This window comes from Nothobranchius furzeri, chromosome 11 (genome assembly GCF_043380555.1).
Source record: "Nothobranchius furzeri strain GRZ-AD chromosome 11, NfurGRZ-RIMD1, whole genome shotgun sequence".
Classification (NCBI taxonomy): Eukaryota; Metazoa; Chordata; class Actinopteri; order Cyprinodontiformes; family Nothobranchiidae; genus Nothobranchius; species Nothobranchius furzeri.
In genome coordinates this window covers 40,280,849-40,425,027 of record NC_091751.1, presented here as the reverse complement: position 1 = coordinate 40,425,027, position 144,179 = coordinate 40,280,849, and the positions used below count along the sequence as shown (strand labels likewise).

Sequence of the window (144,179 nt, the reverse complement as noted above, 5' to 3'; positions counted from 1 at the left end):
GCTACAACTAAAAACAAACTAAAAACTACTTCCAAAAACATTCAGCTTTGATATTAATGAGTTGTTTGGGTTCATTGAGAACATGGTTGTTGTTCAATAATAAAATTGTTCCTCAAAAATACAACTTGCCTAATAATTCTGCACTCCCTGTAATCCCCCAGCAGAGTAAAATTCCGGGGTTTTGGGGCCAGAGCGGCCACCCGCTAACCCTGCCCCACATACATGTTAATTTCAGGTTGCTGGTTCCAAGAAAATTAGAAGACATCATGTAAAAATTTAAACACTTTTTCATCATTTTATGATTTTTATCTCTAACTGCATGTTTATATATATTTATTTCTATTTTAATCAGATTCTGGATCAAATTACTTTTCCCTAAAGTTTATTTTCCTCATGTTTTAGGCAGCAGTTCACCTGACACGTCCAAGTACTAAGCAGGCAAAATCATGTCTCATGAATTATGTGCAAGCATTAGTTGATCCGTATCTACAAGAAAAAGCCTGCTCATAATGGCCTTGCGTTAAGCCAAATGCACCCCCACTGCTTCAGAGAGGGATAATTTATGAGCCTGCAGCTTAATGTGGAACATTTGGAAAACGTCTGTTGTGGTGTGAGTGAGTGATGAAGGTTTGTACCATCGGAACGGGGAACTGGCTCTGTCCGGGTTTGAAAACAGCTCGGTTGCACAGACCAGCCACACGGGAAAGAGCTGCCCAAGTAGCGGAGCTCTTGTCAAACGCCGTACCTGAGAGAATAGCAGAAGGACCTGAGTTAGACTTTACTTAAGCAGAGCTCATTCACTATTTATTCTCCTGACTTAACTCTCGGATCACAGAGTACCTCTGGATATTGTAGCTAAATAACAGGGCTGGGGTCACTTGAGTTGAGCGATCCCCTTTACTTTGACAGAAGTGATTTTTCAACTCCCCAGTCTGGAAAATGGGATCCATTTTTAACAAGAATGCCTTCAAAAATAAGAGCTTCCAGGAAAGTGTTTGTATCAGGATTTCAACTTTCCCACCCAGTCGAGTTAGGAACGACCTTCAGTCTGCTGCATTCATTTTTCATATTTGCCCGGATGTCACGGTGCTCCCTGCTGCTGAACAGGCAGTCTGCAGCCGGGGCTGCTGGGGTGGACACGGAAACGTGGAAGACCTGCAAAAGCTGCAGAAATTAGGTGTTTTTGTGCAGCCTTTGTAAGCACCACTGGTTTATCGTACGGATGCAGAATTGTCTGACTCAGAACTCGTTAGTATGCATGGGACACCTGTTTGTTGTCTGCCAAACCTTTTGGTGAATGCTGGAGGCTTCTTTAAAAATCTGGCTTGCTTTTTCTTTCATTGGTGGGAGGAAGGAATCTGATTGGTTCCACAGCAGCAGCCCTGCCGAGGAAGAGCGGTGTGTTTTGCCACCCATCGCATTCCACTTCTCAATTAATCCGGGCAGTGGAGAGAACAGCCGTGTGTGCTGGCGGTGTGACTATTGGACAGATGAATTTTAGCAGGTGGTCCCGCTTTCTCTCTGCATTCCCTCACTCTTTGTGTTTCCTGTTTTTTATAATCTGCAGCCTTCTCCTCCTCTCCAGCTCAGCTCGGTCTTACCCGTCTGGTCTTCGGTGGTGTCCGCCTCATAGATCTCATTGTCAAACCACATGTGGGCCACGGTCATGCGGTTCTGGGTCAGCGTGCCCGTCTTGTCGGAGCAGATGGTGGAGGTGGAGCCGAGCGTCTCCACGGCCTCCAGGTTCTTTACCAGGCAGTTCTTTTTGGCCATTCGCTTGGCAGTGAGAGTCAAACACACCTGGGAGGATGGGATGGAGATGGGGGAGTAAAGGTGAGGATAGATGATTGTTAGCTGAGGAACGGATAGAGAGCATATGAGAGCAGTGGTGCGTTCAAGCGCTTGTATATGTGAAGCCATGTGTGTTTCTGGTTCCTGATGAAAGTGTGTGTGTATATGTGTGTGTGTGTGTGGGGGGGGGGGGGGGCTGTTATCATGGCTAGTTAGCAGTAGCTGAATGTGGACAATTTAATAAAAAAAAAACCACATTCCATACGCTATAAAACACTCTTATTCCCACAAACACGTCATGTAATGAGACATAACTTCCCCCAGACAACCTGTGGGGCATTTAAAGTGAAAGCGGCTAAAGAAATCAGCCACTGGAAGTTCATTTATTTTGTGTGACCAGCGAAATGTCAACTGATGGCATTTCAAATGCCAGCTGGCACCTCCCTCAGCTCACTCCCTTTGTTTTCACAGAAGAACTTAGCTACACTCCAGCCCTGGAACCGTTTCAACACTTCATGATGAATCACTTTGCTGGGTTCTTTTAGCATCTTTGCAGCTACGCTAACATTCACAGAGGGTAAATCATTGTTTGGAGCGCCACAGGTGTAACTAATAACATCGACGACGCTCCTTTTCATTTCACTGTGCCAGTAAACCATAATAATAAACCAGAAGGCACAATGTCAGAGCTGGAATGCTTAAAGCTGCACTAATCGATATTTTTGTGTCAACAACAGATCAAATTTCAGAAGCAGCTGCTGCGCGAAAGCAGATGTATGAATTCAAAACCATATTAGCCATTATCTACAGTTTTAAAGTGATTTTATTCTAATTTTAGTCCAGTGTTTTGGTTTGGAGGCCAGAAAAATCAGTTTTCTACTGAGAATTTTGTCTGGACTTAAAAAATAAAAGATCATTTCAAGACCAATTATGGACTTTCTAAACAAAACTCACTTCATTTTCCCCCCAAACAGACAGTTATGTTTAGGCAACTCTGTGTTGATTAACTTTGGGTATTAAATCCACATGCTTTTATATATTTTATTAGAAATTACACAATTTTAGACTTTTTTGTTCAGCTCTTTGCTGTGCTGCTCCTGACATTATCAAAAACATCTGTTATTGGGTATTTGGAGAATTTTGTTGAATCTCAAACTCACCTACTCATTTTATGCATCTGCATTTAACCCTCTCAGGCTCAAAATAAGTTTTGATAAAAGGACGAACAACTAAGTCCTTCAGGGGTACTTCTGAGTTAAAAAATGCTCATGAAATACATGTGTGGAGTAACCAGGTAGATCGGTTTTAACGTTGCAAATCTGCAACGCCTGCCTCCAGAGGGTTAAATAATTTTCATTGCTCATAAATGAAGGTCAAAGTGCTGAAAGCCATTTCCCCCTTTTCAGAAATCTACAGGCACTTCTGTTGGGAATCGCCCCGAGAGAGAGTTGGTCACTAGGTTGCTGTGCCCCGAAATGGCAAAGACAAGCAGCCTTAAAGGTTAATCATACTGGATAATTCTTGGTATTTTCAATTCCTTCCACAATGAGGCATTTTAGGGTTGTCACGTTAGAAAAACAAGCTAGAGCTTGCCACACCCACCCACTCAGGCTGCTATAAGCTAAGAAGCTCCAATATCTGGGAGGGGCTCAGAGTAGAGTTCCACTGAATAGGTGCCATTTCCTTCTGCTGGAAATTATATCCATAAATGTCTTTGACGACTGGCTGTAGATGCCTTTTCTTATTAAGCAAAATAAGTCATTTGAAACTTAAGATTCGTTATTAAAGGAATTAACAAGAAACAGCATTTGTCATCTGTATCTACTCTGTTTGATTAATTAATTAGTTAATTATTTTTTCTAGTTTGGAGCATTTTTAGAGTAAGTAGAGACCCACATGACAGCACAAAAAGCAGCAAAAGGTGAGTTTTGTATAATATGTTCCCTTTCATGTTTTATTCCTTGCCCTGTAACAACAACGAGTCCACCAATAAAGTGTAGAAACATCTGTGCGCTCCTGCCTCGAAGCTTCAGCATTACTCACAGTGACAGTGGCCAGCAGTCCCTCGGGCACGTTGGCCACGATGATGCCGATGAGGAAGATGACGGCCTCCAGCCATGTGTACCCCAGGATAAGTGACAGGACGAAGAAGCTCACACCCAGGAAAACCGCCACACCGGTGATGATTTGGATGAAGTGTTCGATCTCGATGCTGATGGGCGTCTGGCGGACCTCGAGCTCGGATGCCAAAGTGGCGATGCGACCCATCACGGTCTGGTCACCAGTAGCTATCACAACTCCGCGGGCAGTACCTGATGGAAGGCAGAGGCAAAGGATCAAAAGAAGCTGATAAAAACCTTCATTTGTCTCAGATTGTAATCAATAAGACCTAAAAGTGTTTGTTGTGTCTAACAAATGGGTGACTTTATGACATATCTAGCCCTTCAACATCGCATACACCATTCTTAAAAAACAATAATCCTCATTCCATGTTTCTTTCAGCTGTAGAGGAACAAGAAATAATACAAATTCTAAAAACATGTAAAGGTAAAACATCAACTGACAATCATGGTATTGACATGATGACGGTAAAAAAGGTGATCGAAGGAATTTCAAAACCACTTGCATGTATTTGCAATTTGTCTTTTCAATCAGGTGTATTCCAAAAAATAATGAAAGTTGCAAAAGTTATACCAATAAATAAAACTGGGGATAAGCATCAATTTACAAACTATAGGCCAATTTTATTGCTTCCACAATTTTCCAAGATTCTTGAAAAATTGTTTAATAACCGAATAAATTTGAATAAATACAAGATAATATCAGACTGCCAGTATGGATTTAGATCGAATAGTTCAACATTACTAGCTCTTGTGCATTCTGTGGAAGAAATTACAACGCCAATTGATCAGAAGAAACATGTTCTAGGGATATTTATTGATTTAAAAAAGGCTTTTGATACGGTTAATCATAAAATGTTACTTGAAAAGGTAGAGAGGTATGGGATTAGGGGTGTAGTGTTGAGCTGGTTGACAAGTTATCTACAACAGAGGAGACAGTTTGTGAAGTTTGGAGAATGTTCATCTTCATGGTTGGACATTGTTTGTGGAGTACCACAGGGGTCTGTGTTGGGGCCAAAATTGTTTTTATTATATATTAATGATTTGAGTAAAGTAACAAATACACTGACATTTGTTTTGTTTGCTGATGATACCACTATTTTCTGTGCAGGAGATAATATTAGCGACTTAGAAAGGATTCCAAATTGAAAGGTGCATAATTAAAGAGTGTTTTATTGAAAATAAGCTTACATTAAATATAGCAAAAACAAAATGTATGCTGTTTGGTATGGCTAATAAAACTGAGGTTAAGCTGCAAATAGATGGATGTGAAATTGAGCAAGTAACAGAACATACGTTCCTTGGAATAATAATTGATAATAAATTAAGTTGGAAACCACAGATTAAACATGTATATAATAAGGTTGCGAGAAGCATCTACATTATGAATAAAGCTCGACAGTACTTGGATTATAAATCACTCCATGTCCTTTATTATTCATTGATTTATCCCTATCTTATTTAGTGTGTAGAGGTATGGGGTAACACTTATAAAACATCTATTGTACCCTTGTCTATCATACAGAAAAGAGCCCTGAGAGTCGTTCACAATGTTAGATTTAGAGAACACACTAATCCTTTATTTATATATTTTAAAATACTAAAATTTAAAGATTTACTTCAACTATATACAGCGACGTTCATGTTTAAAGTGCATAGGAAATTATTATCAAACAAATTATTAATGCTATTTATAAAACCAGATGATGTATATAATTTCAGATACAAACTTAACTTTAGGCATACATATTTTAGAACAACATTAAAGTCATTTTGTATTTCTGTTACGGGTGTAAAAGTTTTGAATAAGCTAAGCGGGGATCTAAAACAAAGTCCCTCATTGCATAAGTTGAAAGAGAAGTATAAAAAATTATACTAATTAATTACATGGAGGAGGAGGAAAAGTTGTAAGGGTGTTGCATTTGATTGTAACTGTCTATTGTTGGTGAACTGGGAGCTGTGCATATTGGAAGGGGAGGGGGGGTGAAACATAAAAAAATATAAATTTTGGTTGTGTGATTGAGGATAAAACATGTTATAAGAAAATGGCTATATATATATATATATATATGTGCATATACATATGTATGGGTATCTTTTTGAATACTTTAATTTGTCTATTGAGTTACATGTTCAATAAAGAAAGAAATGAAATGAAAAATGATCACATACAGCAGAAAACTAGCATTCACAGCGAGGAAAACACCACAGGTGTTGAGTTCTTTGTAAACAAGGCAGAGGTTAGATGAGGAGATGATGGCTGAATGTAGAGCAATGATGGATGGAGGCAAATTACAGGTGCTGGCCAGTTACTGAAGGGTGGGCGGACTAAACAGATGCAGGACTAAGTGAGTGACATAAGCATCTGACCACAGACGCCCGTATCAGGAGTTTTTATCATCACTACTTTATTAGCCGAGCCCACCATGGCGTTAAAATCACCAACAGCTGAACTGAATAACACTGATTATCTCCAGAATGCAGTTTTCTGCTATAAATGTTGGATTTCAGGTACAACAAGGATAGATTATGTAAAAAATAAGAATGATCTTTTTTATCTGAATATGATGTTATATATTTAGATATCTGAAATCACACCCAAATCATAAAAACCTCTTTAAAGACATAATCTTGTTTTTTTTTTTTTTTTTTTCTGGACCCTCAGATCAGATATCATCTCATTTGATGGACAGTCCAGATTGCCAAGATTAAGATGAATCATTCCTGCTCAGAGTAGAAATCTCTAATCCCTGTGTTTTAAAAACCATGCTGTCTTAATTTTACCTCCAACACTTTTTGTTTCTGATATTTTTTACCTTTAAAGGTAAATTATACACAGAAGACACATATTTTAGTTATCGTCCAGATGAAATAAAGCACCGCCGTTCTGCTTGTTTTACACACCTATAAAAATTGGACTTATTATTTTTTCCTTGTCACCAGATGGAAATTACAATTTTCCATTTGTCAACCAAAGCACAGCTAAAACGCCTACTAAAATAAAAAATAAACCATTATCCTTGTTGAAACCCTGTCAGTAGAAACCAACAGATGGACCCACAGTAAAACCCAGGATTTATGGAGCCGATGAGCGACGAGGAAATTATGACTCAATTATGACCTGTTAATGAAGCGGTTGTAATACCTGGTGTTTCTTTTCATTCTCAAGTTTTCAACTTGAAACATCAGACAGATGCTGTTTCACTTAAGCTTTCCTCTTACGGTTGTTCAGTAATTTGTTTCACAACAAATTACAAAAATGCCATTTTTTTGTTAAGTTACAGCTGACCAAAGCGCTGCACAATTCAAACAAGCTAAATAATCACATAGACAGTATAGTTAAAAAGAAAAGACAGAAAATCTAACCAAACAGGCAATTAGAACCATAAACTAAGCCATGATCCAAATGTGATGGAGGAAAACCTAAAGACTCAGTACTGGAACCAGGTTTAAGAGTTAAAGCCAAGGAGAAGAAGTGTGTTTTCAGATGAGATTTAAAAGTGGTGATTGAAGGCGATTGCCTAACCTGGAGGGGCAGAAAGTTCCAGAGTCTTGGTGCACATATAGAGAAGACTCTTTCCTTTTGAAACGTGCCCTGATGGTGAGAAGGGGCTGGTCTAGGGTGGTAGGGGTGGAGCAACACACTCAGACAGGAAGGGACGTGACCATTTAAGGACTTGAAAACCAAAAGAAGAATTTTAAAATGAACCGGTAACCAGGGAAGAGAATAGAGAATCGGTGTAATGTGGTGTCTTCTAGCTCTGGTCTGCTTTCTGAACCAGCTGAGCAGCTTTGCAGGCAAGAGTTGGAATAGTCCAGCCGATAAAGATGTGGACCACGGATTCTAGGTGACATTTACTCAGGAAATGCTTGAGTTTGGAAATCACCTAAGATGGTAAAAACAGGATTTTACTGCGCTATTAACCTGAGTATCCATCTTTAAAGTGACTGTGTGTGTTTTTCCAGGCGATAGGGGGCAGTAGATACCTAAATCGTTGCAAGCAAGCAGTATTTTGTGTTGGAGTAAGACTTTACCAATGGATGCCCATTAGGATCAAAAACCCCTGGGGAGTGTAAAGTTCAGCTGAATGATGAGCATATCAGACTCCCTTTCATCAGTGACAACAAGTGAAGATGTAAATGTGTAAAACAACAACATTTAAGAGTGGCAAAAGTTTTGTAATAACCGTTTGTTACAAATCAATAAATGCATTTTGTCCTCATGGGCTCCCCTAGAAGGAAACATGGCATCTAATATGGTGTCGCCCAGAGACGTAGACCCGCTCCCATGTATTGTAGACCTGATTTTTATGGCTATCTGTTACAAAGCCGCTAATAGTTTTCAACAACTGCGCATCATTTCATTCATTTTCATCATTTTGATGGATGTTTCCAGAAATTAATGTTAAAAACTACACATTGTCTCATTTTTACTCCAAGGTTGGAAACAGTGGAGGAGATGTGAGAGGACAGAGAGGAGGTCAGGTGGCAGAGCTGCTCTAGCATGGTCAGGACTGAAAACGATGATCTCCCTTTCAGAATCATTCAGATGGAGGAAGTTTTAAGCCAGCCACTCTTTAATGTTCCAAAATATTTTCCCTGTGGAAAACAGTTGGTTGAGATTGTAATCTTGTTGAATTTCAACCAAATCTGCACATAAGTGCGGTACCTTCTAGAAATTTGGCCGTTTCATCTCCGAAACAGATTTTGAATCAATTCATTTCACATTAGTTACCGCATTTTTACAAGGAAGAGTTTGAATGTTTAGTTGTAAATGTGTTTCATCATGAGGCCATGCTTCTGTTTTGACCTGATGTTTGCATCAACCAGTTACAAGCTGTTTGTTTTGCGGATGGAAGCTTAAATGGAGGAACCAATGGAATAAACCATCATTGTTTTCAGTAGGTTGTGTTTTTCAACATAAAGTTGAACGTTACGATTCCAGAGCTCCTATTAAACGCTGAAATGAGGACACACTTTGTTTGTGGACAAAGCGCCTCTTAGGTTGGTGCTTAAGATGTATTTTTGGACCCATACTACTAAAAAGCCCAATGAAGAGCTGATGGAGCAGGAAAAATGCCAAATGTTGTTTACCGTTTTTCAGGCATCGGTCGATATTTGTCCTAATTAAAGCCAATTTAAAATCAGGCACATCTTCAGGCAGCCCGATGCTGTTACAGACGGTCACTATTAACATCTGCATACTAAATACTCTAAATTAGCTTTATTTAGGTGTCTGACATTAACACTGAGCTGTGCACAAAGTTAAGATTTAATAGTTAGTTAAATTCAGAGAAAACTGATTCAGCTTCAGAACTTTTGTGCATCAACAGACGTTATCAGTTACATTTTAGCATGAAAATAAAGTGGAAATGTCTAGATATCGGCCATGGAAATCAGCCCAAAAAAATCTAAAATCTATCTTTTACATATCGGTATCAGCAATAGAAAAACCAATATCTGCTGACCTCTAGACTCTAGTATAAACGAATGCCTAGTAAGATGATCTCTGTGGGGAAAAAAAGCTCTGGCACTTCTGTTTCAGGAAGTAGAAATTAGCCAGAGGAGAAGGGAGAAGAACACGGCAGGTTTTGGAGTCTTAACTTCCTGATATTCTGACAATTCTCCTCTGATTGGCTAACAGCAACACAACCCTACCCTGTACCCCGATTGCTTTGCAACGTTTCTGTTTCATCTTCGCAAATAGTACAAGCCTAGAGGAGTTCTGATGTGTTGTGGAGTTGCTAATGCTAACAGTTAGCTTCCATTAGCTGAGATGTGCTCTATACTCTCCTGGAAGCTAAAACAACAACAGCCTTCCCTTTTGCAAGCCAAGATGGGTGAGACCATGAATGATAACTTGAAATTAAGACATGCTATTTTCACTGGTTTATCGAATCTGAGCGTTTCCCGTTTGCTTTCTATCTGCAGCTAATGCGGGAAATAGGGGTAGAAGACTATTTTTATTTTTAGCCTGCATGTGAAACTCAGAGTTCAGAGAGCGAGGACGATGTAATCCATGGCTGCTTTATCCAAAAACACATTATTTGCACAACACACAGAGGAGTTTTCTAAAATTACATGTTTTCTGCTTTTGTTCAATAAAAATTTTGACATAAATATTGTTGAAAATGCAGGTCATGAAATAAAAATCCCATTGCAACACATTGCTCTTCACTGATTTGAAGAAAATGACCATCTAGAATCCACACTGGCTCAATTGTACCAGGAAACACTCATTAAAAATCCTTTTTCCATTTTTCATTAGAAAATTCACACAACGATAGAGGATGAAGGGATGGTGGATGAGATTATTAGTGCACTGAAGCGCACTCATGGCTGGGTGATAAATCAAAACACTGTTAGCTCCAGATGGCTAAAAGATAGACTTCCAGTGGAGATAAGAGGCAATCTTGGCCAGATTTGGCCTACTGACCCTCGACACAGTTGGTGGAAAAGAAACAGATGTTGCGGGTCTCCAGAGGATTCTCGTGCGTCATCTCTGGGGAGCGGGTCTGAGGCTCCGATTCTCCTGTCAGAGAGGAATTGTCCACCTTCACAAGGAGAAGAGAAGAGACAAGTCCAGTGAGAGAAAAGAACAGATTGAGCTACAATTACGCCCATTTCTTTATTACTGGAGAAGTTTATCGCCTTAATCAACATTGTTTCATTATAATGCTGCAAAAAAAGTACATTGTTCAAATACAATATAATAGAGACACCATCAACATGTTTCGTAAATAAGAACTGATGTTTGGTGTCTGAGGAGAAAACGGAAGGTTTTCCATGTAATGACTTCCACCACCTCACCTCTCACTCAATTTTATTAAACTCAAGGAAAAAAGCTCATAATGACCTCTGAAAATTATGTTTGAGCATGAATATCAGGTGGCTTAAAGCAATTTCTAGATGATGAAATAGCATTATGGGATACGGTACTCAAGCAACAGGTCTGGATGTAAAACCAAATATTGATTGCTGGCAGGTTGTAAAAGGAGGAGGGAAAAGGGCTTTCAGGGAATCTTTCCTTTGAGAATAAAAGACGATGGTTTTGTCAGAAACATAAAGAAAAGAGGCTTTTTCTTGTCAAAGATGTGATTTGATTATTTAGGTTTGGAATGGTTGGAGAAGTGAGATTACAGGATTACTGTAATTCCAGATCAAATGACAGATCATCATGAAAAATGTCGGCCTTTAACGCATCACAGTTACATTTTTAGAACTAATTTAGAGAAGTTGAAGTAACAGCAGAAACTAAAGCTACTCAGTGTTAGCGTATTAGCACCGTTAGCCACTAGGAGGTTAAAAACTCCCATAAATCATTGCTCCGTATGCAAGACAATGGCTTTAACCATGGTTTATTGCCATTTGATGACCTTTCATGCAGATCAAGAACTATTTAGCTTTAATGTTGATGATGCTGAGAGATCATAGAAGATTTTCTGGATTTTGATTGGCTAAGTATGCCAATGACTGGCCCAGTGTCTTGCATGTCGCTGGAAGGCCCGATTAGCCAAAGATCAGCTATAAGGGTCATGCACCTGCGATACAGCTACAGGTGTGGTTAGCCTCAACCAAAACGTTCCAAGACCCGACAGGAACACACCTAGAACTCAGAGTTCAAAACGAGAGGATGGTAAATGGCCTGTATTTGATTAGGCACGTTCTAGAGTCCTGCAACCCCCCAAGGCACTTTACAACACAATCAGTCATTCACCCATTCACACACACATTCACACACTGATGGTGATGAGCTACGATGTACACATTCCTCAGATGCACAATCATTTTACCTCATAATAAAGGTTTAAAAACATCATAAGCTTTATTGTCAAAAAGCCTCAACCAAAAACAAACGTTCTCTCTTTTTGTTCTAAATTCAGAAATATCAGACTGACATACGGGGGTTCAGTAATAAAGCTGTTCGCCCTGAGGGACCAGGTGAGTTTAGGTTTAATGCAAAAAGGGAATCTTCTGACTTGATTTTAGAATCACAAGTTACAAGATGATTGTTTCTGACCACAGTTTGAACTATGGATGTCCAAGATTAATGTGGTGTTCTCCGACTCTGTCTTCCAAACTGAAATCTTAAATTTTTGTATGAAATGTTTAGAAAACTGTAAAAAGTAAATTAAACATCTGGCAGCTGTTTGGCTTTACCATTCAGGTTAATTTCATTTTTTTAAATCGAACTTTGCTGTAATCAGTCGGTAAAGTGAAAACAGTTTAACACAAAGTGATACCCTTGCCTCACCTCGGCGTGTAAATGTTCAGCATGCTAACATCCAATTTCATCCCACTGAAACCCTAAAGCCCCCCTACCCCCAGGATGGACCTGCATCACCGCTACTCCACCTTGCAGCCGCTGGAAGAGATCACTCGAAGGTCAGCTGGAATCCGGTCTCCTCCTTTAATCTCCACCAGATCTCCCAGCACCACATGTTCTGCATTGATCTGCATCTTCTCCCCCTCTCGGATCACCATCGCTTGCTGGCGTGAGTGAAGAGGCAGAGAGACAGAAGAACACTGTCAGGAGGGCACAGGGGGCTTTGAACTGAGAGCGGGTTTAGTAAGATGAGGAGAGAGCAGAGATAAACCAATAAAAGAGCAGCCAGAGGGCTAGCAGCACGTTAAAAAAGCAGATATAGAAAAAAGACAGGTAAGGGGAAAAAAAGCATGAGAAGGGAGTAAAAAGAGCCTAAATAGATTAGAGAATTAGGCAATCGAAGTGCTGGAGGTGGATAACGAGAGGGGAGTTTTTATGCAAACACACTCACAATCCAGAGTTGGCTCAAACATTTATTTTCCTTTGTGCAAGCTTATTAGGTTTCCACTCAAGTGAGTGTGTAAGCCCTACTTGAGGGATGGCTTATTGATTCAGAAAGCTCTGCGACTACACCAGCCACCTCATGCATTACCTCACCTGTGGCACCATTTTCTTGAAGGAGTCCATGATTCGAGAGCTCTTGGCTTCTTGGAAGTAGGAGAAACAGCCGGTGATGATCACAACAGCTGCCAGCACGACGCCCAGATACAGCTGAAACAGGAGCAAAGCCGAGCCGCGGCGGGGGCCCGGTGTCATTATCCACTCGGTTTGATTCATGTCAGGCATGTTTAAGCACAGGAAATTCTGATCCACCAACTTCAAACCATAAAAAATGAAATGCAAAGAGCAAGATGAGAGTTAACGATGCTCAGAAGATGCCATAGATGTGATTTCTTGTTGACTATTTATGTCATCTCAGGCGTTTAGTATTAATCCAAGAGAGCATCTGCCTCCCCAGTTCAGAAGCTCTGTTGGGCCACCATGAGACACAGCCTGAGACATTCATTCAGTGTGTTGTTGCTTTATTTTTGGTTCCTATTTTCAGCTACGCAGGCGAAAAGCTTCGATGAGTTCAGCTCTCATGCAAACAAGACAGTCAGTCACTATGGATGAAAGAACGCACCAGCTGGTGCCTTGGACTGCTGGAAAATAAAAGCCCTAATTCTTGAGAAGTTTGCTTTTACGAAGGTTCTGCTTTCATTTGACAGCAACAACAGAATATTTTGCTCTTTTACACTTGAAAGACTTTTTTTTCCCTCTCTCTATCTTTTCTTCTTGCTATAAAAAGTATTCTAAACCAGAAAGTAGATCCGTATCTGCAGAAAAAAAAATCACCTGTCAGTGTTAACAACGTTCTCCACAAATTCAGTGTTCACTTCGCAGCTCTTGGTTTTGTCCCTCACGGTATTTGCAGATGTTTTTTTTTCTGATGTTGCTTAAAAAGAAAGTTGTTCTCCATCACCAGCTGTGCAGAAACAGAGGTGTAACATCTGTCCCAGCAGATGACACATTCAAATCTACACACGTTTCAAATGTTTAAGCATTAAATAGCCCATACCCAAATATCCAAACAATAAGTCCAAAACTGAAGGCAAGGGCTGGAGAAAGCTGGGATCTTATTTTATTCTCACACAGGTGTTATTTGATGCACAAGGAAGCTGTTTTTGTTGGGTAAACATTATTTTTAGACTAGAGAAACTAGCAAGTAGAAATGACTGAATAACAAAAACTAAGTTACACATAAAAAATGCTGATGTCATCAAACCTTTTCTTCATAATATTCAAATGTTTCAGCAATTTTTTGCTTTTTGTTTTGCATCAACAGTCACAAGTAAATTACCAAGTAAATAAAAAAATGAAAATCGTTCAAGAAGGGGTCCTGTTGGCATCCAACCACCATATTATGTCACAATGTTACACTATAGTTTGTTACTTTAGTTACTTTTAGTTGTGTTAATGTCTACATTTGGTTAGGTCACGTTATGTTACGTTAGGTTATGTAATTATGTTATTTTACATTGGGTTGTGCTATGTTACATTATGTTACATTAAGTTATGTTATGTTACACTGAGTAAGGTAACGTTAATTTAAGTTTCACTCCCACATCACCCTGCTCCTCGTCCAGCTTCACTGGCTGCTGGTTAACTTCAGGGTTAACCCTGGTTCTTACATGGACAAGCACCATTATATGTTGGCGATCTTCTCAGTCCCTACACTCCGAGCAGGTCCACGAGGCTAGCTTTAGTGTGGCATTATCCTCTTCTTCCTCACTAGGGTTAACCCTAACCCTAACCCTTTCATGCTGATGTTTATATCAATTCTGTTTTATTCAGTAGGTTCCCATGTTTACTTTTTCATTTTTTTTTTCTTATTCTTGCTGGAGCTTGCGGGAGTGGTTGATTGTAGACCAGGGCTATTCAGTTCAATTAAAGTTTATTTATATAGCGCCAAATCATGACAAGAGTCGTCTCAAGGCACTTCACACAGTAAACCTTCCAATACAGGTCAGTTCATTAAGCCAGTCAGTAAAAAGTTTCCTATATATGGAACCCAGCAGGTTGCATTGAGTCACCGACTAGTGTCAGAGTCTTTACAGCAATCCTCATACTAAGCAAGCATTTAGCGACAGTGGAGAGGAAAACTCCCTTTAAACAGGAGGAAACCTCCAGAGGATCCTGGCTCAGTATAAGCAGCTGTCCTCCACGACACACACACACACACACACACACACACACACACACACACACACACACACACACACACACACCAAGTAGTGTTTCTATGGTTACATTGTGATTTCTTAGTAAATATTCTATTTGGCGAGAGATAAACTTTATTGTATTCATCCTAGTGAATCTATGATTAAACTGGTAAACTAGTAGTAGCACATTCAATGTCAAAGAAAGTAAAACGTTATCATCAGGAGAGAGAGAATGTTTAAATGGTTAACAGCAGTGTTCAAGATAATGGCCCCCTCCATGAGGCCACCACAGCTCAGCAGAACATCATTGTAGCTTCTTCTGGGGAGAAAAACACTTAGAAGTAAAGCACTTTAGAGTCCTTACTCTGAGAGGTGCTATACAAGTGTGGGTCATTTATCATTTAGAGAAATAAAGTTAACAGCTGAAATAGCAGGAAATAATACAGTTAAAGAGCAGATTGTAGAAGAAAGTAGTAGAATGTGAAAAGTGGTCAGTGTATCCTCCAGCAGTCTAAGCCTCTAGCAGCATAACTACAGAGATAACTCTGGATAACCTAGCCTTTTTAGATGGAGGCATGTTGGAGGCAGTGCAAGGGAGAGCCGTCTTTACCGACTGTACACTCCACCTCCCTCTACTCCCCCACTTGTCCGGATCTAGGCTAACATCAGATTTTAACCATAGGCCCTATCAAATAAAAATGTTTTCATTCCAGTCCTTGAGGGCTACCACCCTGCTAATTTTCTGTGTTTCCTGCTCTACCACACCTGAATGGAATAAGTAATTTACCATTTACCATAATCTAATCCTCTGCTTACCATGTTTAACTCTGCACAGGTCCGTTAATTTCAACCAGGTGTGTAGGAGCAAAAAAACAGCTAACATGTGCAGATTGGTTGTCCTCGAGGACCGGCGTTTGTGACCCCTGCTCTAGTCCAACACACTAGATTCAGTGGTCGAATCACCTGTGCAGCAGCTCTGCAGAAGCTTGTTAATCACCTACTGATTGAAATCAGGCCTGTTGTAGTAGAGTTAAAACCTAAATGTGCTGGTGCCCTCAAGGCCCGGAATTGAATAGCCCTGTTTTAGACCATCTGCGATGGACTGGCTCTCTGTCCAGGGTGTACCCCGCCTGATTGCCCATTGACTGCTGGAGATAAGCCCCCCCCCCCCCGAGCGCGACCCTACGTGGACAAAGCGGGTTCAGAAAATGGATGGATGGATGGATGTTTTAGACCATCACCAACCCTGATCTCTTCTGTCACAACTTCCACAACCATCATGGACCATCATGTTATTTTATTAAAATACAATTTATGCTAGCAAATCCTCTTTTTGTCTGTATCCTCACTGCAGCTTGCAAACCATCTCATCTAATGCACAAGGGATTGAATGCTACAGCAGTCACCCTAATTTAGACTGTTTTTGTAACACACTCCACCATTTGCTTTCCTGGTGCAAGTATAAACGTCCCTAGCACATATGCCACAAGAACAAAATCATGAGAATCAGTTTGGGCCTGATTGGTCCACACGTGAGGCTCTGTTTGGGTTGCTTCTCATCTTAAATAACTGCATGTAAAATGTACAAAGAGCCAAAGCTGCTCCAGAAGGAGCTTTGAAGCAGCTCAGCAGAGCATCCAGTGTCACGCAGTCAGGACTGAATGAAGAGATTTAATCGCAGGGAGATTAAATTTATCTGGAGTGAGTGAGCGTGCGTGCGTGCGTGGACCTACTGTACATTATGCAAGGGTTTAATGCTGACTGGAGTACAGATAGAGGTGGATGATGAGTCAGAGCCATAAGGTGCTCAGCAACATTCGCTCAGCGGCTGCTCGGAGTATTTTTCCATTTCCGGGAATGTTGCCAGCATCAGCAGCTTTTACATCACATTTAAAGGGAGGGGTTAAATATTCTGTAATGGTGGAAACTAATGACAGCAAAAATTTTATTTACATTTTACCATTTATTTTTACAAAAAATGTTTATTTTTTTCATATTCTAATTTATGACATCCAGACTGTGTGCAGATCAACTAAGCCTCTAAACTCGGAGTGAATTCAAGATATTTGTTAGAATTGAGTCAAAAACAAAACAAAACGCCTTAAATTCAGAGAAAAGATGTTACAGATCCTATTAATGTTGTTATTTTCTTTTGGGTTGTGGGCTTTATTTATTAATTTTTATTTATTTATTTATTATTTGATTATTTTGATTAATTAACTAACCTTAAAAATGTCCATTAGAATATGTGATGAATGTAAAACAGTAAAATGTAGTCATATAGCATCATTCTCAGGTAAAGTGCTTCACAACAAAATTACATGAACACAAGAGAATAGGAGGAGCTGATTAAACTAAAATAACAGGGTTATTTAAAAGCTGTGTCTTTAAAAGTTTCCTAAAAACAGAAAGAGATAATGGAGCACCACTTCAGAGGCCTGAGCTAAGCACATCAGGTTTCAGCCTCTGGTTCTTAAATGGTCTGAATCTGGTAACGAGTTACGGCCCGTTGAGGATAACATTTGATTTAAGTTCCTTCAGTCTAAAGCCAGTGTCTGGGAGTGTTGGTGGGGCATTCCAAAATGCAAGAAGAAATTCTCATTTTTGTGGAATCGCATTGAATAGGAGCCATCGATCGCAACAGGAGTTTCATTTATACCCAAGTGAAACTCAGAAAATTAGAATATGGTGCAAAAGTTTATTTAATCAGTCAGTAATTGAACTCAAAAGGTGAAGCTAATACATGAGATAGACTCATTACATGCAACACCAGATATTTCACACATTTATTTGTTATAATGTGATGATTAGGACTTACAGCTGATCAAAACCCCAAATTGAAAATCTCAGAATATTGTGAAAAAATTCACGAGTATTCTAGACCACAGGTGTTCAGCCGTGGTCCTGGAGGGCCGTACCCTGCAGGTTTAACTCTGTTTCAACACACCTGATTTCAATCAGCAGGTGATTACCAGGCTTCTGCTGCACAAGTGACTCCTCCACAAAATCAAGTGTGTTGGAGAAGAGAAACAACTAAAACATGCTGCACACTGGCCCTCCAGGACCAGGGTTGAGAACCGCTGCATTAAACGGTGTCTCGGTCTAAGTCAAGTTGCTGAAATAAATGAACTTTTGCACCATTTCCTCATCTTTCAGTGTCACCTGTATGGCTAGGCGGAGGTGCTGCATGGCGACAGGCAAGCTTTATCAGACAAACTGAACCAAGACAGAAATGCAACAGTAGTGAAACAGTGAAAAGCTGTCCTTTCACAAGCCCCACCGCTGTCCACACTCACTTCTTCATGTGTTTACCTTGCTCACCCTTGCACCATCGCCGTGGCTATGTCTCATGGGGCTCATGGTGTTTAGCATAAATTCCAGCCCTCCTGCATATTTTCTTCTCACATTTTAGTCACAATGAGTCTTAATTTCACCTCAGTTTGTTAGCAATTTACCTTTAATATATTTGCACTTAATCACTAACCCTTTCCACAGTCGTCTCTCCATTTTCACACTTCCTCGTGCAGAGAAACACGACTGATTTAGGGAGGAAAGGTGTTGCAGGCAGGAAGGATTCTGAATCAACTCTGGGGTTGGAAGCTCTCCTCCTACGCTCTTGTTTTCTAAGTATTTGGGTAACATGTGTCTGTAGAAGACTGGAAACTCATCAGTCATGGGTGTTGTTGCATTTTCTCACATTGTCGTTGACCGGTTCGTCTTCTGTGGCCGCCTGGATGCTGTAGGCTAGGAAGCAGAGAATGGCACCGATCCACAGCAAGATGGAGAACCCTCCAAACAGCTGACGGCAAAACTTGACCCACTCCGGAGTGGTGGGGGGCGGAGTCAGCGCATTCGGACCGTCCCTGGCCAGAATCTCTGCAGCTCTGGCATTGCTAAGGCCCTGGAGGAGGGAAGCTTTTAGAGAGTATATATCTTTCAGCCTGCGATGGGTTACAGCAGCCCAGTTTCTACCATGGCTTAAAGGCAATTTTAATGCTACAGTTGCAGAACATCAAGTATTCCTTCCTGGCCCATTTAACTCTGGAATAATAAAACTCTTCTCAGATGAAGGGCTTGACTTCACTGAGCAGCTTTTTCTCATGTCATGGTTTAACTTCTAGAAAAAAAACGTCATTTTTAGCCGCTGATTTCAGCAAGTTCGACATTTTTACAGTCTGGGCCGTCGCTTGAGCTCTGGCGCTTCCTTTTTTCATGCTAATCTTGACTAGATTAAATCTGCTTCACTTCACCTGCAACGCCACAGTGCAACGTCCAAATGTGTTTACAGCAAAAAGCCTGTGTGATGTGTCTTTATCGGCCTGTGTGTTTTCAGTAAATGGATTCCTAGTTTTTTTAGGTTTCATCAAAGAAAGCAAGTTTGTTTGTGTGTGTGAGGGATTAGAGATGAAGACGAGTCAAGGTAAGCAGAGCACGCCGCGGTGGGGCTGAGCCCACCAAAGAAATGCTCCGTCTCAGTTTGGATGTTGCCTCCCTGCACAGGTGAGTCAGATTACATCTCCATAAGCGGCATTTCAGCTGGTCTTCGTTGTGTGTCCACATTCAAGGGAAGCTACGTGAATAAAGAAGTGGCGTGTGTCTGCTTTTACCCGCACGAGGTCCACTCCGTAGCGTTTTCCCACATCATCCATGGAGATTTTGTGGTCATCCTGCAAGAAAAAGAATAAATCCTGAAAAGGAAACTGGAAATCTTTGTGTAAGAAGCCTTTTAAGATGTGTCGAGCTGCATCTCACTGGAAAAAATAACTTTTTTCTCTGTTTTCAGCCAGGTCAAGGGTCGTTCTATAAATGATTCATTTCTCCTGACAGAAAAGAGTCTGCTCCCACCGCATCTCATCAGGCCGAATGTGTGCTCTTCGTTTTCGTCAGAAGGGAGACGTGAAGCCTGAAAGTCCTGCTGCTGCATCAGAAGAGTTTATCTGTTGAGTTTTTCTCTATCGATGGCTGATGCCAGGTTATTCAAGCTGTTAAAGGTTTGATTTATCCAGATGTTGAGTCTTTTTGTGAAGGAATATCTGCATGTGAACATTTCCTCTTCTTCCTGAGATGGCTGGAAAAATGTTCAAATCCGCCTCCTCCGGAGCTTCCTTTTGAACAGTTTTTGACATTAGAGGTTTGTCGAGATGAGTTTTGGGGTTTTAAACAGATTCTTCCTTTTCAGGGCTAAAGGGGAGGCTCACAGGTTTCATTGTCTTTCTTTTATATCATTTGCTGTAGTAAACGGCAGGATTTGGACTTTTAGTCATTCCTATTCATGATGTTCAAACTTCTCTCCTCTGATTGGCTAACAGCTGCCTCTGTTTGCTTTTCAACGTTGATGTTTTATCTCCACCAATAACACAAGCCTGAAGGAGTTCTGCTGTGTGGTGGAGTTGCTAATGCTAACGCTTAGCTTCTACTAGCCGAGACGCTAAACCAACAATAGCCTCCCCCGTCGAGAGACAAGATGTGCGAGTTCATGATTAGGTGACAGTGTGACGTATCTGTCGGGCTTTTCTAATCCGTTTATTTTCTGCATGAAAACCTCAGATCGCAATTCAAAAATAAAAATAATTATATGTTTCTCAGTGAACTTGGCCTTTATGCTCAAGTTGCTTTGGATTATTGGGATTTGATCCTAAATGTGTCCAAACCTGAGTAACCGTTAGCTTGATGAGAAATTCTCCTTGGTTCTCTGGCCTGAAATCAAATTCCAACTATTGATTCAAAGCGATGCCAAAGAGCCCACCGACAGGTCGCTTCTTCCTGAGCAGCATCACGTTGATGCACTCTGTGTTTATCTGTTGCTCTTGTGTTTAGAATCAGCCGTCATCTCTCAGGATCGCGTCAGCCTCCCAGGATGGAGAAAAAAGAGAAATCCATTACTTATCCTAACGAACAGCAGCCCCAGCTGGCTGCAAATCAACCGACTGCCCTCGTGCTTGGGGTGGAAAAAAAACAGGCCAGGTTTTGTTTAAACGGCTACGCCGCTGTATTGATCAGCCGTCGTGTGGAGATGATTAAAAGGGTCTGCCTGTAAAGAATGAGAAACAAAGTAAAGCACTAAATGAGGCAGATTGGTGTAAATAAAATGTGACAATGAGAAAGCTCCCTGTGACAGTTCCAGGGCCTTTCTCTGGCTTTAATCGGGTACAAGTCTACTTTATCACACATAATGCGAGCAGCAGAACTTAACCCAGTTTTCGTGGGCATCGCTCGATGGCATCTTGACAGCACCTCAAAGAACTACAGCTCTGCACAAGGCAGGAGCTCGGCACCAGGCTGCTGGTGGCCCACAAATTATTCAGTGTCTTTCAGAGTACAAAGAGGAGCAGCCAGAGGGAGGCTGAGGAGCTAGAGGAGAACCGGCTGGCTTAGAGCTCGTCTGCAGATGACTACGCCCAACAAGTCGGACCGTGCTTTTCTCCTTTATTGCCTTGTTAAATAACCGTGATCAGTCTAACGTTGTTCAGAGAGGACATGGAAACAGCAGCCTTAGCGTGGGCTAAAACCGGAACTATTGGTTCTCCTACCAGGGCCACCTCCTTCTTCAGCTCATCCAAGTCCTTGTCCTTCTTCTTCCTCTTCCCTCCATTCTCACCACCCCACTGTTGGAAAACAAAAACACTTTCAGTCACGTTTTTGTCATTTAAATTCATGGGTGTGCATTACAGGCACAATGCACATATGTGTGCAGTTTTATTTCTATTTCCTGACACTGAATATGGAGATTTGTTTTTGTGTTAAGGTGCAAGTTCCATATTTGTGAGTGTGTGTGTGTGTGTGTGTGTGTGTGTGTGTGTGTGTGTGTGTGTGTGTGTGTGTGTGTGTGTGTGTGTGTGTGTGTGTGTGTGTGTGAGAATGGTGCATCATGGAAATCATCTGCTGCTGTCACTCTCCTCTTAGCAGCACGTGTGCATGTCAGTGAAGGAGGGATACATGGAGAGGAGAGGAGAGTGTGTGTGAGTGACACAGTGAAAAAACTAATCAAAAAGGAGCCAAAGAGGGAGCACGGAGTCGGTGGAGAGCCTGAAATGTGTCTGGCATAGCAATTTCCCCCCACTGTGCAAGAGGAAGATTACCAGGCTGTCCTCCCATAAAGCTAAATTGAATGGGTCTGATGGAGAGAACACAAAGAAAATAACAAAATAATGCTGATAAACAGCAAACCCAGAACTTGTCGAGGAGGAGAGCCATCATCCTGAGATGGGATTGTCCAAAGGGATGAGTTCTGATGCCCACAGACTTCAGGCCCGCCACACTTCTGCGTTATTCTCCTCCGTTCAGCTCAGAAACAGGAAGTCAGACAAATAAGAGTAATTCCATTTAGGAAAACGGATGAGGACTTACCCCTCTGCCCATGTTGGACGTCCAGACGCCTGCAGGTTAAATGGGAAGGACAGAACTCGGGAGTTGGACCTCCTGCCAGCATGTGCAGGAACACACTGGTGGCTTTTTTTGGGCCTGCTACCTCCAAGCCAAATATCCCATTCCCTCCCTTCCTCCTGTCAGGGTAACCTGAGCTAAACACCCCAACCCTTCACCCCTCCCTGTCCACGGGTGTCTCTTGAAAACACACACACACACACACACACACACACACACACACACACACGCACAGACGGAGTAACAGCAGCTCATCAATCACAGCTGTCAGCGCAACAAATGAAACCTTGCTCTCTGCATCACATACAGTATTTACAATAAACATGATAATGAGGGATCGATGTGAGGCCCCCGGGTTGATAATGAGAATGCAGCCGAGTGTTCAGCTGTTTGGGTTCTGACAGAGTCTTCACGCAGGCCGTCCAAACACAAGATGAGCTGATGGCGCTTCTCCAGCTCCAATAAGGCAGGATGTGACCAGTGTGCTCTTCCCACAGATGCAGCCAACGATCCTGCATCAAATAAGCTCCAAACGTCTTCTAACTGGTTGCCAATTACTTTTAGGTTGATTTTACGCTCGGGTTCTCGCTACACCATGATGTGAGTAATCCTATTAGAGCTGCACACGTTCTTACAGCTCCTCTTCAGATGTTCTTTTGGCGTTTTCTCAAGTAAACATTTTGGAGTTCAACCAAGACGGTGTGCAGAGTTCAACAGTCAACTAACTTAAGAAAGTAAAGATTCTAATTAAACTACTTTTCAATGTTTACGTTGTTTTTAATTCTGCAAAAGTTGCAGTTCAAGCTAGAAATAAATCAAAAATCATGTTAAAAAGTGTTTTATCACAAAAATTGACACATCTGAACTGAAGACTTTAGTCCACCTGGAAAAAACTGGAAATGACAATAAAGCCTGATATTTTGAGTTAGATTCAGGATTTTACATCGTTTTACAAACACTCTCTACACATGTTGATCATGAAAATACCGTCTATTAGATTTACAACAAGACAGCATCTTTATGTCAGATGTTTAAAGGGCTTTTGCTGCCAAGCTGAAGACATCCAATAGTTATAACTCTTGTAAAATCCACACTAAAAAAACCTCTGCTGCTAGAGTCAAGAACCCAGAGAACCGAGCACATCACTCCTGTTCCTAAATGTCTACACTGGTTACCAGTAAACTACAGATTCATTTTCAAAGTGCTACTACTAGTTTATAAACCACTCAATGGCACAGGGCCAGAATACATGTCAGATCTCCTTCCTGTATAAACACCCAGCAGGGCTCTGAGATCCTTAGGAAACAGTCAGCTAGCAGAACCCCAGGTCAGAAACAGGATGAAATTGCTTTTAGCTACCATGCTGCACACAGATGGAATCAGCTTCCTTATAATCTCAAATGTGCCCCAACTCAATTAACTTTTAAATCCAAATGAAAAACTTTCATGTATTCATGAGCCTTTGATCGTTTATGCTGCACTGTAACTGCTCACTCTTTAACTTTGCCTTTTATTTTGTTCTTACATCTAATTTTATTTGTGTATTTTAAAATTTGCTTTTAAAGGAATATTTAGCAACTTTTTCATATTTTAAAATCATTTTCTTGAGCCGGTATGTGCTAAAACGACCCTTTACAGGGTTGATGAAAGGCCACCCAGCCCATATCGCCCCCGTGACCAGAATATTCCACCTGCAACTCTAGACTGGCAGTCCACTCTGTTGGAGCTGACATACCTGGTGCTGCAGTCTAGCTCCATCATGTTTCCTGCATGTATTAGATCATGAACACAGCTGATTTGTTTAATTTAGCGATGAATCACTGTTGTGGACACTAATGAAGTCTGGGGAGACATCTCAGCTGTTAGATAAGTTTCTGTTTTGGTTCTACAAACGGACACTTGGGGGTGCTAAACGCAACTCAAAACTGCCTAGTTCCCCTTTTAAATCTGCTGTTTCATGTTGTCATGTTTATTTTAATGTTTTGTGTTCTTGCTCCTGTAAAGCACATTGAATTGCTTTGGTGTATGAAATGTGCTTTACAAATAAAGCTGCCTGATCAAGGAAAAATCTTCTTTGTCTGCATTTTTTCTTTCATTCAGAGGAAATAAATAGAATTTATTTATAAAAAAAAGAACAATGAATGAAATATTCTTAACTTTTCATTCATAGATTTATTTATTTATTTTTGTCTTCACCACATTTCTAGATGCCTGAATGCTGCCGTGTGATTGGCTGATCAGCTGACTGAGCCAATCACCTAATGAATTGGTGTATCTGAAGTGGCTGGTGAGTGTTGTAACGTACCAAAGGTCAAATTTTCATCAACATGAACAGAAAGTCACTCTCAATTTGCAGCCACAAACCGCGTCTCACATCCAGGGATGCAGTACAGCTGGCTGGCCTCCAAACCAGAGAGCTCTGCACCACAGACATAACATCTTCAGCCAAGGTCTCATGCAAAAGTGAGACTTCTGCGCTTTTCACTCTGAATATAGTTCACCTTCCTTAAAGCTCCTAGGTGACTTTACAACTTATAGGTTGAAATAATCAAATGTCAAACATCCTGCAATGACCCATTTTAGATCTCAACTACACCAGATCAGTATGTGTTGATTTAACAAGTTAATGTACCAATAGGCCTACACTCATACACATTATTATTATTATTATTATTATTATTATTATTATTATTGTTTAACATCCACTTCACATAAATGTTTAAACATTCTCATTGACACAAAGAGTTAACCTCTCTGAGTATCTGACTGAAGGAGTGATTATCTGAGGTATTTTTTGGTAATGCTCTCAAACGTGTCAAATTCTGACTTGCCAAATTTATAAATAAGGCAGCTGATAAAATGGAATTGTTTCCAGAACTAATTCAGTTTCTAGTTGACTCCTGGTCCAGCCAAATCAGTGAACAAGCATTTTGAAACCATCCTCTCTTTTGACATCGGCTCAAAGCCTCTCTGCAACACTTGCGAGGTAATACAGACACAACGGCTCTTTAACCCTCCCACTGTCCTAATGGGTGTGACCCCCACGAGGAAAGCTGACCACTGAGCAGGGTTGGTGGTTAATTCCTTGGGTCCATGTAGCAGGGGTGAGGAGAGAGCACCTCCTCACCCCCGCTACGTGGACCTCAAGGGATAAACCATCAATCCTGCTCAATGGTCAACTTTCCTCCCGGAGTCCCCTATTAGAACAGTGGGAGGGTTGTGAGCCACCTTAGATGCAAAACAAGCATTCCAGCGTCCTATATTTATGTTTATGTTTATTTATTTAGCAGACGCTTTTATCCAAAGCGACTTACAATTTATAACCTATAGGGCATGTTGTGCTCTGTGGGGGAAACCGGAGTACCCGGAAGAAACCCATGCATGCATAGGGAGAACACGCAACTCCATGCAGAAAGGCTGCAGCCGAGTTTCGAACCTGCAACCTTCGTGCTGCGAGGCAACAGTGCTAACCACTGCGCCACTGTGCAGCCCATGCAGCGTCCTGTCGTCACCTGGAGATATCTCATGACTAGACGGGTCGTATCGGAGCAAATCTATGGGTTCCTGGTACCTAGAGGTCCACACCATCAGCAGTGTCCATCCTGACCTCTTGACCCCCTGGATCGCCCGAGGATCTCCACACAAGGGTGCGTAGACTCGACACAACTTGCATCGGATGGTTTTATAAACAAATCTCTAGTTTACAAAACATACAGCCACATTTATTTTACAACCAAGACTCCACAAACTCTCTCAGATACTTAAGAAAGGTTTTGCTAAAACATCTACCTTCCATCCATTCCATTCCATCATTTCATTCATACCTTGTCTTGTATAATCAGTAGTTTAAGGAAACAGAACAAAATTCATTTTTATAAACTAAACTTGACTCTGTTTGAATTAATATGAAGTGTGTACCTGTTCCCTGATAAGTAAAAAAAAACTAAAATCTTCTGATTAAATATTCAAAGATCAGTCAAACTGATATTTCATATTTAAATGGAATTATCACATCTTGTTGATCATTGGGTACATATGTAGCCACTCCTGCATGCTACAGTGTAAAAGTTGCATTTGCATCCTTAAATGTGTAGTTTTTACCATTAATTTCTGGAAGTGTCCATTAAAATGTTGTTGAAAATGAATTAAATGATGCCCAGTTGTTGAAAAATATTGGCAGCTTCTTAACATATCACCATAAAAATCAGGTCTAAAATGCATGGTAGTGGGTCTAAGGGTGTTTCTCAATGTCAAGGCGCCTGGCCTTGCGAGGTGATGTCTTGCGAGGCCAGGCGCCTTGCTTACGAGGACATTGTCCGTCCTTGGTCAAAGAAAACTGTTAAATGGAACAGACTTGCATCATGTGACCGCGGCTTCCACAGTCACGTAACGTAACATTATATTTTATTCACATTAGTTTTAATATCAATATATAATGAGCCTTTTACTTTTTAAATTGTGTATATGTTTATTAAATTGAATATATAAGTGAGTTATTACATGCTAGCCACCGAAGCTGCAACTACTAAGCAACTAACCAACAAAAGATAAATTCTTTGGATCTAAACAAACATTTTAAATTAGTTGACTTACTTTTAAACTTGAAAATTGTCCCCAAAGTAGCTGCCAGCTTCTGATCCGCCATCCTTTTGAAAATACTGCGGTGTATTCTGGGTAATTTTTGACTAAGGACAGGCTACAAGACACCTCCCATGTATCCCGAGAGCAGCAAGATGGCGTGTTGAACAGAAAGAGGGGTTCGCTTCACAGAGATGATGCCACTGGAGGATAGAGAGGCAAGGAAGAAGCTATGGCCGCAGACTGAACAAGCTCGTTGCGAAGGAAAGCATCCCTACTACCGTGGACCACATGGATTCATAGAAGGTTGGAAAATTGGCTAACTCCAAAAGGTTCTACTTTAAAAATGCACTTTTCGAGTAAATTAAGGTACCAGGGAATACTGTTGCTTGCTGGTTAATTAAGAAGAAAAGTTAGTTTTATATTCTAAGCACTCAAGTTGAATTGTTAATTTAGTTTTATTGTTTAGTGTTCTGAATGTTCAGTTGCACTATTTTTTGGGCATCTTTAAATGTGAGGGGACTTAAGGACTCAGTAAAGAGGAAATCCTTGTTTTTGTTTTGCAAAGGGCAGAAAGCTAATTGTTTTTTTCTACACGAGACTCATTCTTCCAATGCAGATGTAAACTTCTGACCTAATATGTGGGGTGATCGAATTTTATTTAGCCATGGAAGCAACAAATCTGCTGGTGTAGCTATATGTTTTCATAGATTTCCAGGTGAGGTAATTACACATGAATCTGATAAAGAAGGCCACTGGATAATTGCAGTTTTAAAGACTGAAAGCCATTTTTTATTTTAGTGAATGTATATGGCCACAGATCTGTTGTGCATAACAGGCAAATGTTCAATATTATTACTTTAGAAATAGATTAGCTTAGAGCTTTCCATCACACTGATTATATTATATTTGGAGGCGACTGGAATATGGTGCCAGATGAATGGTTAGATAGATGGCCTTCTAAATTTGACAATCATTTTAATTCTAGTATTGAAGATTTTATCACAGATAATAACCTGATTGATATCTGGAGAACTCAGAACCCAGGGGAAAAACAATATACCTGGCACAAACCAAATAATTCAGCTAAATCTAGGTTTGATTACTGGCTTATTGCTGATTTGCTAGAGACTTTTTCATCAGATGTATCAATTTCCAAGGCTCCTTTAACTGATCACTGAATGATTCAGCTAACTTTTAATTCAAATCCCACTTTTAAAAACAAAGCTTATTGGAAATTCAACTCTGACCTACTAAAACATAACGAATACTGCTGCAAAATAAGAGAAATAATATCTAGTATTGAAAAGGATACTGGCATAAATAGTTTTTGTAATAAATGGGAATTCACTAAATTCAAAATAAGAGAATTTTCTTTTCAAAACAGAAAAAATCTAATTAAGAAAAATAGGGAAGAAGAAGGTAACTTGTTTAAGGAATCAATGAGTACTGCGGCAAACCTGCTTTATCCAATCATGAAAAAGAAAAATTATTGCTTTTACAATCCAAAATTGATGGTATCTATTTAAAGACAGCACAGGGTTCCTTTATAAGGTCAGGAGCAAAGTGGATGGAGGATGGAGAAAAAAATTCTGCATATTTCAGGTTGAAGAAAAAAAAAAGACAAGAAAGCAAAGCTATAACAAGTCTGCTAATTAATGGTAAAGAATGCAGGGATAATAAAGTGATTGAGAAAGAAGTTCACTCGTTCTGTAACACTTTATATTCCTCGGCATACTCTCAAACTGATTCAACAAACTATTTAAGCCAAATTACCAATTTTAAAGCTTGTATTAATGAATCTTTCAAAACAATGTGTGATGCAGAATTAATAATAGAAGAATTAAATGCGGTCCTTTTGAAACTTCCTCTGAATAAATCCCCTAGCTTGGATGGGCTCACTGCAAATTTTTATCGCTTCTTTTGGAAAGACATCAGAATCTTATTGTTTAAAGCTATTCAAGAATGCATTTGTAAACAGGAATTAATGCCTAGTATGAAACAACGTGTAATAACGCTAATTCCCAAACACAATAAAGATAAAAAACTTCTAGACAACTTAAGACCGATTACCCTTCTCAATACTGACTATAAATTACTTTCAGGTTGTATAGAAACTAGACTCAAACATGGTATAAATCAACTTATTGATGTAACTCAATATGGTTTTTAAGGGGTAGATCTATTCACAACAACATTCGTCTGGTTTTGGATCTGATGTATTATTGGCATATATTGCTTGAAGGACGATTCATTCTCTTCCTTGACTTCTTCAAGGCGTTTGATTCAGTAGAGCATCCCTTCATAGCGAGTACTTTAAATTATTTTGGTTTTGGTCAGAAATTTAATGTTCCTTTGATGCATGAATTATGAAATCTTTAACCATGATTTTTTTAAACATTTTTTTTCATTCATCTTTAGGTGTGAATGAAACAAATTTCATATTTACATATTTTTTGTAACATTTAATTTACACATAGTTTATTACATGTCCACCTCAGTGGACAGCGTGCATTCTGAACATGAAATATGTTGGCTTGACTTACTGAAGTCGAAATGGAGGGGCTCAAATGCAATAAAGTCTTCAACAGCTGTGCTTAATAGCAAAAATAAATAAATAACAATTTTGAGTACCTGTCCACTGTAGTGACCATTATGCATCAAAAGGTTAAGTTAGTTGATATGCTACATAAGGATATAACAGTTGTGTGTCTTTGGAACATGGTACCTGCCCTAGATTCCCTGTTTGCAGAGGCATTAGACAAGGTTGCAATCGCTCCCCTCTTCTACTTATTTTAGTAGCTGAATTATTAGCAATTAGGATTAAAAACAGTGATATTGAAGGTTTAAATATTATGCATAAAAGCTAGTAATAAGTCAGTTTGCCGATGACACGTATTTATTCTTGCAGAATGAAAGACAAATTCCAAAAGTTGTATATTATTTAGAAACATTTGCCAAAGCATCTGGTCTTAAAATAAATTTGAACAGTGTGAATTATTTGCTCTCCATGATCAAACACCTCCCTCTATATGTAATATTAGGGTAAAAAGTCAGGTGAAATATTTGGGCTTAGTGATAACAAAGAATAAAGAAAAAAGAGAAAAAGAAAATGTTTGCAAGAATGCGGAAAAATGTAAAAAATATATTGAATTCCTGGCTTGAGAGAGATGTTAGTCTTTGGGAGGGTGCTACTTTCTAAAATGGAAAGTTTATGAGATCTATTTATCCTGCCTTTTCTCTTAATATCTCTGATAAAATGGTCAATCTAATTAATAGTTTAAATTTCAAATCATATTGGAAAAACAAAGGCCAATATATTAGAAGAGCTGATATGGTTAAGAGTGCTGAAGAAGGTGGATCAAATGCCATTGACTTCTCTGCTATGAATGGTGCTTTAAAACTTAAATGGCTAAGCTCTTTTATACTTCATAAATACTCTTTTTGGATTACAATTCCAAATGCAATTTTTCACAAACTATTATTGAAATACTATTACACTGTGATTATATTTCCAAATTGCCCGTGACACTTTGTATCACCAGCAAGTTCTTCGTTGTTGGAAGCTAATATATCACCACAACTTTACTCCCTAAAATTCTCCTCTGTGGGATAATAGATATGTTTTGTCCCATAGAAAGTCCTTATTCTTAGAAACTTGTTTTAATAAAGGAATTTGGTCGGTTTACAACTTTGAGATGAGGAAGGGAACTTTTTAACTCACGAAAGCTCTGTCGTAAGTTTAACTTACAATGTTCAAACAAACAATACGATGCAGTTTTAAAAGCCATCCCTGCCCCCTTCCAAGCCCTGATGCGACAGTTGGCGCTTCATTCTAGTGTATTCCAAATAAGACCTCTTAGTGTAGAAGGTATCAGTTTGGGGATCAAGCCTTTCCTTCTACGGGAGCCCTCGAGGACAAAATGCATGACTGATTTGTAACAAACGGTTACACTATTTCACTATTCATAAAATTTATGGTTTTACACATTTACCTCTTCAGTCATTGCCAGTGATGAAAGACAGTCCGATGTGCTCGTTATTTTGCTGAAGTTTGTGCTCCCCAGGGCTTTTTGACCCTAATGGGCATCTGTTGGTAGGTCTTACTCTAACACAAAAATACAGCTTGCTTGCAACAACTTAGGCATCTACTACCCCCTATTGCCAGGAAAAATACACACAGCCACTTTAAAGAACAATTGCTTCAAACTTTATAGTAGCAGAAAAACTTAAATATGCAAAAAATACATTTGGTTTCAAATGGATTAATATTCAAGTTGTTTTAGAAAAAAATTAATAAAAACGGTTTTGACTTTAATCTGCATCTACAGAGTAAAAAATAACTCATTTCAATTTTACTGCATGGGATGTGGATGTTTTCAGATTGTTGAAAAAAGAACAAACATCATAGAGCAGCTTTGAGCTGCATGCGTGCGTCCAGCCGGGCAGGTGTGTGCAGCCGTTAAACTCACTCAACCTCACCTGCTCGTCGGGCCAAAGGAAAATTATAAAAAATTTTATCTCATTTTGTTTCTGTGCAAAAAGTGAAAAGGTTACAAATTGCTGCCATGCTTGTTTTTACAGTTCTACGTAATTTAGCAGCTATCCCCCCCCCCCCCCCCCCCCCCCCCCCCCCCAATAACAGACTAAAGCAAATGTGTTGAATCTCGACTTTTATGAAAAATCCCAGAGAAAATGAAAACAGGAGACACTTTGATTTGGCTTTACCATTCAGCAACTGCTTTTCAGGGATTTATTTAAGTTCTCTTTACAACAAAGTCCAAAAATGGTGGTTAGTGATTTTTTTAAACAATCATTAAAAACAAACATAAAAAAGGTAAGAAGCTCCAGTCGTTTGAAATGAAAGAACGTTAATGTGCAACTATAGCTAACAGAGGTTACGTCAGTCGTCTGTGTGGCTTCGCTGAAAAACAAGAAAACATTCTAACCGGTCCGTTCGACTGGCTAGTAAAACAGCCACCGGCCAAACCAATGTCCGGTTATGAAGTTGTGAATCTGAGCACCTGCCTCCCTGTTATGACTGTAAAGGAACATTCATGTTGACGCTATCCACCTCGCATATCAAGCTCGCAGATTACGATCCATCCCTGGCTCTGGGTTGGGAAGGAGCACCTTTAAAAGAAAGCTCTGGGGGAGAGCAGACTATCTGTAGCGATACATACAGATTTTTGGCAGAGCTTAACACAACAGATAAAGCTCCTTTCCTCCGTGTGTGTGTGTGTGTGTGTGTGTGTGTGTGTGTGTGTGTGTGTGTGTGTGTGTGTGTTTTCCCTCCCCAGCCGCAGAGCGATGAATCCAAAGGCAACCCAAAGCTTCCTCTACTTCCTCCTATTCTCTGCACTACAACCTCAATTTTCCTCCATCTCAGAATGAAACGTACCCAAGAGACAGCCACACAGCACCCTTCATAACACAAGGTCAGATACGTAATAGCATATTCCATCCAATACGATTACATTTCCTCCCTGCCTTGGTGAACATGTTCTCTGTATGTTTACATGCACACATGGAGAAAAAAAACATTATTTGCTTTACTTAGCGTGACATACGGATGCATTTTACTTTGTGACAACAACACTCTTTAACTTGAAACATGTACACAACACACACGTCGGATTTTTGACCAGAGGAGTGCTAGCCAAGGGTCTTCTTTCCTCTGCCAATAGGGGGCAGCAAAGAGTGTTTTGGTGTTCATACCAGCAGAAACCAAGAGGTCCAGAGGAGGGAAGTGGGCCGGCAACGGGATGTGCCTCGAGGGTGTTTGAAAGGCAAGTAGGAGGGCATTTGTCCATCACTGGCAACGATGGTGGGAGGCAAGGGGGGAGTCTGCTGTAGGAGTTTGAAAAAGTGAGCAGTGAGGAGGAGGAGGAAGGACAGGACAGGGAGAGGCATTGAGCTGTAGGCCTGCCAGTCAGATAAGGAGAGGCTTAAAGAGTAGATTGGATTGTGTGTAGACCTTTTCTGCAGGGGAATAATGCAGTGCAGACTAGACAGCAAGAAGAGGAAGAGATAAACGAAGCCAAAGACATAAGGACAGAGAGATGGAAACGGAGGGCTTCAAGTGAGAAGATGATTCCCAAGATGGAGGAGTGGGAAGGAAGAGATGAAGAGGAGTGAAGAGATCCGAGGAGGCAGGGCAATGGGAGCAGAGACGTTTTGTTACATGCACATCTAAATGAAGTAGCTCTGGTTCGGAGTAAGGCCGCGTACACACGTAGCCGGGTGTCGGACAAAAACCAAGATAGTATTCCACGGTTTAGCCAAGTCTTTCAAAACGCCTTCGACTAAGATGGGGATGTATTTCTCTAACAGTTGCCTTTGGATGTAAATAACCAGGTTTTAGGTCTCACAATGTCACTGCTCTAACAAATATGCTCCGACATCACCTGTGTGACCTGTGTTTACACTAGCTTGATTTTACGAGCTCAGTTACTGCTCTGAGTAGAAGACGCCACCACCAAGGTATTCCGGGGAATGCTCTTCAGCAAAGACACCCATGATTTGGAGAACTACTGCCACCTACAGGCTTGGCGTGCCTATGAATGTGCTTTTTAGCTGAAAACAAGGTGATGTGGACACCCGTCTGTTCCCAGGTGAGCGAGCGAGGACATTTGGTTGTACGAAAACCCGGCTACGTGTGTACACGGAGTGGACCTAAAATTCCACAAGCTGCACCTCTAACTGGTAAGCCCTCTTCATCAGAGAGCGTCCGCAACCTTCGGAAGCTGTGACATCATTCCGGGTCGTCAGTCACCGGCCATCAGTCCCGACAGCAGACTTACTCTCCAGCACAGACAGCAGAGAAAGCACCCCTCCTCTCCTGTCGGCTGAAAAATGTGCAGCTGTTCCAGCGAGTCTGTGCGCTCTTATAGGGCCAGAAATAGCCCCCCTGTAGTCGTGCAGGGACACACAGCGACAACCTCCATTAGCTCAAATGTGAGAGGATTGAATCACCTCCGAGCTCCGGGGCTTGAACTCCTATCTGCGCCGGCTGAGAGGAGCAGGAATCATATTTCCCTCTCAGCATCACTCGCTGTTTTCCTCCATCCGAAGTCCAGTGTGCACTCACAGTTCAGCTCGGTGCATGTGATAGAGTCGTAAACATTTGGGGGGGGGGGGTTTAGGGGACGCTAAACACACAGGGACATCTTACGTGGTCCTCTTAAGGAAGTTATGTGCATTGTTAGGCATTAAACGCTTTTACAGTTTCCCCAGTGATGGCGTAAGCCGTCTCCAATGAGGCGTCCTAAAAATTACTTGACACTGTTGCCGGTGATATAGGAGGCCTATTCCTACAGCCAGGCCCGTCGTGAGAGGGTGGAGATAATGGGAAATAATGGGGGTTGCATCAGGCTGGGCAGAAAGAGAGGGAGCAGACTAGAGGAGGAGTGGAGGCAGTCATAGAGAAGTCAGACCTTTATCTACAGGAGGAAGAAGAGGGGAGGGGGTGAGAGGAGGAAGAGAAACAGGACAGAGCAGTTAGCATATAAATCACTTCTGTAATTTGAATTAACAAGAAAGTCTGGAAATTCACGCTGAAAAAAGAGCGAAATGGGAAAAGACAGGAGGAAAACATAGAGCAGCGTGAGGAGGTGAAGCTGGAGTTTGACACATTGCCTCTGAAAGGGGAAAAAAAAGCAAATTGGCTTGTCCCCACAGCCGGGGAGTGGTGATGCGTATCGGACACACTCGGAGGAAGCTTTTTTCTGCGGATAGGATCACAAAGAAAGGAACCAGAGAGGGAAACCCAGGCAGCAGCCTCTTTTAGATTCTGTTATCAAACCCAGCTGTCTGAGGGTCTCGCTTCAAATGGCATATCTTATGACCTCACAGGAGTGGGGGTGCAGCGGGCCGGTGAGAGAGACTATAATCTCAGATCTGGGCCGGCGTACAATAGCGGTGTCTTCGTTCTGGGACAAGAGCAGATAGGGTGGGATATAATTATTCAGGGACTCGGGTTTAACTCGCAGGCTGTCTTGTTGGTTTACTCCCCCACCTCCCTCCCTCCCCCCGGTGGTGGTCTGTTATTTGAAGCTGAGCTGATTGGCGAGGCGGGAGAGGAGACCAGGCGCCTTAGACCTCCCCATCCCTCCCTCACCTCTGAGCACCTCCTCCCCGTTTCTGCGGGTCAGCTCCAGCTCGATGGTCATGAGTACCCGGTCTTTGCCCTCCTCCCCACCTCCCTCCACCCCTTCAGTCTTTTTGATGATGGTTTGCTGCTGCTTGTCCTGATGGCGCTGTTCGGGTCGGGCCGTCGCTGCCAGTACCTGGCGCACAGGCTGGAGCAGGCGGCCGGCGAGCCCGCCCCAGCCCCTCTCCGTATCCTATTTCTTATCCTTGCGCGACTCCTGCTTCTTCTTTTCCGAGGCTGCGGCCTTAACCTTGGAGGGGTCAGCGGCAGGCGCGGGGCCCTGTGGGCGGAGGAGGGAGAGGGGGTCGGGGGAGAACAGGGGAGGAGAGTCACTTCAGGAGGAAAGGAGTGTGAGGCAGAAGGAGGGAGGACATGTTAGAGGTGAGAAGATGAGAGATGGAGTTACAGCTGGACAGGCGGAGCTGTGTGAAGAGTAGAGAAAATCACATTTAGATGGAAGAGGAGGAGGAGGAGGAAGGAGTCAGACATGCAAAGACAGATGAGGAGCTGGAGCACGGCCCTTTTAGGGGAGGGGGTAGCAAGTGAGAGGGGGCGGAGTCCAGAGCTGTAAGGGGGTGACAAAACAGGTAACCATGCGTTAGGATGGGACAGTGGCAGGCACTCTCCATACACCTGAGTGACAACTAATCAATAACACACACACACACACACACACACACACACACACTTGCTCGTGCGTGCACACACACACACACACACACACACACACACACACACACACACACACACACACACACACACACACACACACATTTTTTAAAGCCAATCAACCAATGTCAGCCCTTACTCGCAAAAAAATATGGAAGAGTGTCCAAAAAGAGTCTGAATACTTTTACCTTTGTGTTTGTAGCAGCAGGAAGTTGTTTCTAACCAATCAACATCTCGGTTTTAACAAGAGCCTCCAGAGAAAACAGGCTCCTCTAGGAGGAAACGTCCTCATTCCCACCCCTAGTCTGATTTACCGCCCCTCTCTCGTTAATCTGATTGGCCGAACGGAGCCGGAGATGAAAGCTGACAGACAGCCGCTCCAGCCAATCATCTGCCGTGTATGTTCTCAAAGCGTTTGCACTTTTCCAAACGTTTTCCCCAGATGGTTCAGTGTTGCAAAACCATCTGCCTGCTGTGATTGAAGGAGAAAGTCTCCGGCGTGCAGGAGCGTGTTTGCAATCGTCTGACGTTTGGGTGCATTTGTTGTTCTGCTGTTTACACGTCGTCTCTGGGAATATTCAGTGTGTGACTGGGTTTGAAATTCAATGAGCGAAAGCAGTGTCTAAACTGTCAACACAGTAGCCGCGCCTAGTGGGATTATGCAGCATTTATCCAGGGAATAATTAGTTTAGAAGTTTAATTTATATCTCGGAACCTCAAATAATTATTATTTATACAATTCCTGCATTTATTTCAGAGCAAAATGTTTAATTCCTGCAGATGAATGAATATTTTGTGTCTGAGAAGCTCAGAGCAAAACAAAAACTTCTTACTTCGTATTTTTCATCATGAAACTTAGTTTTTGGGTTTTATCCAGATCATAATTCAGAGGCTTTGTTTATGAAACTTAAGATAACCTGAATATTCATATTTATCTTCTCATTTACTAAAGTTAGACACATTTACCAACAGATAATTGGATTTTTGCAGCATCCTGGTGTTGTGTTGCATATTTTAGCAGATTACTCGGGTCTCAGACGCCTGGATGAGGATTTATTCTGCTTCAGAGAAAACTGGAAACAACACAAGGAGTGTTCCGATACAAGACCGGGTTGTATGCAAATGCTGAACACTATATCTGGAACATGATCAAAACTCCAACCCCAGATCCTAACGTGCACGAATATCCGCTTACATTTAATTTAAAGTTGGAGGAAATGTGCACTACGCACAGATTGGAATAAATTTATCATGACTTTAGTTGCACCTCTGAGAATGTCTCACCTAGCTTCGCATCGATTCTCTGCCCTCTCCACAAGGAACAATATTACCTTTAAATATTTATTTCGCTCATGCCGTGCCACCATTCACTCCCACTCATTCTGTAAATTGTCTGTGCAATATACAAGAGGTGTCAAGACTCATCTGCTGGAAAAAAAATCTATAAAAGGAAGAGCCAGAAGGTAGAAAACTCGAGCTCCGCGTCGCTTGAGCACAACAAATCCATCAGGAAGGACTGAACTAAGAGGAGATAAGGTCAAGGCTACACTTAACCTTACAATAGCTGAATTCCAGTGCATTAACCTGTGAGCTCACCTATTGAAAAGTATCACAAGTGCAGGATAATGCTCTAATAGAGCTTAATGAAACGTCATGTAATGGTTTTACAATGCTCTGCTTTTTTTTTTTTTTGTTACCCTTTTTTCTGCAAGATGAAGAGCTCCGTGGTGGAGCTGCAGACAGAGTGAAGAGAAAAGGATCTAAGGCTGGGAGACGGAAATAATTTGGCTCTAATACATCAGCTTAGTCAACAGTGGAAAGCCCACTTGAGGCTCCTTCCACCCACTGAAGCTTCTACTAATAATACCCCACTGATTGCATTACAAAATTTATCATTTTTAATTATCCGCCCTGCAAAGGCAGCACACGATTGAGACACAAGCTGCAGCCATCCACCCGGCGCAGCGGGGAGCAGCGCAGGCCATCCAGTGCCATCATCTTCGATTATACTTACATTCTCTCATACATCATCGCATTGTTTACCATTAGGCATCCCGCAACGGGCTCGGCTGTTTGTGCTGCAGCATTTCTCAGAGCTCCCACGCTAACAACCGGCCTGCTCTGTAAACACGAACCCCAGCAGCCGCTCTAGCAGGAGCCGCCTTCGTTACAGGGGCTGCACATGCTTCAAAGGGTACAGGGGGGGGGGGGGGGGGTACTGTCGGGAGAGGTAAGTGTCTGCATCCCCTGCTGCATACTGAGGAGAGAGGGTGACAAGTGAGGTGGGGAGATTGAGAGGTAGATGAGGAGCGTGAGGTAGTGATTTTCTGTCCAGAACCAAAGCTGATCAGAACACCGAAGACCTGAGGAGGGAGGAGGATGTGGAGGGAGGAGAGGGGAATGATGGAGGGGGAGTGGGGGGTTAGCTCACAGATAGATGGATGCTTCCCATGGCCAAGGAAGCCAAAGGGAGAGACGGGAGGTGGGGAAGGAGGAAAGGGGGATGGGATAAAAAGGAATCTGAATGAGAGCAAAGAGATTGCGGGTGGGAGTGAACTGAAGTGGTAGGCAATTGGAGGATGCAGAGAAGAATGGATGGGTTGTGTGTGTGTGTGTGTGTGTGTGTGTGTGTGTGTGTGTGTGTGTGTGTGTGTGTGAGAGTGAGAGAGAGAGAGAGAGAGAGAGAGAGAGAGAGAGAGAGAGAGAGCAAGCAAGGATCGATACCAAGTGCACTCAATTATCATTCCAGTACATCGTGCATGGGTGTTCATTCCTGCAAACTTTATGTGTGTGTGCGTGCGTGCGTGTGTGTGTGTGTGTGTGTGTGTGTATAAAGTCTTCTTCCACAACTCCCCCTAATGGGGAGTAGAGACAACACCACAGCCCCCCAGCCTTTTGGAGATTTGCAGTACAAGCCAAGCAAACAGAGAAAAACAAAGATGGTGAGTCTGATTTCTAAAAAAGATGGCAGCCGAGCTTCCTAATAAGGGCTATTTGATCAAACAACCACTTATAAGTGCACTGAGAAATCCCAATGGGTCTCCTCTCTTTGTGTGGTGCACCAGAGAGAGGGAGTCAGCTCAGAGGAGAGAAAAAACGACACGAAGCAGAAGGAGCTCAGATAGAATATCTGCTATTGCTTTATATTTGTCATTCGAGCAGAGACTTGCAGGAAAGTAACTGTAAATGACAGCGTTGTCAAATATTCCAGTGTCCTCTTGGCGGCGAGTTATTTATTCATATATGCACTGTCACACGCTGCAGGCACTTGAGAGCAGCTCAAGAAAAACCTGACAATCACACGACAGTAGAAAGGAGAGAAGAAGACAGGGGGAGAAAGAGGGGCTCCGGGGAGACGAGTGAACCTGTTTAAGGCAGGAGGAGGAAGTTGGCCTCGCAGTTCAAGCCTCTGCTGCAGGAAGGCATGCAGGAGTATGGCAAGCCATTTTATCACGTAATAGCTGCTTCAAAGCTGAGCAATTCACCCGTTGTTTTCCATGCTCAATTTTCAGTTCAGTCATTCTTTACACGTTTCTCAGTTTCACTGGGCCGGCCCAAAAGGACCACTTTCTGGACTGTTTAAGGGACCAACTGAGCATGTGAACTGGGATATGTACATGGAAAAGGCCCGGAAGTGTCACTTGTGCAGACGTCACCAAAAAACTGTCATTTGTTAAACTGGAAGAGTTGCTGGTGAAGAAAAAAGGAAACAAGCAGCATTCACACAGCTTTAAAATAGTTGTTTCTAGACTCCAATCAGCATCAAATACGACGTGAATGACCCCACAACGTCATAATTTAAAATGTTTTATTGGCTCACAGAGCACTGTAAAAAACTATGCCTCTTCTGGTCATTGAAGTTCACTTTTTAGGTGACACAGCTGCTCTCCGGGTCCCCTGAATAGATGAAATTATGATGTTGGTTTCTATTGGTAACAGGAACTATATCAGCAAAAAGAACTAGATATGGAAGATCCCTAGTTGTTCTAGAATTAATCAATAAAACGTAATAATTATTCACATGACCGTTTGACTGCCAAGTCTTAATTCTCGTATTTAAATTGTATTCAAACTGAATTAGAATGTCATCACAAATGTCATTATATTTTGGGCATCTAGTCGTCACTTTAAATCTAATTTTAACCTAAAACTGACAGTCTAGGTATGTTTGTGCTTGTGAATATGAAAACTTACAAAGAGAGCATCTGCGCTTGGTCATCGAGGAAACAAACCCTCCTTGATGTTAAAAATATTCTTTTTGAGGAATAAATCGACTGATATCCTTAACACCCGCCTGAGCTTAGACACGTTGAAACAGCGGTTGATGGTTAAAATCCTAAATGTAGTTTTTACTGTTTGAAATGTAATTTTAAGCGTTTTATTTATTAATCATGCTTGGTGAGAAATTAATTCAGACCGTCTTGTCAAATTAGATGTGTTTTGATGATTTTATGAAACAATGGCCTGCCATATCCCATGTGTCAGTCTACCTGCAGCAAAATGAAAGCCGTCACACCAACAACTTTCATTTCCCAGCTTGGATATCATTTCAAAGCTGATTTTTAATTGAGAGAAACTCCTTGAACCTCCCCCCGTGCATGCATGCGCGCGCGCACACACACACACACACACACACACACACACACACACACACACACACAATATTATCAACACAAGGCCTCCGTTCGATTACAATACACCCCCACAACCCTGCAGCCCACACATCACCACGGAGTAATCAAACACAACTTGCCCCGGTGGCGTGTTTTCACAAAAGCCACACAAAGGGGAAAAAATGTCTGATTAATCCAGCTCTCGAGGCGATCGCACTCCCACGAAGAGCAGAAGGGGGACAAAAACCCTAAATCGGCGGCGTGCCGCACAGTAAAATCACTGATAACAGCTCGAACCACAATAGGCCCACTGATTTTTATTTGACTCCTAGTGAGCTAAATCAGCAGTTGCTGCCCATTTCCCCACTGTGAGCAAATCACAGCCTCATTCAGTCCATGGCGGCACTGTCTCTGGCGCTGGAGCCCGTAGCCCAGTCTCGGCCACTTGGCAGCTTTGATTCCTGCCCCTGGGCAGTTTACTGGCACCACACTGTTTGGTGCCCCAGAGGGACATGGAGGAGGGGGAGGTGAGAAGGTTTAAAAGCAATGCTGAGACGTCTTAACAACCTGAATACTGTTATTAGCGTGTGTATGCTGTATATGCTGTGTGGGCGGCGCCGTTTCTGAAGTGACGGGTATTCCCGCTCCATCCCTAAACTCTCAGCTGAATGCTGCATTTACCCCCCCCCCCCCCCCCCCCCAAAAAGGGATTGGCTTCAATTTTTCACATCTGACAGCAAACCAGTCTGCTGCTGGATGTGTGTGAGTGTGTGTGAGGAACAGGATGGAGCAAAAGGGGAGGGGATGGAGAAGAACGGGAGGAGGAAACTTGCCTGTCTCTGCTGTGATCCCTCTTTCTTTTTCTTGCCATGTTTGCTGGAGGGGACAAAAGAAAGACAATGTCAGGATGTCGAATCCATCTCTCCCTCCAGTGGTCACAGGGCAGCACTGCCTGCCAGCTATCATAAAGAGAACATCATCTTAATCTACCGGCCTGTCTCCAACACCACCCCCCTAGGTGCCAGTTGGGTCCAGATTGGAAATGGATGAGCAAGATGACGGATCCACCAGATTCTCCACTCAGAAACGGCCACTTCAACACTTTTCATCAACTTTTTTTACAGATTAGACCTAAAAGAAGGGTCATCATCTCTTTCTAGTTGACTAACTGGCCGTGGCGGCGGCTACGTCAGCTTGGCTACACAGGTGTCGGTGCCAGGGATGGGCTCCGGCCTCTGCTCCAGTCCCTGACAGAGCCCCCCCAGGATGGGCACTGACCTGACGTTCAAGCTGAAGACACGTCGCGCCACCAGGAACCTCATCAGGTAGTAGATGACCACAATCAGCACCAGCAGGCCCAGCACCACCCCGATGATGGCCCCCGTGATCACACCCGCCTGGATCGGCACTTTGGGTGGACGAAAAGAAAAGAGAAGGTGTTTGAGGACGAGTCACTATGAAGGATGAAGAAAAGATGGAAGAGGAAGAGGAAACAAAAGGCTGAATAAACAGATTGGGAGATAGAGGGTGAAAAAAAATTATTAAGAACGATGAAAAATGGGACGAAAAGATGAGAGGGGAGGGGGCAGAAGAAGTGAAAGAGAGGCGGCGATGGTGATCTCAAATAAAGAACGAGATAAAATTGTAATTGATTTCATTTCAGAGCTGACACGAGCTTTTTAAATGAGGCAGAAAATATTTACATCAATCTCACGGTTCAGAATGATTCCTACAACGGAGAGCATTCTTCTTCTGGTAGAAAAATAATAAAGTATATGATGTGGAATTAGACTACAACAGCCCTGCCCCCTCACATTTCTCAAACACCAGCAGGCGGACGCTGGAGGGCCGGCCCACGATGTCAGGGGGGTTCTTGGCGTCGCAGGTGAAGGTGCCGTTGTCGCTGAAGTCCAGGTTTTTGATTAGGATGGAGCCGTCACGGCGTCCCGGGTTCCCCACAAACTCCAGCCGGTCCCGGAACGGGCCCTTGTTGTCGACGTAGGCCTCACCACCGGTGTAGTGGAAGATCTATGATGGACAGGCGAGACGTTCATGTCATCTACGTCAGCTTTCAAACTTTAAATACAACGTTTCCATTTAAATATGCTAAAATTTTCCCCTTTTTTCTGAAAGTTTTTGATTTAAACCCATGAGAAGTGTTGCGTTGCCATATGGAAGCAACTATGTCCACACAGATTTAGAGTTAGTTTCTGAAATGAGCTCAGGTTATTTTTAATTCCTTAGGAAGAAAGTCACACTTACACCAAAACACACAAGAACAGAGCTCAGTCCAAAAGACACGACAGCCAATAAAAACGCCACCATCAGAACGTTTTCATCCTGATGGGTCTGAATCGATGAGCATCATGATTCTGTAAAGATGAAGCTTATTGATTCTGGCTGAAGTTTTAATGAACAGCTAAAACATCACACAGACGGTTGTAGAAGTGTTGTTGATTCTTTAGCATGTCTTTCACCTCCTAATCAGGAACATTTGGATGTAAACTTTTTGCATCAGACTAGGGCCGCACGATATTAGGAAAACCTGCGATATTCGATAACTGTGATTAATATTGCGATGACAATATTACTAGCAATAAATAAATCTTAACTCAGGAACAAAAATATCCAAAAACAAAGAAATAAAAATATCATCAAAATGAGAAAAGCAAAAGATGTGAGGAAAGGGAAAAAGAAAATGAACAAGAAAAGGCGATCAGCGGGTCCCGGGAAAAGCTGAATCAGCAGAACTAAGCTAACTCAGGTGTTTGCTAACCATCAAAATGAAGTGCCATCCACCTCGGGGGCGGGCATCTGACCTATGAGAACCCACCCAATTGGTCAAATGGGTGAAGAGCTCTGTTTGATTTGTTAAAAAAAACATCATGCTTCTGTTTGATTGACAGAATGTATTATGTGTAGCAAACATTTGAGCTGACCATTCATTGCGATATTTATCTGTTCTTTGCGATATGCATATTGTGCATGCTGATATCGCGATAACGATATATTTACGATATATTGTGCAGCCCTACATCAGAGCATGACTATTTAAGTTAAAGGTTGAGCTCTTCTTGGAGGAATGAAGCTTCTTGTAAGCGTTTTAAACTAAAATCATCAGAAATGGTGGAGTTGGACACTGAGAGTGCTCAGAGTACGTGTGGTGATCCATTTTCAGCTTGTAACATAAAAATACCAAATTCACACTCAAAATCTGTACATCTGACCAAGTGATGGCTGTTTTTATTGCTGCCATCTTCAAATGTTGCACTTGGAATAAAGTCCATTAACTCAACTTAAGAGATCATTTAAAGATCAATATATTTTGAATACATTTGCAGCGGTCTCTAGTAGGAATGAATGCCTTGTAAGTCTGGGTAAAAAAGCTCTGGTGCACCTGTTTGAGAGTATAAAAGTCAGCTGGAGGAGAACGTGGCCTCAGATGACTTGGAGTCTTATTTCCTGATATTTGGACATCTTGACTCTACCACTGACTCTGTTTGCTCTGCAACGTTGATGTTTGACCTCCACAAATAACACGAGCCTGGAGGAGCTCTGCTGTGTGGTGGAGTTGCTACTGCTAATAGTTAGTATCTACTAGCCGACACGTTCTCTGCCATTTCCTGGAGGCTATACCAACAGCAGCCTGCCCCGTCGTGTCAAGATGGGTGAGACCGGTGTGATGTAGATCTGTCAGGATTAGAAGCTGATGCAGGAGATACGTGTAGCAGACTACTTTCATGTTCAGCATGCATGAAAAACTCGGTGTAACCAATCACATTCAAAAATAATAAATAAAAGTGGTTTTGCAGTGAACTTGCTCTTAAGGCTCAGGAACCCTTTGCAGATGTTCCGGGCTAACAAGATGATTAGTTTGACACGTTGGAATATTCGCACCATGTTCTAATTTTTCAAATGTGACGTTTATGTGCCTCCGCTCCCAAAAAAAAATAAAAAAATTACAGATTTTAGTTTAAAATCTGTGGAATTTCATGGATTTGAAGCCTATTAACAGTGTGTCTAAAATGACACACTAATGTGTTGGAGCTACCAATACTTCTGACGTAAAATGCACTTGTATGCACGTTACTATAACCAAGACTAACCAGTACATAGAACTTTACTTATGTTTACTACTGCTAAGTATCAGAAAAACTAGTTCAGAAAGAACACTACAAGTACTTTGTACTGATATGTATTAGTAGTGGTAACTTTGGAAGTGCATGCTACTCTGTAAGTATTAGTAGCTCTAACACTTTACCTACTCTAGTGTAGTAATTATTTCAAGTGCAATCGGTTTACGTAAATTTTCCAAGTAAAATTAACTAAGACTTTACAGTGTAGTGACCACGATGAATCAATTTTATTTAAATTATTACCAGTGACCATCCAGATGTTTTAGTTTTTATAAAATAAATCTAATTCCACCGAAACTCTAAGATTCATAAACTAAAAGCTCATTTGAGCATCATTAGTGTTTTATTTCATCCCCAAACCTCTCAGATGCATCTGATGCTGCTAGATTTAACCACTTCTGCAAAAATAAACTATTTTTAAACTTCCATATTTGGTCATTTTATTGGAAAAACTCAACAAGCATTTCTAATGAATAAGTGCACATCTTTTATGAATATTCACAGCTGATCACATGATGCAACGGCATCAGAAATACAAAAAAGAACAAGAAATGCTACTTGAAAGCAGACAGATGAATGAAACAGTAAATGTGTCCTGGCAGGGGAAGAAATGAGCGACTGAAGATAAGCAGGAGCAAAAGAAAAGGAAAGCGAGGCCTCTGCAGGGGAGAGAGATGAGGGCAAAGGAGGAGAGAGAGACTTAATGAGAGAGGAGAGGGAGGGATGGGGGGGATTAGGATGAGGTGGACAGAGGGAGGCAGAGATAGAGAGATTAGAGAGATGGAAGAGTGATAAGAGAGAGGAGAGGGAAATTAAAGAGCAGGAGGCCGAAGCAGCAAAGACAGAAAGTTTCATTAGTTAAAACTCGCTGGAGAAACCAAACTTTCTGCTTTTAAACCATCGACTGCAAAAAGTTTTTAAAATCCCAGAGATTTCAATTTTTCATTTTAGCCTGAATAAAACCACTTCAGAAAACCATTCCTCTCTGCCTGAAAGAGACGCTAAAAATGAAACGGCGCTCTGACAATCACTGTTTGTTTCCATAAAAGGTCTTGATTGTAACAAAGAAGTGTCCTCGAGTTGGAGGACGAGTCTCTTATTCAGGCAAAAGGAGGAAACCGTTTCGGTGAGGGGTCTTCAGCAGACAAAAGCTGCTTTGTCACAAATTACTTCCATCTTTGTCTGCCATTGGCCTCTGGACGTGCGGTGCCGTGATTTATCAGAGCGTCTTTAACGAAACAGCTGCAGCAGTAAACAACGGCGAGGAGGGCAGCGAGAGCAAATCAAACATCAGCGTTTCACAACCAAAATAACTTTTTACACAGGTTTCTTCTAAGTCACATATGTCAGACTCAAGGCCCGAGGGCCAGATGCGACCTGCGGAGCATTTTTATGTGGCCCACGAGATAAATATCAAAAATATACTATTAAAACTGGCCCGCTGGCCGATTTTACCGCAAAGACTTCAACTCCCATGATGCTTTGCGGCGTCAGCGCGGAGCCGACGCACCCCCCTCCTTTGTGTTTTTTCCAGCGCCGAGGCAGTCAGGGGTAGTTGGGTGTCTGCAGCTCCGCTGTCTCGGACAAACTACACTCCTCTCACTCAGCGCCGAGTTCACTCAGCTGTTTTCTGACGTTGAAGCCCGGAAACGGAGATTCTAGCCGCTCAGTAATGTGTTCACGACTGAAAGAGAAAGTTTTCCAACTAACGTCCAGACAGAGCTGATATAACTCCAGCGAGCAGCAATACGCTCAAACCAGCACGACTCTGTGGCTACTGTCGTGTTTCCTCCCCAAAACACAACAACGCGGTCAAGCTGCTCAGACATGTTCATCAGCACAAACCTATGTGAGCACCTGTTGTCATCTAATGGTGTCATTATTATGATGAAGATGAACAAAACAACAGGAGTCTCCTCCTCAGCTCAGATCAACCCTATGATGCAGGTATCTGGCTGGAACAGGTGAGCATCACAGTAAACCAGTGGAGCAAACTGAGCTTTAAATATGTTGGTTTTATGCTCTTTTTCTGCTCCAAAACATGAAAGTTAACAGGTGAGATGTTACATTTTCATTTAAGATAAAATGATATTTTTATTTTGTTGTTGGCCCGTGAGAAAATATTTAACCTACAGTAAACAGGAAGTGGAAAGACTGCAGATAGATGAATAGAATAGAAAATCCCTTTATTGTTCCTCAGTGGGGAAAGCTAGATGTCACAGCAGCGATGACACTTATTACAGGAGAAAAAAATGAGAATAAAAAATAAGAAAAATGAATAAACAAGAAAACATAAATCCTGAATAGATTTTAAAAATGCTGATTATACCTCCAGTAATGAATACCACTGATGCCTTTTATTTAAAACTGACTTGCTCGTGTGTCATTTGGTTATTCCACATTCAGTGTTAATGCAGAAATATGTTTGTTTCCTAATTTAAAGGTTCAAAATTGCATATATGTTGATAAAGAAAATGTGCAAATTTGCCGTCACTTTTTCAAAAAATATTAAGTTTGGCCCTCGACTCCTTCCCAGAGTTTCATTTCGGCCCCGTGTGAGTTTGACACCCCTGTTCTAAGTTGTTTTCTTGTACTGTTGGTGTATAGTTGTGTGTGGGCTTTTACAGAGATGCTGTCCCGGGAGCCATCGGGCCTGTAAGTCCAGGAGAAGGTGACGTCATCAGAGATCCAGCGCCAAGAGAAGAAGCTGCAGGAGAGCCGGACGTCTGAGCCCACCAGGGCGTGGCGTTCCCAGCCCGTGTAAATGGTTATGGCCTGGGAACGCTCAGGTGCTGGGACACACACACAAGTAAAATCTCACTTTCACATCACATCCGCTATAATACAAACAATTTAGCGCACGTTTGTGTGCAAACAGATGCGTGTTTGCACAGTAGCCTAAATGAGCAAACCCTGTGTTCTGATCCGTAGATTACGGAGTGTTTTTAAAGCCTTACTCTAATTACATCCAGCAACGTTCATCAGCATGCAGCCCTGAAATCTATAACATAAATCCCAAATAATTAGATATGCATCTCGATTGACTAACTGTACATTTAGAGGCGTCAAGTCCAGCATTGATCCACGCGCGCGTTCAGTAATTACTGGAATATGGGCGTGAGTCTCCCAGAGCCAAAGGGAATAGCATTTTCTTCATGAATATGTTGGGCTGAATCAAACGCCGTGTTTATGCTCCGGTATTATTTCATGATCAATGTTAATTTGGCTCCAAGAATCTATATTTCTCTTCAGCGCTCGGCATCTCAAACGAGCAGCAAACCTCCATGGAGGTGCAGCACCACCCCTGCCACTCAACAGCAACCGTGTTCCTCTGGCCTCCACAGACCACCATATTCGTGGATGGTGCCGAAATCCACCCCCCACCCCCTTTCGGGAGTCATGCGGGGCTTTCTGCTGCTTTCAACACCCACAGAGTAAAGTTCACAGCTTTGGCTGCGAGCGTCCTCCAGCGATAGCAAGCCCCCGCACTACTTGTCAATGAAATCACGCCTGACATATTTAATTAAAATTCTGACAAAAACATCTACAAATATCTGACAGGATGAAGTAGAAGGGGGTAGGGGGTGGCAGGGACTGGCTGACAGGAAAACTTCAGCTTGAAAGTCATAATATTATTGCTCTTTTACTTTTAAAACTTGGGAGACACCTGCTCTAAAGAAACTGTGTGCAAGTATCCATCACAAGTGTTTAACATGTAATCAATGCATCAAATGCAAATTAAAAGTTTAAATCTATCACACAATGCATGCTTTAAATCAGAAAAAAACACTTTTATCCCTCTTCTTTCATCGGGTTCATTAGTTTTATCAAGAGAAAACTTTCTCTCCTTCTAATCCTCCATTAACCTTTAACCCATGTCAAGGAAAAAGCTCATTTCTGCACCTTGGCTCTAAATTCAACACAAGCTTTTCTCCTTTTTTTGGACAACTCATCAAAATCTAATTACACAAAGTAAAAGAAAGATTTGCTCTCTGTTCTTTTTTTTACCTATTCCCAGGAGAACGATGGACGCCAGCACCAAAACTGTCAGCATGGTTTCTGTGGAGCTCCCAAAAGACAGACGTGACAGGATGAGTCCCGCTCTGCAGGGAGGAGAAAAAAACCCAGAAGAGGAGCGTGCAGCGGTGCAGGATGCCCCTGACAGACAGACGGACGGCTTCAAAACAGGACAACAACAGAAACCTCACTGTCCCCTGGTTTATACCCAACCACACCCCTCGTCCAGGCCCCGGCCCGTTCCTCCTCTCCTCCCCACCGACCTCCCCACATTTCCCTCACTGGCACAAATTAACACAGAATATCTTTTCAAGTGGGAGAAAAAGGCAGGCGAGAGGCACCTGTGCCGTACTGCAACTGAATTAATTGGATGCACAATGAGCAACTTGGGGCAAATTTGCAAACCCTGCACAGCATTAGGCCATGATGAATGCAACGTGTTAAATTAAACCCTCGCCATCCTGTGATTGAGTTGAGAGGGAATGACGATGAACACCTTGGAGTGTGGGCGCAGGTGAGAGCACGTGTTTGTGATGGAATCATGGGAATGTGCATGCAATAATCACATGAAGGACAGGTGGGAAGGTTCTGTTCGTGATGAGGATGAAGGAGATCTTGCACAGAGGCCAGTCCAGCGCTCTCGCCTCCATCCCCATGTCTCACCCCTGCATCTCCTTCGAATGCACTTTCACCGGGTCTGATTCCAGCAGCCCAAACAAAGAGCCCACTCTTTGCTCCCTGTCCTCCTTCTCTTCAGATTCCTGTCCTTTGCTGGCGTCTAGCACTCTGAGACAATGGGGCTAGAGGGGGACAGGGGCTGACTCGTGTTTGCTCGTCTGTCAATGGTGCCTTCTTTGTCTCTCGACCTCCTTCTGCTCAGACAAAGCTGCGCTTTCAGAGCGCAGCGCCCACTGCTCACTTTTCCAGTAACACAGACCGTGTAGGAGATCATGGAGAGTCCTGCCACATCCAGATGGGTTGATGTGAGGACATGAAGCTCCGAGAGCAAGGAAGCTGCAGCAGATGTTGCAGAGAAGGAGCAATAGCGTGAACAAGCAGAGGAATTTCTGGAGAAAAAACAAACTAATTTCTGCAGGCCTCATTTCATCATTTTGTCACACGTCATAAATATGCATTCATTATGCTGCTGGCGATGAAATAGAGAACGCGTGCACAAATCAGCACGCAGCCGCTCTCCTCCTGTGTTAATAAACACACCAGACATCCTCGATGCAGATGTCACCCTCGTCCACTCGCCCAACATTTCAGAGATAAAACTCAACGGACTCAACAAATCATTAAGCAGCAGATCCACTTCTTTGCCACTTTTCAGACCGCAGCATTTTTTTCCCCCGCTACTTGTGACAAATCCCAACCACTCGCTCATCTTAACACCTCACATTCCCCCGTTGATGGATCAGCTGAACAAAACGGACCATCTGCCAACTGGTTGGCGCCATCGACGATCTAAGCGTTTGGCTCCAACGTCTAAATCGCGACATCCTTAACAGTTGTGGCAGATCCTGCCTGGAGGCCTCCAGAGGAACAGAGGGGGATTCTTTATGAGTCTGGCAGGTGCAGAACGTGGCCAGGACCCAAACTCGTCAGCACCGAATGATGGTGGCAGCGGCTGAGCTTGGCAGGGAGGAACTGTATCACATACAGAACGAAGGCCCCCGTTCCTCTGGCTGGCAGTGATATAGTACACTAATGTTAGAGAGGGGGAGCTTATCTGCTGCTAAATAATACAGAGAGGGGAGGCAGGGGAGAGGGGAGAAAGGTACCAGCAAGGAAAAAGAAACACAGATAAGGGGAGCATTTGGAAATCTTTGCAGAATTGCACAGGACTCCACTAAAGCGTTTCAGCGATACTGAGGTGGACAAGGCTTCATATCAACTGTCGGTATTAGAGCTGAGTGAATACGCTAAGTACCTCAGGCTTCAGTCACTGTGAGAATGAAACCACTTCAGCTGTCGACTCGTGTAACTCATCAAGCTTGTTTTCACTGTGGCCTCAGTTGTATTTGGTGAGGGCATGTCGTTAGACACCCGTTGCAATCGACAGAGCAGATTTGGATCCTGCTTTTGATGCAATTACAAGCAAAAAGGATAGAATAAATACGCCAGCCGCACTTTTAAAAAAGCCCGGGGATAATCGGAATCTGGGAAAGCATCCCGAGCTGTATATGTCAGAGAACCCTGTCAACGCCGTCCTGCGACGCCGTGTGTGTTGGTCACGGCCTAGTGCACGCTGGCACGCGTACAGAAGAGACCATGAGGAATGCTTCAGAGATGGGGCGGCTCGAGGGTTCGCTGCCAGTCAAGATGGGAAGAAAAACACCCACAAAGAGAGACAGATAAGACCCCACACTACAGAGGCTGGCTCAGACAAAGGTCACAAGACTAATGACCGCCAACAATGATCCAATGAAGTGTGCTCTGCAGCTTTAACCCCCTCAAGTACCAGCCTCGCAGTGTGGGCCTAAGCACAGAAAAGTGAGGAACAACAAGTGCTGCTGTCATCATAAACCCATCAGAAAGTAGTTATGACTAAATCAACAGTTATGCTGCAGGGGTCGAATAATCAAATGAGACATTTCCATACTCAAACAAGCCAAATGAGCCGTGGAAAGCAATTGGCCAGAAAACTGTTAAAAGTCAAGGCCAGGAGCCAGGATTAAGCATGAATAAAGCTGTGCCATCTAGGTTCCCTAATTTGAAACAGGTTGACAACCCACTGAGTAAAGAAAGAATGCTTAATGACAAAAATACGACTAAAGTGCATCGTCTTAGTGAGGGGTTGAATTCCCCCAGCGCTGCTGCGAGGTAGACGCCACAAACACCTCGGTCTGTCTTACACTGAAATAAATATGAAGCTAGCTTTGGGGAAACGTTGCTTTAAAGGAGAAGGAGCATAAAGTTGGTGAGGAGAAGTTAGCCAAGAGCCTTCTTCAGCAGGTACAACCTGAAATGGTTCATATCCGTCTAACATGATCGTGATTTTTGTCTCGGTCTTTGTAAACCGTTGCCTAAAGGTGTTGAACACTCGTTTAATCAACACTTTTGCAGCGGTCCCTGGGAGGAATGAATGCCATGCAAGTCGTAACCAGGGGAAACAAAGCTCCGGTACGTCTGTTTAAAGATATTGCGGAGGATGTTTCTGAATTTCAGGAAAGAAATGCCCTCCACATTTTGAAGGAATGTCCATGAGAGAAAACTCAGCTGTCCTCGTAGCTGCCAACCTTGTACCAAATAGCATGCTTAACTTTACAGTAGCTTAGCTGTCCAGCTCCTGTGGGGAGCCCAGCCTTCGCTTTCAGTGTGCACCATCGTTGAAAAGAGCCTCCTAAATAAACTCTGGTCTTTTTCTCACTTCGGAGGCCTTTCTCTTCTTGTCGTGGACTTCGAAGACACTTTTTCTCTTGCAACTCTCAGCCATTTTCTAAAGAACCCGGAGAGAACAGTGAGGAAAGACGGCGTATCGCTTTACACATATACAAATGCGCAGGAAGTGAAAACTACCCAGGAACGAGCACGTACGACGAGATGATCAATGCCATTTCAACGGAAACTAAAACATCAACAGCCTTCCCTTTTGCGAGTCAAGATGGGTGAGTCCAAGTGACCACTTGACGTAGATCTGTCAGGCTTTTCTAATCCTAGCGTTTCACCGCCTATAGGTGTAGGAGACTATTTTCATGCCCAGCTTGCATGAACAACTCAGAGTGACCCATTATAATCAGAAATAATCATTAAAACTTTTTTATTCAGTGTTCCACACCTTTAAGTTCATTGTTGAACTGCATCTATTTTCAGGTCCAATCCCATCAAGTCAAACATGCCGAAGCCTGGACTTTAACTTTTGGCCATTCTGTTCTATTTCTACTGCTGTGTTTTGGATTATTGTCCTATTTTATGACCGGTTGGATTCCAACTTCAGGCCAGCGGCTGCAGAAGACCCCCCTCCCAAAATCATCAACCTTCCACCACCTTTGGCCTCATTTGTCCAAAGATGATTATTCCAGAAATCGGATCAGATTTGGGACGGTCTGTTCAGAAGGAAGTTTGTAGGTCTAAATTGTGGCGTGTCGTCGTGCTAATGGAGTCCAGCCATGAGCTTTAACCTTTAACCCGCTAACTGATGTCAGACACGTCTGAGATGGACATTCTAACCTAAGGGGGGATTTGCTATAATGTCCTTGAATGTTTTTTATTTCTGAATAATTTGGGAATGCATTTCTTCTCCAAGGTCACTGCTTAAGCTCTTGCTTCCTGTGTTCACACACGGCTGTATGCTCCACACCGGTAGGATCAAAAATCCTGCTTTTCTAGAGACGGACACACCCATGATGATCAGTTAGTCGATACATTTGATCAGCGGCAGAGAGCTGCGCCCTAACCTCGTAAATCCTGTGGAAGCAGCAAAGATGGTGTTTCACTTCAATAATTAACAGAGTGGTGGAATCTGCTTTTGCACACCTACGGTTAAAGTCGAATGATTTGAGCTTCATTTTTTGGAGATCTAAGGAAAAATGAATTCCTAGGAAGTTTGTTCTAAAAGAGGCTGGTTGGTGTCGGGGATCTGGTGCCGAACTTGGGACCAGGAGGACAGTCATCTCCAGAAGCTTGCTGACATTCAGCAGCTTGCTTGTGACATAAATATGTACAAGAGACACAAGTGGGCTTTTTCTTCCCAAGTATGTTTTTATTCCTGCACGATCTTCCACCCAAAACTACTTTTCGTTAAATGGAGGTGAGGTGCACACACATCTGCACCGTCCTTTGTGTTTAGGACCTGTTGGTGTGGGGACCTCTAGCCGAGGGACATCTTTATAAAGGCTGCAAAGAAAGAGGGAGCTTGACATCATCAAATCTGAAAGGTTACTGGCCAACGCTCGGCACTCCTGCTCAAGAAAAACACTATTGATATTCTGTAGGCTCGGCTGTGGACAAAGGCAGGGCCTGTCCCGCAGTCCCACCCTCTCCTTCATGGCCTGGCATGGCAGAGATGTCACAGAGAGCACCAAACAAATGGATGGAGAGATAGAAAGGGGAAAGAGGGATGGGGAGGAGGTGGAGGAGAACAAATGCATTGTTCCAGGGGCGGAGAAAGGGGTATTGTGAAGAAGACAGATAGCTTATGTGAGAGAAATGGGTGAGGGAGGAGGGAGAGGCACAAAAAAAGAACATAGAGGTGAAACCTGGAATTTTCTGTTTAATAATAGCTGCCCTCTTTTTGTCTATGCAGTCTGAGATAATCCATAACTGTACAGGTACATGTCCTAAAACAGGGACAAAGAGCGTCTTCGGCTCCTGCTTTCATCCAGTTCAATGCCAGTCCACAGATCAGCTCTGGGGCGTTTCTTTTTATTCTGGAAACATTATGGCACTTCTAGTCTGTGCTTAACATGTGGAAAATACAAGAGCTGAATTGGCAGGTTTGAAGAACACACACACACACACGCATGCACCCTGCCCCTCCTGCAGGTGCAGGTCTGAGCAGATGACTTGATGTGAACTAACAGCACAGCTGTTTGAACACGGCTGAGACCTCAGTGGGAAAAGGAGCCTGCTACACTGCAATGCCCTGCAGGCATGCAATGGCTACCAGCTGCCCCCTCAGTAAACACACACACACACACACACACACACACACACACACACACACACACACACACACGTTGACTCAAGGAAGCCGACTGATTCACACGTGCAGACACACAAGGAGATTCAAAGATGTCGTCTTAACTCAAACTGACCCCCCACCACCACACCCACCAACCTTAAGCTTTTTGCACCAGCATCTTACAGCAAACACATTAATTACATATTTGGTTTATCAATATTTCGCTCCTTTGATTTCATTTCCATCGTGGCTTCTCCCCTGTTTCAGTTTCAAGCCAACTTTAAAAGAAACAGCTGACAAGAGCCGTTTGAAATCCCGGCAGCCCTCTTGCGTCTTAAAAACAGAGATGTGGTAATTATATTCATGAAGAATTTCAGGATCATCGCTCTGGATAGCAGGCATGATTTAAACACGAGAAAGTCATAAAATGTTTGTTTTTATGAAGGTGAGGAAGGATAAAACAGCAGACAACATGGAATTTTCACCATTATTCAAATAGTGTCTCCAGCTCCTCGTAGGGCAGACGCAGGACAGCCCACACACCCAAATAACAGCCAAAGCACCGTCGGTGTGCATGCATACATGCAAACCATGACAGACAGCACTCTCACGTGCTTCAGGACAAACAAAGCGCTCTGCGTGTGGAAACACCACTGCATCACTTGCATGCACATTTCTTGAAGATAAACCCAGAAATGTAAAGATGCTGAATGAGTCCACGCCTACACCAGACACAGGAATTAAAGCAGGAAAAAACAGGACGCACACACATTTTCTGCCCTGCATCTCATTGTGTTGAGCGCTGCCTCCTGCTGATGAAACGCAGACACCGCCCACCTGAATAAAAAAAACCCAAAGAAAGATGCACACGTGAAGCATGTTCACCAATTTGGAGATGAACATTTGATCCTTTAAGACAACTCTCTGCGTACTGAAATGTGAAGGTCGTTTAACTGCAGTTGTTACAAAACTGCTGTAATTTCTACGTATTTTCTAATTTACATCTTTTAAATGTGGCTTAAATTCTAATGATGCATGTTTGTCATCAAATGGATCCCATACCCTAAAACACTAAACAATTCAAATTCAATACAGTTTCTTTATCTAGCGCCAAATCACAAGGGTCCTACTTATGACTTCAGTTCATTGTGCCAATTACTTTAAAGTTTCCTATGAAGGAAAACCCAGCAGACTTGTCTTTACATAAATCCTCATATTAAGCATGTAGTGACAGTGGAGAGGAAAACTCCCTTTTAACAGGAAGTAACCTCCAACAGAACCTGGCTCAGTGTGAGCAGCCATCTGCTACACTGCTTCTTGAAACGACTCGTGATAGCATGAGGAAACATTTGATGACAACGCCTTTACCCTCTTCTTTCCACCGCACGTGAAAACGATGCGTAACATAATAGGGGCGTTTTACCAGTTAAGCTCCCTCCCAACCGGGAGCGTTCTAGATGTGGAACGGGAGCAAAAGCTTTCCACGTCGCTGATCCTGCAAAGTCACAAAACCACGCAAGAATCGCAACACCATGCGGGATTTTGGAATTCCACACAATAGCAAGCAAGGAGAAAGCCAGGTGCATGCAAACTCAGTGGCCTAGTGGTAGAGTGTCCGCCCTGAGACTGGGAGATCGGGGTTCGATTCCTGGTCGGATCATACCAAAGACTTTGAAAAAATGGGACCCAATGGCTCCCTGCTTGACACTCAGCATTAAGGGGTTGGATTGGGGGGTTAAACCAACAAATAGTTCCCGAGCGCAGCTGTGTCTGCAACTCACCGCTCCCCCAGGGGATGGGTCAAATGCGGAGAACAAATTTCGCACACACATCAGTGTGTGTGACAACTAATGGGACTTTAAAAAGGTCTGCGGTTTATTTTCTGTTTCCGTTTACATCGGCTACGGGAGGTTCGCAGGAAATGGTGTAGGTTATTCTGCACAATTTTTATTTTGTTTCCAAATGTTTTCCACTGCTTTCATGTTTCACTTTCTATCTGGACCTCTCTAAACGGCGGATTTGACGTGTTTTAGAAGAGCGGCGCGTAGAAAATACTCAAAACATGATAGTGTTCCTTCGCTTCCGAGATGCGTCAAAAACGTTCCACTTTGCTGCCGGTGGAAAAGAACTTGGCCACTAAAACAGTGGCTAATTACTACATAATAAATGTTGCGACTGCTTTGCAAAGCTTTTATGTTTACTGAAAAGAAGGGGTTAGAACTAAAGCACTTAAAGAGTAAGTCACCCCCATTCAACTTTTTTTCTGATAAACTACATAAATGCATGTCTAATCGTGCTGCAGACACATGTAGTCAATAGTTTACCACTTGAGTAGCCTAGTGAACTAGACCAAATTCTTGCTTTGTAAAGTTTGGTCTAGGCATGCTCCATTGGAACCTCCGCAGCTCCTACCAGGACTCTGGCTAGCCAATCACAGCTCTCTAGAGGGGTTTCAAACACATAAAGAGCTGTGATTGGTCCATAATGTTGGGCCAATCATAGTGCTCTATCTGCTTAGTGAACAAATCACAGAGCTTTATCCGCTTTGTGGGCCAATCAGGGCACTCTATATGCCTGGTGGGTGGGATGATGCAACAGGGTGAAACAAGAGTATGTCACATTCATTGTCCAGTGGAATGTGGAGATCATTTGAAAGACAACGGTAGAACCCGCCCCACAACCGAGAGCCGTCAATGGAGCATGGCCAGACTAAATAATACATTTATTTAGTCTGGCTTGCCAGGCTACCACTTGAGTGCATTTTAATTCAAATTTTAATTTTCTGCCTAAAACTGTCAGTGTTGTGCCATTGCCAGGTAAAAACTCTGCACTGCATTTGAATTTAAATCTGCCATCGCTACTGGCCAATTCAATTAAATTCAAAAATATTTTATTAATCCCAGAGGGAAATTGATTGCTGTAGTAGCTCAGAATAAAAAGAATAATCAAGTCGTCAAAGAGTTATTGTATATTACAATGGCTGTTAGCAGGAAGGATCTCCAGTAGCGGTCAGTGTCGCAGCGAAACTGAAGAAGCCTCTGACTGAAGACACTCTTCCGTTGTCGGACAGTCTTGTGAAGAGAATGCTCAGGGTTGTCCATCATTTTCTTGATTCTCTGGAGAATCCTTCTTTGCATTACCTCCTCCAGTGGTTCCACAGTCGTCCCCAGAACAGAACCAGCCTTTTTTATTAGGCTGTTGAGCCTTTTCAGGTCCCTGCTTCTGATGCTGCTACCCCAACAGACAATGGCTGAAGAGATTACACTCTCAACAACAGACTTGTACAAGATGTGCAGCATCTTGCTACAGACACTAAAGGACCTAAACGTCCTCAAGAAGTGCAGTCTGCTGTTCTTTCTCCAGTCCAGGTGAACTCCAAGGTATTTGTATTCCTCAACCACCTCCACTTCTTCTTCCATGAAGGAAACAGTGTTTGACTTCACCCAGTTTCTTCTGAAGTCCAAAATCATCTCCTTTGTTTTGTTTACGTTCAAGGTCAGATGACACACCATGCCACAAAGCACTCCACCAGCTCTCTGTACTCAGCTTCCTGTCCATCTCTGATACACCCAACAACTGCAGAGTCATCTGAGTATTTCTGTAGATGACAGGTCTGATTTGTACTGGAAGTCTGAGGTGTACAGGGTGAAAAGGAATGGTGAGAGTACAGTCCCCTGTGGTGCTCCAATGTTATTGATCACCTGGTTTGATGTGCAGTTCTTCAGCCTCACAAACTGTGGTCTGTTTGTCAGGTAGTCTTTAGCAATAGCTGAGGCCCAGTCATTTTTAATAAACTCGTTTTACTGTTTATTACAAGGTTCATAATAATCATAAATAATCATCATGGTTCATTATAAATGACTTATTATTCTTTGGTTAATAATATTTATTATTTATGATAATCAAAAATGTTTAACAGTGTGAAGAAGGGCATTTGCACGTGTACACACCATGCAGAGGGGGCTGAACCAGGGTAAAGTTAACTTGCTCTCGCATGTCTTTGCTCCATAACTAAAGCTTCCTATCTCTGAGAGGGCGTGTTCTGAGGTTTTGTTAAAACCAAAAACTCCTCAGTTCAACTTCAGTTCTTGAACCAACCAGATACTCTCCGTGGGGACGAGAATCATCCCAGAGGACAAGGGTCGGCCGCCCGAAGCCTCACTAAGCTGTTCTGTCACGCCGATAGAATCGCTCTGAATAAACGCCACCTGTAACCAGCTGACGCAAAACTCCTTCAGAGTTAAGCCAGACGCAAGCTCTACACCTGTGTACCCTGCGACAACTCTTGGACCAGAGAGTCGGTACCACTTGGGTCTCCTCTACCGGACCGAGTACCCAGAGGCTGACAACATCCTCCCTTTGACCTCCGGATCCACACAGAGGGTCGTCTGATCGGTGATGTAGAAAACAGATTGTGTCCGATGCTGTTCTCGCTAAGAAACAACTTAGTTAGCTGCAAAACAACTTTTCACCCAGAACGCATTTCTCTCTCTGAAAGAAATATTCTGAGATTCATCCACGCATCCAAACATACGCATTCCATTTTAGTTTCCATTCAGACACAGGGTTGCTTTTAATACCAAGCTTTAATATCAAAGCTGTTATAAATTGTCATTTATAAATTGTCATTTATAAATTGTCATCTTTAAATTGTTAGTAATAAATTCTTACCATTTTAAACCTGACTCTTCTTTGAAATGAAACACAGAATGGTGTATATTTGGTTATTGAATTAGCAAAGATTCCATTAAGTCTTCTGTTTAATAAATAAACTTTGCTATTAATTAAATTTCTTAAATTAAATATTAATCTTTGGATGAAATATAGACCAAGCCCACTGGTGTATGAACTTCTATCGATTACATAAATATCCTGGATATCTATATATAAGCTTCATTTGCTAACTTGTTTGATCTTCCTCAGAATCTAACAAAGCAGATAGCAAACAGCATTAATTCTAGTATGTAGACTATCTACGCTACAGCCCCCACCTGTGTCTTCTGGAGTTTCTGGCAAAGTACATCAGGCTGAATTGTGTTAAATGCACTGGAGAAATCAAATAACATGACCCTCACATTGCTGCCTGCTTTGTCCAGATGACAGTCGGTTGGTTGAAGCAGCTGGATGATGGCATCTTCAACTCCAACTCCATGGCGATAAGCAAACTGCAGCGGGTCCTGATATGTTCTAGTTTGCTTATTCAGGTGGACCAACAGGGGTCTCTCCAGGACCCTCATGAAATGGGATGTCAGGGCAACCGGTCTGTAGTTGTCATTGACTGATGGGCGAGTTTTCTTTGGAACTGGAACATGGCAGGATGTCTTCCACAGGACTGGAACCTTCCCCTGGGCCAGGCTGAGGTTGAAGAGGTGCTGCAGAATCCCACAGAGCTGCTCTGCACAGGCCTTCAGTACCCTGGGGCTGACACCATCTGGACCTGCAGCCTTGCTCCTCTTCATTCTCTCCAGCTGCCTCTTCACCTGACTTCTAGAGAAAGATAGGTGGGAGAGGGAGGTAAATGGGGCAGCAGCATCTCCTGACTTGGCTGAAGACAGATTTATAGAACCAGAAGAGTCCATGACTGCGTTAGAGGACAAATGAGCTGGCGTGTGACAGGAAAATGTTGGATCAGAGGAGGATGGGATGTCTGATTGGCTGGGGCTAGGCGAGGAGGATGCTGGGTTTGTTCCTGAACTGAACTTATTGAAGAACTTGTTCAGTTCATTGGCTGTGTCCAGGCTGCCATCTGTGCAATCCTTCCTCTGCTTGAAGCCTGCGATCTTCTTCATCCCTGACCAGACATCTCTGATATTGTTCCTCTGAAGTTTGTTCTCCAGCTTCTTCCTGTATGCCTCCTTACTGTCTCTGATCTTGATCTTCAGTTGGTTCTGTATACTCCTCAATAATTCCCTGTTTCCCTCCTCGAAGGCTCTTTTTTCTCATTTAGCAGATTCTTCAGTTCACTGGTGATCCAGGGTTTGTTATTAGCAAAGCATCTCACTGTTCTGGTGGGTATGATGTTGTCCACACAGAAGTTTATATAGTCAGTGACACATCCAGTCATGGCACTGACGTCCTCTTCATATCCTTGGCAGAGAGTCATCCAATCTGTGGTCTCAAAACCCTGCAGGGCTTCTTCAGCATCCTGTGACCATTTTCTCACAGTTCTTCTTGTCACAGGTTGCCTCTGAACAAGTGGTTTGTATTCTGAGCAGAGAAAAACAAGATTGTGATCTGATTGTCCCAGAGGAGGTCTAGCTTTGGACATGTATGCATTCTTTACATTTGCATAACACAAATCCAATGTTGTTTTCTCTGGTGGAGCAGCTGACAAACTGATGAAATGCTGGAAGTGTAGCAGAGAGCGAGGCATGATTAAAATCACCAGATATAGCCACAAATGCATTGGGGTGCTGGGTTTGTAGCTTAGCGTCAACGGAACTGACGGCATCACATGCACTTTCAGCAATGGCTGAAGGTGGAATATAAACGGTTGCCAAGACAACACTGGTGAACACTCTTGGCAAATAATATGGGCGACAACTTACTGCCAAGAGTTCAACATCTGGGCTGCAGAGACGACATTTCACTGAAACATGACCTGGATGGCACCATCTGTTGTTGGCAAGCACTGCCACTCCACCTTATTTTCTTTTCCCGCTCCTCTTCAAATCTCTGTCTGCTCGTACAGTCAGGAATCCTGGTGTTTCTCAATGCCAAGGAACCTTGCCTTGATGTCTTGGCCCTGCCCTGGTTGCCTAGGTGATACGTCATCGGGAGCCGCCAAGACATCTTCCAATGTTCATGTTCTACCGAGGCGTGTGTTCTCCATTTGTTAGCAGTTTAGCTAGCTGAGGGATGATACACGGGAGGTGTCTTGTAGCCTAGTTAAAAATTACCCAGAATACACCACAGTATTTTTAAAAGGCTGGCAGATCAGATGCCTGCAGCTACTTCAGGGACAATTTTCAAGTTTAAAAGTAAGTCAACTAATTAAAAATGTTTTTTTTTAGATCCAAAGAAGTTGGTAAGTTGTTCAGAAGTTGCAGCTTCGGTGGCTAGCGGGTAGTAACTCGCTTATATTTTTAATTTATTATACATACACAATTTAAAAAGGAAAAGGCTCGTTATATATTTATATTGAAACTAATACATATAAAATATAACGTTATCTCCCGTGTCACATGACGTTACGTTACCGCCATGGAAGCTGTGGTCACGTGATGCAAGTCTGTTCCATTTAACCATTTTCTTAGACCAAGGAAGGACAGTGTCCTTGTAAGTAAGGTGCCTGGCCTCACAAGTCATCGCCTCGCAAGGCAGGCGCCTTGACATTGAGAAACACCCAGTGTTTGCAGTGTTCAACCAAAACAAAAATGGCATCAATAGAAGAGATTTGCAACTGGTAAATTTTGAGATCACATCAGAAAAAAACCAGCGGTATGAAAGATGGTGTTACCATGGCGAGTGCGTCTCGCTCGTTTGTCAACTGCGCCTACTGGTTACTCAAATTGCAGCTTGCAAACTCGTGTGAATTTCATGCAACAAACACAAACAGTGCTTCAAATCAACACAAGTTACGCGAGACACACATACATGTTATATAAAAGCATATATATTCCTGGCCTAAAGCCAGCAAAAAATGCTGCCACCTAGCAGTCAGAGTTTGAACTGCACCACCCACAAAAAATACAGTAAATGTTTGCATATTAATTTAAAAAATGATACAAAGCTTTCAAAAGCCAATTCAGTGTCACAACATGAAATATCACAATATTTCAGTGTACTGATATTTTTTTCCATCCCTAGAATTTTTTGTCTGCTCCTCGTTCAGCTGCTCTTCTTACATCAAATATTTATTAGTCACTCACAATAAACAAAAAAAGGTTACAAAGGGGTTCGATTTGCAACACTTCACCATTTCCTAACATTGGATTAATTCTGCAGAAATCTCGACATAATCCTGTTTTCCTAACCACCTGACCTTGGCTCTAATCCACCCTTCTTCCTGTTCTCACATCTCTGATTGATTCAGGCTGGACAGTTAGTAGATTTCCATCATCTAAGGCAAGCTGTGGCTGTTTTCTCATTCTGCTGTTTGAACAAACTGTCAGCCCTGCTCTCCTAATAATGTTCCAGGAAGTCCGAAATCTCCTTGGCTCGCCCTCCTGTTAGCAATGCGCTGCGAAACATCGCCGCTTGTGGGGCACTCAGGCAGAAACTACGCCAGTTAAAAGTATTGGTATCTGCATGTTTAGCTGGGCCGTTACAGCGCCGTGGATTTCTGATGCCAATCTTTTAGCAGCAGGTGTGCCGTAACGGCCAAATCAATGGCGTTTTAGGGAATTAAGTGCACAGCGTGAGGCGAGATGTTTAGGCAATTTTGGCTCCCAAAGGGAAAATCATCATGCGTGAGGAGCAGTTTCAATAAATCAATAACAAATTACAGAATCCGAGAAAGTGGCAGCAGACTTTATTTTCATCTGACAATACAAGAGAAAGGAAAAGTTATTTACAATTACACTGAAATATTCATCATTTGGTGCTGATGACTGCAGACAATCAGTAGTAGTCCTCCGGGTCAGCTTTGTCTCTCTGGTTCAGAATCTGCTGCTGCTTCTTGTACAAATCAGCGATCTGCAAAGATTGAGAAGAGGAGGAGAAAGGTTCAGACAGAAAGAGAGAGAGAAGAAGGAGGAGGAGAGGAGAGGAGGGGACGATCATGAAGTCAGGTCAGTAACATGAAGAGGAAAAGCTAAATATACCGGTTTGATTATTCATATCCGCGGCTTTGAAGTCGGTGACTCCGAGCTGCTGACTGGGAGATGGAGGTTGTGTTCATTTATCAGCAGTTTGGGGGTGAGGAGGAGGGGAGGGAGGGGGGACAGTGAATAATGTTTGAGCAGTGGGGTGGCACAGTGAGGAGGAAAACAATGAAACATCACATTATTTCTTCGGCGAGGGATCAAGGTAAAGCTTTGATTCTCAGCCTGCGTCCGACGAGTTTCTGGTCCTCCTGATTGCCTCCGACTAGAAATCAGGTCAGGCTTCAGTTTAATTGCCTGCATCATCAGGAGGCGGGGAAACAGCAGCGATATTTAAATTCAGCCGACGTTCCATCTGGATTCTCGGATGAAATGAACACACAACTTCAGTCTGAATTCATGTCGGGGAAACTTCGGAATGTGAACGAGTTTGGACCGGGCTTCGATTCAGCGAGGAGATGGATCATAGTCAGAGTTTAGACATCAAGGACGATTCCGAGCCCAGCCGTACACCAACTTTTAATTCATATTGATTTCTTTCACAGATAAAATCAGACGATATTGAAAAGGTCTGACACTGTGTCAGACAACCTGTCTCACTGTGAAGTTGTGCGCCTTCTCCTTCATCGGGGCGCAATGACTCACTCAGTTTTTATGTGTTTTTTTTTACAGCTTGGTGTATTTTCAGAAAAAAATATCAACTGGCACAAAAATGGTTGACTTTGTAAACTATTCTTAAAAAATGAAGCAAAACAGCTGCAGCAACAGAAACATAAATAACATAACATTAATTTTATTAAAGGCTTCAGCATTCATTAGGGCTGGGGGATACTTGATAGCTGAACTCTGATGAGACGGGATTTATCTGCAGATTATTCTTGTATATGAACAAAATCTGTTAAGAGTCAAAGCTACACATCAAAGTCAAAGATGAATGAGCCTAACTATGGCTGCTAACAGTTAGATATTATCGGTGCAGTATGTAAATGAGACAAATCCAGAAGGGTCTAATGTTTCCGTCATTTTGGAAGGAAGGATAAAGTGAAACATGTTTCGTATCCAGTTGGCTGCTGGATTGTCAGTTTTTCTCCTTTCAAAACAAAAAAAGGAGAGACGTAACTGTTTGCCATCAGTGAGAGTGGGAGGCCGTGTCTCCTGTTAGCCGATGGTGCAGCGTCGACAATCGTAATCGGATAGCGGCCAGCAAAAAGCTCCAGAGTTGTTTAAAGTGGTTGCAGTAACCAAATTGTACCAAAGGATGTCTTTTAACTTCATTTCTACATAATGCACCTTTAGTTAGATGCATGCTAAAGTAATAAATGCACTGATGTCTGCAATGATAACATTAAAGGGGAACAAGGCTGTTTTAGCACCAGTGTCCGTTTGTAGGATTGAAACCAAAACCTCGCTGTGCGTTTGTCTTTTTAACACGTTAATCTAACAGCTGAAACGTCTCCCAGCCTTCATTAGTGTCTACGGGGTGATTCAGCTCTAAATTACACAAACTAAACTAAACTTATAAAATAAAATAAAATAATAAAATAAAATAAATAACAAAAACATAAAATAAAATTAAATTTTACTAGCAAGAAATGTGGTGGAACCAGACTGCACCACCAGGTATGTCAGGTCATTTGTTTTTAAGTTAACAGAGTGACCCGCCAGTCTGAAGTTGCAAGTGGAATATTCTGGCCACAGGGGGCTGAGTGACCTTTCTTTCACCCTGTAAAGGATCATTTTAGCACCTAAAGGCTCAAGAAAATGATTTAAAATTATGAAAAAGTTTCCAAGTATCCCTTTAAATACCCTTGAAAATGTGAATATATTTGTTAATTTTCTCCAACAAATGCATTTGTTCCTAGACCTCCTCTCAGCTGAGTGACATCACACTTCCTGTTGTATGAACCACACGAGATGTTGTTTTACTCTGGTGTTAAATGACTTTGAACAAAGTGCTACATAGACCGCTGCCTGTGTGGGAGAAAATGCCCTTGCAGTGCTGCTCACCCTTGAAATTTACAGGACAGCCTTTGTCAAGTGACCATGATGATGACGATGATGATGATGTGACACTTTGAGCGATCCAAGCTAACATGATTGAGTATTTACCAGGTTACAGTCACCCTCTGCTTCGTGCTGTGATTGGATTTAGTGTTTAACATGTTTTTGACATCATGTGCTCCAGCGGTTGGGTCAGTGGAAGGAAGTGGTTCTTAGTCCGGTTTATTGGACCTACCTGAGCTCCGCTTGTGGCGTCCTCTGGCTTCTTGTCATCTCTAATCCGAAGGAAGCGCGGGAACCTGAGAGAAATTCCTTTCTCTGGATCCACCTGAAGACAATGAAAGTATCACAGCTTCACAAATATAAAAAAAATGTCTCTTTGATCTTATAACAATATAGTCACCAATTAGCTCAGTTTAAATCCAGCCACTAAACCAAGCTTTGGTCCTACTTTAGCTCATGCCTCTTTAAGCCTTTTATTACCTTCACTGAGTGAGGAATTGCAAATGATCTTTTTCAGATTATCCAAGGCTGTTAGAAAATGTTGGAGGTGACAGACTTGATTCAAGATTTCTGATGGCTTACAGCTGTGCATGGATCTGATTCTGGTTAGGTCGTTACTTGTAGTAATCTGATCCCAACAAGTAATTAATGTAGTTAGAAAAAAGCTAAATCATCAGCAGGTTTAAGGTTAAGATGATCTGAGGTGCCCTGAATGCAGCATTAATTCAAATCAGAATTCAGGTGAATCGAACTTTGACCCATAATAATAATAACAATAACAATAATAATAATAATAATAATATATTAGGAAACATAATTATCCCACAGTAAAAAAAAATCAAGCTGTTTGAAATTAAAATCTCTAAATTAAACAAACACAGGTTTGCTGATTGGTGCAAACATAACGAGCTGAACTCTGATGAAGTTCTACCTTTTTCCCTCTGAACGGTGGGACTCTGCCAAACCACAAGTAATTAACAAGTATCTGTTCCATTAAATCCAGCATCTTTTACAACATTCCTAATAGCTCAACTAAAACAGATTAATTATGAGTTTTAATTTGAGCCAGCAGACCGTAACAGGAAGTCTTTATCAGTGGAAGCACATGAGGGAGGATTAGCGGGCTGAACTGACCGTTCCCATGGCAGCCTTGTAGACAGGCGACAGCGAGAGGTCGGCGCACTTCACCTCCCAAACCTGCACGGCATCCAGCCACACGTCAGGCTCGGCCGATTGGTCCACACGGTAGTAGGGGCGTGGCTTGGGAAGGATGTGCTCCTGCAGAACATCAAATTAGTCACAATTAAACTTTTCCTTTCCCAGCAAACCAGAGCTGCTGCGGATGGTGAGGCTTCATAATCCAACCCCAGGAGGAAAAAACGGTTTCAAATTTAAATCTTAACCCTGCAGTTTTGGACTCAGTAATTTTTAAACCACTTTATTATAATTGATGCAGCTATGCGACAGATGTCATCATTACACCCTAAATCCCACTCAGTGAAAGAATCTCGCCAAACAGAAAGATCATAATTACGGAGGCGTAGTGCTGTCAAAAAATTTTAAAAAATGTAAAAAAAATAGAAGCAGTATGTATGGAAGAAATAGTCTCACCTAAATGTGACCTTTCTGTTTACATAGAATTTTTATTCTGTGAAATTATGCATTTGAATTTATTTTTTTTTACTTGAAACACACCAGAAATAAATTTCTGTGAAAATTTCACTGCTAAATTTTATGTTCATTATTTCAACATAAAACTTTAATCAGCAACAAATGAGTTGAACTCTTGGTGACCCACGCCTAAGCAATCTTCACTGGTGTCACGCGATCAGATAAACGTCGTTTGAATGGCTAAAAGCCAATCGACTTGATCGAGTCGCTAGGAGGTCACCTCAGCTGAATTTTTGCTGTAGAATTTTTTTATTGAAATGTTTGCAACTGATGTATTTTAAATAAAAATAAAAAAATTCAAATATATAAATTCACAGAATAAAAATTCTGTCTAAAGAGTCCTATTCTGACATTGTCTTCTATATGTTCCTTGTTGTTACGAGATATGAAAGTACGTTATTAAAAGGTAGTTTGTCCTTATTACTACACACTAAAATACGTTTTTATGAGAAAGTTCCTCATGAGTTTTTTGTTATTACGAGATAATAAAGTAAGTTATTATGACACAGTTTCTCTTTATCACATGATGCTAAAATGTGTCATTAAGAGTTTTTTATTATGAGATATTAAAATATATTATTACATGAACATTTCTTGTTATGAGATACTAAGAAATGTTTTTGCCAAAATAAAACAAATCCCAAAAGTTTGGTTTACTTTCATTCGTCCATATTCCTCCTCCAACCCCCATAACCGTCGGCGTGTCCTACAACTACGGCAAGCCTCAAGGACAACAGACATCAATAAAAGCACAACAATCTCCAGATCTTCTGGGACTATGGACTTGGAAGGTCCGACGAGTTGTGTATCAACTACTATTTTCTGTATAATTTTTAGATCTTACGTGTTGCTACCACACGTAGAGTGAGCAGTCAGGTCGTGTCCGAGCTATGAGTCTTCCAACCTGAGAACATGACCCGTGAGCTTTGCCCTGCAGGGAAGCTTAAGTGGAGCTGAACACAACGAGTGAAATGGTGAACGCCCGGCTCGACGCCACCAGTCACCCCGCTTTGCTCCTGCATTTTGTTGTGGAGTCGATTCCTGTGCATCAGAAAGTCTGAGCATTAACGAGTCTGCTGCAGTGTCCATGGAAGTGGGTCACAATGAAGTGATGCTGGGAACAGAGAGCTCCAGCAGCAATGCTGCCGTTTCCCTGCACACATTATTTATACTGTAGGCATTCATGTGATGCTCTAATACACACTGAATTACAATGAGTGAGCCGGTGGGCGTGCAAAGTCTTTCAAATGTAAAAATCATTAACCTCCATTCCATCAAGCTGTTCTGATTGGAGTAAAGTAGAAGCTGTAGGTTTTGCAGGGTTGTCGTAAACAATCACAATGCTATTTGTTTGTTTATGTGCATGAGGACTGTTTGCTTTCCAGAAGAAGAGACAACAAGCTTGCTAGGTTAGGTTGGACATTAGGTGAATCTAAATGCTTTCATTTATTATTATCATTTTTTTTTTACTTTTAGGTGAAAACAGGCAAACTGACATTTTTCCTTTATCAATCATTAGAAAACCGCTTAGAAATGATTCTGGCTCATTGGGCCTTCTTATATGATCGACTTTCCCATAGTGACCAAAGTAACGCAAGCTGATTGTTATTTATTGTAATTTTCCATTGAAATGAAGCAGTCTATATTTACTTTTTAGAATCTCTGTTGATGCTTTAGGTCATTTTTATTCTTTGTGCAGAAATAATAAAAATAAACTTTTAAAATGCCTTGAGGTACGACTTTTTTAAAATGGAATCCTGCTTAAATAGGTCAAGTGCCACACTAAGTGGGAGGTGATAAAACAATATGACTGCACATGCCTTCAGGAAAATTATAATTACGCTTAAAACGAGGCAGCAGAGTTCACATGTCAAAGCTGTTTATTAGGTAGTTTGGTGGATTTCAACAGATTTAACAGAGTGACGATTTCTAATTGTGATTTGCAGAAGTTGTAAAGAGAAAGCAAACAGACTGTGATTTTATGGATAATTACGGTTTAATATTTGGTCTTGTACTTTGTACTTCTTCAAATATATTCCATTATATTCATCTTTCTGGGAAAATGTCATTTCACCTAAAAGTGTGTAAAAGCAACAGAAGTTACAGAAACTCGTCAGGCTTGGAAAAAACCTGGAACAGTTTGAATAAAATAAAACTTAAGACCAGACTGTCTTTAAAGAAAGAATAAATCTCTTTCCTGGGACAGCAGCAGCTCAGGAGGCAGAGCGGGTTGTCCAGTAATCAGAAGGTTGCAGGTTCAATCCCGGCTCCTGCGAGAGAATGCGGCTGATCGGTGGTTCCAGAGTTCTGCGACTGCGCCCTGGGGCAGCTGTGGCTACACTGTAGCTCATCATCTCCAGCTTGTGAATGGGTGGATGACTGATTGTGTTGTGAAGAGCCTTGGGGGGTTGTGGAACCCCAAAAAGGCCATTTACAGAGCTGGAAACGGGCCCTGCTCATTGTGGGAATTTGAGTTACGAACTACAAAGCTTTTAGGGATGAAAACAGTTCTGCTTGCTGATTTCTTTAATATGTTTGGATAAGCAGTTCATGTTGTTATTTTTAATTAAGCCGAGTGCAGATATGACCGTTTTCATTAAGCCTGTTATTGCAAAATGTGTGACACGTCGTCCATTTGACAGATCAATGAAAACGGCTGTCATTTCTCCAAATCACCAAAAACAGGAGATAAACTGACTTTTTTGTTCTAACGAATAAATTTGTTTACAAGTGAAACAGTATTTTACATTTACAGGCTTTCCAATTCTCGCGCTGTTCTGGGTGGCTGCATGTTGGAGTAACTCTGTTAACTACATGTACGTTTTGCAATTGTTGGACATTTTTTCTTCAAGCATCTTAAGAAAAACAATTTTTTGGACCTTTTACATTTCTGTTTCTGGTGCTGTGAGGCTTAGAGGATTTTTACTGCTATTTTTTCACTTTTTGAGCATTTGTTAAGATGTGGAACCATGGCAACAAGCTGGTTTACAATCGGGAGCAGCTGATTAACACGGGAAAGGCTGAAATAATATCTCAACTGAAGCCACAAATCCCAAATGAGCGAAAACACAAGAAGCGTGGATGCAGAGCAGGAGCAAAACGGAGACAAAGAGGAAATTCAAACCATCTCTTCCATCGATCATAATGGGCAATGTGAGATTACTGGCCAACAAGATGGATAAACTCCAAGCCCTTTCAAGAACTTAGCCAGAGTATCGGCAGAGCAGTGTTATGTGTTTCACTGAGACGTGGCTGCAGGACCATATCCCCGATTCCAGCATCTCTCTGCCAGGATTCCTGACTGTACGAGCAGACAGAGATCTGAAGAGGAGCGGGAAAAGAAAGGGAGGTGGAGTGGCAGTGCTCGTCAACAACAGATGGTGCCATCCAGGTCATGTTTCAGTGAAATGTCGTCCCTGCAGCCCAGATGTTGAACTCTTGGCAGTAAGTTGTCGCCCATATTATTTGCCAAGAGAATTCACCAGTGTTGTCTTGGCAACCGTTTATATTCCACCTTCAGCCATTGCTGAAAGTGCATGTGATGCCATCAGTTCCGTTGTCGCTAAGCTACAAACCCAGCACCCCAATGCAATTGTGGCTATATCTGGTGATTTTAATCATGCCTCGCTCTCTGCTACACTTCCAACATTTCATCAGTTTGTCAGCTGCTCCACCAGAGAAAACAAGACATTGGATTTGTGTCATGCAAATGTAAAGAATGCATACATGTCCAAAGCTAGACCTCCTCTGGGACAATCAGATCACAATCTTGTTTTTCTCTGCTCAGAATACAAACCACTTGTTCAGAGGCAACCTGTGACAAGAAGAACTGTGAGAAAATGGTCACAAGATGCTGAAGAAGCCCTGCAGGGTTGTTTTGAGACCACAGATTGGATGACTCTCTGCCAAGGATTTTAAGAGGACATCAATGCCATGACTGGATGTGTCACTGACTATATAAACTTCTGTGTGGACAACATCATACCCACCAGAACAGTGAGATGTTTCGCTAATAACAAACCTGGATCACTAGTGAACTGAATAATCTGCTAAATGAGAAAAAAGAGCCTTCAAGGAGGGAGACAGGGAATTATTGCGGAGTATACAGAAGCAAATGAAGATCAAGATCAGAGATAGTAAGGAGGCATACAGGAAGAAGCTGGAGAACAAACTACAGAGGAACAATATCAGAGATGTCTGGTCAGGGATGAAGAAGATCACAGGCTTTAAGCAGAGGAAGGATTGCACAGATGGCAGCCTGGACACAGCCAATGAACTGAACAAGTTCTTCAATAGGTTCAGTTCAGGAACAAGCCCAGCATCCTCCTCGCCTAGCCCCAGCCAATCAGACATCCCATCCTCCTCTGATCCAACATTTTCCTGTCACAAGCCAACTCTTTTGTCCTCTAACGCGGTCATGGACTCTTCTGGTTCTATAAATCTGTCTTCAACCAAGTCAGGAGATGCTGCTGCCCCATTTACCTCCCCCTCCCACCTATCTGTCTCTAGAAGTCAGGTCAAGAGGCAGCTGGAGAGACTGAACAGGAACGAGGCTGCAGGTCCAGCTGGTGTCAGCCCCAGAGTACTGAAGGCCTGTGCAGAGCAGCTCTGTGGGATTCTGCAGCACCTCTTCAACCTCAGCCTAGCCCAGGGTAAGGTTCCAGTCCTGTGGAAGACATCCTGCCTTGTTCCAGTTCCAAAGAAATCTTGCCCATCAGTCAATGACAACTACAGACCGGTTGCCCTGACATCCCATTTCATGAAGGTCCTGGAGAGACTCCTGTTGGTCCACCTGAATAAGCAAATTAGAACATATCAGGACCTGCTGCAGTTTGCTTATTGCCATGGAGTTGGAGTTGAAGATGCCATCATCTAGCTGCTTCAACCAACCGACTGTCATCTGGACAAAGCAGGCAGCACTGTGAGGGTCATGTTCTTTGATTTCTCCAGTGCATTTAACACAATTCAGCCTGATGTACTTTGCCAGAAACTCCAGAAGACACAGGTGGGGGCCTCAACTATCGCCTGGATTAAAGATTACCTGACAAACAGACCACAGTTTGTGAGGCTGAAGAACTGCACATCAAACCAGGTGATCAATAACATTGGAGCACCACAGGGGACTGTACTCTCACCATTCCTTTTCACCCTGTACACCTCAGACTTCCAGTACAAATCAGAGACCTGTCTACAGAAATACTCAGATGACTATGCAGTTGTCGGGTGTATCAGAGATGGACAGGAAGCTGAGTACTAAGAGCTAGTGGAGCGCTTTGTGGCATGGTGTGGAAACAGTCATCTGACCTTGAACATGAACAAAACAAAGGAGATGATTTTAGAATTCAGAAGAAACAGGGTGGAGTCAAACACTGTTTCCATCATGGGAGAAGAAGTGGAGGTGGTTGAGGAATACAAATACTTTGGAGTTCACCTGGACAACAGACTGGACTGGAGAAAGAACAGCAGACTGCACTTCTTGAGGATGCTTAGGTCTGTAGCAAGATGCTGCAGATCTTGTACAAGTCTGTTGTTGAGAGTGTAATCTCTTCAGCCATCGTCTGTTGGGGTAGTAGCATCAGAAGCAGGGACCTGAAAAGGCTCAACTGCCTAATAAAAAAGGCTGGTTCTGTTCTGAGGACGACTGTGGAACCACTGGAGGAGATAATGCAAAGAAGTATTCTCCAGAGGATCAAGAAAAGTATGGACAACCCTGAGCATTCTCTTCACAAGTCTGTCCGACAATGGAAGAGTGTCTTCAGTCAGAGGCTTCTTCAGTTTTGCTGCAACACTGACCGCTACTGGAGATCCTTCCTGCCAACAGCCATTGTAATATACAACAACTCTTTGACAACTAGATTATTATTATTATGAGCTATGTTATGGCCGCCGCCGTTTTGGAGCCCAGTGGTGTGTTGCACTCCATTTTCATGACCAGCAGTTCAGCAGCGCAGCACCTTGGACACCTGCTCCTTGGGAAGCTGTCTTTCCTTCAGCACCATGGACAGCACCAGAGGAACGCTGGGAGACGTTCCAGCTGTTAGATTAAAGCCGGGCGGACACTGTGCGACTTTTTCACTTTTTTGAGCCGATTTTCCACTCGTGCGAGAATCCATGAGATCGGGGCGAGTTTTGCGCCGAGCGTCGTGTAGTGTACAGGGGGTTACGAGAGGCGATTAACACCACGTGACCAGCTACTGATCAGCAATCGTGAGGTCGCACGGACTTCTGGCGTGTTTAATATTTCGCTCGTCCCTCGTGAGGGTATCGCACTGTTGAAGCAGCGCTGCGAGCAGCTGCGACTCAAAAAGTATCAGAACCGCTCACGGCGCATGCGCAATCCTGCATCAACACTGCTCCCCGCTATTTCCTTAATAACACACGTTGTTCGTTTTAATTTCTACACGTTTTTTTTACTCACAAAGATTGTCAAGAAAGCGTGTTTGTCGTGTTCATGTCAAATTAAACTGATCACAAAACACAGATTTATACATAAATCCCTGTGTGTCCTCCTGCAGCATTCCCAAAGGACAACAGGCAAAACAAGACAAAAAAGTCTGACGTGTTGAGTAAAAACTGCTATTTTTAGCATATTTTTAGGTCCGGCGTGTTGCTACCAGACGTACAGTGTGAGCAGTCAGGTCGTATCCGAGAACTGGGTCGTGCAGTGTGAGCGCCTGGCTCGTGAGATCTGCCCTGCGAGGAAGTCGTACAGTTTGAGCTGAAGCGGAGTGCTACGAGTGAAAAAGTCGCACAGTGTACGCCCGGCTTAAGGTGTTAAAAAGAGGAACGCACAGTGACGAGATAGTTATGGTTTCGGTTCTACAAATGGACACTAGGGGTGCTAAAAGCAAGCCAAAACTGACTAGTCTCCTTTTAACATGGAAATCAATAATGGCAACTTGCTCCTTTCTGAAGCCAGACCCTAGTGGATGAAGGGGGAACTGCATTTTTTGTCATCGGTTTAACTTTAAGCAGCTGAAAAATGAACTTGTCTTCTGACTCAAAACATTACAAATGCAAAGACTCACCACCCACACAGAACTGGTTCAAATGCAATAAAAATATAAAAAAGCTAAATAAATAAGAACATTATGAAAATACAGTTTTAATCTGACATGTATGCATTCTTTTCTGACTATGTCATCAGCCAAACTCATCATAGTAACAATATTCTATTAGGAATCCTTTTTCTGTTTGTTTTTTACTTCTGGAGATTTTAACAATACACTTACAGTTTCATGACCCAGAGCTGGGCCTCCACAAGGAAATAAATCCAATTTATTTTCTGATCCAAATCAATGTTTAACCTGTGAAACAGAACATTGGACCAGAAAGAGGAGCAGACTCCATCATTGTTTTATTTTTTACTTTAATTTTTTTTGCTGTCTTACAGTTTTCTTGGTCAAAACCGTTCCACAAGTAACAAATCAGGATCCAAGTGGTGAGATGGATCAGTGCGGTCCTCATTGTAACACAGAACCTCTCTGCTCAGAGGAGTGTAAACAAGCCAATCGTCTCCCTGTCGAGAGTCCTATTGGCCTGCAGCGGTGCTGCAACAAGAGCAGCACGGCCACACCGCCGGCCCGCCCTAATTCACCATCCATCACTTTCATTACACACCGCTACCGCTCAGACAGTACTGTGTGTGAGTGAAAACTTTACACCACATCCACACTTCCCCATGGTGATTCAGCACCTTGCAGTAGTTCTGAACTAAACCCAAACCTGCAAAAATACTTTCTAACAAAAAACAACAACAACATCAGAATAATTTAACAACCTGTTTTTTTGGCTGTTATTCTTCCAACAACAAGTCTAAATTTAGCTGATGAACTCGGCAGCGTTCTCGTATGAATTCTGACTCTCATAACCGCTATAGTTTTCAGAGAGCAGCTGTCAATTGCCTAAAATGCTGCTGCTCTGGAACAAACCTCTTCATATGTAAATTGAAAAACCAATTCATTACTGAGATCAGAGCACGCCCGCACAGTTCCTCTCTACGGCGTTTTATTAAATAGGTGAAAGAGCAGCGGTTCATGGTTCCTGTCTACTATTCTCCTGAACCACCCGCACTCATTTTATCATCCAAATATGACATATAGCTGCAACTTCCTATATGACCACCTGACAAGCTCTGTTCCTTATTTCAACCCACCAGCAGAATTAATAATCCTGTTGCATCTAAAAATAAATAATTCTAGTAGAAATCTGATTTGGAAAAAGAAAGGTCACACATATTAGTGCTCTAAAATTTGGAGTGTGAGTTTTAAAGATGATGGCATCAGTGAGGTGGAGGAGGTGTTGACATTTAGTTTGTAATCAACTTAAACAGTAGTGCAGCTCTGCTTCACCTTTAAAAACTTGTGATGCTGCTCCAGATCTTCATCCTTAAAGCCTGTCCCGATCTGCGGAGAGATGAGAGGAGATAAGGGAAGACACGCACTCCGGCATACACACATATTCCCTCGTGGGGGAGACAGCAGACATTTGGCAGCGAGCGGGAGAACACAGAACAGCTAGCAAATCCCCCCACAACTCAAGCAGCTTGTCTGCCTGATTCGCCTAAAAGTGTCATGTCGCCTCTCAAAGGACTTGAACTCGCTGAGACACCAGAAACACCTAACAGGATGACACACACGCATGCACACGCATGCACACACACACACACACACACACACACACACACACACACACACGCACACACACACACACACACGCACACACACACGCACACACACACGCAGGAGAAAAAAGCCAGCAGATTATGGAAATAAAGCATTGTGTCTGCCACAAGTGACCGTGAGAAGTTTTACTGTAGCGAGTCTGTGGCATTCAAGGCTTAGCGGTGTTTAAATCAACTCCGGGACCTTTATGCATTATTTATCTGTTGTCCACCAAGCCAACTATTATTCAGTTTGTTAGAGGTGAGAACCAAACACCTTTTACACTGAGCCAATTATAATGGCTTGTTTGTTTGGTGACACATAATCAAATCCCTCCAGCAGCTTAATCTAATCAATACCCGTGTTTGAGCGTGAGATAATGTCACCAAACCCGACAGCTCCAGAAAAATCTTCCCGAACCCTTCAAGTTCCATTTCGGAGAAAGGAAACTTTTCCCAAGAACTTGTTTTCCTCAGATGTAATAAAACGTGCGGTTTAATGTTGTTTAATTTGGCTGTTGCACCTCATCATGACCCTCGTCTTTACAGAATCTCTTGCAAACATTGGTGTTAGTAACTCATCTGGTTCATGTCTGAGGATTTTCCTCTTTCTGGGTGGAAACATGAATTCATGTTTATTCATTTTTCACAGGTGACACTGTTTTAACCTCACACGCACGTTTTCCTTCTGTGGGAGGAAACTAGAGAAAATCCAAGCATGCCAACTCCACCCAGAAAGGCTGAAGCCGGGAGTCAAACCTGCAACTTTCTTAATTCAAGGCAAGAGCGCTACCCTGCAGGCTAACTCCAGCTTTCCACTGAATGCACAAGCAGCTCGTTTCTTTGCATCGGGAGTGTTTCAGATGCAAATCTGCAGCAAAAGCGTGCCACGCAAAAATGTCTCCCAGAGGGCAAGAGTTCAAAGTGCAAATGACCGGAAGAGGCCCTTAGAATGATGTTAGCCCTCCTGAGACAGAGAGCACTGTACAGATCTTCCAGGTGGGGAGAGAGCAACCGGTGACTTTTTGGGCCATGGTGACAACTAGGGATATAAGAAAATATCAATACAGCAATATATCGTGATATTTTTTCCTGAGATATTATATCAACATTAAAAAGCTGTGTATCAAATTTTGGGAAGAATTTACAGGCAAACTTTTGAGTATTTTCTTCTCATTTGGTGCAATTCAAACACCAACCGCTAGTTGGCAGCAGAGTGCAATGGATTTTGTTTCCACCACTGAAACATAAATCCCTCTATTAAGGTTCAGAAACCTCATGTTAAACATGTTGCGTAACAGTTTGGACTGTTTATTGAAAATAATAGCTAATATCGTCTGGCCAAGTATCGTTATTTATCGTGATATCACATCGTCTCCCCGTATCGTATCCACAGAATTTCACCAATACACATCCCTATTGACAACGCTCTGGAGCGCTTTCCTGATCGCCGCTGTGCAACCAGCAAACCACACACATGCAGCCAGTCAGGATGCTCTCTATGGAGCAACGGTAGAAAGACTCCAGCAAGTTCAGAGTAAGTTTGTTATTCTTAAGCAGTCTCGGGATCTAACGTCTCTGCTGTGCCTTCTTAATGATGGTCGTGGCGTTAATACTCCAGCTTAGGCCCTCCTCTAAGTAAACGCCCAAAAACCGGAAATCTGTCACCCTCTTCACCTGTTCCCCTCCGATGAACAAGGGCTGAGTGTCTGTCTTGCCTTTCCTTCTGAAATCTACAACCGGCTCCTTGATGTTCAGGGCCAGGTTATTATCAGAACACCAAACTGACAGCTGCTCCGTAATAGCTGCGTATTACGCTTAAGCGTCCAGTGGAATGACCCAGTAACATCCGTTACAGCAAAGCATAATGTCATCAGTGCATCCCCCACATAGGCTACAAAATCCTAACCCCCCCACGCGGCCTCAGTAATGCGTTTCAGTTAAAGCAAGGAGAAGATGGCAGGAAGTATTCAAAGGTCTGTGGTGTAGCTTCTGTTCTTTTTACCTCGGTCTTTGTTTCCTCGTTGTTGGTTGTTGGTTTCAGCCAAGAATTGTCATTTTGGTGCATCCCTAGTTATCAGTGACATTTTAGCACGAAAACAAGGTGGAAAACAACTAGATACCAGCCACGAAAACCGGCCCATAAAAACAGCGGTGCGTATCGGCATCAGCAATAGAAAAACCAATATCAGTCGACCTCTACTATAATCGCAGAAAGCACGTAGATTAAAGCGTACGTGTGTGGACAAACACACATCTTAAAAAAAACAAAAACAACAACAACGAGCGAGAGCAAGCACAAGCCAGGAACAACAGTAGCTGTCTTTTATATGAACCTTCCATCTCTGCTCTGCTGGCAACAATCAGCCACAAGGACGTTTCACCGGGTCGGATGTATACGTGGCATCATTAGAGGTAAAAGTGGGTCAAACTTTGCAATCATTCTGACTTTGATTTCTTTCGTTCTGCCTATGCCTCCCGCCCAGCGCTGGGAGTTATAGTGATGATGAAATGCTACACGCAGGAGCAGAGGATGCTGCAGTCACATGTCATAAACCCTCAATAGTTCTGAGGCGCCACGAAGCCCGGCTGGAGATAAATGACACGTTTACGCAGCTTCAGCCGCACGTTTTCTCCCATCCAGATCGTGTGTCTTACAGAACACGCTCGGCCGAATTTTAATCAATACAACTGTCTGAATGAGATATTTAGACGGCAAACAGGCAGCAGTCTTTCATTTTTTTTCACACTAATGATTACAGTGATCATACATTGGACACAAAGAGCTGCCAAAGCTAGAGACCTGCAGTCAATAATCTGCCGTAGGGCCTCCTGGGTGGATCCTGAAGATGGATCGGATCTTGTGTAGATACTTCCAGGACTTGGGATAATTTAAAGGAAACGTTATGGCAAAAGAGGTAATCTCAGGCTCTCAGTCTTCCAAGACACAAACACTAAGGTGGCCGTGCAAGCTTCAGAACACCAGCGACGTTTCCCTGCTGCTAAAATGAGGGCTTGCATTGGTGTTCCTTTGTTTATTAGTGAAACATCTTATGAGCCTTTATGAGCCTCTGTACGTATTCTAATGAAATTTCCAGAAAGTTTTTACTTGATGAACTCCAAATAAAGATGGCCACCAAAGCTAACAGAGCAAAGACTCGGTTTCAATAACGGGTCGCTGAAGGGTTTGGTCATGGATGGTGAAAAGCCCGGGACAGAGAGAGAGAACGTAGATGAGTAAGGGAGAGACTCCTCCCACATCAGCAGGTTCAGGCTGATTTCTAAAGCTTGGTTTATGCTTCATCAGCGCGAGTGGACTTTAGTTGACTTGAAAGCTCAACTTCTCCTTTAAAAATGATTTGAATGTTTCTGATGGCACACGTTAGTTCAAGCAAGCTAAGGTGTCAGAATGCGTGCATTTCTCTCACGGAACTGACGTTTTAGTGAGGAAAAACTATCAGACGGCTTCGAAAAACGTGCAGCCAGCCTGCTGCGGTAATGTAGGGAAAACTGTGCACATTTTTTGTTATTTAATACATTTAAAAGCTATTTCTACCTACAGATTTCCTCCATGCATTTTTGAAGTATAACATGTTTTTATAAAGCTCCTCTCTAGAGACGTGGCGTGACAGCGTGTGTGTATGAAGCCGACGGTCCTTTCCGTTGCTTGTCCGTGACAGCGGGGGATGGGGCGTGCACATGATCCGCTGCTGTTCCTCACCAGTATCAGCTGATGGACGGCTCTACTTTTGTTTCACTGCCGTGCTACGTTTGTGTCAGCGGACATGATAGGGTTGTGGAGGGGGATGGGGCATGACGCTTAGCCTGGCGGGTGACCAAGCAAAGCCTGGCGAGCCGCCAGGCTTATAAAGCGCTGGGGGAAACCCTGTACTAGATTAGACTCTAGACCATCTTTTCACCTAATCTACAGGACAGCTTAGAAGGCTAGCATTGGACCTTGGTTTGCAGAAAATCGTGAACTGAACCAAAATCACAATTTCTGCTAGAAAAATCGCAATTCAATCTTTTCCTAAAATCGTTCAGCCCTAAGTGACGCCCAGGTCACACTGGGCGTGTGAGCGGTGCGTTACGGCAGAGGCACGTCCTTGTGGTCAACACAAGCCGTTACTGGCTATGGTTTAGTTTACACTGGACGCCCAGTGGCTACTCTGCTGAAGATACACTTGGATTCCATTTTTGACAGTTTACATGGCGCTAAACAGGAAATCACTGTCAGTATAAAGCTAAATAACTAAAAAAGACAAACGCAGAGGTGCTCGTTCTCAACCATGTAGGTATACCTGCATCAGCAGAGCATCACTGTGATTTTCAGCATGGATGAGGCTTTTATTCTGGCGTCCCCACCCATGGTTGTTGCAGAGGTCGACCAACACTGGTTTTGTTATTGCCGATGCCGATATGTAGATGGCATGGTCGGGTATGAGCCAATATTTATGGCTGATATTCAGACGTTGTCTACTTTAATTAAATGTCACAAATAAAATTACTTGATGCACAAAGTTTCTAAAGCTGAATCAGTTTTTTGAACTCTGAATTTAACTAACTGTTAAATCTTAACTTTGTGCACTGCTCAGTGTTTAAGTCAGACACCTGAATAAAGTTTATTTAGGTATTTATTATGCATATGTTATCAGTGAACGTAAAAATACTGTAATCCTCTGATCGAGAGTCCAGCTACGTGGGCCGTTGCTCTGCTGCTCTGCGTCTGATGCGCTCCCTATGGGGACTTCCTGCCGGGGAGGTGGAGATGAAACCACCGTGTGGTTTTAATGCGCCTGGTTTTAATTGGTGGAGTTGTTTAGAGTGCATATCAGTGCAGTGTTTTTATTAACAGCTAATGCTAGGATAAACGGTTGAATTTAACTGCTTCCTGAAAATAAAAACACAAATTCAAAAATATTAAATATTTTTTTCATAAGGCTCTTTGGCTGTGGCCAACAGCAGGAAGGCAACACCAGCCTAGGAAACTGGACCTTTGATGTACAAACTATAAGTATTACCATTAACAGACAACAGGGCGAATAACAAGATAGAGACTATTTTAGTTCTTTCTCTGCATTAAAATGTAATTTATGAGCTGCTGGAGCTGCGAGGACTTTTACAGACTACTTTATGAGAATCATGTAATCAGATTCACGACACCAACTCCATCAAAGAACAGAAATGCACAAACCCAGCAATTTTTTTCAGACTTTTTGGGTTTGAAGACGTAAAAAATGACTTTTTTGATGCAAACTTATCAAGTAAAAAGCTGTGAGGGAAGTAACTTTCTGCTTTTACCTTGCAGACCGACTGAAACTCTTCATTTTCTTCATCATAGCAGGCCAGCAGGAACCCTCCGTAAGTGCCGGTCCTTTTTCCTTTCCCCAGATAGGCGCCGATCACACACAGGTCCACGGTGTCGCCCACTCCGTCCAGGTAATCTTTCTTTAGCTGGAACAAAAGACAGCTCCTCAGTAACGGGTTTAAGATAGAGGCTAACAGAAGTATCCGAGCCATAAAATTCAATTAAAAACGACAAAAACAGAATCGACTGTTCTTAAACTTTCTCAAAAGGTTTTTTAAAATAAATTTAACCTACCTTAGTTTAGTAAAAATGCTATTAAAACAAGTCATGTTTACCGAGTCTAGTAATCAGTTTCACCGGAGTACTTGGTGCACCTTATGAAACAGAATTATATTATAACTGCAGCTACTTTAAAATCAAAGCATTCATCTTAATTAGAGTTTATGTCCAAACGCTTGGTCTTCTATCCGTTGTTGCATTAATGATGAATCCGTCAGTAAATGGGCTCTGACTTTTTACCACACTGAGCAGAATCTTCGTACTTAGGTTTCTGAACATTTCCATCTTTAAGAAATACTTTCAGAAACTATTACATCAGATATTTATACTTCTGATGATGATCTTGTTCCCCAGAACTCTAAAACTCTAAAACAACGTTTTTAAACGCTTTAACTACATATAGTAAAACAGCCACTTCATACCCGTGTTTATATAAAAACAGGAGAAAATGTTGGGAGTGCAGCAGACCTTCATTTAAAAGCTGAGATCAGCCATAACATTATGACCATCTGCTCAACGCTTTAACGAGCAGGATTGGGCCTTCGTGTGGGATTATCCTCATTGAAACACATCTAGAGCTGTGCTTTATTTTCAGATTTGCGCTGGTAAAAGGTCTGCAGGGCATGTGCAAGTTAGAGGAAGCTAAATTTAAGGCTTTGATAAAATGTAAGACTTCCCTCTCCAGAGGAAAAAGGGGCATGGCCACCTGATTAATAGTTCTGCCCAAAGCTTTATTGGAACTGAACGTGCTGAAAAAAAGAGCAAAAACGTTTAGATAATTGCTTTGCAGGGGATGAAAGTCGTTTTTATTGAGTCAGTGGTATTTTTAAGACCTTTGGGCTTTGGATTTAAGGATTACTTGTCATTTTTAGAATTTTTAAGGTATTAATTATGTAAAATTTACTGCTTTTTAAGACTTAAAGACATAATATGTTACATTTTTGTTTTTATCATTTTCCCGAGTCAGTATGTGCTAATAATGACCCTTTACTGGGTTAATGAAAAGTCTCTCAGCCCCCACCCCCAGTGGCCAGAACACCGCACTTGCCACTTCAGAGTATTCAGTTCAGTCATGTCGGCTAGCCGTGTGTAGCTTCTAGAGTAACACGCCTCTCTGATCACCCAGCGCTCTGAATCTGCTTTTGGGTTTGCCAACACACTGCAGCCTTTACCTGTGGTCACACAATTCCACCTGGTCATATTGTTATGGCTAGTCAGTGTTTATGTAGCATCCTACTGATTAACAGAAGTCACCCCCCCCCCCCACACACACACACACACACACACACACCTTGAGCCAATTATGAGAACGCTTGGCAATCTCGTAGGTAGCATCCTTCTCCAAAGTCTTCACCATCAGGCCTTCACAAGAGTCTACACACACACACACGCACGCACACAAACGCACGCACGCACGCACGCACACACACGTACACGCACACGCGCGCACACACACACACACACACACACACACACACATACACACATTAATATACCAAAAGATGCCTCTGGATGTGCAGAAAGGAAATTAAGAGATTATCTAGCAGATACGTGAAATGTTGTGTTAGAGTCTCAAAGGAAACAAACAGGTTCAGGAAACAGAGAGACATTGGACAAGGACAGACGTATGACTCATACACACACAGGATATGCATCTTGTATCCTAAACAGAGTCGGACACACACACACACACACAAATTCAATTATACCAGTCACAAGCGTCGACTTTGTTGTGCACACACAAAACACAACAAACAGGCCAAACGCAGTTAGACACACAATTTACAAACCACAGCAGTGGGAGAACACACATATGAGATTAAACTTAACACACACACACACACACACACATTCAAGACACAGAGGGACAAAGCAGAAGAAGGAAACAAGTACACACAAAAGTAGAAGACACAAAGAGACAGGAAGAAGGAAAACAAGAATGAGAAGTCTGCCTGAATCTCTCAGACACAAACATGCACACATACACACAAATTCACTCACACACACACACACACACACACACGTGGGCACGCACACACCTCGGACAGACTGCTCTAGGAACTCTGCAATGATATCGGTGTTGTCAGAGTCGATGAAACGGGCGAACTGAAACTCTCCTTCCATCTCTGAGAAGCTTTCTCTCAGCAGCGCCCGACGCCGACACAGCGGTTGACGCACCAGGGACTGAACACACACACACACACACAGAGAGAGAAGCACAAACATCATTACAAATGGCAAAACCGCATCATTACAACCATTTCCTCTTGATAGCTCGAAGGCTTCCAATGACAAGGATGAAATACCATCTCAACCCACACACACACACACACACACACACACACACACACACACACACACACACACACACACACACACACACAGACACACAGAGTGAACAGTTACAGCAGCTTCAGGCTCAAATACAAACACCCACACATGCATGTTCAAACGGAAAGCCACACGTGTGTAAAACACACACGAAGCCTCGTTTGCACATCAAGCCTGTTTTTATCCATCAGCTGTAATTTTGAAGGTGTTTTAAAGGAAATAATGAACGAGTGACACATTCTCGGTAAAATCCAAAACCTGTCAGAACTTGGCTGAAGTAAACTAAACAGAACTTTTTAATCAACTATGACACAAACATCTTCAAGAGTTTTTTCAGATATTTTTCCAACACTTTAGGTCCAATAGGATCCAAAACATCCGTGAAAAGCCAGAATGATATTTTATTTACTGCTTTTCATTTCCTTATTGAATGTATTAGGTGTATTTAAACCATTTGCTGAAGGAGGTACACACTCATGTCCCAAAAACTAGTTTTCTTGTCCGGGGATTGGACCGCCAAGGCTCCCGCCTTGGTCTGCCACCCGATTCGCATTGCACCGGACCCTTCATGTTCCTCCTGCGGGTGGTGGGTCCACAGTTGGACGAGCCCATGTATCCGGTTCGGGCTGGGCCCGGCCGGGCCCCATGGGCGAAAGCCCGGCCACCAGGCGCTCGCTCACGGGCCCCAACCCCAGGCCTGGCTCCAGCTCTGACCTTCAGCTCTTGCTGGGTAGGTTCGCGGCCGAATGTGAAGCGGCTGGGATGAGGATCAGCACCTCCAAATCTGAGACCATGGTTCTCGACCGGAAAAGGGTGGCTTGCCACCTCCGGGTCGGGGGAGAGGTCCTACCTCAAGTGGAGGAGTTTAAGTATCTCGGGGTCTTGTTCACGAGTGAGGGTAGGAGGGATCGGGAGATCGACAGGCGGATTGGTTCGGCGTCTGCAGTGATGCGGACGCTGAGCCGATCTGTCGTGGGGAAGAGGGAGCTGAGCCAGAAAGCCAGGCTCTCGATTTACCGGTCGATCTACGTCCCAATCCTCACCTATGGTCATGAGCTTTGGGTAATGACCGAAAGAACGAGATCGCGGATACAAGCGGCCGAAATGAGTTTCCTCCGTAGGGTGGCCGGGCTCAGCCTTAGAGATAGGGTGAGGAGCTCGGACATTCGGGAGGGACTCGGAGTAGAACCGCTGCTCCTCCGGATCGAAAGGAGCCAGTTGAGGTGGTTTGGGCATCTGGTCAGGATGCCTCCTGGACGCCTCCCCGGGGAGGTGTTTCGGGCATGTCCTGCCGGCAGAAGGCCCCCGGGTCGACCCAGGACACGTTGGAGAGGTTACATCTCCAATCTGGTCCGGGAACGCCTTGGGGTCCTGCCGGAGGAGCTGGTGGACAAGGCCGGGGAGAGGACGGCCTGGAGCTCCCTAGTTGGGATGCTGCCCCCGCGACCCGGACCCGGATAAGCGGAGGAAGACGAGACGAGAGACGAGACGAGACGGTACACACTCATTCTCAGTGGCTCATCAGACATCATAACTACGCCTACTTAAATATATAGATCTTCCTTCCACGGAGCAAGAAGTTTGTATATTTGTACAAACAGGATCTTTTCCTAAGAGTTGTTCTTGCAGTGAACAGAAACTGAACTAAAAACTGGATAAAACCAAGGCTCTACTTTTTTTTAAGTGTAATGGAAAACACTGACACGCTTCCAGCGTCCACGCTACATGTTGTATCCTCTCCATCCCTCAGCATCAGCACCGCAGCCATAGCCCCTCACACAGACACATTCTAAACTTAAAAAGCAAACGCAGCCATAACTGCATAATTAATATTTAGTGAGCACACTTGATCATTAAACAGATAAACTGTTTGAAATTAGAACAAAACACATTAATTTGATAGTAAAAACGCGAGGATGCATCGGTATGAAGATTTGGGCCGATATCGATACTAATACCGCTGTTATGGCTGATAACTGATATTAACCGTTTCCCTACACAATATTAACAGATAACATTTGCATAAATCCCAAACGAAGGGGAAAGTATCCATGAAATAGCAGAATTTCAGAGTCATCGAGGCTCCTTTAATGATGTAATTTGGGTTCCATCCACTTGGGAGGTCTCGCAACGCACCGGCTGATGGAAGCTCTCGCTAATTAGCATTGTCTAGAGCAGACTTAAGACATTTACTTAAATATTTGCATCATTAAGATATAAACACACGCAATCACAGTCACCATCATCATCAACCCACACACACACACACACACACACACACACACACACACACACACACTCAAGAAGGGAACAGGCGGAGGGCCAGGAACAGACACAATCAAGACACACACACACTGCTGGAATTACAATGAGCGTTACAATCATTATCTCGTTACAGCCTCCAGTAGCACCATCATTGGCATTCAAGGACGGTTCTGGCATCTCGAGCACGCACGCTGTGCTCACCCACAATAAGCACAAACACACACACACACACCAGTTTAAAGACAACAGGAACGTGTTGGGAAATCTCTGGGTAATATCTTCATTGCTTGGTCTTACCTCTCCATTGAGATAGAGGAGGTCAAAGGCATACACGCACACTTGGACTTTGATCTCTGAGGCATCCACATCCTGCAGAGAAACATCAACACACACTCGTATTTCAGGATTTCTCCCGACGAAAAAATGCAAATAGGCACATCTTATTCACAAATTGCTACCACCAACCTTGGGACTTGTTGCAAAAAGCTCATTTGATTTCTCTCAGTTCATCTTGAAAGTTAACCACCAGCCTCCCCATCTTCTCTCTAGTCATTTTTTTTTAAAAAAAAAGCATGACACCTCCTCGGTGTGCTCATCGCTTTCTCCTGCTGTATGATTTCCTTCCTCTCCACTTACTCCGCTCTTCTTTTCTCCATCTCCTCCTCTCACCTTTCCTGCACCTCATCTTGTTTACAGTGCTCTTGCCTTTACCCCCACTGGTCCCTGCAACAGTCCCAGCCTTATTACAGCCGCCTCCATCAAGGCCCTGTTGTAGGACTTCTGCACTACAATGAAGCGCTATTGAATTTCACAGCAGCAGCTGGTTGTTGATCCATGTCTCTTCTGCTAAGATGCTGTTGTTTAAAACTTGTAAATCTTAAAATGCTACCCTGGCAGAACCAATACCAGCGCTGTAGCTAATCTTGTAGATAATTTTACATTAAAGCATCTCCACTGGAAGAGTCTTTGATGGGGGAAAGGGACCAGAAAAGTGCGCTAACTGGGTGGTCTCAGCCGTTGTGCTGAGACATCAGCATCGTGGCGGTCTCAGCAGTGAGTGACATCACTGTTCCGGGTCAAAAGCCACCCACATTGTTAACATTAAAGGCATTTTATTCTGTCAAAATATACAGTTTTCTATGCCATTCAGGGCTGATTATGATAGGTTACTTGGTGTTTCATGCAGGCTGAACATGAAAATAGTCTCCTACACCCATCTCCTGCTTTAGCTTCTGAAAAAAAATAGACGGTGAAATTCTAGGATTAGAAATCCTGACAGATCTACGTCACACCGTCACTTAACATTCATGGACTCACCCATCTTGACTCACGACGGGGAAGGCTGTTGTTGGTTTAGCGTCCAGGAAACAGCAGAGAATGTCTTGGCTAGTAGAAGCTAACCGTTAGCATTAGTACTCCGCCACAGAGCAGAGATCCTCCAGGCTTGTGTTATTTGTGGAGATAAAACATCAACGTTGCAGAAGTCAGTGGTAGAGTCGTGTTGCTGTTAGCCAATCAGAGGAGGTGTCCAAATTTAATACGAATTTGTGATGAAAAGTAAAACTGCAAGAGCTTTGACTTTAAATTATTTCATTGATTGTAAAATTATTTGAGGCTGAAATGGGAAAAAACATCCTACATTATTTTATGTGTTTGAGTTGAAACAATTGTTTGTAATGCTCTAATGACTATAGATGCTAATGCTAACACAAAGTGATATTTGTCTCCAATGAGTCCCCTTCCTATTTGAAATAATTCTCCTTCCTTCTGCTTCTTCATTACTTTCTGTTCATCAACTGCTTTTAATTAAAGCATGTTGGGTTTCCATCTCCTCACCTGAAGGTTTTTTAGCAGAGCAAAGAGCTAGTGGAAGTGAAACGGCAGAACTGTTGTCACAAAACACCAACGAGCCGGTGCAGATTGTGCATCAAGCCCTCGTTACAAATAACCATGATTGCACAACAGCAGCAAAAAGTCATTTTCATCATCTTGTTGACCGTTTCTGCACGGCCATTCCTCCTTTTCCCAATCCCCCCGGATGTCATCATGCATAACAGAAGACAAGGTGAAGGGAGCGGCTTCAGCCTAATGTGACTGGTGTAGTGCAAAGAGGCCGTTACTCTGATCAAAACTGAATAAACACCTCGCTGGCATTTTCAATCTCAACCCCTCCTTCTCGAATCATTTCACTCTTCTGTCTCGGAGCCATCAGTCTCCCACGGTATTTTTCTGTCCATCTCCCCGAGTCTGTCGGATCATTTCACTCAATTATCTCTCCCTCTCCCTCTTCAACCTTTAGATCTCCATCTTCTTCTTGTTTTCACTTCTTAACCTTTTCACACACTCCTTCACTCATTATCTCCTTCAACACAAAGCACATATTTGAATTTTCTTCTCCTTCAGTGACTTCTTCCTTCCGTGTTCGTACCTTCCTCTTACGAGTGGTGAGGACTTGGAAGGGTTGGATCTGTTTCTTTTCACGGTCCCAGGCCACCGCCTCAGAGTCCAGGACACAAGATACCACAGAGTCCTTCTTTACCTGTGGAAAAGAAGTGAAAGCAAAGACAAAAAGAAAATTTGAATATGGGGAAACGGAAAGCTGGTCATAAAAGTAATTTTACCAAACCAAGACGTTCAAACTCGATATGAAACTAAACTTAGACCTCCTAAAACCTCGCAAATCAGGCTGAGGGCATTTCCAGGCTTCTTCAGCACCTGTGGCTACCCTCAGTCTGCTGTCAAACACTTTGGAAATCAACACCAACGCTCTGCCTGTTGTGACAGGAAAGGAATAAATGAGACTGGAAATCCCATCTTGTGTATTTTATTGTTGTCCCCCCCCCCCAAACACACTTCATGAAGGATTGTTCTATGCCATCAGAGTTTGACACAGAAAGCTCAGGAGAAAATGGAGAAAATCACTTTTATAAAGATTAAGAAAACAGTCGCAGAGACAATCGGAGAAAAACTCGGAGCATTAGAGACCCAAATAGGACCAAAAATATGCAGATATTTGTGCAGAGTTCTATCTATATCCAATCCTTCTACATATGTTGCACGCAAGTTTAAAATCGGTCATGTGGAGCTGTGTGCCTGTGTGTGTATTTGTACCACTGGACAGGACAGATGTTACCGTTAGTCTCTGAAGGCCTTCCCTCTGGAGTTTAGGTCAAAAGATGTGATGTGTTTCAGAAGTTCACAATCTAGACTCAGAGGCAGAGATGAATTCTCCTCAGAGTTCATAAGAACTTCTCAGAAAACACGAATGATCATCCGAGTCTGATTTCAGTTGAGCAGAACATATTTGTTCTTTTTTTTTTTTCATCATTTACGGTTTACTTTGTTTTTTAAACCGGTATAAAACCCACTGGACTTAGATCACAACTGTTCTTAAAGGTCTGATTGACTTGTTATCCAATAAATGCTCTTTGGGCGTGGCTGCACACCCAAACGCATCAGACATTAGAATAAAAACCACAATAACAAGCTGTTTGGAAACAATCTTATTTTAAACCCAAGTTATACCCATGAGGTCATTAGGCTAAGTTATGCATTAATTACCAATTAATGGATCTGTATTAATATTTATGCATGGATATTAATTCATAATTTAAAGCATTAGAGCTCAGTGGGAGCTACAGAGAAATTAGTTATCCCTTATTAATATGCAAAATAATGCAGCAAGGTGCAGGAAAATCTAATCAGACTATCTCCTCTATGCTGGTGCGAGTTTTCACACAAGCATCTTTCATTTGTTGTGTTCACCGACAGACATTCTGCTATGAAAACATGATGTCAGGAAAAGGGATGCAATTTTAATTCAAGCAATTTCCTAAATCAATGATCTGCCACATTAACGATCAGTAATCAATTTCTAAAAATGAAAGCTTCATTCAAACAACTGACGGGAGTTATTTTCACGGCACAAATAAATTAAACACCATAAATTAAGAGTCATGAATCACACAAACAAGAAGATAATTTAAAGCCCGAATGGAACAGATTTGAATAAAGCCATCACTTAATTGCTACATCATTCCCACATAATGAAAATGAAGCCGACATTCTTCATCGTGTTTAACAACTTTTTTCACTCGGAGTCTAATAAGTCAGGCAGGAATGATGGTTGGAAATCAAACAGAGAGACAGTAAAGCAGAGAAATAAAGCAAAAGTAACATGAAACGCAGCAGAGTGTTGAGAGTGTGAGGCGCCAGAGAGGAATGAAAGACCAAGTTTTAAAAGAGAGAAAGTTGAACGAAAACAAATAATGAGAAGGGCGACAGATCAGGAGCTGGGGGGGAGGGTGGGAAAAGACATCAGTTGGGATCATTGGAGTAAAAGTGAATATTTAAGAAGTGAAGGAGGGTGGGAGGAGAAGGGTCTAAGAAGAAGAGACCAAAAAGGTGAAATTACAGGCAGGTAGCATCAAAGATGGAGAAAAATAAAGATGAGAGCAAAAGAGACTTGGGTGAATAACATGAGAGGGAAAAGAAAGACACAAGTACCGAGACAAAGAATAAGTACCATCAAGAAGTAATGAAGAACAAAGAGAGGAAAGATTAGACAGAGGCGAGGGGAGGAGACGAGGGGACACGGAGAGCAACGGGGTGAAAAGGAGAGGGAAGGAGTCATGTTGCCTTTAAAGTTACTGAGAAAAAGCTCAGAGAGAAAAGTCAGAGAGAGAAACGTTACAGGGCAGATGTTATGAAGAATGATTAGACTCAGAGGTGAGATGGGCTCAGGTGCAACATGAGCATTCAAGTCATGAATCCACGGAGCTGCTGGACTGCAGGGGGAAGAACAAAAGCATATTTGTTTTTATGCCAGGTCTGCTCGCTCATGTGAGATCTGCACAAGCAGAATCCTCAGAAACAATCACAAACGTACAGCATTCACTTCTACTTTCCAGGCAAAAAAGGAAAAACACCAAGCTGCAGCGTGGCTGTTCAGAATAAGAGGGAGCCACCAGTCCATCACAGGCACACAGAGACGTGAAAATATTCACAAACTCACACTTTTCCACCCATACCTACTCAGCCGCCTGACCCCCACACTGATCAGACCGGTTCCAAGGCATACCCACCAGTAATGGGTTCCAAGCGTGCCGAGTTGGGCCAAAAATGACTGTCGGTCGCTGATTGGTTAGGAGGTGGAGTTACTGGTTGCTCCAGAGCGTTTCACCTTGCTGCCCGCAGCCCTTTCTGGGTCTTTTCTTTTTGAAGTCTTTCAAAAGGACACTGATTGAACAGAACGTTCCAACCGGTTCATCCCGAATGTTCAACACCTCTACCATGTCCTCCACTGTTGTCTTGTGTTTGTGAGGTATACAGATCACCCAACGCCACGTTTCAAACTCCAGGGGCTACACAACCCAACACGCTAGACAAGTTCTTAGGTTGTAACGGAAAACAACCCGAACTGTGCAGAGCCGAGACGAGCTGCGCAGTAGGTACTAGCAGAAGAAGACATTTGATTTTTGGGAGGAAACTGGAGCACCAGAAGAAAAACCTGCGCATGCATGTGGAGAACTTGCCAACTCCACGCAGAAAGACCAACCCAGGATTCAAATCTGCAATCTTCTTGCTGCAAAGCAGCTATTTTACTGCACCCTCGCACAGCCCAGGATGTGAAACCATCACTAGACATCACAGCACAGAGCCCTCGCTCCAGCGCTGGACTCTTAAAACCCGCTCAGCCTTCTGAAGAAGCAGAAATGTGCGTCGTTCAGAAAGAATGTTGGGATCATTGGGATCTGAAACCAACACTGTTAAAAACAGTCCTTCTCCAGGCAACTTTTACAGATTTTGACAGTATAGACCTTTTTCATGACTGACTTAATTTAACAGTGATTGTATTTGATTAAGTGAGCTAGGTGAGAACTCTCTACACCTGCAGGAGGGACTTTAGGAGCTTCTTAATGTTGGTAATCCAATCAGAGCGTCTCCTTCCATGATGAGTCAGAAAGCCCCCCTAAAGAGAGACCGGGGGGGGGGGGGGGGGGGGTCCTGATCATCAGCGACTTAAACGGCCTGGTAAAACAAAGCGCCCACCCAGCAGAAAGTGTTTAATGTGAAGCAGTAAAAGAAGAGTTTGTAGAATAAATAACTTCCCATCGCTCCTATTAGTGATGTCAGTGAAGAAACAAATAAAGCTGGCATGCAATAGGACTAAAAATGATCTCCAAAGATTTAGTTAGGAGCTGCAACCAGCAGAGCTCAATATTTTAATATAAAGATCAGGATAATCAGGATTTAAAAGAGGGCCAACCTCATTAAGCTGCTGCTGTTTTTCTTTAGTAATTCACACAAACAGAAGGAGGAGGAGACTCAGTGATGGTCTGCACATCCCATCACACACACACACACACACACACACACAGTTATCTGATGTGAAGCTGCAGAGAGACAAGTGCTCACAGGTCAGCACAACTAAATGAAGCCATTACTGAACCACAGAGAGGATGTGTGATGAAGATTTTATCACTCCGGTTGACCTGCAACCTTAAAATCTGCATCCCTTCATGAAGACAATTAAAGGCGTCGCATCGGAGACCAAACATCTTTCAAACGATCCCTCTCTGACTCCGAATCACCGAGGACAAACTTGTCCAGGAGAAATGTTATCGACTGTTGAAACTATTTCCCAGGGACACATGATCAGTCGTTAAAAGCAGAAAAACACGTACAGCGTCGTGAATCCGGCATTTAAGTGGAGAGAAAACCACTGATGGAGTTTAGCTGATCCACACCTCATCGCTACGCATCCTCCTAGACTTTAAACGGTAACAAAAAGAGTCTTTGTTCCGATTCTGGTTTGAGGTGAAACTACACTTTTATTGACACATTATTATTAAAGGAATCATGTTTAATTTCTTTATTCTGCCGTAATGAGTGACTTACAGGCCTTCAAAGCACTGCTTACCCACAAGGTGGAAAGCGGGGTTAAAGACGACCACAGGCCAAAATGAAGAAAATATGGAGACACTGAAATACAGCGAGATTTCTAGTTATGATGCTACATACATTTTAATGCACTGTATCCATTTTGTACTGAGAATTTACAAAAACATTTGTTGTATTTCTTTTTTGTGGACCTATTGAAACTGACTGCTGGGTGGCAGCAGATTTTGCTGCCTTCATTCTGATGGAACATTAAGATCTTGCGATAACTGGGTGTGCCTTGCCTGAGTGGTGCTCACACCTCACCCCTGCCACATGGACCTCAAGGGATAAACCATCAATCCTGCGCAATGGTCAACTTTTCTCATGGGGTCACCCATAAAGACAGTGGGAGGGTAAAGTATTGGCTTTTTAAAAGTACTCTAAACCTGTAGCCTTCTTTTAGAGCACATTTTTAAACTGTTGCTGTTTTATTTTTTAACTGATTTATTAATAACATTTGATCCCTAGCCACCATTTCTCCTTTTACACTCTGAAATACACTGTGATAAATCCACTAAAAGACACTCCCCCAGACAAATCTGAAACGGTTACACGATTCAACCACCTGCTCTGATTAGGTGGGAATTTATTTTAAGGTACAGATATCATCTGTTCACACAATCCGGAAAACGAAAGAAAAAGACAGATGAGACAGACGGATTCATGTGGTACTTCACTGCAGTTCGATGCTACGGCAGGAAAACACACTCAGCAGGCATCGAAGCAGCACACGCGTTCAGATAACCTCAGGCAAACAGCCAAAGCCTCAGGTGGTTGTGATCTCTTTCTTGCTCCCCACACAAGGAGATTCTCACAAATTTAACAAACCTACCCACAGCTTTACTTAAACCACTGGTGGTCTTGACATCTATAAGAAACTTGAAGTAACTTTGCAAGCTACTTAGGAAATTCCCCATCTTTGTGCATTAAAGGGCTTTTTATGACCAGTCAAAGCTCTTGATGTCTGCAGGAAGGCAAAGGAGCAAGCTAAACTTTGATGAAAGGTGTCAAACTGTGACACGTGGGCCCAGGGAAGTGAAAGACATGAGACTAAGGTTGACAAAAGCTGGAAAAATAAAAGAGGGAGCAAGATGAATGCGTTCAGCTTTCATCCACGCTGCTGTAAAAGCCCTCATTTGACAATCACAGCACAGACCCACTCTCACCTCCTCCCCAGGGCCGAGCCGCGGAGCGCTATGCTGACGTATTTTACCTTGGGAATGCGAGAGACGATATCGGGGTATTTGCTGGTGTTGTCTTCCTGGTTGCGGCTGAATATCCGAACTTCACCACCCTCAAGAATGTGAATCTGTAGAGAAAACAGAGTCGGTGAATGCAAAATGCAAAAACCTTTGTCTCATAGAAGTCCATGCGGCAATCCTGGGAATAAAATTGTGCATGACAGATAAAAAAGTAAAGGAATGTACTCAAGCTTACAGTTAGTGCTGTCAAAAGCCCCAGAGACTCACACGTGTAGACGCATGAACCGCTGTAAAGTGTGTGGCGAGGCAATTAAGCTTTGTTGTTAGGATGTCTACAAAACAATCAGCCTGGTGTCGGACTACAAGACTGCAATGAGGCGACAAGCTGGACCTCAGCCAGTTACCTCCATCTTTGATGACTTGAATAGAAGCATGACCATTAAGGACTATTTACTGTAACACTGACAGAAAATATAAATGTGTCTCCGAGTTCCCGTCTTAAGTCTTTACAGAACGTTTGCAAATCATTTTACAATTTATGTTTAAATTGGTTGAAAATGTTGATAAACCAGTGATTCAAACACTAAATTTTAAATATATTCCCAGTGAAAATCTGGCTGCCCTTTATCACGGATTCTGTTTACACACTTTTCTTTGTGGACAGGATTTCTAGGCACAGCCAAGGTGTTGAGATCTGCTTTTTGCAGATGACATGGTCCTGTTGGCTTCATCAGAACGTGTTTTAATCGAGAGGTTCGCAGCCGAGTGTGAAGCACCTGGGATGAGAACCAGCTCCTCTAAATCCGAGACCACAGTCTTGAGTCGGAAAAGTGTAGAATGCCTTCTCTGGGTCAGGGAAGAGGTCCTGCCTTGAGTGGAGGAGCACCTCTGGGTCTGGTTTGCGAGTGAGGGAAAGATGAAGCGATAAGCAAATTGACATTGTGTTTACAGTGGTGCGGTCTTTTGCATTGGAGGGAGAGCTCAGCTTGATGGCAAAACTCTCGATTTACCAGTCGATCTACGTTCTCACCCTCATCTATGGTCATGGCTCACGAGCTTTGGGTGGTGACTGAAAGAATGAGATTGTGGACGCAAGTGGCTAAATGTATTTTCTCGGCAGGGTGTCTGGGCTCTCCCTTAGAGATAGGATGAGAAGCTCGGACACATGGGACAGGCTCAGAGTAGATCCTCTTCTCCTCCGCATCGTGAGGAACCAGTTGAGGTGGCTTGGGTACCTGGTTAGGAAGCCTCCCTGGTGAGGTTTTCCAGACACGTCCAACTGCGAGGAGGCCTAAAGGAAGATCCAGGACACGCTGGAGGGACTATGTTTCTCAATGGCCAGGGAACGCCTGGGGATTCCCCTAGAGAAGCTGGCTGGTGAGAAGGCAGTTTTGGCCTTTCTGCTTAGACTACTGCCTCCACGACCCGACTCCAGACAATTGGATGAAGATGGGTGGATAGATTTAAAAATGGTGAAACTTTGATAGCATTTCTAATATATCAGCAAAACAAGCGTGTGCTTGAGGGGTGAACCAATGCTTCCACCCATTCTGGCATCTTCTACCCAGGGCTCTCATCTCATTTGGTGTGGTGAGTTTGATTTTACCATGAAACTTATTCTTAAAGGTCCTCATTTAACTGCAACAGAAGGTGCTGCAACTGGGAGTAACTATGAACTGCACACCTTGTTATTAACAGGCAACCTGTTCAGTCACCTGAGATGAAGGTGAGGTTTGGCACCTGTGAAGTTGTGTGTGTGTGTGTGTCAGTCTGAATAATTTGCTTCAGACCAGAGCTCTGCGACATGTGGCTTTTCGGCCAATCTAAAATTTCTCCTTGTAACTTTAGTCAAAAATGGCATGAAACTGAGTGATGTTTACATTTAAACTGATAGCAGCATCCCTGAACGTGTGTTTTTATTTTTGCATGCAAGCAAATTGAGTTTGTAATAACATAAGCTAGGCTGTCTTGCTTTGAAATGATTTAACTTCTAGCGAATGCAGCTTTCTGTCATGTCAGAGCACAAAGATGTTGCACTTATGGAAATGAACAGTTTACAGAATCCACTTGTGCTGCAATATAGACAATTATTTATTTTGCAGTGAAAAATAATTACAATAGGATGCGTAAACATGCTTTCATGGTTTTGATTTTCAATGATTTTAAGGTGCAACCTAATGTCACATTTACAGTTTTACTCGTTTTCTACTAATCATGTAAGCTGGTAGTTCTAAACAAATTCACATATTTTTTTCTATTTAAAGGTTCAGCGGTTTTCGAGGCTCTATACAAATTCTATATGGTTGGTAAAAATGTTGGATTCCTCGGCTTTAGATCTATTTTAAAGGCACATTTTCCACATTTGACCTACTGCAACAGTCTGCTCCTTTACAGACAAATTTCTTCCTTAATTGTCACAGACTCAAACCTAAAAATTCATAACAGAGAAGCAAACAGATGCAGAATAACTGAATGACAAGCTTCCACACAGGAAGACACTGAACCTAACACACACACACACAAACACACACACACACACACACACACACACACACACACACACACACACACACACACACACACACACACACACACACACACACACACACACACACAAACACAGAGCACTCAACTAAGTGTATCACGAGTCCCCCTGCTGGTTGTTTGTGGTAAGCTCCACTGAAAAGGGGAAAGAGAAAACGTCACCGTCTCGCTGCTTCTATCCAGCTCATTTTCTCTTCCCCACATTCAGTTCAAAGGAACTTTATTGGTGTGACTTTCCAAAATTACAAATACAGCTGAAGGGGCTCACTTTGCAATTTTCTCTTAGAAATCCCTCATCCCTGCGCCGTCTTCTGTTGTTTCTCCTTCCCTATGATGTGTCCATCTCTAGCCTTTATTCTAACCGATCTGCATCTCTCCCATCAGCCACCTCTACCCTCACCAACAGTTGCAGCAGTATCTTACTCTGCACACAGGCCAGCTGTAAAAGCAGCACCACTTATCTTAAAAAAAAAGCATCCAATCACAGCTAAGCAGCAAGACCTCATCAGGAATTTGCATGCAAAATCCAGAAAACACAAGTTGAGAGCCTAAACAAGTGGTAAAAAGATGCTCTCCATCACTTTGGCATTTCCGTGCACAAACCTGTGCACGTTCCCCATCGTATTTATACTCGCAGGTGAACGCTGCCTCGTCAAACCTCTTCATCACCTCCCCGACACCCTTGGTGGGATGAGCCAACATGGGTCTCAGCGGTATGCCTGTAAGACGAAGGATGGTGTGAAAAAGTGGCGGAAGTAAAAAGAAAACAGCCATGAAATGTTCATGAATTATTAATAGTCAAAACAGTAATTGTTAATTAGCTCAGGAAAAATACTCTCTAGTGGCGAGGAAGTGCGACAGAACCGGTGCTAACAGGCCTCCGGGTTACAGGAGCGAGGCAGTTCTCAAATTTGTAAAAATATAAAATAAAAACACTCCAGAGCTGTGAATGTTCTTCTGTGACACATCCGTCTGTGAAACACCAACACAACTCCCACAACTGTTTGTGTGACAAAACCGCAGCAGAAAAAGTTATTTGTGTTCATTTTTGGCTCCAATATTAAAGTCCTCTGACTTCCTCAGGCAGCCGGGAGAAACTTCAAAAGAATCGGGGATGATATAATAAAAACGTTCAAAACAAATTCCTTCAGCTGCAGAACAAGGAGCTGGTATGAGATGACTGCTCTGTTCCAACTGGTGCTATTGATTAAAATTACCTTGCACTTCAGAAACAAGCTGCTCAGAATAACAAACAATTAAACGGTTTACCTAAGTGGATAAAAACAAATTTACTTTGACAGTTTAGCATCGTGCAGACGGTGTTTAGTTTTCATTTTCCACCTTGGTGTCAAAAAAATAATAAAATCAAAGTTTAGTGGTAAACTTTGGAGATAATTATTTCATAAAACTGACTCAATGCCACTGAATCAATCATAAACACACTAAAGTAACCGTTTTAGACGCTTTCAACCTCCGGGCTGCTGATTGGCCGCTCACCTGGAGTAAGCTTGCAGTGATTGGGCAGCTGGTCGATGCCTTCTTTTAGCAAAACAGGAATGATGACGTCGTAATTGGGCATCTCGCTGCACAGGAGGTGTTGTTGGAAGGAAAAATAAAATCAATATTTTCCAAAGGACTTAAGGGTGATGCATTGCAGCAGCACCAGAGAGAGACAGCAAAGTGAATCTGGGGAATCGGGTCCGGGCCTCGCTCACCAGTATATTTGCTTTAGAATGAGGCTCTTCTCTTCGATCCAGGCCCGCCTGCTTTCAGCGCTCATGCCTTTCCCTGCGTCAATCACAGCAGGAGGGAAACCTAAAAAAAAAAAAAACTGTTTCTAAAAGACCTACGTGAGCATTGGAAATTAAGAATGATCAACATTTGTCCAAACAAAACAGAGAGGCATCTGAAAGCGTCGGGAACATCCGGGTACGTCAGCAGATTTATGGCTTTCTCATAAATAATTTACACTTTAGTACGAGTCAGAGTTTGTTCGAAAAGGTCAAAATAAAGACAAATAACACCCAAATAATATCACATTAATAATTATGTTTGAATTATGACTGAATAAAAAATTAGGAGGAATTATTCATTGTAATGATTCATGACCACCCAGATAAAGAATTATTTAAAGAACACTGAAATAAAAGGCAACATTTAAAACACCAGACCTCTCAACGTTCCTGCTTTAATTAACTTTAACGCACCTTCAGTCGTGACTAAACAAGACTTTTTTTAAAGGTTGAGATCGAATCCGTCCAATTGTGAGTGTGTGGTGTTGGTGAGAGCACGCTGGCGTGGTGCCAAGAGCACGTGGTGAAAGATGGGCTGTCAAAACGTGCGTTTTGTTAAAAAAGTGATGAATTTAGCAGCATTATTAGAGAAAATATGCTCCTCGTGTCAAATGACACACCACAGGCTTGTTTTCACATACATTGGTGGGCCGTGTGATTGGATACCAGCGTTAACTTGTTAAATAATAGTAATCTGATATTTCACAGAGCTAATTAGTGCAATGAATATTTTAACACAGATTTTAAATGTAAAATCTAAATAAAGCACCGCTCCACTCCACCCTCCTGTTTGTGTCGCTCTCTCTTGTTGCTTCTCTCGCAGGGGTATTTAAACCTAATGGATCTCGCTGAAGTGTGTCACTGATACAAATGTTAATCTAAATAAATGACAATGTTTTTATGAAGTATAGAAAATGTTGTGGAGTTTAAGTTTAGGAGGTCTGAGGAGAAAGCGGCTCATTGTGAGGAAAGAGGGATCATAAATCACGCTGAAACAAATCCAACACCGGCAGCCAATCAGAATGAAGGACTGCGTTGTACTGAAAGTCCCACTTTTGAGTTTAGAGTCGATAAACAACCTTCTCCTCCAGCGTGATGCCCCCTCGCCTTGTCCTACTTGTTTTGTTAGCAGGCAAAAGCTCCAAACGCATGAAGCTGCTTAACTGTTACGATTTTTAAAAAGAAGAGAAGACAAACGGCACGGCGCTCCTACTCGTCGTTTTTCCCTCTGCATGAGAAGATGAATGGTCCACACTCATAAAGCACCTTTTCTAGCTTCAGTGGGGTTCTTAAAGAGCTCTTTAAAGTGTTTCACATTCACCTTCTACTTTATATTTCCACTCGATATCTGCTGCGCATTTTTAATTCACACTTATGTGCCTTTGAGCCATGGAGGGTGAGGGTGGACGATACGGCTCAGAAGTCATGACATTTCAGAGAACACCAGGTCTCTATGAAATCCATTTTAATTTCCCAAATTCAGATTTTTCTGTTAAATTATTCTGAATTCCGCATTTCCTTCTAAACATGATTAACAATAAACAAATCAGTCGCCACAGAATTAGAATGATTGTTATTTTCCAAATATGACAAAGCGCTGTGGTTCTGCAGGACATTTGGTCTTTTCTGAGCTGTAGTGACTCTACAACCCAACTTTTATTACCTTTGGTGCAGTTTAACAGGGCAGAGACGACTTTTGGACGTGATCTCCATCACTTCCAATGAATGGTGTCTGCTTAAAGGCTTTTGCGAACATCAGGAATGGTTAGGGCTAACAGGAAGTGGTTACCTTGTCCAGGCGGAGTCAGACAGACAGCTTGGCTCAGGGCAGAAAGCACGCTCTGCTCAGCAAGGCCAATCCTCAGCTTCCCAGCAAGAGACCTGCCCACCAAAACATCAGCAAGGAGGCTCTATTACAACTGAACATGATGAGCGTCACACACGGCGAGCTGGGAGGCCATTGGATCGTTTGTTCGCGTGGTCACACAAGCACAAGTGTTGAGTGTGCATGTGTGTGTGAGTCTGAGTTTACCTGACTATGTAGCGGGCCTCTGAAAAGCGGCATGCCACAAAGAGGCCTTTGATGATGTCGATTTTCTTATTCATGGCCTGAGGCGGGCGGCAGGAAATTGAGATTCACAGAGGAAGAGAGAGAAGAGACAGAATGCAGAAAGACTGGGGTTACCAGCGAGTACAAACACGCAAAAACCACCCACCGGTAACCAGGCTGAATGAACTAAAAGCACAAGAACATTTCCAGCAGGGTGGCATCTGCCTCAAAAACTGAACAATTAACCTCCTCCTCTGAAGCAGATACTCATAATCACATCAACATCTTTACTTTTCCCACCCTGGCCGCTGCGCAACGATGCAAACAGTGTGAAAACATTTTCCAAAGCCTATTTGCCACTAATGAAAATGTTATTCTGAGGCTCACCGAGTTCCCACTCATGCTGGCAATTTCCTTCAATTTCCTGAACACACCCCCTGCAGTCAGGCTGGCCGGTTGGAACATCATGCGTTGGTTGCTACGGGAACTCTCGGCCACAAGGCCCAAATCTCCTTTCTCCTGCGCCTCGGATTTAATTTTGTCCAACTGTCGCCCTGGTAACAAGAACGAGGTGATTAACAGCAGCCATCTCTTTGACTGATGAGCACAGAACGTCTGCATTCAGTGTTTGGTGGCGTTCGTTACCAGTTGCTTGAGCAACGGCTTTCATCAGCACCATTTCTCCTACACCAAGCTCCATCCCGAGGTAGGCGGGGCCCAGCTGGTTCAAGCACAGGTACACACAGCACAGGAGGTCATCTGGGAGGAGGAACAGCACACAAAAGAAGTGTTTTAGGCAGGAAAAATACACACCGAAGTAGGGGCAGACTCAAATAAAAACAAGTCAAAAACAAACAAACTGAAACAAGCAGAAACCCATCATAACAACATATGAGCACAAACTTCATCCCAATCCAACAGGAAAACACACACAAACACACCGAGCACTTTTATGTGCAACCTGGCTTCCACATCCTCCCCTTGATGGAGTGGCTGGCAGCCAGCTGACTGCGTAGCTGCATCAGCATGCATTACAGCAGAGCTAAAGCAGCGTTTACCTGGAGAGAGCAGCAGAACAGAGCGAAGCAGGTTTGACAGCGTCTCGATGTTTCTCAGCCTGCAAAATGACAAAAGGATAGACGAGGAGAACCAGTTAAATGAATTTCAAGCCCATCCTGTAAATACGGGGGGAAATGAGATTTGTCTGGGGGGTTTAATCCTTAATGGGACCTGGCGAGACAGATTAGGAGCTCATTTGTGAAGCGCTATACGTCAGTTTCAAACACTGAGTCATTGCTTAGGCGTTTGTCAGTCAACGTATTTAGAAGATCAAAGGGAAGTGAGTGCTCATCAGTCAGGGAGCAAAACTTAAATTATTATAATTATTTTTCTAACAAAAGTGTCTGTTTGACTGTTTTTATTCCATTTCTGAAGAAGGTGTGATGAGCTGAGATACAAAACTGCCTGAATATCAATCTAATCCCTTTAGTTCACCAGCTAACTGAAACATGTGGCTTTGTTTTGGAGATGCCTCTCAGTGTTTTAAAGACCCGGACTGTAACACCTTTACTTGTTTACTATCAAACGTCTACAGTGTTTCATCTTGAAATGTCTGCAGCTGTGGTGCAGGGTGGATTGTAATACGGTGGCTGTTTAGGGACATACAAGATAGGGCTGGGTAATAAATCAAAAATGTATTGTTATCAATATTTCTGACTCTTATCGAGATCATTTTCCCATGTCAATAAATTTGATAATTAAAAATGACAAGATGTGTGTAGGTTGGCAATGTTCAGGTCCCTTTAAAGACACGGAGCCACTAACAAATACACGCACACACAGGCTCACAACGACATTGTGACATCATATGGTACCAGCTAACGTTGTAGGGTACCTCTTAGCCAATAGCGATGGCAGATTTAAATTCAAATGCAGTGCAGAGTTTTTACCTGACAACGGCACAACACTGACAGTTTTAGGTAGAATATTTACATTTTAACTAAAATGCACTAAAGTGAAAATCTATTGACTACACGTCTCTGCAGCACGATTAGTCACACATTTATATAGTTTATCAGGACAAAAAAGTTGATTTGAGGGTGACTTGCTCTTTAAGAAGCTGTACTACCTTGAGTCACATTTTTATGTGACTCAATGTAGTGCATGTGACAGCCCCATCTATTGGACAACTTTTGTTTCTGCACATTCCTGTAGTTATCGTCCAATTATCATTATCAAGGTGATATGGATATTAGGCCACATCACCCAGTCCTAATACGAGATTTAATGCTCCATTTTACGCTTTGACATGATGTAACCTGAATACAAACAGCAGGGGCAGAAGTGGATCCATAAACCACTGTTTTACTTGATTAGTTTGAATAACAGTGATGACATATTACCTTTTTGAAGCGTGTGGGCTACCATAGATGCAATACTAACTCTGAACTGAGCGGTGCTAAAGAATCAGAGGCCTTGGTAGGCCTGGCGCCTTGCTTACAAGGACATGTCCTTCCTTGGTCAAAAAAAAAACGGTTAAAAGGAATAGATTTATCTTACGTGACCGCGACTCCTGCAGCGGTCAACTGAGGTAAAGTTATATTTTATATGTTTAAGTTTCAATAGAGAGGTATAACGAGCCTTTTACTTCTTAAATTGTGCATTTATTGGTTAAATTAAATATGTAAGTGAGTTACTACCCGTTAGCTACAGAAGCTGAAACTACTAAACAACTAACCAACCATAGCTAACCGCTTTGGATCTAAAAAACATTTGAGATATCAGCCCGGGAGCTACAATTAGTTGACATTTAAACCGAAAACTCCTTTAGAAATACTGCGCTGTATTCTGGGAAACTTCTGACCCAGAGAAGGCAACAAGGCACCTGGCATGTACTCTTGCTCAGTTAGCAAAACGGCTAACAAACGAAGGATGGACGCCTGGGAAGCACATGAACACTGGAACATGTGTTGGTGGTTCCTGATGACATATCTCCTAGGCAACCGGGGCAGGACCAAGACATCAAGATGAGATTCATTGACATTGAGAAACGCCCAAAAATTTTCAGACGCTGGAGCTTTCAAGTAGCTTTCTGGAGTTTTCCCCTTTCAGAAATTATGTATGATTTTTCAGAAATTTGTAAAAGTGATTATCTTATCATGTAATGTGTTATAATGTAAACAATAAGCCTTTTTATTTTTTTTGCTAAGCATGCCCTCTGCCCCACGGAGCTCTGTGCAATAGGAAACTGAGCACCGACCAGAACTAACCAATAGCGTTACCGCGTGTCTTACAACAGCAGTATTCTTATTTCAGAAATAATTAGATTAAAATGTCCAGAAAGACATGAGACACTATCATCTTTTAACATTTTTAATATATTTTAAAAGTCCATTAACAGACGTGTTCTAACATCTAATTGAAAAACGCAAGAAACCTCGGACTTGGTTGTCCCCTAAAAAAATGTTGGTCCTCTGGTGCCGCTGGGCTAAATGATCAAAACAAAGTTTTAACAACTAGAAAATTAATCCAAATTACCTAATTTTATTCTGCTAATTCCCTGCAGGACTGCAGAAATGTTTGGACATGTGCTTGTATCCCCTCCTTCACACAGTGATGCTTACTCCCTGCTTTTCCCTCCATATGGAGCTCTTACCTGCCAGAGTCCTGTTCAATTTTCTCAAAGGTGCGAGCCACTGCCAAGTACGGCACTCTGGAGAGAGATGAGCACGTAGTTAGCAGACAAAGTTTAGACGCCGACAGGTTTTCTTACATTCGCGGCATTTAGCTGACACGAACATTCAGAGCAACCTGCAATTAGTGCAGCAGGAGGACGGGCTTTGATACGAGGTTATCAAGCTGCAAGGAATCATGAGCAATGACGACAAAAAAGGGGGGTTGATTCCCAAGTGAGATCCAAATGCTTAAATAAACATGTTTTCTTTTAAATCTGTTTGCAGCTTTAGAAAATCTTACTATTTATTCAGTTTTAGAAGATAAATGACACCATGCAGAAACTCCCATGAGTTTTAGTACTTCTCATCTCTTTTCTCTTCATTAATCAAAGTCTGGCAACCAAAAGACAGGATTGGAGATAGGAGTTGACAGGGTTATAAACAAAAAAATGTGTTCCAGAGTTGCTTTGACGTGCAGCAGCAATAAATGAAAGATTCCAGTATGGTGCCCCATTTATCCTGAAGTTTCAGGGGATGAGTGACTTACTTCTGGCCTTGTTTCCAGCAGGCGTGTTCTACCGGATGGTAGTTTGGCCTGGATGGATCATAGTCCGTTTGTTCTGAGGTGGACTCACTGAAAGAACAAAAAAAAAAAGTCTTAAAGGAAAACCTGTTCTAGCTCTGCACAGCTAGTCGCTTCATCACTGAGGAGATGCTTTTATTGTAAGAGGCACACAAGTTACCAAACATCAGGACTACTGGACAACAACTCAAGTTTAAAAATAAAATAAATGTCTTTCTGGTTTCTAAGAAGACACAAGATGACCCAGTAAAGTTTATACAAAAATAAACAAACAGAGTTTCTAGAGTTAGCGGTTGTTGCTCCAGCTAGCTTGCTGCATCTCCGTCTCTGATGCGTCCGGTCGATCATGTGCCGACAAAACTTACAGAAGTTTCCTTTAGTTTCATAAAACTCTCATCAGTCAAAAATCTGTTCATGTTCTGCACTAAACTTTGCATTTATTTTTTTAGATGGATGCTGGTTTGTCAACAAGCTTTTTATCCATGGCTGACTTGTTTTTCCTGCTTGTGTGGAGAGAAAGATGTGACCTGGTGACAGGTACAGAGGCCTGCAGCGGCCAAACTACCTAAGAAACTACCATGCATCTTTCCCTACTGCCAGCTCTGAGTAAATACAGTGCGATTCCAGCCATGTTTGCCTTATTCTTACTCTAATTTCCCTCTGGGATTAATAAAATATCTTTGAATTTGAACTGAATTGAATTATACAACTGTAACAGCTCAGCGCTGCGTGACCCACTTGGACTCATAAATGCCATGTAATTAGAATAGCATCAAATAGTTTTACCAGAAGTTTACAATATTATCATAAATGATATAAGGTCCACCACTAGTTGCCACATAAACATGGCTGCGTGACATCTAAAGTGTGTAGCTTGACTCTTACGCCGGGGACACACCGGCCGCGGAAGCGCCGCGAAGCACCACGAAAATGGGACCACCTTCATTCGGCGCCCTTGTTAAGCTATTCTATAGACCACATGGGCCGCCGAAGCACCGTAAATCGCCTCGCGCCGGCGCTCCAGCCCGCGCCGTGCAGCGATCATTTCGGCGTCTGCTCTATTTTTTCGCGAGCCGCGGGTGAATCGCGTCAATTCTGGCAGGAAGTTAAACCTAGACATAAGAGGCAGGCCGGTAAATTTAACTAAATAAAGCATTTCAAAATAAAATTCCGCAATAGTCAAATGTGTTCGTAATCAGCCACTGCAGAAAAACCACACGAACACACACACACATCAAACTTGTGTGCGTGTGTGACCACATGAAGGGGGTGTGGTTTTGGGTGTCTTTTATCCGGAGCAAACAGGACAGAGGGGCAGAAAGTCTGAGGCAAGCAGTTAAGATGGATGACTTTAAATTAATTATGGAAGTTGAGAAACACAAAGAGCTGTACGACCCCCGAAAAACATGGTTACTTACGTACCCATTTCAGAAGAAACTGCTAGGATACAGCTGCAGAATTGGAGCGGGTTCAAAGAGATTCAGCTGGCAGAAACAACTGGTTCATACCATAGGTTCACACACACACGTACAAACACTCAAACGTACAGGAAAAGAGCTGAGAAAAGGCAGAGAGGAAATGGAGGACACCAAGTGTTTAAAAGGAAAAACTACAGCTGTGCCGAGGCGCGCCTCGACTGGGGCGCGTCTGATCTGAACTGAGGAGCGGCGAGCAGCGGCCGAATTTCATGAGCGATTCGCTTCTCGGCGCTTCCGCGGCCGGTGTGTCCCCGGCGTTAAAGGGATACTAGGCAGTTGTGGCTTGCTTTTAGCACCCCCTAATGTCTATCTAGTAAAACCAAAAGTGAAACTTATCTTTGCTGTGCATTCGTATTTTTAACATGTCAAAACCTTAAACCTTAACAGCTGAAGTGTCTCCTCAGCCTTCATTAGTTCCTACAGGAGTGCGCCATCACTGAATGAAACAAATCAGCTGTGTTCACGATCTATACTATGCAGGAATCGTGCTGGAAGCTGAGTCCAGCGCTGGCGTGTCAACTCCACGTTTATTAAGTCCAACAGGAGATGGCTCACCACTCTGAAGTTGCAAGTGCAGTATTCTGGCCACAGAGGGGCTCAGAGTGACATTTCATTAACCCTGTAAAGAGTCACTTTAGCATTAAGTGGCTCAAGAAAATGATTTAAAAATATGAAAAAGTTGCATCGTACGGCTTTAACTGTTGTTCTGTAACTACTTCAAGTGGGGAAAAGTATCGAGTTTTGGTCCACTTCGCCCAGCTCAACACGCATGTTTCTGGTCTGTAGGAGGAAACCAGAGCACCTGGAGAAAACCCACACATGCCAATGCCACAGCCAGGATTTGAACCTGCAGCCTTCCAGCTACACAGCAACAGTGCTACCAACTGCTTACAGAGATGAATAATTTTTCCACTTTGCAGCTTTGAAAGTTACAGCGACCTCAAAAAGAAAAAGGATTCAGATTGGATTGTGGCTCCCTTTTTGAAATCCTTCTTTTGTTTTTACAGATTTAGATGTTTTTTGCTCAGTGAAGTTACAGAAAAAAACTAAACGCATGGGGTCAAGCGTTCTGGTGTGGCCTTTTGCAACTTATTTACACCTTTAAATGTTTGTTTGTTGTTTGATTACTCACTGCACAGTAATTTAAAGTGGCTGATGGCACAGGTAATCACATCACATCACGAGTTTCTCCCCTCAGGCTAAACAGAGACGTTACCATAGGAGCAGCGCTGCAGAGGCTCCCCAACACAAACTACTATTGATTTCATCGTAGAGAATGACTTTCTGTAACTTCATTTATTTTCTAAATATAAATGTATTTTATTTTGAGGACATTTAAAGTGGTAGGGGTGTGGATGCTCTACATTTTTCCCCCCGATTTCTGTTTTTAGTCCCTGAAATATTATGCTAAGGTAACTTATTGCAGTTTAATAAACAAAATTTTGAGTTTAGTAAAAATAGAACAGCTGTTTTATTTACACAGACTTGGGAGCTGCTTGTAGATTCATCTTTTTGTTTATCTGTAAAATGTGAATTTTAAACTTTAGGCTGAGAAAATTAAAGTACGGTGGTAAGAAGTCAGATCGTAGACAAACAGAATATTATTAGAACACCTGTAGAAGCTTTAGAGTCAACAAAGGTAAAAGATTTAAGGTCAAAGGTTGGATAAAATGTTCAAAGAGAAAAATGTCTGAGGTGAAAAGGACTCAACAGAAAACTTTAAGCGATAAACTTTGTGGGATTTTCATCCATTCGGCTTTTTGAAAACGCCTTCGAGAGCGTTTAGTCGTAATCTGCCCAACCTTTTTCTGTCTTTGCGCTCCTCCTCTGAGCTCTTCCTCTCCATCTTCTTCTCTCCTTCATTCGTCTCAGTTTTTTCTGTCTTCGCTGCAGCTTTCCTGGGAGCTGTTAACAAAAAAAAAAGGGAGGCGAGGGTGGAGCAAGGGGTTGGAGACAGGAAATATTTTCTCCAGCTGATAAAAGCAAAACACATTTTCAGGGTCGCTGATGCAAATTCCCGCCTCACCAAAGAAACTGCTGATTGGGGCTTTTTTGGCAGGCTCCTTATCTTTCTGCTCCTTCACCTCCTTCTGCTTTTGACTTTTCGGGCTCCCCGTGTCTTGCGTGTCCTTTTCAACCACCTCCTCTTTGGCGACAGTGGGCCCTTTCTCATCATCAGTCTTCTCCTTCGCTCCAGTTTTCTTTTCCGCCTCCTCAGCTTTCTTTTCTCTCTCATCAGAGCTCCTTTTCTTCACCTGCTCCTCCTCCTTCTTGGCCTTCTCTGCTTCTTCTTTCTTTTTGTTCTCCACCTCCTCATCTGGGCTGTTAGCCTCAGTCGCTGCCTTTTCAACCCTTTCTTCCTCTGCTCCCTCCTCCATGGGTTCATCGGTGTTCCCTACACAGGGGAAGACAGAAAGGGAGTGGAGTCATTGAAGACATAAATGCCAGCAGGTTTACTGAAGAGCAACTTTTCTATTTTTTGTGAGACCATTGTTTGAAGCTGCCTTCAACCTAACAGCCTTCTTCAATAAATGCCGCAGGTGATATTTCTGAGCATTCCTTTTCACCCGAGACAGTCAGGTAGGAGGGAAAAAATTACTATTGACAAACTTGTAGCACCGAGTCCCAGCAGACAGAGGAGGTCATGACACTGGCTGGCTGAGGAGCCAGCCATAAAACTTTAATATTCTCACACGTACATTAAATTAAGTCCTGCACTGTTGCATCCAACGCTCTAGTTTAGAACAGAAAACGGTTTCTCCACTAGGACTTTATTCTCATTACAACAGGGCTCTCCTTTTAAATAGGTTACTAGTTGATCTTTAACAGTAAGAACTCATTAATAAGTGTTTATTATGCGCTCATCAAGGGTGAGAAAAGACAAAACAGATGGGTTTCTTGCTAAATAGTGAGCACATTTTGGTTTACCTATGTATTTTACCTAAAGCTGCTATTAGGGCTTGGTAAAAAAGAAAAAAATCCTATCAATATCTTTTATTTCAGTCAGTATATATCATTATATAATGGATGCCTGGGTGTTCACAGTCAACTGAACTGGTCTGACAACACAGATGCTCTGAAGGGCCAAAGCTGCCTCCACCTCCTGAGGAGGCTGAGGTCCTTCGAAGTTAATTCCCAGCTGCTAAAATCCTTTAAAGACTCTGTTGTTCTCTCTGCTGTGGTCTGTTGGGGTGCAGGCAGCTCTGACTGAGACAGAAAGAGACTGAACAAGCTAGTTAAAAAAGCTAGCTCGGTTCTGCGCTGCCCACTGGATTCTGTGGAGGACGTGTGGACAGCTCCTTCAGAGGCAGACTGAGACACCCAAGATGTACAAACACAGAACGCTACCGTAGGTCATTCATCCCCTCTGCAGTACTATCACTGTCACCCGCTACCATCAGAGAAGTGAAATACCCAGGATGCACATTTGTAAACGGCCTGTATTTGTATAGCGCCTTACCCCCGAAGGCGCTTCACAACACAATCAGTCATTCACCCATTCACACACCCACGCAGGTGGGGATGAGCTACGATGTAGCCACAGCTGCCCTGGGGCGCACTGACAAAGGCGAGGCTGCCGAACACTGGCACCACCGGTCCCTCCGACCACCACCAGCAGCAAAGCAGTTTAAGGGTCTTGGACACAGCAGCAGGATTCTCTGGTCAGAGCCGGGATCAAACCTGCAACCTTCTATTACTTGACAACCCACTCTATTTTCCTGAGCTACTGCTGCCTGTGTCTTTGTGCAGTTTCTTTGTGAAAACTAATTATCTATTTCCTGTTTATACTCTAGTCACTGTCTGTGAGCTGAAGGCTATGGTAATAGCCAATTCCTTTACCTGCATTACTTTTCCTATCCTCCAAGTGGATGTGCTGCCTTAACAAGTGAATCTCCCAACTGTGGGATCAATAAAATCTATTCTAAAAAATAAATAAATAAACACTATTTCTGTCTATCTTTAAAGAGCAATTCACTCCCTACGTCTGATTAAAGGCTTTCTCACAAATTGCCGGCAGGCAGTCAGAATTGGTCAGTGTTGTTCACCCACCCTGACACTCAGTACAGGCTCTCCACAGGGCTGAGTGCTGAGTCCCATTTTGTACACCTTGTACACCTCAGACTGCCAGCCCTCACACGCCCATAATTCCATCATCAAATTTGCTGACGATTCCACGGTGGTGGGACTGACTAAGGGAGGGGAGGAGACGGCTTACAGAGAAGAAATACAGGCACTTGAGAGATGGTGCACTCTGAATAACTTGCTGCTAAATACAATAAAGACTAAAGAAATGATCGTGGATTTCAGGAAAGGACTGAGGGATCATGCTCCTCTGACAATTAAGGAGGCAGAGGTGGAGCGGATGGCCACATTCAAGTTCCTAGGGACACAACTTCAAGAGGACCTGAAGTGGACAACAAATACCTCAGCAACAGTCAAGAAAGCTCGGCAGAGGCTCCATTTCCTACGAGTGTTGAAGAACCATCTTGAGGAGAGGCTGTTGGTGTCTTTTTATAGGGCTGCCATTGAATCAGTGCTGGGGGCACTCATTACCGTGTGGTTTGCGGCCTGTTCAGCAGCAGATAAGAAGGCCTTGCAGAGAGTTATCAGATCGTCGAAAAAATAATCGGATGCCCACTGCTCACCCTGGAGAGCATTGCGAGCTCCAGAGGTCTGAGTAGAGCTCAACGGATCGTAGCAGACTCTTCTCATCCAGGACATCACCTTTTACAACTGCCTCCGTCAGGGAGACGTTTCAGGTCCCTGAGGTGCAGAACCAATAGACTGAAGGACAGCTTTTACCGGTGGGCAGTGAGAATTTTAAATGGTTCGATGTGATCACAGGGTGGGCCTCCTTCATTATTTTCTTTTTAAGAGGAGTTCGTTACTCCACCCCCTCCCCTGACTGATAATGTTTTTAGGTAAATTTACGGTTGATGTTTTTTAGCCAATTACATTTTTAATATTTTACTGATCCTTTTAGTGTTCTTTTTAGTAAAGTTGTTTTTGATTAAGTGGCTTTTACATATGTTGTTTGTGGCACTGTGTCAGATGAGGCCCAAGTAATTTCGTTATGCTTTCTTTTGCATAAAGACAATAAATTCAATTCAATTCAATTCTTACTTCACCCGCACTTCCTGTTTGAAAAGGAGGCGTCGCCTGGTGGACCAAAAGGGTGGAGCTTTTATTTTCCAAGCATTAACATTTGACAACGGTCTTTCATATGAGTGAGTTTGTATTAAAGGTGCAATCACTTCAGAGTTGCATCATGGATGGCTCTCCTTCTGTGGGGTGGGGACGTACCACCTCAGGTACGGAGTTGAAAGGACAATTATCTTAATTTCCTGCACTGCAGACACAAAAAGACGAGGTAATTCCTCCAATTATCGCTGAGGTGTATGTGAATCGCCGCAGGAGCCTCACGAAGGATCACCTTTCTCTTTGTACAAACACATGAACACGTGATGCTTGTATTGTTGAGATCATCTCACATCTTTAATCAGCTAAACTCAGCTGCAGCTCGAGGAGACCCCAGTGGGGAAAAAGCTTCTGCTGGCTTTTCCAGCCAAAAGAAATGTACAACTTAACTTTTAGATCATTTGGATGCCCCTTTTCAACAACTCTCCTTATAAATGGCTAATAGATAATAGATGTTTTATTAATTCATCTGTAACAACTACCAAAGGGCCACCATTTATTTATGATGAATAAACACAATGGTAGGAGCATTACTATAAACAGTAGTTTGCTAAAATCTTCTTTAGCATTAATACATATTTAAATATTAACTAAAAGTCACTCTGCTACATTGAAAAGATTAGTTATGATCTGAAACAAACTTTGTGTTATTTTTTCCACAGGTTATTTCTAAGTTTCAGGTATTTTTGACCAAAAATCTGAATTCATTCATTCATCCACTGACATTTTTGCAACCATCCATTATTTGTTCAACAAAGAAAATCCTAAAAACATTAGAGAATTACACGCTGAACCCAAAGTGACTGAAACTCATTTATTTTTGTCTAACTATTTCACAAATAAAGAGTGACGAGCCTGAAGCCAAGAAATGAGTTTGGCTCTTGTTCTTCCTGATAATTATCTGATGAATTGTCATAGATGTTATTTTCCTGTGATTGACTTAACAATTAGTACATGCAATCAATTCTGTGTGCAGATGAGAAGCTCGTGCTACTGGGAGGAAGAAGCCTGCTTTGGTTTGATCGTGCACGGAGTTCGCTAATAAATATTTTATTTTTTTATTTCTTCGGTGCTTTTGTGCAGCGTCCGCCCTCACCTGCACAGGAAGTGAACTTTGTTATCAGGCTGGCTGCAGAGGAGAACGGGTACCTGCGCTGCTGACACAGCTCTCCACACGGGGTCGTTTGTTTTGCTGACCCTGCTCCTCGGTGACCTTGGACTCCTCTTTCCGACTCTCTCCGCCGCTCCCGCTCTCATCCAGCTTCCTCTTGGGGAACATCTTCCTCGCTGCACACATCAGGACAGGCGGTAAATTAAAAAGGGGAAAATAAAGCGAAAGGCTTCCCAGATGAAATTATGCCATAATTATTCATAAAGAGATGAAAAACAGGATGAGTTTACTCTCTTACGGCAGATGTAGGGCAGCAAAAAAAAGAAAAAGAGGTTCGCAGATACGTACTTTGCTAATGAAAACGCTAATTCCACCCAGAAAGATATTATGCAGCCAAGCAGCTTAGAGTTCCAGTGTAATTTCCTCCATAATTGTATGCAACAGTAGTGCTTAAGGGCAATCTTGGTTTTCGTTCCACATCTGCCTCTGTTTGGCTTCTTGTTAAGATTCTAGCAAAGGTAGCTGCTGCTGTTGTGGTTTTCTACTAGATTTCCTAATGAAAGCATTAACCCGGGACATTGGGAATGCAATTCCTGGTCAAATGAGGGTGTTACTTTATTGTGATGACTTTTTGCCAGCAGTGATGTTGGCAGAGACGAGAACGCGCCGACAGCAAACCGTGTAGCCCTCCAACACAATGAGAGTGACGTGATGAAAAGAGAATGAGCAGATTTATTTCTGCATGATGGAAAGAACAGGAGACGGGAGGCTAAATGAAAGCAAAGCTGCAAATCTTTCGCTCCGAGTCCATTCAATTTTCTTTCAAAAAGCTCGCCTTGAAGGTGCGAGGCAGAAAAAAACAGTAAAACGTGCAGATTTGTTTCGTAATTGCAAAATATGAAGTTTTAAATGACATGTGAAATGTTCCAGCTGAAGCGATAGAAGAATAAATGGCTACTTTTGTTGTTCAGAAAGAAAGTTTACGGACGCTGGGAACGAAACACAACAAGGGAACCAAACCAAAGTGAAAAATCAGCGACAATAATGGGACAGAAACGCTCGGCCGCCTCGGTCCAGTCAGCAGAAACGGAACACTGCAAAACAATGCATCCGTAATAATGTTATTATCATAATGCAAATACTAGCAGAAATAAATTACATAAGCTGCAGGGGCGCAGACTCGTGATTCAGCAGATAAGATTAATGAGAGATAGTGAGAAGAGAAACCCCCCAAAGCCCGGTGAGCGGGTTTGGACTGGTGCACACATTTTTTAACAATTCCAGTTTGTGATGAATGTTTTGTTTTCCCATCATTGCAAAATAATGATTATCTGGAGCCATTAGGCTCCTGCTAACAAGTAATCAAGTCAAGCAGCTCCAGGGAGAAAAACAATTAATCCTCCGCTGGTGTCGAAGTTCAAACTCTGGTGAAGTTCGGCGAAGCTCAAGTGTGAATTAAGAATCGGGCCAAAGAAGCAAAAATGAACGCAAACTCATAAAAATGCTAAAAAGTTACTTCAAGGTTTCTCTGTTAATTATTGGTAATAACTATTCTTAGAGCCAGTCGGGTCAGAAAGTTTATAAGAATCGCAACAAAAAATGAACTTTTTTTTTTTAGTCTAAAAACCAAAAGCAGAGGGAATCGAACGTGACTGACCAGTTTTGCGTTTGATGATTCCAGATGGAGAGATGGAACTGGGGGTGCTGGGAGACCCAGAGGATGTTGAAGAGGCTGGGGTTGCCGGGGTAACGGGGGACTGAGTTGCAGCTGGTGGAGACAGGGGGGTGGAAACCTCCTTCAACACATGGTCACTCTGGAAGAGAAGCAGAAGCTTGTGTCCATTTATTAGCGTTTAAACCGTAAAGCCCTTTAAAGTTTCACTCGAGTCCGAAACTTCTCACCAGACCTGCTTTCACCCTGTTCAGGATTCAAACTGAACTCTGTTGCTTTATTCTCTCACTCAGATCTTATGCATGTGACACCAGTTCTAACTCAAGTCCCATAGTTACCATCACACACTGGTGAAATTACATCTCTGCATCTAACCCATCCCCGTGGGGAGCGGCGAGCTGGACTCAGGAACGTTTTGGTGCTTTTACCCCCCAATCCAACTCCATATAGCTGAGTGTCAAGCAGGGAGGCACTGGGTCTTGCGTCCCGTCACGTGGTCAATGTAAGTGACAGTGTGACATAGATCTGTCGGGGTTTCCTATCAGAAGCTAATGCAGCAGATAGGTGTAGGAGACTATTTTCATGTTCGGCCTGCATGTTAAACTCAGAGTTACTCATTAGAATCAGATATCAGATTTAAAAAATATTGTTTTCAGTGAAACACCTCTTCAATAATCATAATAATGGATTGGATTCATATTGGCGCTTCACAGAGAACCCACTAGTCTGCAGGTGATGGTAACTACATCATAACCAAAGCTGCCCTGGGGAGGTCTGACTGAGGCCAACCTGCCATTTCGCACCACCGCCCCTCTGACCACCACCGACACAGGCAAGTCGGGTTAAGTGCCTTGCCCAAGGACACAACTGCAGCATTCCCAGGAAAGGAACAGGAAACCTTCTGATTACTAAACAACCTACAATAATTAGCAAAAGTCAACACCTGGGAGATATGAAAATAGGAAAAATGCTGGAAGTGCTGCAGGGGTGTAAACGATTTTTATCTGGTGCTCTTCAGCCAAGGGATCCACATATATTGGGCAAAGAGATATGAGGCACTAGGGGTTGTATGAATTAGTCGACTTCACTGCTCTGTAGTGACTTTTTATGCCTGTCATCGACTAGTCGCTGTCACGTGATAATGACCGGCAAGATCCAGTCCTCGGAAAAGACAGCAGGTGACAAGCTCCTGCATGTCGGGAGGCGACGAGCTGTGCCAGAGCGTCAGTACTGACACCAACAAATTGTGATGTTTACCCTCCTGCAATTTAACATTCCCCTCACCCCATCCTAACCTTAACCAGCTTGCGCATGCAAAGCTCTGATCGTTGACGCGCTCCAGACATCTGCGTCCTGCGCACCGCCACAGTAACATTATCAAATCAGGTGTCACCACCTCAAAAACTAATTTAACACGCGATTGTTTATGTCGGCTCATGTCCTTTAATGTTTCTGTCTTTTTTTGTGCCTGATGCGTTTCGCTGCTGTGGAGCAGGGCGCATCACCTGTTTTGTCCCCCGGTGATGCACCTCACTGATGCGGCCGGCGAACAGCGGCACTCCGCTGTTTTTGCGGTCGGTAGATCTTTTAGAACTGCAGTTCAAATGTAACTCATAAGGTGAATATATATGAACCCAGGTAGCAGTTTTTCTTTAGGATTGAGAGGAAATGCAGGAAGATAATAAACAGATACAGGACAGAAAAATAGTCAAATAAAAACAAGTCAGTTTTTGTACATGGTGGTTGCAACAAACAGACACCATTGAAGGTCATCAGAAGTGAGGAACAGAAAATGAAATAATTATTTTAATGTTTAGAGCAGCAGGAACTCTGAGAGGCTGCAGGCGCACTGCGCATGGGGAGGGGGGAGAGAGCTGAAGCGGAGCAGTATAGATGCAGAAACTACCGTTGTTAAAAGAAATGTGTTTATCTTTGAAAATGTGGGCGCAATTTTAATTGTCAAAAACTCCAGCGAACCAACCGACCCCACATCCAGATTTAAACAGGATTTTTAAACAAACTCTTTTTGTCCATTTCCAGAAGCTACAGGTTGGCGATCAGCGAATGCTCGTGGGAAAACCCGCCTAGGATCATTTCTGTTATTTTAGTTCAAAATCATCGACAAATAAGGTGCTGCCAACAGCACTGATGATCAGTGAACCATTTGCAAAGGCTTCTGGTGGAATTAGAAAGGTGTTATTAACGTTTTACAGATGAATAATTAACTGTCAACACAGGCCCAACATTTAATTCAAGTGGAGAGGCTCTGCTGCCAAGAGGGGATGTATTACAACCAGCTGGCCACACATCAACAAGGAGGGAAGGTGGGTCACTCCGACATCCCCACGCATCCATCACGGTCTCTTCCCTCAAAGAGAAAAACATAAATGATTGCTGACACGTCACAAACAGAGCGAGCAAGGCGGTTAAGAGGAGTGTTCATCAAATAACAGGAGGTTGAGCGACAGCCAGAGCTCTTTTCATTAACTGGCTTATTGATAAATGTCTCCAACACTGGCTGGCCCGGTGTGTGTGACTGGTTTCACATCACTAAATAAACACCAGGCGACGATAAGCCTAGAGGAGCTCTTAATTACAGCGACTATAATTAGACTAAATGTGTCTTTTACCTTCTCTGATTTCGCTTCTTTGTCTTCGTGTTCTTTGGTGGCAGCTTGTTCTTTAACGACTGTGGCCTCGTCCTCATCGCTGTCCAGGATTTGACGGCTGCGTTTGGCAACCTTCTTGATGGGCGAATCAGCTTCCTGGACACCGTTCTGCACCTTGAGGGGACTCTTGACGGGCCTGAAAACACACACACGTCGTTGAGACTCGGAATCGAAGCCTGATTCATGGAGTTGTTGAGGAGCTCGTTGACAGCGCGCCAAGTTAAAAACATTAAAAATAAAAGGGAAGGTCTACAGCAAAAGCAGTAAAACACAATAAAGATGGAGTCATAAAACAAAGAGGTCAAAGCAATGATGAGAGGAACGTTGCATAAAGGCGAGTCAATTAAAAGCCAGTTTTAAGACGAGCTTTAAAAGATTATACAGTCTGGAGATAATGAACACTTTATCATCAAAGCAGAAATGAGAAACGCAAGTTCTCGTCTTCTGACAGTTAATGACTCGACTAAAAAGTTTTACTCATCAGCGCGGGTCTGTCACTCGCTGCATCCTCCACACGCTAATGAGCTGATTTACCACAGAACCATCCCTTCTCAGCGGAGACGGGCCACCCATCAGGCAGGAACCAGTCGGAATAAAACAACCATTTACATCCTCAGATGAACCAGTCGGACCATCCACAGCCGGTCACACAAATACGAGAAACTCAAGTGTCAGAGTAAAGACTGGATGGCAGCAGTGATCCTGCTCTGTGTGTCTCAGATCTGATGTTGACAACTAGCTGAACCTTAAATTAAATGGCCAGTTTTAAACCCCTCAGCAGTGTTTGTGGTAACTGGTAACGAGTGGAGGAGGTTTGTCCCACTAGTCTTTCTGTTATTGTTGTTACTCAGCCACGTTGGAGGGCTTTCAGGCAAAAACAGCTTGTTTAAGGTTGTTTAAGTAGGGCTGGGCAATAAATCCTAAATGTATCATTATTGAATTTCTGGCTCTTACCAATATCGTTTTTCTCATGTCAATAAATGTGATAATAAAAACTGAAAATGTGTGTAGGCGGATGACAGTCATGTCCCTTTAAGAAGCTGTACCACAATGTGACTCAACACGGAACATGTCACAGCCCCATCTAGTGGACAACTTTTGTTTCAGACCATACCCGTAGTTACCATCCATTTATCGTTATCAAGGTGAAATCCTCAAAATATAGTGATATTGATTTTAGGCCATAATGCCCAGCCCCAGGTCAAAGGTCATATTTTTCTCCAGGATATCCTTCTGAAGCCCCCAGATCATGACACTGCCACCACCACCACATCTGAATGCATGACGTTTTAGAGTTAGTTTAACTGTGGATGGAACTAGGGTTGCTGCGATTGACCAGTGACAAGTAACCAAAGACTTATGATAGCGGGACTGGCACGCAGAAAAACGAAAGCGCATCTGGAACGGGTGCAGAGGGATCATGGCAGAACCAGAACAACCATCAGGACTGCCCTGTTTCCATCCAGGAAGTACTTGAAGTCTCCTGTGTTGGAATATTTTGGATACCGGATGATAAAAAAAGAAAAATTCAGGACGAAGGCTCGTCCACCTGCAAAACTTGCAGAACAAAAGTTGAGACACCCCCAGCTTGTTTCATCTTCTGTGACATTATTATCACGTGTGTGCTTTAAACATCTTTGTACATTTGTGCTTTGTTTTATATTGTATGCATTGTCTGTTTTACATATTTATGCAGCCTGTTGGCCAGGTCATGTTGTAAATGAGAAGCGGTTCTCGAACATTTTACCTGGATAAATGAAAAATAAAATTATCACACAAACACCACCTGAGTCAGGTTCTAGTTACTTAAAGAGCAAGTCACCCCCACCAGAGTATTACTCCGCTCCCACTTCCTGTTTGAAATATGCAACAAATGCTGTTGCCTAGCAGAACGAGAGGGCGGAGCCGCTAACAAATACACACACACACAGGCTCACAACGACATTGTGACATCATATGGTACCAGCTAACGTTCTAGGGTACCTTTTAGCCAATAGCGATGGCAGATTTAAATTCAACTGCAGTGCAAAGTTTTTACCTGACAACGGCACAACACTGACAGTTTTAGGCAGAAAATTTAAATTCTAACTAAAATGCACTAAAGTATTAAACCATTGACTACACGTGTCTGCAGCACGATTAAGCACGCATTTATGTAGTTCAGGGATTCCCAAAGTGTGGTGCGCGCACCCCCTTAGGAGGTGCGCGAGGTGAAAAGTGTAATGGCTGCAGAGCTCAGAGAAGTCTGTCATATGTCACCATTAGCGTAGCCAGAAACTCATTTGTGGGTGGGCCTAAGAAAAAGTAAGTGGGCACAATAAATGTAATTGAAAACAAGTATATTTTTGCGTGTGTGCGTGTGTGTCCTCCACATGTGCCCTAGCTTCATAATAACAATGCGCCGAGCTTCAGCACTCTGGCCTGTGCATGCCGATATGTTCCGTATTTGATCATTTTTAACGGTGTTGGAGGAATCTGAAGGTGGTGAGTCATTCTGGCAGTTTGTAATCAACACCCTGTCTCATGCAGGTGTTCTGACATTGTAAACCTCACACACAGGACATTGTAAATGCAACAAAATAACAAGAAATGATTCCCATTCAGGCTATTAGCGCGCTGAAGATCTGAAGTTCAGAGTGCATCTGTCAGAGGTCAGACGCGTTCCAGCGGAACCACGGCTCACGGGTGCACATGTGAGCACATCTGGGCTGGGCAGAAGTAATTTTACAACGTTGGTTTAAATAGCGCCAATAACGAGACGCAGTGACTGGAGCGGCTCATGGAGCTGTGCCGCGCGCGCACACACACACACACACACACACACACACACACACACACAGATTCAATAAGCGTGCACGCCGCGCAAACTCCGGCGCGCCATCAGACTGAAGACAGAAATGAGCGCTGCCTCCTCCGTGATAAAAACTTTTAAGAGGTTTTATAACATTTTTCATTCCAGGTCATATTAAGATATTAGCTTCTATTTTGGGATGACGTATTAAAGTCGGGTCCGCTCCAGCCAGTGACTCCTCATGAACCTGATCACAACTCCTGTTACTGCAGCATTTGTTTTTCCAGTCCACGTGGCAGCGGACCGCAGATTCAGCCACACCATAAAACAGCAAAAAGTCAGTCTGAGGCAAAAGTGAACCTCATGGCTTTTCCATCTTTTCCCCTATAGACATTTGATTACACACAAGTAGGTGATCAGCTCAGGTTTACGCAGAGCAGAAGGAAGGAGAGCGCTCTGGCCGCACAGGTTAAACGTTCCTACTTAAAGAAAACCATTAAATTGCATTGTTTATGTTCTACCTGGGCACTCTAAATATTTATTTAAAATTAAATCAAAGGAAATTGTAATGGTATCGAATGTTTATTAATTACTATTTAAAAAATGAAAGTGATGGGGAAAAAGGTCGATCATATTTTTTTTTACCCTGTCTGTTTTTATATACAGTTGTGGTCAGAAGTTTACATACACTTGTAAAAAATATAATATAATGGCTCTACTGAGTTTCCCGTTATTTCTAAAACTCTGATTTTTCTCTGATAGAGTGATTGGAACAGATACTTCTTTGTCACAAAAAACATTCATGAAGTTTGGTTCTTTAATATCTTTATTATGGGTTAACAGAGAAAAGTGATCACATTTGCTGGGTCACAAATATACATACAGCAACATGAACTAGCAATTTAGGTGACTTAGAAACGTGTCAGTGAACTGATCTTCATAGCATGGCATCTTAACTTCTTGTGAGTGATTATGAGTGACTACAGCTGGTGACTTCTCTTAGGCCAGGTAAATAGGGCTCACTGGATACAAACGTCCACAAACGATACAATGGGAAAGTCAAAGGAGCTCAGCATGGATCTGAAAAAGCGAATTATTGACTTGAACAAGTCAGGAAAGTCACTTGGGGCCATTTCAAAGCAGCTGCAGGTCCCAAGAGCAACAGTGCAAACAATTGTTTGTAAGTATAAGGTGCATGGCACTGTTTCATCACTGCCAAGATCAGGAAGAAAATGCAAGCTATCACCTGCTGCTGAGAGAAAATTGGTCAGGAGGGTAAAGAGTGAACCAAGAATCACCAAAAAGCAGATCTGCCAAGAATTAGAAGCTGCTGGAACACAGGTGTCATTGTCCACAGTCAAACGTGTTTTGCATCTCCATGGACTGAGAGGCTGCCGTGCAAGAAGGAAGCCCTTGCTCCAAAAGCGGCACCTTAAGGCTCGACTGAAGTTTGGTGCTGATCACATGGACAAAGATAAGACCTTCTGGAGGAAAGTTCTGTGGTCAGACGAAACGAAAATCGAGCTTTTTGGCCACAATGCCCAGCAATATGTTTGGAGGAGAAAAGGTGAGGCCTTTAACCCCAAGAACACCATGCCTACAGTCAAGCATGGTGGTGGGAATATTATGCTGTGGGGCTGTTTTGCTGCCAATGGAACTGGTGCTTTACAGAGAGTAAATGGGATAATGAAGAAGGAGGATTACCTTCACATTCTTCAACATAACCTAAAATCATCAGCACGAAGGTTGGGTCTTGGGCGCAGTTGGGTGTTCCAACAGGACACTGACCCCAAACACACATCAAAAGTGGTAAAGGAATGGCTAAATCAGGCTAGAATAAGGGTTTTAGAATGGCCTTCCCAAAGTCCTGACTTAAACCCCATTGAAAACATGTGGACAGTGCTGAAGAAACAAGTCCATGTCAGAAAGCCATCAAATTTAACTGAACTTCACCAATTCTGTCAAGAGGAGTGGTCAAAGATTCAACCAGAAGCTTGTCAGAAGTTTGTGGATGGCTACCAAAAGCGCCTAATTGAAGTGAAAATGGCTAAGGGACATGTAACCAAATGTTAGCACTGCTGTATGTATATTTGTGACCCAGCAAATGTGATCACTTTTCTCTGTTAACCCATAATAAAGACCTTAAAGAACCAAACTTCATGAATGTTTTTTGTGACAAAGAAGTATCTGTTCCAATCACTCTATCAGAGAAAAATCAGTTTTAGAAATAACGGGACACTCAGTAGAGCCATTATATTATATTTTTTACAAGTGTATGTAAACTTCTGACCACAACTGTATATATATATATATATATATATATATATATATATATATATATATATATATATATATATATATAGCCATGCCCTGATGTGGGGCTGGGGGGTGTGTCGACATGGTCGGGACATAGAAGGGGGTGCGCGGCTAAATAAGTTTGGGAACCACTGAATAGTTTATCAGAACAAAAAGTTGATTTGGGGGTGACTTGCTCTTTAAGTGATTTAATAGTAATATTAAAAACAAAAAAGTATTAAGAAGGAGTGTTCATTTAGCGGTGAGGTACTAAGTTTCCTCTGTATTCGTCCACAACAAGCTTGTACAGCAAGCCATTTTAACATTTAACACCTCTTTGTAATTCCTTATTTGCACATTAATTATATAATTAGTCCTTCAAATAATATTTTACAATAAATAATTGATTACATTTATCAACAAGTAGAAATCATATTTACAGATAATCATAATAACAACTTTACTAAGAGGAGTTTACCATCTCCTTTCTTTAAGTGTCTCCGTCCTTCAGAGTCCATTTGAATAAACATCACGTTAACTCGAACCCTGACCAGTTCAACAGTTTCACTTTTTAGTCTTTTTACAGAAACTCAAAACAAGCTAACAGGCAAGTTTAATTAAAAGTATTTTAAAAGTTTCAAACTGTAATTTAAAAATTAAAGATTACATTTGATCTTACAAATGAATTTTTATCTCTGAAAAGCAGCAACAAATACCTCCCAGAGGTAAAACCTTTATAAAATGTGTTGAGTGAATTGTGTTAATACAGATGTAAAATAACTGGTAATCATTAAACTGTGATTATTTCTCAGACTATAATTGCTCCACCAACATAATCGCTGCAACCCTCGATGGAACAGAATTCACACTTTTTATCTCCACCCAGGATATTTTCCCAAAAGCCTTTAGAGTCACCAAGATGTTCTTTCTTTGGGTAAATCGGAGACGAGTCTTTAGGTCACACGACTGTAAAAGCAACCAAAGGAACTGAAGCAGATGCCACTGGTTCTTCAAGATCTCATATGACCCTGTGACCTAAGGGTGAGGCAGGACCAGCTTCTATTTGCAATTAGTCATTATAACATACACTGAAAATGTATGTCAAAATGTTTATTAATAGTGGTAAAAATACAAACAGCATTTTGAGAAATCTAGAGGAGAGTCTACGTACTCAGAGGCGTACTAGTAAAAAATAATCTTTTAGCACATTTGACTGTTTAAATGAGCGATGCTCTTTATTTACGTAGACTTTTATGGGAAACCTAATGCAGGATTTTCTCCAGTGAAGCCCCTTCCTTTAACTTTGTGGTGCAAAGATAAGTTGGTGCACAGCTAATATGTCAAAGACAAACACCCTTTTTAAAAAGAAGCAGAAATCCACTTCAAATATAGAAATTACTTACTTCTTTGCTGCTTCATCTGCATGTTTCGTCAGATTGTCCTTGTCTTTGCTCTTGGGCTGGAAAAATGATCTAAAGCGGGGGAGATAGATAGATGCAAATGTAATGTTCTGATATGCGTTGTAATTGTATGTAATATGATCATCACTATGATATTTTTTCTATTACAGAACAGAAATGTAAACAATATTGCTGAAGTAGGTTTTTAATTTCTAGTTTGATTCGGGAAAAACTGCTAAAGGGCAATTCCAGCTTACTGTGACATGTACAGCATCTTTAACCAGCTGTTAGGATTAAAACCACAATATTTAGACTCTTTAATGAACTAAATTATTCTAAACAAACAGCTGAATTATTAAAACACAGCTGGTGATTTGAGAAACCCTTATTTGATTTATGAACGTTTAAAAACCCATACATTGTATTTGTTATTTAATTTAAAAGGATCGATTTATTGATATTAACTTGCTTCGCTAACGTTAGATTAGCTGATTGATATTAAACATCTTCTTTATTATCTTTGTTGTGGTTTCAAAGGTTAATGGAGGATGAGGAGTACAGTCGGATCTGTTTTCCTGTTGAACCCAAACATCCAACTTCCGTGCTTAAAACACTCGTCGGTGTAGACAGTTCAGCTAGTGCTAGCTTACAAAAGGACTGCTATCGCGGATAAACAATAACGCTTTGGATGTTAAACCCAATCCAGGACCCATTTAAACCCCGAACACGAGGTATGACGCACTTATCTCTGTAATTTCTTACTTCACAGAAACGAAATAACGTCCCTAGCTAGCTAAACAGAAACATCCCACCGCTGTCGACTCGTTACTTACGCAATGCTCCGCTGCATTTTGTTTTTAAACGCTCCTTTCACTGTTATACTGAACTTAAGTAACTAAATAAAGCCAAGAACTACTTCAACATCCACAGAGAAACACCAACTCTCGCGCTCAAGGACCACAAATAACCGAATATTCGGCGCCAAAATGACACTGTAGACAAAGATCGTTAAAAGTGTGAAGATGAGTCAAACGTGTGTTTAAAAAAAAGGAACGTTTACGGTGGGCTAATGTAGTCAGGAAACAAATAAATCCAAAATAATAAACCTAATCAAACAGACAAATACTGGAAAATATCATTTAAAAATAAAACACCTACAAATAGTTACAAAAAATCGTTAACGTATCTAAAATATGTGAGATCTACAAAATTACGTATTTTAAATGTAAAAGAAACCCCACAAAATATCAAGAATATTGACATTTTTATTTGATTCTAAACGCCTTTATTTGTATAAGTTAAAATACAAATATAAACCACATGATAGTTATGCTTAAGGTAAAATAGATCGATTAAATTCCAATTATGACACTCGAAAATAAAATCAGAGTGGGACTTCTTTTCACTCTTCCTCTCCAGGGAAACGAGTTCCGTTGTCAAAGGCTGTACTGCCCCTCAGTGTTCGGAGTGGAAACTGCAGGATCTGGTTTCTGGTGCTGATGCTGCAAACAGGAGAGACATGAAGCCCCTTTAGTGAAAATTCTTGTCCCTGCATGAATGCATCATTTATGGTACTCCTATCATTTCCATGAAGCTCAAAGCAGGGACTGGAAATGCAAGACAAACAGCTAAATAATGTAAGATGAGTGCACTGCTGCTTTATTTACCAAAACACAAGTCCCTCATCATTAATTGTTTACAGGAACCATTCCCCTGCCGCAGCTTGAAGTGCTGACAGTTAAAAACACAGCTTTAATATGTCTGTTCAAAACGATGACATTGTCCAATTCAATAAATAGCTAAAAACTCTATTATAAATCAAATGTGTTAAATAATAAAAAACACCATCTTGAAACATAAAAAAGCTCAAAAACAAGTGCGGAAAACATCCACGCAAGAAAGATCCATGTTTGTTTGTCTTCATTACATGTCTTTCCTCACTTTATCCACTTCCGCCTGAGACGGTGTCTCTCCCCCTGACAGGTCCCAGCCGATGTGATGGCTTGCATCCTGCCATGCACAGCTTCTGTGTGGCCATCCATTGTCACTTACAACCGACTCCCTCGTCTCTCTCGGGGTGACCCCCGGACGTGCAGGAGCGGAGATGAAGGGGAGGGAGCAGTGGAGAGCCCGGAGCGCCGGGAGCGGTTTAGGAAGGCAGCACGGGAGTAAGAAGGGCTGAGGCAGAGGCTGAACAGCTGTCAGGAGGTAGATCAAGAGTTGCATCAATCACAAGTCTCCACTGAGACGTGCTGTGTTCTGAGGCAGAGCTTTAATCTGTCGGTGTCACCGACTCAAAACTGTTTTCTGTTTTCTGTGCTGACAGGAGGGTTTCAGAGCAACACACAAAGGTGTTTAAGTGTAGAAATTAATTTTATCAATAGATCATGAGTACATTTGGAGAGATTCATCATTCAAGCTACATGAGAGGAATGTTTTAAACCAACGTGTATTTTCAATAAACACATTAATCCAAAAATATTAAATTATTCACTTAAAATAAAATAATATAAGTGATCAATGTCAGGAATGTACTCTAATTTAGCATTTTCCCAAATGGGGACACATGAAATAGCCTGAACCGTGCAAGGCCTGAAGAACCAAAGAGGAAACACACGATGCAAAACTGCCAAAAATGGAAAACTACACTTTTTGTTGGCATTTCCTTGCTTTTTAAAACCACAATAAAATGGAAATTAGTGTTTAATTGAACAGCAAATTGAGTTTCAGTTAAAATTCTCATTTTTTATTTCCAAATATGTTCTGTTCTTTTGTGCAACCTACAGTAAAAATTAAACAGTTTCTGGATCAAACCAAAGCTTAAAATAAAGGGCATTCATTAATGATTAGAAAGACGTGAATTCAAGAAATGCCATAACTGACTAACAGCATCAGCTGGACGTTCAATGGCGCCGGGGAGGTCTGGGTCTTACCTCTGTCCATCAGTGACCCTGCTCCTCCACAAAGAGGATGGCTGCTCTCAGCAGGCAAGGGAAGAGGGGCCCTGTGGACCAGCTGGTGGATGGATGGAAGACATGGAAACATACAACACAACACAATGTGATGGTATCAGCTCAAAAATGATAAATACCAGGTAAAATTTTGGGAAAAAAATAAACTTTGCTGCTACACTGTAAAATCTGATTAGTTCAGCTTACTTTAAAAAAGCATGCAAACGGATTGCACTTGAAAATGTAAGTACACAAAACCAGGTAATTATGTTACTTACAAAGTAAAATGGACTTAAAGAGCAAGTCATCCCCAAATCAACTTTTTTCCTGATAAATTATATAAATGTGTGTCTAATTGTGCTGCAGACACGTGTAGTCAATAGTTTAGCACTTTAGTGCGTTTTAGTTAAAATTTTAATTTTCTGCCTAAAACTGTCAGTGTTGTGCCGTTGTCAGGTAAAAACTCTGCACTGCATTTTAATTTAAATCTGCCATTGCTATTGGCTAAGAGGCATCCTAGAATGTCAGCTGGTACCATATGATGTCACAATGTCGTTGTGAGCCTGTGTGTGTGAGTGTATTTGTTAGCGGCTCCGCCCTCTCGGTCTGCTAAGCAACAGCATTTGTTGCATTTTTTAAACAGGAAGTGGGAGTTGAGTAAGAATCTGGTAGGGGTGACTTGCTCTAGAGGGACTGCACACCATGAGAAAATGTAACTCCACCCCTAGTCAAAATTTGAAAAATGCCATGAAAGTGGGTGTTGCGGCACAGAGTGGCATTGTCACGTGTGGGGCATTTCCATCCTGGGAGGGAGGGGGAGTGGGAGGAGACTGCACCGATGACATGAAATTGTTCCTACCCCAGTCAGCCACAAGTTTAAAATGCAGTAGCTGCTGTCCTGTCACGGGGGGCAGCACTAAGACATGTTTAGACCTGGATTCTAGATTTAATCAAGTTTACACACACACACAGACACACACACACACACACACACACACACACACACACACACGTCAAAAAATGCACAGAAACAGAAAGATTACATTTGTAAAGATCCAGTTATACAGTTTAAAAGTTTAAAAAAAAGTTATTTGGGGGCTTAGTTACTCTTTAAATATACATTACCTAGTTCTATGTAATTATTATTTTAAGTGTGCGTTAAAGGTAAAATATAAAAATTATGCAATATCTGCAAATCAATGATCACAGTCTTTTCAGTGTTTTTTTTAAAGTGTGTTTGATTTTAACTTGATGCAAGCAGTGTTGATTTTAAATTTATACTAAAAATAGTCATTTAATTTTCCACAAAACTGATTAGATGATGATTGGGTCATATACTTAGCCATCAGTTAAGCTGAACAGATGCAGTAATAACTATATTGCAACAATTAGTGTCAAATTACAAACACTGAAGGAACTTAATTAGTGTAAAATGCATGAAGTCATCAAAAGATTGAGATAATTGGGGGAAGAATGCTAACCCTAAAAGTCTGCATTGATTATGAGCTGTTGTTGGGCTGTCTGCCATCAAAATAAAGCACGTCTGAACTAGTTTTAGTTGGATTTATGAGAAGCAACAGCATCTGTTCTGGTCTTCCTTTTGGATGTCTTAAACACTTTGTCCCACAGGAAAAACAGCCGAAGGACCATCCGACTTGTTTTCCAAGCGCAGCTAAAATAAAACAACATCTGTGATGATCTGGAGATGCATCAAGGCACATGTTTTTATAACATGCACATCTGCTCAGCCACAGTTAATGCTGACCGATATATAGAGATTTAGGAGCAGCATATGCTGCCATCCATATGAGGGCTTTTTCAGAGAATGCTTTCGGGTATTGGAGGATAATTAATCCATATTTGGTTTTTAGCTGTGAAGTAAGAGTTTGAGCACCACACTTTAAACTGCTGGGTTTAAAACAACCCAATTTGGGTTACTTTGGTAATCCAGTGCTGAGCAAACACCAATTTGTCTTCCATTAGACCAGGGGTATTCAATTCTGTCCTCGAGGCGCTTGACACAGTTTGACATTGATTTCTGCTCAAAAATGGACTAAACCAGCGGTTCTCAATTATTTGATGTCACAAACCTTGAAACAGGCTAGATTAGCACAGGATTTCACATATGATGTCCATTCATTTGAAAGATGTATTCTGATGCCAAGAAAGCACTTATTTCCAAATGGGGGTCAAAGTTATTTTAGGTGTTGTGTGAAAATACGTCCAGGGCTACAAATGCGCAGCACTAAACTGACGTAATTGAACCAGACACGGAGAAGAGCAGAGGCTGCAAGTTTAGTGAGCTTCAAATCCTTCCTTCAGGAGGACAGCACCACCATAAGGCAACAGTAGCTCAGGAGTTAGAGGTAGATGTCTAGTAATCAGAGGGTTGTAGGAACAAAAATTGAGTCTTATTTCCTGAAATTTGGACATCTAGCCTCTGATTGGCTAACAGCAACACAACTCTAACACTGATTTACAACGTTGATGTTTTGTCTCCACAAATAACAAAAACCTGAAGGAGTTCTGCTGTGTGGTGGAGCTGCTAATGCTAATGCTAATTCTGCTGTTTCCTGAATGCTAAAACAACAACCCGTCGTGAGTCTAGGTGAGTGAGCCCATGAATGTTAAGTGACAGTGTGACGTAGATCTATCAGGATTTTCTAATAATAGAGTTTCACCACAAACTAAACATTTAAACCATTTATCTTTTTATTTTTCAAGTAATAAATAATTGAAATAAAAATGTTAAAATTAAGAAATCAAATCCTAGTCTCAGGGTGAAGAATTACAGAATAAGAAGCTAATTTCCTCCTATCAGGTCATCATAAGTTAACCGTTGGCTCAAAGTTCAGAATTAATGCAAACAAAATCTTTCGTTTATAACTCAGAATGAAAAATGTGGCCTGATAATGAATTAAAACTGCAGATTGCACTGACTGTAAACCTTTCATGTTGTGTGTTTGTGTCGGTCATCTACCTTCACCGAATCTTAAATATTTATTATGATCTCCTTTAAACCGTTAGACAGTTAGGCTGTCCCCATCTCTGCCTGTCTTCAAGAGTCGCCTAAAAACCCACCTCCTGCGCTTGGCGTTTCCTGATCGTGTTTGAATTTGGCCCTCTTTTATGTTGATTTTATTTCACAGTTTTCATTGGTTCACTCTATCCCTTGTTTTACACATTTGTCCTGTACTAGAATGTTTCACCTTTTTTTGTCATTTGTAATCTGTGATTTGAATTGCTTTTATTTTCTGATTCATTCACTATATTTAACTTTCTACTGTACAATGTTCAGCGCCTTGGGCTTCCTGACAGGGTTGCGGAAGGTGCTTTATAAATAAAGCTTTGATTGATTGATTGATTGATAAATGGCCAGGGTTCATATAGATAGAAGCTGCTTGCATCAAGCTCAGCGTAGGCACCAATTATCCAGTAAAGCGTCCTTTTTTCAGGCTGAAAATGGTACTTTTAAATTTGAACTCATCCCATCTAATTTCTCCCAACTTTCTCCCAACATCTGGGGAGAAAAAGCTCTGAATGAAAGCTGGTGTGTCTGAGACGAGTCAGGAAATGTCCAGGCTGGATGATGAAGACCGTAAACGCAGGAGCAAGGTCTTCCTGAACATTTCAATTCAGCTCAACTATGAAAAAGAAACTGGGATTTCTTTTTGTAATTAATCAGAGAACACGTTTAAGGCTTACTCAGCAACTTGTCTGTCAAACAAAGTGCCTGCTCACTCAATCCCTCCTTCTGAAGAATTTATCACGATTGGAACGACTGCAGCCTTCAGGAGGAAACTCATAAAGACCCGCTTGAACTTCCACAGTCAGAAGGTCACTGACTAAAAGTGGGAATGAGTTAACTAGGTCAGGTAAGTCTGGTGATTTTTGATGAATCTGTTACACTAAAGAAAATGATTGCCTTGCTTTTAGGTAAATTGATCAAATTAGCGTTTCCATGGTGACTCCCTTAAGGAAAGGAGAAGACTTGGTGATGACCTGGTAGCCCAGTGGAGGCGGGTACCCCGGGTAGTTGACCAGGATGAGTTTGCTGAAGTTGAACTTGTAGGTGAATCTTTTTCCTTTGGTCTTGTGTAGGATGCGTTTGTTGTAGTAGTACCTGCAAGCAGAGTGTTTCCTGTCAGACTGCGACCGGTGCGCTCCGGATTGCGGTCAGACAGCTGATGATGAAGCTCTACCTGAGCGCCCGGCTGAGTTTGTCGTAGTTCATGTGCGGTTTGCCCTTCCTCTCGCCCCACAGCCTCGCCAGCCTCTCAGGGTCCCTGATGACGAACTCGCCCCACTCTCCTCCCCAGCCGATGGCCGCACCCTCGCCGCGGCCCAACAGCTCCAACAGGAAGTGCCACAGCTGGACCTGTCTAGAACCAGGAGACCAGGCCGGCTTATAGGCCCAATCAGGAAACAGCACTGCTGGTGGAGGAAGATGAAACTATGAACATCCCATAGTTCTCAAAAGTAAGTATCAAATCACTAACTGCTTTCTGAAGTACGTACATTTGTACATAAATAGATCTATTAGAGTAAATGTAAGCATTTGCTCCTGTATGCTGCACGGCGTTAGAGTTTTGGACATTAGAATTATTCATTTGGTTGTTTCTGAATTATTTAATTGATGTTCTCAGATATTAAATATCCTGCATAATTAGTGTTTCTCCGCCGTTTGGTTTTCCCCATACCCCAACACATCGTGGAGTCATCGTCTACTTATCTTCTTTCCCTGCTAGTGTACTCCCCAGTTTCTCAGACCCAGTTGTTGCTTTCTTAGTCATTATTTGCCACTTTTTTCCCAGTTGTTTCTGTTTCGATAGCCTGGCCTGCCGGACTCATCCTCTGTTTAATTCTGCACAGAGAACTGTCCACAGGGAAGCATGGAGCTGGCTGGTTAGGCTACTGTTTGGATGCATTTGTAACTTTTAAAGTTTTCTTTTTCTCCTCTATTCTATTCGCATCACTTTGGTTTTGCCCAAACACTGGCCTCACGACAAATCCCTAAACTCATCAGCTGAAATGTCGCTGTGTGAGCGAATGGCCTGGTACTTTCATGCAGCTCTTTATTCATCATCAGTTGTTTGCTTTTCTAAAGGGAACGGTAAAGGCAACGTCTCATTAATCATAAAAATGCATAAAACTCAAAGACGATGGATTTCCGCCGAAGCGGCTTCAATCCAGATGAAAACCAGCCATCACATTCGCTGTCCATCCGTAGGCGAGCCTTTTCCTGCTGAGGGACATTTATTGTCTCGAGGCACAGTAAGAGTGGTTCTTGACCTTTTCAGGCACAGATTTTTAAAACAACTAAGAGCCACCGTGACATAAACACCCTCTCTGCCGTCTGTTGAGTGAGCGGGTGGGTGTGCAGGAAGTAAGGCTAGGAGGAAAACATAAAAAAATGTTCATCTTTCTTTGATTTGTGGTAAAAAAAAACGAGAAAGGATAAATAAAGCTGCTAATTTCACCAGATTAACTGATTGTTACTTGAATCACAATAATAACATGTTAAATTTCCCCTAATTTGACTGAATGAACAGCTTTGTAGACAGTAACGTGTGGAGTTGGATGAAATTCGCAGCTTATGCCACTAGGTGTCACTGTATCTAATTTGTGAGCCTGTAACACTTTTGGAAACCACGTTAAAATGGGCAAATCAAGTGTCCTCATGTCTGTAGAACAATAAAAACAATACAAATAGGTACCAAAATGTTAGAATCGTTTCATCTTTTTACCAACGTTCCTCAATTTCTGCACTGGAATGGAAGGAAAGGTTGTTTTTTATGTTCTATCAATTAATAAATAAATATTATTTAGCTTTTTTGTTGCTGTACTTGAATCATAACAATGTATGAATCTGTAAACTGTGCTTTTAGGCTATGTGGATTATTATTTTTATTATTTTTATTTTACCCAAAAATGCTGTGGTATTAAGTCTCATGATCAAAATGTTTTAAGTTTGTTTCCTCTGTCTGGAAAATGTTATCTATTTATTTAGTGTGTCTATTTCTCACAACATGAAAATATTCTCAATTAAATAATGCAAATTATGATTACCTTACTGAAATTTTAATACATTTTAATAAACAACAAAACTTTTTTTTTCAGTTCTGATTAATCAAGCAACATTTTTAGCAGTTTTTTTTCAATCTAAATATTTCCATATAACAAATAAAAATAAATAATAATCAGACTTTATACATTTGGCTACAGAAAAGTTATCACCAATTAGAATTTTATGATTAAATTGAATTGATTAAAATTTAATTCATAATTATGAATTATTATTTTATAATTTTAAATTATTATTTTATATCCTCATTTCAGCCCATTTTGGTTAATTTGTGATTGTTGAATTACAGAAAGTTTCAAAAAAGAGAAAATCTGGCCAAACAGACAAATAAGAACCCTCGTAGACATTTATGATTCTGCAGGACGACTGGAGACTTTTTTCTTCATAAAAATTGAGCGACTTTACCCGAGTATTAACCACGCGGTGCCGGTGCTTTCCCCCATTTTATTACTTCTTCATATTCACAATCTAATCTATTTTCCCATTATATTAAACGTTAGAAGAAGATGTGCTCTGCAGAGAATGAGTCCATAATGACTCCTAATGTAAAAGGCCTCCCACACAGCTGTCAGCTCACGTAAATAACCGAGAGGAAAATCAACACAAACACACAGAATCCCACCTCGGCTCCAGTAGGGTGATGAAAAGTGCTCGACTGAAGAGTTACAGCGGCACTGCATCTGTCCCAGAAAGCAAACAGAGAAAAAGATTGAGTGTCTTCATCGCCGTGCTCCTCATCACACGGAGACAAGAAAAGGAGCTTCAGGAAATAAATACTAATCATCTTGTGTGGTGTTGATTTAGCCGTCACAACAACAGATGCACCTGACTGTAGCCGCCCCTCTCAAATCATTCACATTTGTTAATTAGAAAGTCTGAGTTGATGCTCTTTATCAAATAAATAAATATATGTTATTACAAGTGCACCTTAACTCTGTAAGCACACTTTCAGACACGGTGACCTTCCAGAGCCATTTGCTGCAGACGTTCCTCCCTGGAAGGCTCAAAACTCATCTCCTGAAGAAGCGCCTCACTTTCCCCCGCTGAATCACGTCTCCCATATGCTCCTTTTCCTGAGCTCTAACGCCCCCTTATCTTAGAGCAAAAACAAAAAGTCTCTTTTCAGATCTTATTTGATTTCCTTTTTCTCCCTGTGTAGCACAGCTCCCACTTATGGTCTCTGCAGGGTCACCGGGTCTTTTATCAGGGCCGGCTGAGTCCAGGACATCTGCACCTTTAGGCCAAAATGTCGACTGAAACCGGCTCTAAAGTCATCCGCCAACAACAAAAGAAGGAGGAAATAATCAAACATCATAACGGAGGACTGGTGGTATTTAGGTAATAAACTTTCATTTACTGCTTGAAAACATCAGCAAACATCTTAATATTTATCCATTTCTAAATTATCCCGAAGGCCATAAACACAATGAAATTAAATGATGCCAAAAATGTTAAGAAGAGAATATTTCTGAAGGCCCCGGGGTTAAAAAGGTTGTGTTTTTTTTTTAGAAAGGAAAGGCAAGTGAAAGCTTTTGGCACCAGTGAAATAATAACTGAATATGTTACCTCGGTTGGAGTGTGCAACTCTTCATCAGACGGGTGACAGTGATCACTTTGTCCTCCGGCCCACTTCAGGTCTGAAAGGACTAAAGGATGAATGAACTGGACCTTAAACCCTCTGTCTCATCTTTCTCCCACCCGTCCCCATCTCCCCTGTCTCCTATTACCCCCACCCCACCCTTCCTACCTCCCCCTAATCACAGAATTAGGAAAGCGAACACAAACACAAATGACAACACAGGAAAATCACATTTTTTAAGCAAAAATGAAAATTGATCACACATATTTAGATTTACCATCAAACTGGTCGACCCATTCTGTTTGTTGATGTGGAAAAACCATCAAAAATAACAATTTGAGTTAAATGAGATGGAATGAATCCAACTGATACACTAGATGCTGAGTTTTATCATCACAAACCGAACATAAACTTAAGAAAATACATTTTACCTCTAGGACTTTGTCATTCCCTCTACCAGTACCGGACCAAATGGAGACTGAAAATGAACTGAGGGCTAAATAATTTGCAGTTACAGCCGTGGTTTGGGGCAGCTTTTGTTGGAAGCAGCTGTTATTTCTCAGAGAGAAAAAAGGGCAGCAGTATAACAAGCGCAGATGACCATCATTACAAGTGAGGGCGCAAAGGTTCAGAGCTGAAATGAAGTACGAGCAGGAGGTAAATAAACTAGGAGGAAAGCAGTTTCGTCACGTCAGGACCGAGCCGAGGGGCGAAGACAGAGCCGAGCAAAGGTGACTGCTGCTTTTTTTCTTTGTTAAATCAAATAGGTGATGAACTCGGTTCCGAAGCCATTCGTCACTGCACTACAGATGCTTTTCACTTGGCGGCAGTGACTTTGACCAAGGTTATCAGGCTGTTCAATACTCAGCTGCACCGGCGCAGGAGGCAGCCGGAGGTGGAGGTGGTGTCTGACACGTCTGGTTCTGGATAATGTGCTGCCTCCACTAGTTGTCTGTCTAGAGATTGTATTTGTGCCGCCTGCAAAACGGTAGAGGTCGACCGATATTGGTTTTTCTATTGCCGATGCCGATACGTAGGAGACATGATCAGCCGATGACCGATATGTTTTGCCAATTTTCATGGCCAATATCTAGACATTTTCCACCTTGTTTTCGTGCAAAAATGTCCCCAATGACATCAGTTGATGCACAAAATTTCTGAAGCTGAATCTGTTTTTTAACTCTGAATATAACTAAATCTTAAAGAGACCATTTGTAGTTTTTACTAGTACATTCTGGAAATATCCATCAAAATGTTGTTGAAAATAAATGAAATGATGCCCAGTTGTTGAAAAATATTGGCAGCGTTGTAACACATAACCATAAAAATCAGGTCTAAAACGCACAGGAGTGGGTCTACGTCTCTGGACGACGCCATATTAGCTATATCAAATACAGGCCATTTTAGATGCCATGTTTCCTTCTATGGAAGCCTGTGAGGACAAAATGCATTTACTGATTTGTAACGAATGGTAAGACAACTTTCATCATTCTTAAACGTTTTTGTTTTACACATTTACCTCTTCACTAGTTGCCAGTGATGAAAGGGAGTCTGATGTGCTTGTTGTTTTGCTAAAGTTTTTACTCCCCAGGGCTTTTTGACCCTAATGAGCATCCGTTGGTAACGTCTTACTCTAACACAAAAATACTGCTTGCTCACAAAGATTTAGGTATCTACTGCCCCCTATAACCAAGAAAAATACACACAGTCACTTTAACTTTGTGCACCGCTCAGTGTTAAAGTCAGACACATAAATAAAGTTCATTTAGAGTATTTATTATGCAGATGTAATTAGTGAACATACAAACACATTGAATTTAAATTCTGCAACAGCACCGGGCTGCCCGAGGATGTGCCTGATTTTAAATGGGCTTTACTAAGGACACATATCAGCTGATGCAGATGTATAAAAATATTAAATATCAGCCCAATATATCGGTCTACAATGGGTCTTCCCTTTTATAATGAAAATGTATTAAAGTAAGACCTGCCACACTGAAATATGATCAGAAATGGTGCTGCAAGGTTGAACCGCAGTTCGGCGCAGACTAGGAAGCGTGCTGCCATTTCTCTGTCCAAGTGGGGTAAAGGGACAGGTCAGGGAGTTTGAGACTCACACAACAGCTTTTGATCATCTCAACACTGTTGTGGTTCTGGCATCAGAGTTTGTCAGCCCTCTTGTGGCCTGGAGGCCCCATACAATTGCCTGCCTTGCCCATCAGCACGCGGCGCCTCTAGAAATAAGAGCTTAAGTAGGAAACTAATGATTATTTCAGTCAGTTGTGGTTTAAACTAAATAATGCTAATAAATGTTCCTTTTATGACATGTTTCAGTATTTTAACTTAACATTGTGGAGAATAAAACTCAGAATGTTTGAGCTTTAGACAAACTTGTGAGTTTGGCTGCAGCTGGAGCACAGCTGACACTTTCTTTATCTGCAGCTGGTTTACCTCCTTAAAAAACTCTATGTGTTGCAGCAATTTTCCTCCCATATGTTGGATATGAAGATGCTCCCAGCAGCTCGTTAGCCAACCTTATCAGAAAGAATTTTCAAATATTCAAAGAAATTCATTTTAGATCTCAAAATGCAGCAAAATATTTTCAAAAATCCCCTCAAAAGAGCATGAATTGGGAGTCCAAATTAAACCAAGCTGGGTTGTAAACTAACCTTGTTCTACTTAACTCAAATAACATGTTGTGTTGCTGGTGGATTAGACGTGATTTCGTTTTCCCTGCAGCGCAAAAAAGAGAGAAGCTTCCATCAGCGATCCTCTAAGACTTCTTATGATGCAACACTATACATCCCTCTCCTCTCCTCCAACACACACTCACATGCACACACACAAACACACACACACACACACACACACACACACACACACACACACACACACACACACACACACACACACACACACGCTTCAGCTCCTCAGATGCGACAGCTGACACCGGAGGCTTTTAATTCCAGTGTAAATACAAATACTCTCCCAGACAGTTATCAATTATTCATGCTGCTAATTGAGTTGAATGTTATGCTTTTAACTGCCAGGGGACCCAGGGTCACATGCAGAAAGCCTGAAAGCGCGCGCGCACACACACATACACATACACACACACACACACACACACACACACACACACACACCCTAGTGGACCTTTTATCCTGTGGTTGTGCACAAAGATCCATAGGTGGGCCCGATATGGAGAATATATGGGTAAACAGTATGGCCCCAACAGGTTTTGTCCATGGTGGCTCCACAGGAGTTTTCCCCACGTAGATTTTAACAGGCCCATGTATGAGTTAAACCAGCTGGGTCCCTGTGTGGGCAAGCCCACATGAGGCCACCATGGAGACTGCAGACAAAACCTGTTGGGGCCGATACTGTTTGCCCATTTATACTGCCCAGCCCAAAAAAAAAAAAAAAAAAAAAAAAAACTCACCACCTGGGTTTAACCAAGCAACAGGTAGGAGCGTCCTATTGGATAATTACTGCAGGGGGATTATCTTTCAGCTGCAACAAGTTGTTTAACCCAATTGGTGAAATGGGCTGCTTCTCATTTCTTAAGCAACCATGACACATCTGGTGGTCGTGGAAAGGAATGTCTGTGTGAGAAGGGTCAGATCTTTGGCATCAAGCAGAGAAAACATCTAGGTTAAGAACTGTCCAATGTTTTATTAAAACTGGTCTGATGAGTCCAGATGGACCCTGTTCCAGAGTGATGGTGCATCAGGGTAAGAAGGGAGGCAGATGAAGTGATGCACCCATCCTGCCTAGGGCCTACTGTACACACCTGTGGAGGCAGGGCTATGATCTGGGCTTGCTGCAGCTGGTCAGGTCTAGGTTCAGCAACAGGATGGGCTCCAAGAATGAGGTCAGCTGACTACCGGAATATTCTGAATGACCAGGTTATTCCATCTTCCCTGATGGCACGGCCTTATTCCAAGATGACAATGCCAAGATTCATCGGGCTCAGATAGTGAAAGAGTGGTTCAGGGAGCATGAGATCATTTTCACACCTTAACCCCACTGAGAATCTTTGGGATGTGCTGGAGTAGGCTTTGTGCAGCAGCCAGACTCTACCATCATCAATGCAAGAAGTTGGTGAAACATTATTAAGATGGAGATAAATCTGGTGATGTTGCAGAAGATTATCGAAACAACGCCACAGAGAATGTGTGTCGTAGTCAAAGCTAAAGGCGGTCCAACAAAATATTAGAGTGGGAACTTTTTTGGTGGTGAGCTTTCTTTTAGCCGAGCAACGTCTATTCCATATGGGGCCCACCTAGGTGCTGGCTAGGTGTTCTTCTCTCTTTCTGTGCTAAAGTGCAGCTGGGTTGATCGGCACTGCCGTGTTTGTATCTGTGGAGCAGAATGTGAGAGCTATGGGGCTGGGTCACGATGCTCTTTTATTATTAATTACCACCTTTTAGAGGAATAAATGTTTAAAAATATAACAGCAAGGTACGAGCTACATGGAGGCAGGATTTCTGAACTTGCAGCTAACAAAGCTTCATCTAAATTCAGAAATCCTGCCTCTAGCACCTCTGAGCCTCACTAACGAACACAAGCAGAAACACTAAAACGACGTTCGTTACACGCTGTAACCAAATCCCACAAGCCTCAGAGTTGATATATAATAAACAAAATTACACTAAAACTACAGAATGACATTTTTTAAATAACAAAATAATCCGACTGGGTATTAGGTGATGTCATATTCTCTGGCACAATTTCAATTTTCAATTTCGGACAGAACTCTGAAAAGGTTCAATTTCATTCATTTGCCAGTTCATCGTGGACGTTTAATTCCACGCATTTATTTTAATTTAATCAACAATACATTTTATTTTACACACAAGTTTCTACTCTTGCATTTAAAAATACTTTTCTTCATTTTTTACTTTTATTGTTGGCTTCAAGTGACAAAAAGCACCAGAACACTTGAGCTCTATTGATGTTTGGTGATTCACTTCTAAGCTAAAACTTCCATTTTCATCATTTATTAAGACACATGATATTCATCTAAAAAGTGAATTTTGGTAAACATTCATGTGTTGTTTTTCTAAAGAATGAAAAAGGTGGCGATGGAAATGTGTGTTGGATATGCTGAGGCTGAGAATACTTGAGAAAACGTGTAACCTATACTTCTGCAGATATTAATGCTTTCATTTGTTTAAAACAGCAGCATAAAACCCATTTCTGTTTTTTTAGTTACTTTTCTAATCTGTTTTGTTTTAGTGTCACAAAACATTAAAATAAACAGAACAATTATTATTTTTATGCTTCAGTTTGCCTGTCTGGTAATATTACAATAATCAAACAATTCATCAAAATGTCTGTCAGGCATTTTCTTTCATTTGTAACACATTTGTCCTCAAACACTTCAAATCCAAACTTGCATGACAACACTGAGGTGCTAATTTCATTTCTAAAGGCCACTGAGCTGACTGTGAGACGATGAAGGCTGTGATGCAGAATTTCTTTCTTATTTCTACAAAAATAAATAAAAAGTGGCTCCTTTTGAACTAATAAAACTCATGTTGTTCTAAACCAACCACCAACTCGCAGACATGCACCAGGACACCCTAAAACACGCAGACACCACAGAAAAAAGCCTCCGTCGCACGAAGAAAAGCTGACAGTTTGGAAATTGAGCCCCGGTACTGATGGAGCCGTCCAGAAGCAGACAAAAGGAGGAGGAAATGTAACTAAGTCCTGAGGCGAGCTGCGTTTTACTGTAAAGATGTAAAATAAACCAATGAAAAGTCAGCCGTTTGTAGTTTTTATATTGGCTCGGTTGATCACCAACAGGGGTTGTGCATGAGGGGGTAAAAACAAAGGTAATAGGGAGCTCAGCCGGAGGATAATAAGATTTTACACTCTCAGAGGGGCAGTTTAGGTAGCAGCACACAAAACAAGGCCTAAAATTGTCCTCCTCCTCCTTTCTGTCTCACTGATCAGCATTATCTCGGCGGTGCTGTTGTGTGTTGGTGTGCGGACGGAGGATGAGGAGGAAGAGCCTTTGGGAGGGGGGTTAAGTCTAGATCTGATCCCCGCTAAAAGCACTGTTTGTTTTACAGCTGACGACCCCGGAGTTTAATCTGCTGCTTTAGCTGCCTGCTCAGACTTTTCTCCTTCATCTCCCTGCATCCTCTCATCCTCTCCTTCAACTCCATGTTTCTCAGCCGCTCAATCCCATCATCCGTTCTGGGTGAGTTAAACCTCTCTCACACACACACACACACACACACACACACACACACACACACACACACGCACACACACACACACACACACACACAACCTCTCCTCCATCCCTTGCCATTTCCTTGTTTCTCTCCTCTTTCTTCGCAGCGCCAGGAGCGGTTGTTTACGATTCACGTTTAAGTGGATCCATCAAGGTTGGGTGTTATGTGGAAAGTGAAGCTGGGTTACATCACACCATGTGCGTGTGCAAGTCTGTGCATTTTTTTATTCGTGCCGTGGTGTTTTCCTAGTAAATGCTACTTTATGGTTCTCCTCAGCACAGCTTAGTTCTCCCTCAGCAGACAGTACAAGTTCAATGTGGGCGGACCAGCTGTTTATCATAGCAGACGTGGTGAATCTGCAGGAACACAAGATGCGCAGCTGTGTGTGTGTGTGTGTGTGTGTGTGTGTGTGTGTGTGCGTGCGTGTGCGTGTGTGTGCGTGCGTGTGTGTGTGCGTGCGTGCGTGTGTGTGAGGAAAAGAAGAAGGGCAGCCGTGATTCGAGGCCCAGAAACCACTCCATACTTGTGTCACAATTCCTTATTTTGGATATTTGGCCTGAAAATCATTCGTGTTTGTGAAACCAGCGTGTGAGACACGGAAGGACAATAGAGAGTACTTTAAACAGGATGATGGCATTGCTGCAGATGAGGGTCATGCTTGGAGTCTTAAGGGTCAAATCCTGTTAGAAGTAAGAGGGATCAAGGCTTTAGCAAGGCGCTGCTTTTTTATGTTGCAAGAATATTGCATTGTGCAAGCAGACAGTGTTGGATGTGCCTGCTGGTTTGGTGAATTTGGTGCATGCGTAAAGAAAACAGAGCAACACGTTTAGAACATTTATGGCAGGAAAATCTTAAACGGGTCAGCTGAGACGATTAAAGACTGTTCAGATGAAGACATTTTTCACAACATTCCACTAAACCAGGGAGAGATGGAAACGTGTTATTAATATTTCAGTCTGTTTTTAAGCGGTTGGTAGTTTTGATTTCAGGAAGCATTGATTAAATGGTTTATTGGTTATTTGATAAAAAATTATTGAGAGAATTCAACAAAGTGGCCAAACACATTTTAGTGTTTTCTTACAATGATCAGATCAGAAAACCAAATGAAACAACATTAAATTAAATGTGGTGGAAACAACTCTCATGTTGTGGAGAACCTTCGTTTCACTCTCCTTTCCAGAATTGTTGGAATTCAGCCACTTTTGATGGTTTTTCGGCATGAATAGCCTGTTTAAGGTCAAAGGTCAGAATGTTCTGTTAGAGAGCAGAACTTGTGATGTTGAAGCAGCAAAACAGTGTGGCTAATGTTTGGATCATAAAAAGTTGGTTGAGGTAAACGTAAGAGGATGCATCACGGTCCCATTAGGACATTTCGCCCAGTCTTAGATGTTGACCTCTGACCTTAACCTGATCCAAGCGAGGCCTTCAGGGTTTTAGATCTGGGTTATTTTGTTCTTGAATGATGCAGGATGTGTTGCTTTTTGAGGTCCTTTAGGCTACTCAATGCTGTCACATCGATATGTTCTGCAGGTCTGACAGTAATCAGGTCTTGGAGTGGCTGGTGAAAATACTCAGCTTTACAACGTGTTTGATCACAATGACTTTTTCACACAGATCAAGTCAGTTTTTAGTTTTATCAATAAGTTAAAAAAATGTAAAAAAATAAATAAAAACTTTAGAGAGACTTAGAAACTAATGTATGGAAGCCCATTGCTGCCACTCTGATTAAATAAATAACTCACAATAATGACATAGCTATCTCATAATCATGAGATACTATCTTAGAGTTATGAAACAGCTAAGCCATATTAATACGATTATTTTTTTAAATCAGAGTGGCAGCAATGGGCTTCCACACTATCGATCGATGTCACAGTAAAAGATAAAGTCTGGTTCCTGGAAAAAGTCAGATTTCACTTCAGGTTCATTTTATTTAAAAACATATTTTTTAATGTTTGCATTATCTTATGGCTGAACTCTGAGATTCTTAAAGACACTTTTTACAGTCTTGGAGTTTTTTGTGTGTGCAGTTTTCCATTTAAATGAGTCATGCTATGTAAATGGGCATATTTCACTCATTTTTTTCTTCCACTATCTCAGTGGTTCCCAAACTTATTTAGCCGCGCACCCCCTTCTATGTCCCGACCATGTCGACGCACCCCCCCCCCCCCCACACACACACACACACACACACACACACACACACACATCGGGGCATGGCTCTATATATATATATATAAATATATCAGATGTCAAGCTAAACAGACAGGGTTAAAAAAAATTCCCCATCACTTTCATTTTTTAAATAGTAAATAATAAACATTCGATACCATTACAATTTCCTTTTAAATAAATATTTAGAGTGCCCAGGTAGCACATAAACAATGCAATTTAACGGTTTTCTTAAAGTAGGAACGTTTAACCTGTGCGGCCAGAGCGCTCTCCTTCCTTCTGCTCTGCGTAAACCTGAGCTGATCACCTACTTGTGTGTAATCAAATGTCAATAGGGGACAAGATATAGCCATGATGTTCACTTTTGCCTCAGACCGACTTATTGCTGTTTTATGGTGTGGCTGAATCTGCGATCCACTGCCACGCTGACTGGAAAAACACATGCTGCAGTAACATGAGATGTGGTCAGGTTCATGAGGAGTCACTGGCTGGAGCGGACCCGACTCATCCCAGAAGCTAATATCTTAATTTGACCTTGAATGAAAAATAACCTCTTAAAAGTTTTTATCACGGTGGAGGCAGCGTTCATTTCTGCCTTCAGTCTGACGGCACGCCGGAGTTAAAGCAGCGTGTGCGCTTATTGAATCTGTGTGTGTGCGCGCGCGTGCGGCACAGCCACTCAAGTCACCGTGTCTCGTTATTGGCCCTATTTAAACTTCTGCCCAGCCCAGATGTGCTCACATGCGCACCCATGAGCCGTGGTTCAGCTGGAACGCGTCTGACCTCTGACAGACGCACTCTGAACTTCAGATCTTCAGCGCGCTGTCAATAGCCTGAATGGGAATCATTTCTTGTTATTTTGTTACATCCACAATGTTCTGTGTGTGAGGTTTACAACGCCAGAACACCTGCATGAGACAGGTGTTAATTACAATCTGCCAGAATGGCTCGCCACCTTCAGATTCCTCCAACACCGTTAAAAATGATCAAATACGGAACATATCGGCGTGCGCAGGCCAGAGTGCTGAAGCTCGGCGCATTATTATTATGAAGCTATGGCACATGCGGAGGACACGCGCACACGCGCAAAAATATACTTGTTTTCAATTACATTTATTGTGCCCACTTACTTTTTCTTAGGCCCACCCACAAATGAGTTTCTGGCTACGCTAATGGTGACATATGACAGACTTCTCTGAGCTCCGCAGCCATTACACTTTTCACCTTGCGCACCCCCTAGCGGCAGCTCGCGCACCCCCAGGGGTGCGCGCACCACACTTTGGGAATCCCTGCACTATCTCCTGTGTGGAAACTGATGTTATGTCATCAGTGTACTGAGGGTTTGATCATTCTACTTTGGTTTGACATCTACAGACTGAAAGCTGACCATTAGGCCTTCCTGTTGGCACTGATGCATTTAATCTGCCTAAAACCTTCTGCTTTCTGCAGCACCGTATCATCATACTCCCACCACCATGCTTCTCTGACATTCTCAGAAGCTGTTAGGAAGGTCAGGAACAAAATCACATCAGACATGCTAGTCTACCATAAACTTTATGGAATTTTATAATAAAAATAAAAATCACCATTAATTAGTGCCAAGGAGAAAAACACACCTGTGCTATCACAGAAACTTGTTTTTGCATCAAGAAGACGTTTGAAGCTTTCATGCATGCATTACACCATGTCTTTTCTCATTAGTGCCCTCTGTGCACAAGTAAAAGGTGGATTATGATGTTTTTGCCCAATTCAAGATTAGCAAAAACATAAATGATGATAACTTTGCTGATATTGAGCTTAAATGTGAATGAAGTAAAAATAGCATATTGTGGTTAAATTTGGGTTCTTCATTCCAGGTATAAAAACAAGAGTCCGCTGATAGCCCTTCCCCTTTGTGAGCTTCATTCCAGTTACGGATCAGCACCAGAAGGTTCTAGATGACGACTAAAGGCGAGTCATACGCAATAAGTTGATAAGCAGATAAACACATTTCACTGTAATATCCAGTTGTTGGTGATTGAAAAAGTAGCTTGAGATATTTTTAGAGCCAACAATTTGCTTCTAATTCACTGTTAGCATTTTTAGCTCAACATTAGCTCAACGTTAGCCTCTAGGCTTCTTTACTCGATATTAGAGTAAAAAAAAAAGATGCCATCTTTGTGTCAAATTACAAATGCTGGAGCTGCAGTACAAACTTGGCAACCCCACAGGCTCACATATGATCGGCACTGTAACTAGGAAGTATGGAGGTGGGACAGACTGTAAACAATGAGTATGTTCCTCTTTGACCATTTTAAAAGTAGAAAAGCTTGCAACCCCTCCAGCCGACTGAAGAGGAAA

At 42.3% G+C, this 144,179-nt stretch overlaps 4 protein-coding genes across 11 annotated transcripts in view; all 4 read right to left on the bottom strand.

Moving 5' to 3' along the window:
- atp1a2a (ATPase Na+/K+ transporting subunit alpha 2a) overlaps positions 1 to 22,427 on the bottom strand; it is a 63,963-nt gene extending 41,536 nt beyond the window's left edge. For 2 of the 3 annotated variants that reach the window (XM_015956085.3, XM_015956084.3), the window contains exons 1-10: positions 22,287 to 22,427; positions 21,470 to 21,544; positions 19,547 to 19,606; positions 18,637 to 18,840; positions 12,835 to 12,948; positions 12,267 to 12,401; positions 10,348 to 10,465; positions 3,835 to 4,103; positions 1,602 to 1,800; positions 636 to 745 (exon numbers count right to left, since the gene is read on the bottom strand). In XM_015956085.3, the coding sequence (XP_015811571.1) occupies positions 636 to 745; positions 1,602 to 1,800; positions 3,835 to 4,103; positions 10,348 to 10,465; positions 12,267 to 12,401; positions 12,835 to 12,948; positions 18,637 to 18,840; positions 19,547 to 19,606; positions 21,470 to 21,544; positions 22,287 to 22,298 (1,296 nt within the window). In that variant the 5' untranslated portion in view covers positions 22,299 to 22,427. Of the gene's footprint in view, positions 1 to 635; positions 746 to 1,601; positions 1,801 to 3,834; positions 4,104 to 10,347; positions 10,466 to 12,266; positions 12,402 to 12,834; positions 12,949 to 18,636; positions 18,841 to 19,546; positions 19,607 to 19,691; positions 19,898 to 21,469; positions 21,545 to 22,286 lie in introns of those variants that run through there. The other variant, XM_070541558.1, reaches the window with a different exon arrangement.
- An 11,753-nt stretch (positions 22,428 to 34,180) lies between these two features.
- Positions 34,181 to 48,660, bottom strand: mpz (myelin protein zero). 4 transcript variants are annotated; one of them, XR_011515471.1, is made up of 7 exons: positions 48,479 to 48,660; positions 47,096 to 47,262; positions 42,149 to 42,362; positions 41,613 to 41,742; positions 41,168 to 41,210; positions 35,189 to 35,332; positions 34,205 to 34,342 (listed from the first exon to the last, which is right to left on the bottom strand). XR_011515471.1 is itself a non-coding variant. In XM_015956083.3 (6 exons), exons 1-6 carry the CDS (start codon positions 48,522 to 48,524, stop codon positions 34,331 to 34,333), a joined length of 612 nt encoding a protein of 203 aa, XP_015811569.1. In that variant the 5' UTR covers positions 48,525 to 48,660; the 3' UTR covers positions 34,181 to 34,330. The 4 variants fall into 4 exon arrangements, 3 of the variants coding, with proteins under 3 accessions (XP_015811569.1, XP_070397658.1, XP_015811568.1); XM_015956083.3 differs by lacking the exon at positions 35,189 to 35,332 and having other exon boundaries at positions 34,181 to 34,342; XM_070541557.1 differs by lacking the exon at positions 34,205 to 34,342 and having other exon boundaries at positions 35,121 to 35,332.
- A 13,909-nt stretch (positions 48,661 to 62,569) lies between these two features.
- On the bottom strand, positions 62,570 to 123,788 carry lig1 (ligase I, DNA, ATP-dependent). Its single transcript, XM_015956076.3, has 27 exons — positions 123,635 to 123,788; positions 122,805 to 122,873; positions 116,277 to 116,451; positions 113,632 to 113,788; positions 112,013 to 112,150; positions 107,691 to 108,059; positions 107,467 to 107,569; positions 104,151 to 104,237; positions 103,585 to 103,641; positions 100,988 to 101,046; positions 100,575 to 100,688; positions 100,317 to 100,483; positions 99,912 to 99,988; positions 99,669 to 99,760; positions 97,802 to 97,901; positions 97,584 to 97,669; positions 96,690 to 96,805; positions 93,554 to 93,649; positions 87,827 to 87,937; positions 85,696 to 85,767; positions 82,842 to 82,986; positions 82,094 to 82,176; positions 80,517 to 80,669; positions 74,905 to 74,958; positions 66,017 to 66,160; positions 65,115 to 65,207; positions 62,570 to 62,750 (listed from the first exon to the last, which is right to left on the bottom strand). Exons 1-27 carry the CDS (start codon positions 123,649 to 123,651, stop codon positions 62,676 to 62,678), a joined length of 3,009 nt encoding a protein of 1,002 aa, XP_015811562.1. The 5' UTR covers positions 123,652 to 123,788; the 3' UTR covers positions 62,570 to 62,675.
- Positions 123,789 to 124,074: 286 nt separating this feature from the next.
- LOC107383458 (ETS translocation variant 3-like protein) lies at positions 124,075 to 133,536 on the bottom strand. Of its 3 annotated transcripts, none has more exons than XM_015956077.3 (7): positions 133,404 to 133,536; positions 132,460 to 132,517; positions 129,955 to 130,186; positions 129,755 to 129,875; positions 125,735 to 125,816; positions 124,729 to 124,999; positions 124,075 to 124,303 (listed from the first exon to the last, which is right to left on the bottom strand). In XM_015956077.3, the coding sequence occupies exons 2-7, from the start codon at positions 132,515 to 132,517 to the stop codon at positions 124,204 to 124,206; spliced, it is 864 nt and encodes a 287-aa protein (XP_015811563.1). In that variant the 5' UTR covers positions 133,404 to 133,536; the 3' UTR covers positions 124,075 to 124,203. The 3 variants fall into 3 exon arrangements, with proteins under 3 accessions (XP_015811563.1, XP_015811564.1, XP_015811565.1); XM_015956078.3 differs by having other exon boundaries at positions 129,955 to 130,183; XM_015956079.3 differs by having other exon boundaries at positions 124,104 to 124,303; positions 124,743 to 124,999.
- Positions 133,537 to 144,179: the final 10,643 nt, after the last annotated feature.

Coding starts and splice junctions, on each gene's coding strand:
- mpz (XM_070541557.1), bottom strand. CDS start 48,524: ATGCTGACAGTTTTGGTGCTGGCGTCCATCGTTCTCCTGGGAATAG. Junction 47,263..48,478: donor CATCGTTCTCCTGGGAATAG/GTAAAAAAAAGA, acceptor TGTGTGTCCCAG/CACCTGAGCGTTCCCAGGCC. Junction 35,333..41,167: donor AGGGATCACAGCAGAGACAG/GCAAGTTTCCTC, acceptor CTCCGCCCACAG/GGCCCCGCGCCTGCCGCTGA.
- lig1 (XM_015956076.3), bottom strand. Junction 108,060..112,012: donor GAGCTGTGTCAGCAGCGCAG/GTACCCGTTCTC, acceptor TCCCCTGTGTAG/GGAACACCGATGAACCCATG. Junction 107,570..107,690: donor CCCAATCAGCAGTTTCTTTG/GTGAGGCGGGAA, acceptor TTTTGTTAACAG/CTCCCAGGAAAGCTGCAGCG.
- LOC107383458 (XM_015956077.3), bottom strand. CDS start 132,517: ATGCAGTGCCGCTGTAACTCTTCAGTCGAGCACTTTTCATCACCCTAC. Junction 125,000..125,734: donor AGGGTCACTGATGGACAGAG/GTAAGACCCAGA, acceptor ACCTCCTGACAG/CTGTTCAGCCTCTGCCTCAG. Junction 124,304..124,728: donor GATAAAGTGAGGAAAGACAT/GTAATGAAGACA, acceptor TCCTGTTTGCAG/CATCAGCACCAGAAACCAGA.